Here is a 121,896-nt window from a genome sequence, read left to right as displayed (position 1 = left end):
GGGTTATCAATACAGGATGAGCAGAGAGATTAGCAAACATTAACAGAGACATGCTGCTTCTGATGCTTTCCAGTAAGTCACCCTAGTGATAAACTCATAGCTACATTGCTCTGCACTGCTGTATAATGTCTTCCTTGCTGCTGCTTCTGATTATCTGTTATGTACAGGCAGGGGTGTAGGAATCCTTCATGTTTGAGTGTCCTGTATATGGGAGATCATAGCAAGTAATCTATACCACCTAATTCAGTGATATCTAAAAATTAGCGGATGAGCCAACAGAGGAAAGATTAGTTAAATATCTGGATACAAGTCATATGTTTTGGAAAATGGTGCCCCAGAGTCAATGTACAAACAAATCCCTGATAACAATGTTGCTCATGCATAATAACATTTGTATTTTTGTCTTATTGGATATAAAATATTTTCTGTCACTTACATCAAAAGCATACTTCTGATATAAATAACTTTAAACATCTGTAAGAGGTAGCGTGGCCGAGCGGTCTAAAGCACTTGATTTAGGCTCCAGTCTCTCTGGAGGCGTGGGTTAAAATCCCACCACTGCCATTATTTATTTGGATATAATTTTTACCAAAAATTAGGAAACGGTTGAGGAAGTAAAGGGGATTGAGAATTTAGGAGGCAGCGATCATGCTATCCTATAATTTTGAAATACAAAAGGAGGAAAACCTGCGAAAACTGAGATTTTAAGAATGGACTGTAGAAAGGCAGTTCTTAATGGACTCAGTAAAAAGGAAGGAAAGGTAGGATGTTCTAAAGGAAAGAAATGTCCAGGAAGAATGGGAGATTTTGCTAAATTAAATTCTCACTGCACAATCAGTATCAATCCCAAAAAGAAGGAAGAATGGAAAGCATTTATGGAGACCAGGATGGCTGAATACTGAACTTAAAAGCTTGCTAAAAAGGAACAAAGAAATGAGTATCAAATGGTAAGAAGGGTTCATATCTAAAGAAGAATATAATGCTGTCTGCAGGGAAAGCTGGGCTAGCGTTAGAAAAGCTAAAGCCAGTAATGAATTGAGGCTTGCATTAGAGACCAAAAGCAATAAGAAAGGATTTTGGAAGTAAGTCAAAAGTTAAAGAAAAGCCAAAGATGCTATAGGATTTTTAAAAGATGAAAAGGGTAATGTGGTCAAAAATGATGTTGAGAAGACTGAACTTTTAAATTCCTGTTTGGCTTCTCTGTTCTCTAAGAAAGCAAATGTAACATCAAGTGATCTTCACTGTGCTGTAGAAGAAAAGGAAGATGTGAAAAAGTCATACGTATGAATACTGCATATGGGTGGTCATGTTAGCTTTAGGCATCAGAATTAATTACATAATTTACCATCTATGTTACATCCATGTCAGTTCAATCAATGATCAACCATTCTCAAAATTTGCCAAAATCAATCTTGGTCAAAAGAAGTCTAACTGCTAGCTCATATCTCTGCTGCCTTTTTAGGGTTATCAATACAGGATGAGCAGAGTGATTAGCAAACATAAACAGAGCCATGCTGCTTCTGCTGCTTTCCAGTAAGTCACCCTAGTTATGGATTCATAGCTACATTGCTCTGCACTGCTGTATAATGTCTTCCTTGCTGCTGCTTCTGATTGTCTGTTACGTACAGGCAGGGGTGTAGGAATCCTTCATGTTTGAGTGTCCTTTATATGGGAGATCATAGAACGAAATCTATAGCACCTAATACAGTGATATCTAAAAATTAGCGGATGAGCCAACAGAGGAAAGATTAGTTAAATATCTGGATACAAGTTATATGTTTTGTAAAATGGTGCCCCAGAGTCAATGTACAAACAAATCCCTGATAACTACGCTGCTGTTGCATAATAACATTTGTATTATTGTCTTATTGGATATAAAATATTTTCTGTCACTTACATCAAAAGCAAACTTCTGATGTAAATAAATTTAAACATCTGTAAGAGGTAGTGTGGCCGAGCGGTCTAAGGCGCTGGATTTAGGCTCCAGTATTTCTGGGGGCATGGGTTCAAATCCCATTGCTCCCATTATTTATGTGGATCTAGTTTTTACCAAAAATTAGGAAACGGTTGAGTAAGTTAAGGGGATTGAGAACTTAGGAGGCAGCGATCATGCTATCCTATAATTTTGAAATACAAAAGGAGGAAAACCTGCGAAAACTGAGATTTTAAGAATGGACTGTAGAAAGGCAGTTTTTAATGAACTCAGTAAAAAGGAAGGAAAGGTAGGATGTTCTAAAGGAAAGAAATGTCCAGGAAGGATGGGAGATTTTGCTAAATTAAATTCTCACTGCACAATCAGTATCAATCCCGAAAAGAAGGAAGAATGGAAAGCATTTATGGAGACCATGATGGCTGAATACTGAACTTAAAAGCCTGCTAAAAAGGAACAAAGAAATGAGTATCAAATGGAAAGAAGGGTTCATATCTAAAGAAGAATATAATGCTGTCTGCAGGGAAAGCTGGGCTAGCGTTAGAAAAGCAAAAGCCAGTAATGAATTGAGGCTTGCAAGAGAGACCAAAAGCAATAAGAAAGGATTTTGGAAGTAAGTCAAAAGTTAAAGAAAAGCCAAAGATGCTATAGGATTTTTAAAAGATGAAAAGGGTAATGTGGTCAAAAATGATGTTGAGAAGACTGAACTTTTAAATTCCTGTTTGGCTTCTCTGTTTTCTAAGAAAGCAAATTTAACATCAAGCGATCTTCACTGTGCTGTAGAAGAAAAGCAACATGTGAAAAAGTCATACGTATGAATACTGCATATGAATGGTCATGTTAGCTTTAGGCATCAGAATTAATTACATAATTTACGATCTATGTTACATCCATGTCAGTTCAATCAATGATTAACCATTCTCAAAATTTGCCAAAATCAATCTTGGTCAAAAGAAGTCTAACTGCTAGCTCATATCTCTGCTGCCTTTTTAGGGTTATCAATACAGGATGAGCAGAGTGATTAGCAAACATAAACAGAGCCATGCTGCTTCTGCTGCTTTCCAGTAAGTCACCCTAGATATGGATTCATAGCTACATTGCTCTGCACTGCTGTATAATGTCTTCCTTGCTGCTGCTTCTGATTGTCTGTTACGTACAGGCAGGGGTGTAGGAATCCTTCATGTTTGAGTGTCCTGTGTATGGGAGATTAGCAAGTAATCTATAGCACCTAATACAGTAATATCTAAAAATTAGCGGATGAGCCAACAGAGGAAAGATTAGTTAAATATCTGGATACAAGTCATATGTTTTGTGAAATGGTGCCCCAGAGTCAATGTACAAACAAATCCCTGATAACTACGTTGCTGTTGCATAATAACATTTGTATTTTTGTCTTATTGGATATAAAATATTTTCTGTCACTTACATCAAAAGCAAACTTCTGATATAAATAACTTTAAACATCTATAAGAGGTAGCGTGGCCGAGCGGTCTAAGGTGCTGGATTTAGGCTCCAGTCTCTCTGGAGGTGTGGGTTCAAATCCCACTGCTGCTATTATTAATTTGGATCTAATTTTTACCAAAAATTAGGAAACAGTTGAGGAAGTAAAGGGGTTTGAGAATTTAGGAGGCAGCGGTAATTTTATCCAATACTTTTGAACTACAAAAGGTGGAAAACCTGCAAAAACTGAGATTTTAAAATTGGACTGTAGAAAGGCAGTTTTTAATGGACTCAGGAAAAAGGAATGAAAAGTAGGATGTTCTAAAGGAAAGAAATGTCCAGGAAGGATGGGAGATTTTGCTAAATTAAATTCTCACTGCACAATCAGTAACAATCCCGAAAAGAAGGAAGAATGGAAAGCATTTATGGAGACCAGGATGGCTGAATGCTGAACTTAAAAGCTTGCTAAAAAGGAACAAAGAAATTAGTATCAAATGAAAAGAAGGGTTCATATCTAAAGAAGAATATAATGCTGTCTGCAGGGAAAGCTGGGCTAGCGTTAAAAGAGCTAAAGCCAGTAATGAAGTGGGGCTTGAAAGAGAGACCAAAAGCAATAAGAAAGGATTTTGGAATTAAGTCAAAAGTTAAAGAAAAGCCAAAGATGCTATAGGATTTTTAAAGGATGAAAAGGGTAAAGTGGTCAATAAAGATGTTGAGAAGACTGAACTTTTAAATTCCTATTTGGCTTCTGTGTTCTCTAAGAAAGCAAATGTAACATCAAGTGATCTTCACTGTGCTGTAGAAGAAAAGGAACATGTGAACAAGTCATATGTATGAATACTGCATATGAGAGGTCATTTTGGCTTTAGGCATCAGAATTAATTACATGATTTACCATCTATGTTACATCCATGTCAGTTCAATCAATGATCAACCATTCTCAAAATTTGCCAAAATCAATCTTGATCAAAAGAAGTCTAACTGCTAGCTCATATCCCTGCTGCCTTTTTAGGGTTATCAATACAGGATGAGCAGAGAGATTAGCAAACATTAACAGAGACATGCTGCTTCTGATGCTTTCCAGTAAGTCACCCTAGTGATAAACTCATAGCTACATTGCTCTGCACTGCTGTATAATGTCTTCCTTGCTGCTGCTTCTGATTATCTGTTACGTACAGGCAGGGGTGTAGGAATCCTTCATGTTTGAGTGTCCTGTATATGGGAGATCATAGCAAGTAATCTATACCACCTAATTCAGTGATATCTAAAAATTAGCGGATGAGCCAACAGAGGAAAGATTAGTTAAATATCTGGATACAAGTCATATGTTTTGGAAAATGGTGCCCCAGAGTCAATGTACAAACAAATCCCTGATAACAATGTTGCTCATGCATAATAACATTTGTATTTTTGTCTTATTGGATATAAAATATTTTCTGTCACTTACATCAAAAGCATTCTTCTGATATAAATAACTTTAAACATCTGTAAGAGGTAGCGTGGCCGAGCGGTCTAAAGCGCTTGATTTAGGCTCCAGTCTCTCTGGAGGCATGGGTTAAAATCCCACCACTGCCATTATTTATTTGGATCTAATTTTTACCAAAAATTAGGAAACGGTTGAGGAAGTAAAGGGGATTGAGAATTTAGGAGGCAGCGATCATGCTATCCTATAATTTTGAAATACAAAAGGAGGAAAACCTGCGAAAACTGAGATTTTAAGAATGGACTGTAGAAAGGCAGTTTTTAATGGACTCAGTAAAAAGGAAGGAAAGGTAGGATGTTCTAAAGGAAAGAAATGTCCAGGAAGGATGGGAGATTTTGCTAAATTAAATTCTCACTGCACAATCAGTATCAATCCCGAAAAGAAGGAAGAATGGAAAGCATTTATGGAGACCAGGATGGCTGAATACTGAACTTAAAAGCTTGCTAAAAAGGAACAAAGAAATGAGTATCAAATGGTAAGAAGGGTTCATATCTAAAGAAGAATATAATGCTGTCTGCAGGGAAAGCTGGGCTAGCGTTAGAAAAGCTAAAGCCAGTAATGAATTGAGGCTTGCATTAGAGACCAAAAGCAATAAGAAAGGATTTTGGAAGTAAGTCAAAAGTTAAAGAAAAACCAAAGATGCTATAGGATTTTTAAAAGATGAAAAGGGTAATGTGGTCAAAAATGATGTTGAGAAGACTGAACTTTTAAATTCCTGTTTGGCTTCTCTGTTCTCTAAGAAAGCAAATGTAACATCAAGTGATCTTCACTGTGCTGTAGAAGAAAAGGAAGATGTGAAAAAGTCATACGTATGAATACTGCATATGAGTGGTCATGTTAGCTTTAGGCATCAGAATTAATTACATAATTTACCATCTATGTTACATCCATGTCAGTTCAATCAATGATCAACCATTCTCAAAATTTGCCAAAATCAATCTTGGTCAAAAGAAGTCTAACTGCTAGCTCATATCTCTGCTGCCTTTTTAGGGTTATCAATACAGGATGAGCAGAGTGATTAGCAAACATAAACAGAGCCATGCTGCTTCTGCTGCTTTCCAGTAAGTCACCCTAGTTATGGATTCATAGCTACATTGCTCTGCACTGCTGTATAATGTCTTCCTTGCTGCTGCTTCTGATTGTCTGTTACGTACAGGCAGGGGTGTAGGAATCCTTCATGTTTGAGTGTCCTTTATATGGGAGATCATAGAACGAAATCTATAGCACCTAATACAGTGATATCTAAAAATTAGCGGATGAGCCAACAGAGGAAAGATTAGTTAAATATCTGGATACAAGTTATATGTTTTGTAAAATGGTGCCCCAGAGTCAATGTACAAACAAATCCCTGATAACTACGCTGCTGTTGCATAATAACATTTGTATTTTTGTCTTATTGGATATAAAATATTTTCTGTCACTTACATCAAAAGCAAACTTCTGATGTAAATAACATTAAACATCTGTAAGAGGTAGCGTGGCCGAGCGGTCTAAGTCGCTGGATTTAGGCTCCAGTATTTTTGGGGGCATGGGTTAAAATCCCATTGCTCCCATTATTTATTTGGATCTAGTTTTTACCAAAAATTAGGAAACGGTTGAGTAAGTTAAGGGGATTGAGAACTTAGGAGGCAGCCATAATGCTATCCTATAATTTTGAAATACAAAATTAGGAAAACCTGCGAAAACTGAGATTTTAAGAATGGACTGTAGAAAGGCAGTTTTTAATGAACTCAGTAAAAAGGAAGGAAAGGTAGGATGTTCTAAAGGAAAGAAATGTCCAGGAAGGATGGGAGATTTTGCTAAATTAAATTCTCACTGCACAATCAGTATCAATCCCGAAAAGAAGGAAGAATGGAAAGCATTTATGGAGACCATGATGGCTGAATACTGAACATAAAAGCCTGCTAAAAAGGAACAAAGAAATGAGTATCAAATGGAAAGAAGGGTTCATATCTAAAGAAGAATATAATGCTGTCTGCAGGGAAAGCTGGGCTAGCGTTAGAAAAGCAAAAGCCAGTAATGAATTGAGGCTTGCAAGAGAGACCAAAAGCAATAAGAAAGGATTTTGGAAGTAAGTCAAAAGTTAAAGAAAAGCCAAAGATGCTATAGGATTTTTAAAAGATGAAAAGGGTAATGTGGTCAAAAATGATGTTGAGAAGACTGAACTTTTAAATTCCTGTTTGGCTTCTCTGTTTTCTAAGAAAGCAAATTTAACATCAAGCGATCTTCACTGTGCTGTAGAAGAAAAGCAACATGTGAAAAAGTCATACGTATGAATACTGCATATGAATGGTCATGTTAGCTTTAGGCATCAGAATTAATTACATAATTTACGATCTATGTTACATCCATGTCAGTTCAATCAATGATTAACCATTCTCAAAATTTGCCAAAATCAATCTTGGTCAAAAGAAGTCTAACTGCCAGCTCATATCTCTGCTGCCTTTTTAGGGTTATCAATACAGGATGAGCAGAGTGATTAGCAAACATAAACAGAGCCATGCTGCTTCTGCTGCTTTCCAGTAAGTCACCCTAGATATGGATTCATAGCTACATTGCTCTGCACTGCTGTATAATGTCTTCCTTGCTGCTGCTTCTGATTGTCTGTTACGTACAGGCAGGGGTGTAGGAATCCTTCATGTTTGAGTGTCCTGTGTATGGGAGATTAGCAAGTAATCTATAGCACCTAATACAGTAATATATAAAAATTAGCGGATGAGCCAACAGAGGAAAGATTAGTTAAATATCTGGATACAAGTCATATGTTTTGTGAAATGGTGCCCCAGAGTCAATGTACAAACAAATCCCTGATAACTACGTTGCTGTTGCATAATAACATTTGTATTTTTGTCTTATTGGATATAAAATATTTTCTGTCACTTACATCAAAAGCAAACTTCTGATATAAATAACTTTAAACATCTATGAGAGGTAGCGTGGCCGAGCGGTCTAAGGCGCTGGATTTAGGCTCCAGTCTCTCTGGAGGCGTGGGTTCAAATCCCACCGCTGCCATTATTTGTTTGGATCTAATTTTTACCAAAAATTATGAAACAGTTGAGGAAGTAAAGGGGTTTGAGAATTTAGGAGGCAGCGGTAATTTTATCCAATACTTTTGAACTACAAAAGGTGGAAAACCTGCAAAAACTGAGATTTTAAAATTGGACTGTAGAAAGGCAGTTTTTAATGGACTCAGGAAAAAGGAATGAAAAGTAGGATGTTCTAAAGGAAAGAAATGTCCAGGAAGGATGGGAGATTTTGCTAAATTAAATTCTCACTGCACAATCAGTAACAATCCCGAAAAGAAGGAAGAATGGAAAGCATTTATGGAGACCAGGATGGCTGAATGCTGAACTTAAAAGCTTGCTAAAAAGGAACAAAGAAATTAGTATCAAATGAAAAGAAGGGTTCATATCTAAAGAAGAATATAATGCTGTCTGCAGGGAAAGCTGGGCTAGCGTTAAAAGAGCTAAAGCCAGTAATGAAGTGGGGCTTGAAAGAGAGACCAAAAGCAATAAGAAAGGATTTTGGAATTAAGTCAAAAGTTAAAGAAAAGCCAAAGATGCTATAGGATTTTTAAAGGATGAAAAGGGTAAAGTGGTCAATAAAGATGTTGAGAAGACTGAACTTTTAAATTCCTATTTGGCTTCTGTGTTCTCTAAGAAAGCAAATGTAACATCAAGTGATCTTCACTGTGCTGTAGAAGAAAAGGAACATGTGAACAAGTCATATGTATGAATACTGCATATGAGAGGTCATTTTGGCTTTAGGCATCAGAATTAATTACATAATTTACCATCTATGTTACATCCATGTCAGTTCAATCAATGATCAACCATTCTCAAAATTTGCCAAAATCAATCTTGATCAAAAGAAGTCTAACTGCTAGCTCATATCCCTGCTGCCTTTTTAGGGTTATCAATACAGGATGAGCAGAGAGATTAGCAAACATTAACAGAGACATGCTGCTTCTGATGCTTTCCAGTAAGTCACCCTAGTGATAAACTCATAGCTACATTGCTCTGCACTGCTGTATAATGTCTTCCTTGCTGCTGCTTCTGATTATCTGTTACGTACAGGCAGGGGTGTAGGAATCCTTCATGTTTGAGTGTCCTGTATATGGGAGATCATAGCAAGTAATCTACACCACCTAATTCAGTGATATCTAAAAATTAGCGGATGAGCCAACAGAGGAAAGATTAGTTAAATATGTGGATACAAGTCATATGTTTTGGAAAATGGTGCCCCAGAGTCAATGTACAAACAAATCCCTGATAACAATGTTGCTCATGCATAATAACATTTGTATTTTTGTCTTATTGGATATAAAATATTTTCTGTCACTTACATCAAAAGCATACTTCTGATATAAATAACTTTAAACATCTGTAAGAGGTAGCGTGGCCGAGCGGTCTAAAGCGCTTTATTTAGGCTCCAGTCTCTCTGGAGGCGTGGGTTAAAATCCCACCACTGCCATTATTTATTTGGATCTAATTTTTACCAAAAATTAGGAAACGGTTGAGGAAGTAAAGGGGATTGAGAATTTAGGAGGCAGCGATCATGCTATCCTATAATTTTGAAATACAAAAGGAGGAAAACCTGCGAAAACTGAGATTTTAAGAATGGACTGTAGAAAGGCAGTTTTTAATGGACTCAGTAAAAAGGAAGGAAAGGTAGGATGTTCTAAAGGAAAGAAATGTCCAGGAAGGATGGGAGATTTTGCTAAATTAAAATCTCACTGCACAATCAGTATCAATCCCGAAAAGAAGGAAGAATGGAAAGCATTTATGGAGACCAGGATGGCTGAATACTGAACTTAAAAGCTTGCTAAAAAGGAACAAAGAAATGAGTATCAAATGGTAAGAAGGGTTCATATCTAAAGAAGAATATAATGCTGTCTGCAGGGAAAGCTGGGCTAGCGTTAGAAAAGCTAAAGCCAGTAATGAATTGAGGCTTGCATTAAAGACCAAAAGCAATAAGAAAGGATTTTGGAAGTAAATCAAAAGTTAAAGAAAAGCCAAAGATGCTATAGGATTTTTAAAAGATGAAAAGGGTAATGTGGTCAAAAATGATGTTGAGAAGACTGAACTTTTAAATTCCTGTTTGGCTTCTCTGTTCTCTAAGAAAGCAAATGTAACATCAAGTGATCTTCACTGTGCTGTAGAAGAAAAGGAAGATGTGAAAAAGTCATACGTATGAATACTGCATATGAGTGGTCATGTTAGCTTTAGGCATCAGAATTAATTACATAATTTACCATCTATGTTACATCCATGTCAGTTCAACCAATGATCAACCATTCTCAAAATTTGCCAAAATCAATCTTGGTCAAAAGAAGTCTAACTGCTAGCTCATATCTCTGCTGCCTTTTTAGGGTTATCAATACAGGATGAGCAGAGTGATTAGCAAACATAAACAGAGCCATGCTTCTTCTGCTGCTTTCCAGTAAGTCACCCTAGTTATGGATTCATAGCTACATTGCTCTGCACTGCTGTATAATGTCTTCCTTGCTGCTGCTTCTGATTGTCTGTTACGTACAGGCAGGGGTGTAGGAATCCTTCATGTTTGAGTGTCCTTTATATGGGAGATCATAGAACGAAATCTATAGCACCTAATACAGTGATATCTAAAAATTAGCGGATGAGCCAACAGAGGAAAAATTAGTTAAATATCTGGATACAAGTTATATGTTTTGTAAAATGGTGCCCCAGAGTCAATGTACAAACAAATCCCTGATAACTACGCTGCTGTTGCATAATAACATTTGTATTTTTGTCTTATTGGATATAAAATATTTTCTGTCACTTACATCAAAAGCAAACTTCTGATATAAATAACTTTAAAAATCTGTAAGAGGTAGCGTGGCCGAGCGGTCTAAGGCGCTGGATTTAGGCTCCAGTCTCTCTGGAGGCGTGGGTTCAAATCCCACCGCTGCCATTATTTATTTGGATCTAATTTTTACCAAAAATTAGTAAACGGTTGAGGAAGTAAAGGGGATTGAGAACTTAGGAGGCAGCGATCATGCTATCCTATAATTTTGAAATACAAAAGGAGTAAAACCTGCGAAATCTGAGATTTTAAGAATGGACTGTAGAAAGGCAGTTTTTAATGGACTCAGTAAAAAGGAAGGAAAGGTAGGATGTTCTAAAGGAAAGAAATGTCCAGGAAGGATGGGAGATTTTGCTAAATTAAATTCTCACTGCACAATCAGTAACAATCCCGAAAAGAAGGAAGAATGGAAAGCATTTATGGAGACCAGGATGGCTGAATACTGAACTTAAAAGCTTGCTAAAAAGGAACAAAGAAATGAGTATCAAATGGAAAGAAGGGTTAATATCTAAAGAAGAATATAATGCTGTCTGCAGGGAAAGCTGGGCTAGCGTTAGAAAAGCTAAAGCCAGTAATAAATTGAGACTTGCAAGAGAGACCAAAAGCAATAAGAAAGGATTTTGGAAGTAAGTCAAAAGTTAAAGAAAAGCCAAAGATGCTTTAGGATTTTTAAAAGATGAAAAGGGTAATGTGGTCAAAAATGATGTTGAGAAGACTGAACTTTTAAATTCCTGTTTGGCTTCTCTGTTCTCTAAGAAAGCAAATGTAACATCAAGTGATCTTCACTGTGCTGTAGAAGAAAAGGAACATGTGAAAAAGTCATACGTATGAATACTGCATATGAGTGGTCATGTTAGCTTTAGGCATCAGAGTTAATTACATAATTTACCATTTATGTTACATCCATGTCAGTTCAATCAATGATCAACCATTCTCAAAATTTGCCAAAATCAATCTTGGTCAAAAGAAGTCTAACTGCTAGCTCATATCCCTGCTGCCTTTTTAGGGTTATCAATACAGGATGAGCAGAGTGATTAGCAAACATAAACAGAGCCATGCTGCTTTTGCTGCTTTCCAGTAAGTCACCCTAGTTATGGATTCATAGCTACATTGCTCTGCACAGCTGTATAATGTCTTCCTTGCTGCTGCTTCTGATTGTCTGTTACGTACAGGCAGGGGTGTAGGAATCCTTCATGTTTGAGTGTCCTGTATATTGGAGATCATAGCAAGAAATCTATAGCACCTAATACAGTGATATCTAAAAATTAGCGGATGAGCCAACAGAGGAAAGATTAGTTAAATATCTGGATACAAGTCATATGTTTTGTAAAATGGTGCCCCAGAGTCAATGTACAAACAAATCCCTGAAAACTACGTTGCTGTTGCATAATAACATTTGTATTTTTGTCTTATTGGATATAAAATATTTTCTGTCACTTACATCAAAAGAAAACTTCTGATATAAATAACTTTAAACATCTCTAAGAGGTAGCGTGGCCAAGCGGTCTAAGGCGCTGAATTTAGGCTCCAGTCTCTCTGGAGGCGTGGGTTCAAATCCCACTACTGCCATTATTTATTTGGATCTAATATTTACCAAAAAATAGGAAACAGTTGAGGAAGTAAAGGGGGTTGAGAATGTAGGAGGCAGCGGTAATTTTATCCTATACTTTTGAACTACAAAAGGTGGAAAACCTGCAAAAACTGAGATTTTAAGATTGGACTGTACAAAGGCAGTTTTTAATGGACTCAGGAAAAAGGAATGAAAAGTAGGATGTTCTAAAGGAATGAAATGTCCAGGAAGGATGGGAGATTTTGCTAAATTAAATTCTCACTGCACAATCAGTAACAATCCCGAAAAGAATGAAGAATGGAAAGCATTTATGGAGACCAGGATGGCTGAATACTGAACTTAAAAGCTTGCTAAAAAGGAACAAAGAAATGAATATCAAATGAAAAGAAGGGTTCATATCTTAAGAAGAATATAATGCTGTCTGCAGGGAAAGCTGGGCTAGCGTTAGAACATCTAAAGCCAGTAATGAAGTGGGGCTTGAAAGAGAGACCAAAAGCAATAAGAAAGGATTTTGGAATTAAGTCAAAAGTTAAAGAAAAGCCAAAGATGCTATAGGATTTGTAAAGGATGAAAAGGGTAAAGTGGTCAATAATGATGTTGAGAAGACTGAACTTTTAAATTCCTATTTGGCTTCTGTTATCTCTAAGAAAGCAAATGTAACATCAAGTTATCTTCACTGTGCTGTAGAAGAAAAGGAACATGTGAACAAGTCATATGTATGAATACTGCATATGAGTGGTCATTTTGGCTTTAGGCATCAGAATTAATTACATAATTTACCATCTATGTTACATCCATCTCAGTTCAATCAATGATCAACCATTCTCAAAATTTGCCAAAATCAATCTTGGTCAAAAGAAGTCTAACTGCTAGCTCATATCTCTGCTGCCTTTTTAGGGTTATCAATACAGGATGAGCAGAGTGATTAGCAAACATAAACAGAGCCATGCTGCTTTTGCTGCTTTCCAGTAAGTCACCCTAGTTATGGATTCATAGCTACATTGCTCTGCACAGCTGTATAATGTCTTCCTTGCTGCTGCTTCTGATTGTCTGTTACGTACAGGCAGGGGTGTAGGAATCCTTCATGTTTGAGTGTCCTGTATATTGGAGATCATAGCAAGAAATCTATAGCACCTAATACAGTGATATCTAAAAATTAGCGGATGAGCCAACAGAGGAAAGATTAGTTAAATATCTGGATACAAGTCATATGTTTTGTAAAATGGTGCCCCAGAGTCAATGTACAAACAAATCCCTGAAAACTACGTTGCTGTTGCATAATAACATTTGTATTTTTGTCTTATTGGATATAAAATATTTTCTGTCACTTACATCAAAAGAAAACTTCTGATATAAATAACTTTAAACATCTGTAAGAGGTAGCGTGGCCAAGCGGTGTAAGGCGCTGAATTTAGGCTCCAGTCTCTCTGGAGGCGTGGGTTCAAATCCCACTGCTGCCATTATTTATTTGGATCTAATATTTACCAAAAATTAGGAAACGGTTGAGGAAGTAAAGGGGATTGAGAACTTTGGAGGCAGCGATCATGCAATCCTATAATTTTGAAATACAAAAGAAGGAAAACCTGCGAAAACTGAGATTTTAAGAATGGACTGTAGAAAGGCAGTTTTTAATGGACTCAGTAAAAAGGAAGGAAAGGTAGGATGTTCTAAAGGAAAGAAATGTCCAGGAAGGATGGGAGATTTTGCTAAATTAAATTCTCACTGCACAATCAGTAACAATCCCGAAAAGAAGGAAGAATGGAAAGCATTTATGGAGACCAGGATGGCTGAATACTGAACTTAAAAGCTTGCTAAAAAGGAACAAAGAAATGAGTATCAAATGGAAAGAAGGGTTCATATCTAAAGAAGAATATAATGCTGTCTGCAGGGAAAGCTGGGCTAGCGTTAGAAAAGCTAAAGCCAGTAATAAATTGAGACTTGCAAGAGAGACCAAAAGCAATAAGAAAGGATTTTGGAAGTAAGTCAAAAGTTAAAGAAAAGCCAAAGATGCTTTAGGATTTTTAAAAGATGAAAAGGGTAATGTGGTCAAAAATGATGTTGAGAAGACTGAACTTTTAAATTCCTGTTTGGCTTCTCTGTTCTCTAAGAAAGCAAATGTAACATCAAGTGATCTTCACTGTGCTGTAGAAGAAAAGGAACATGTGAAAAAGTCATACGTATGAATACTGCATATGAGTGGTCATGTTAGCTTTAGGCATCAGAGTTAATTACATAATTTACCATTTATGTTACATCCATGTCAGTTCAATCAATGATCAACCATTCTCAAAATTTGCCAAAATCAATCTTGGTCAAAAGAAGTCTAACTGCTAGCTCATATCTCTGCTGCCTTTTTAGGGTTATCAATACAGGATGAGCAGAGTGATTAGCAAACATAAACAGAGCCATGCTGCTTTTGCTGCTTTCCAGTAAGTCACCCTAGTTATGGATTCATAGCTACATTGCTCTGCACAGCTGTATAATGTCTTCCTTGCTGCTGCTTCTGATTGTCTGTTACGTACAGGCAGGGGTGTAGGAATCCTTCATGTTTGAGTGTCCTGTATATTGGAGATCATAGCAAGAAATCTATAGCACCTAATACAGTGATATCTAATAATTAGCGGATGAGCCAACAGAGGAAAGATTAGTTAAATATCTGGATACAAGTCATATGTTTTGTAAAATGGTGCCCCAGAGTCAATGTACAAACAAATCCCTGAAAACTACGTTGCTGTTGCATAATAACATTTGTATTTTTGTCTTATTGGATATAAAATATTTTCTGTCACTTACATCAAAAGAAAACTTCTGATATAAATAACTTTAAACATCTGTAAGAGGTAGCGTGGCCAAGCGGTCTAAGGCGCTGAATTTAGGCTCCAGTCTCTCTGGAGGCGTGGGTTCAAATCCCACTGCTGCCATTATTTATTTGGATCTAATATTTACCAAAAAATAGGAAACAGTTGAGGAAGTAAAGGGGGTTGAGAATTTAGGAGGCAGCGGTAATTTTATCCTATACTTTTGAACTACAAAAGGTGGAAAACCTGCAAAAACTGAGATTTTAAGATTGGACTGTACAAAGGCAGTTTTTAATGGACTCAGGAAAAAGGAATGAAAAGTAGGATGTTCTAAAGGAATGAAATGTCCAGGAAGGATGGGAGATTTTGCTAAATTAAATTCTCACTGCACAATCAGTAACAATCCCGAAAAGAATGAAGAATGGAAAGCATTTATGGAGACCAGGATGGCTGAATACTGAACTTAAAAGCTTGCTAAAAAGGAACAAAGAAATTAGTATCAAATGAAAAGAAGGGTTCATATCTAAAGAAGAATATAATGCTGTCTGCAGGGAAAGCTGGGCTAGCGTTAAAAGAGCTAAAGCCAGTAATGAAGTGGGGCTTGAAAGAGAGACCAAAAGCAATAAGAAAGGATTTTGGAATTAAGTCAAAAGTTAAAGAAAAGCCAAAGATGCTATAGGATTTGTAAAGGATGAAAAGGGTAAAGTGGTCAATAATGATGTTGAGAAGACTGAACTTTTAAATTCCTATTTGGCTTCTGTTATCTCTAAGAAAGCAAATGTAACATCAAGTTATCTTCACTGTGCTGTAGAAGAAAAGGAACATGTGAACAAGTCATATGTATGAATACTGCATATGAGTGGTCATTTTGGCTTTAGGCATCAGAATTAATTACATAATTTACCATCTATGTTACATCCATCTCAGTTCAATCAATGATCAACCATTCTCAAAATTTGCCAAAATCAATCTTGGTCAAAAGAAGTCTAACTGCTAGCTCATATCTCTGCTGCCTTTTTAGGGTTATCAATACAGGATGAGCAGAGTGATTAGCAAACATAAACAGAGCCATGCTGCTTTTGCTGCTTTCCAGTAAGTCACCCTAGTTATGGATTCATAGCTACATTGCTCTGCACAGCTGTATAATGTCTTCCTTGCTGCTGCTTCTGATTGTCTGTTACGTACAGGCAGGGGTGTAGGAATCCTTCATGTTTGAGTGTCCTGTATATTGGAGATCATAGCAAGAAATCTATAGCACCTAATACAGTGATATCTAAAAATTAGCGGATGAGCCAACAGAGGAAAGATTAGTTAAATATCTGGATACAAGTCATATGTTTTGTAAAATGGTGCCCCAGAGTCAATGTACAAACAAATCCCTGAAAACTACGTTGCTGTTGCATAATAACATTTGTATTTTTGTCTTATTGGATATAAAATATTTTCTGTCACTTACATCAAAAGAAAACTTCTGATATAAATAACTTTAAACATCTGTAAGAGGTAGCGTGGCCAAGCGGTGTAAGGCGCTGAATTTAGGCTCCAGTCTCTCTGGAGGCGTGGGTTCAAATCCCACTGCTGCCATTATTTATTTGGATCTAATATTTACCAAAAATTAGGAAACGGTTGAGGAAGTAAAGGGGATTGAGAACTTTGGAGGCAGCGATCATGCAATCCTATAATTTTGAAATACAAAAGGAGGAAAACCTGCGAAAACTGAGATTTTAAGAATGGACTGTAGAAAGGCAGTCTTTAATGGACTCAGTAAAAAGGAAGGAAAGGTAGGATGTTCTAAAGGAAAGAAATGTCCAGGAAGGATGGGAGATTTTGCTAAATTAAATTCTCACTGCACAATCAATATCAGTCCCGAAAAGAAGGAAGAATGGAAAGCATTTCTGGAGACCAGAATGGCTGAATACTGAACTTAAAAGCTTGCTAAAAAGGAACAAAGAAATGAGTATCAAATGGAAAGAAGGGTTCATATCTAAAGAAGAATATAATGCTGTCTGCAGGGAAAGCTGGGCTAGCGTTAGAAAAGCTAAAGCCAGTAATGAATTGAGGCTTGTAAGAGAGACCAAAAGCAATAAGAAAGGATTTTGGAAGTAAGTCAAAAGTTAAAGAAAAGCCAAAGATGCTATAGGATTTTTAAAAGATGAAAAGGGTAATGTGGTCAAAAATGTTGTTGAGAAGACTGAACTTTTAAATTCCTGTTTGGCTTCTCTGTTCTCTAAGAAAGCAAATGTAACATCAAGTGATCTTCACTGTGCTGTAGAAGAAAAGGAACATGTGAAAAAGTCATACGTATGAATACTGCATATGAGTGGTCATGTTAGCTTTAGGCATCAGAATTAATTACATAATTTACCATCTATGTTACATCCATGTCAGTTCAATCAATGATCAACCATTCTCAAAATTTGCCAAAATCAATCTTGGTCAAAAGAAGTCTAACTGCTAGCTCATATCTCTTCTGCCTTTTTAGGGTTATCAATAGAGGGTGAGCAGAGTGATTAGCAAACATAAACAGAGCCATGCTGCTTCTGCTGCTTTCCAGTAAGTCACCCTAGTTATGGATTCATAGCTACATTGCTCTGCACTGCTGTATAATGTCTTCCTTGCTGCTGCTTCTGATTGTCTGTTACGTACAGGCAGGGGTGTAGGAATCCTTCATGTTTGAGTGTCCTGAATATGGGAGATCATAGCAAGTAATCTATAGCACCTAATACAGTGATATCTAAAAATTAGCGGATGAGCCAACAGAGGAAAGATTAGTTAAATATCTGGATACAAGTTATATGTTTTGTAAAATGGTGCCCCAGAGTCAATGTACAAACAAATCCCTGATAACTACGTTGCTGTTGCATAATAACATTTGTATTTTTGTCTTATTGGATATAAAATATTTTCTGTCATTTACATCAAAAGCAAACTTCTAATATAAATAACTTTTAACATCTGTAAGAGGTAGCATGGCTGAGCGGTCTAAGGCGCTGGATTTAGGCTCCAGTCTCTCTGGAGGTGTGGGTTCAAATCCCACCGCTGCTATTATTTATTTGGATCTAATTTTTACCAAAAATTAGGAAACAGTTGAGGAAGTAAAGGGGGTTGAGAATTTAGGAGGCAGCAGTAATTTTATCCTATACTTTTGAACTACAAAAGGTGGAAAACCCGCAAAAACTGAGATTTTAAGATTGGACTGTAGAAAGGCAGTTTTTAATGAACTCAGGAAAAAGGAATGAAAAGCAGGATGTTCTAAAGGAAAGTAATGTCCAGGAAGGATGGGAGATTTTGCTAAATTAAATTCTCACTGCACAATCAGTAACAATCCCGAAAAGAAGGAAGAATGGAAAGCATTTATGGAGACCAGGATGGCTGAATACTGAACTTAAAAGCTTGCTAAAAAGGAACAAAGAAATGAGTATCAAATGGAAAGAAGGGTTCATATCTAAAGAAGAATATAAAGCTGTCTGCAGGGAAAGCTGGGCTAGCGTTAGAAAAGCTAAAGCCAGTAATGAATTGAGGCTTGCAAGAGAGACCAAAAGCAATAAGAAAGGATTTTGGAAGTAAGTCAAAAGTTGAAGAAAAGCCATAGATGCTATAGGATTTTTAAAAGATGAAAAGGGTAATGTGGTCAAAAATGATGTTGAGAAGACTGAACTTTTAAATCCTGTTTGGCTTCTCTGTTCTCTAAGAAAGCAAATGTAACATCAAGTGATCTTCACTGTGCTGTAGAAGAAAAGGAACATGTGAAAAAGTCATACGTATGAATACTGCATATGAGTGGTCATGTTAGCTTTAGGCATCAGAATTTATTACATAATTTACCATCTATGTTACATCCATGTCAGTTCAATCAATGATCAACCATTCTCAAAATTTGCCAAAATCAATCTTGGTCAAAAGAAGTCTAACTGCTAGCTCATATTTCTGCTGCCTTTTTAGGTTTATCAATACAGGATGAGCAGAGTGATTAGCAAACATAAACAGAGCCATGCTGCTTCTGCTGCTTTCCAGTAAGTTCCCTAGTTATGGATTCATAGCTACATTGCTCTGCACTGCTGTATAATGTCTTCCTTGCTGCTGCTTCTAATTGTCTGTTACGTACAGGCAGGGGTGTAGGAATCCTTCATGTTTGAGTGTCCTGTATATGGGAGATCATAGCAAGTAATCTATACCACCTAATTCAGTGATATCTAAAAATTAGCGTATGAGCCAACAGAGGAAAGACTAGTTAAATATCTGGATACAAGTCATATGTTTTGGAAAATGGTGCCCCAGAGTCAATGTACAAACAAATCCCTGATAACAATGTTGCTCATGCATAATAACATTTGTATTTTTGTCTTATTGGATATAAAATATTTTCTGTCACTTACATCAAAAGCAAACTTCTGATATAAACAACTTTAAACATCTGTAAGAGGTAGCGTGGCCGAGCGGTCTAAGGTGCTGGATTTAGGCTCCAGTCTCTCTGGAGGTGTGGGTTCAAATCCCACCGCTGCCATTTTTTATTTGGATCTAATTTTTACCAAAAATTAGGAAACGGTTGAGGAAGTAAAGGGGATTGAGAACTTAGGAGGCAGCGATCATGCTATCCCATAATTTTGAAATACAAAAGGAGGAAAACCTGCGAAAACTGAGATTTTAAGAATGGACTGTAGAAAGGCAGTTTTTAATGGACTCAGTAAAAAGGAAGGAAAGGTAGGATGTTCTAAAGGAAAGAAATGTCCAGGAAGGATGGGAGATTTTGCAAAATTAAATTCTCACTGCACAATCAGTATCAATCCCGAAAGAAGGAAGAATGGAAAGCATTTATGGAGACCAGGATGGCGGAATACTGAACTTAAAAGCTTGCTAAAAAGGAACAAAGAAATGAGTATCAAATGGAAAGAAGGGTTCATATCTAAAGAAGAATATAATGCTGTCTGCAGGGAAAGCTGGGCTAGCGTTAGAAAAGCTAAAGCCAGTAATGAATTGAGGCTTGCAAGAGAGACCAAAAGCAATAAGAAAGGATTTTGGAAGTAAGTCAAAAATTAAAGAAAAGCCAAAGATGCTATAGGATTTTTAAAAGATGAAAAGGGTAATGTGGTCAAAAATGATGTTGAGAAGACTGAACTTTTAAATTCCTGTTTGGCTTCTCTGTTCTCTAAGAAAGCAAATGTAACATCAAGTGATCTTCACTGTGCTGTAGAAGAAAAGGAACATGTGAAAAAGTCATACGTATGAATACTGCATATGAGTGGTCATGTTAGCTTTAGGCATCAGAATTAATTACATAATTTACCATCTATGTTACATCCATGTCTGTTCAATCAATGATCAACCATTCTCAAAATTTGCCAAAATCAATCTTGGTCAAAAGAAGTCTAACTGCTAGCTCATATTTCTGCTGCCTTTTTAGGGTTATCAATACAGGATGAGCAGAGTGATTAGCAAACATAAACAGAGCCATGCTGCTTCTGCTGCTTTCCAGTATGTTCCCTAGTTATGGATTCATAGCTATATTGCTCTGCACTGCTGTATAATGTCTTCCTTGCTGCTGCTTCTGATTGTCTGTTACGTACAGGCAGGGGTGTAGGAATCCTTCATGTTTGAGAGTCCTGTATATGGGAAATCATAGCAAGTAATCTATAGCACCTAATACAGTGATATCTAAAAATTAGCAGATCAGCCAACAGAGGATAGATTAGTTAAATATCTGGATACAAGTCATATGTTTTGTAAAATGGTGCCCCAGAGTCAATGTACAAACAAATCCATGATAACTACATTGCTGTTGCATAATAACATTTGTATTTTTGTCTTATTGGATATAAAATATTTTCTGTCACTTACATCAAAAGCAAACTTCTGATATAAACAACTTTAAACTTCTGTAAGAGGTAGCGTGGCCGAGCGGTCTAAGGCGCTGGATTTAGGCTCCAGTCTCTCTGGAGGCGTGGGTTCAAATCCCACCGCTGCCATTATTTATTTGGATCTAATTTTTACCTAAAATTTGGAAAAGGTTGAGGAAGTAAAGGGGATTGAGAACTTAGGAGGCAGCGATCATGCTATCCTATAATTTTGAAATACAAAAGGAGGAAATCCTGCGAAAACTGAGATTTTAAGAATGGACTGTAGAAAGGCAGTTTATAATGGACTCAGTAAAAAGGAAGGAAAGGTAGGATGTTCTAAAGGAAAGAAATGTCCAGGAAGGATGGGAGATTTTGCTAAATTAAATTGTCACTGCACATTCAGTATCAATCCCGAAAAGAAGGAAGAATGGAAAGCATTTATGGAGACCAGGATGGCTGAATACTGAACTTAAAAGCTTGCTAAAAAGGAAAAAAGAAAGGAGTATCAAATGGAAAGAAGGGTTCATATCTAAAGAAGAATATAATGCTGTCTGCAGGGAAAGCTGGGCTAGCGTTAGAAAAGCTAAAGCCAGTAATGAATTGAGGCTTGCAAGAGAGACCAAAAGCAATAAGAAAGGATTTTGGAAGTAAGTCAAAAGTTGAAGAAAAGCCATAGATGCTATAGGATTTTTAAAAGATGAAAAGGGTAATGTGGTCAAAAATGATGTTGAGAAGACTGAACTTTTAAATCTTGTTTGGCTTCTCTGTTCTCTAAGAAAGCAAATGTAACATCAAGTGATCTTCACTGTGCTGTAGAAGAAAAGGAACATGTGAAAAAGTCATACGTATGAATACTGCATATGAGTGGTCATGTTAGCTTTAGGCATCAGAATTTATTACATAATTTACCATCTATGTTACATCCATGTCAGTTCAATCAATGATCAACCATTCTCAAAATTTGCCAAAATCAATCTTGGTCAAAAGAAGTCTAACTGCTAGCTCATATTTCTGCTGCCTTTTTAGGTTTATCAATACAGGATGAGCAGATGGATTAGCAAACATTAAAAGAGACATGCTGCTTCTGATGCTTTCCAGTAAGTCACCCTAGTGATGAACTCATAGCTACATTGCTCTGCACTGCTGTATAATGTCTTCCTTGCTGCTGCTTCTGATTGTCTGTTACGTACAGGCAGGGGTGTAGGAATCCTTCATGTTTGAGTGTCCTGTATATGGGTGATCATAGCAAGTAATCTATACCACCTAATTCAGTGATATCTAAAAATTAGCGTATGAGCCAACAGAGGAAAGATTAGTTAAATATCTGGATACAGGTCATATGTTTTGGAAAATGGTGCCCCAGAGTCAATGTACAAACAAATCCCTGATAACAATGTTGCTCATGAATAATAACATTTGTATTTTTGTCTTATTGGATATAAAATATTTTCTGTCACTTACATCAAAAGCAAACTTCTGATATAAACAACTTTAAACATCTGTAAGAGGTAGCGTGGCCGAGCGGTCTAAGGCGCTGGATTTAGGCTCCAGTCTCTCTGGAGGCGTGGGTTCAAATCCCACCACTGCCATTATTTATTTGTATCTAATTTTTACCAAAAATTAGGAAACAGTTGAGGAAGTAAAGGGGATTGAGAACTTAGGAGGCAGCGATCATGCTATCCTATAATTTTGAAATACAAAAGGAGGAAAACCTGCGAAAACTGAGATTTTAAGAATGGACTGTAGAAAGGCAGTTTTTAATGGACTCAGTAAAAAGGAAGGAAAGGTAGGATGTTCTAAAGGAAGGAAATGTCCAGGAAGGATGGGAGATTTTGCAAAATTAAATCATCACTGCACAATCAGTATCAATCCCGAAAGAAGGAAGAATGGAAAGCATTTATGGAGACCAGGATGGCTGAATACTGAACTTAAAAGCTTGCTAAAAAGGAACAAAGAAATGAGTATCAAATGGAAAGAAGGGTTCATATCTAAAGAAGAATATAATGCTGTCTGCAGGGAAAGCTGGGCTAGCGTTAGAAAAGCTAAAGCCAGTAATGAATTGAGGCTTGCAAGAGAGACCAAAAGCAATAAGAAAGGATTTTGGAAGTAAGTCAAAAGTTAAAGAAAAGCCAAAGATGCTATAGGATTTTTAAAAGATGAAAAGGGTAATGTGGTCAAAAATGATGTTGAGAAGACTGAACTTTTAAATTCCTGTTTGGCTTCTCTGTTCTCTAAGAAAGCAAATGTAACATCAAGTGATCTTCACTGTGCTGTAGAAATAAAGGAACATGTGAAAAAGTCATACGTATGAATACTGCATATGAGTGGTCATGTTAGCTTTAGGCATCAGAATTAATTACATAATTTACCATCTATGTTACATCCATGTCAGTTCAATCAATGATCAACCATTCTCAAAATTTTCCAAAATCAATCTTGGTCAAAAGACGTCTAACTGCTAGCTCATATTTCTGCTGCCTTTTTAGGGTTATCAATACAGGATGAGCAGAGTGATTAGAAAACATAAACAGAGCCATGCTGCTTCTGCTGTTTTCCAGTAAGTTCCCTAGTTATGGATTCATAGCTACACTGCTCTGCACTGCTGTATAATGTCTTCCTTGCTGCTGCTTCTGATTGTCTGTTACGTACAGGCAAGGGTGTAGGAATCCTTCATGTTTGAGTGTCCTGTATATGGGAAATCATAGCAAGTAATCTATAGCACCTAATACAGTGATATCTAAAAATTAGCGGATGAGCCAACAGAGGAAAGATTAGTTAAATATCTGGATACAAGTCATATGTTTTGTAAAATGGTGCCCCAGAGTCAATGTACAAACACATCCATGATAACTACGTTGCTGTTGCATAATAACATTTGTATTTTTGTCTTATTGGATATAAAATATTTTCTGTCACTTACATCAAAAGCAAACTTCTGATATAAATAACTTTAAACATCCGTAAGAGGTAGCGTGGCCGAGCGGTCTAAGGTGCTGGATTTAGGCTCCAGTCTCTCTGGAGGCGTGGGTTCCAATTCTGCTGCTGCTCTTATTTATTTGGATCTAATTTTTACCAAAAATTAGGAAACAGTTGAGGAAGTAAAGGAGGTTGAGAATTTAGGAGGTAGCAGTAATTTTATCCTATACTTTTGAAATACAAAAGGTGGAAAACCCGCAAAAACTGAGATTTTAAGATTGGACTGTAGAAAGGCAGTTTTTAATGGACTCAGGAAAAAGGAATGAAAAGTAGGATGTTCTAAAGGAAAGAAATGTCCAGGAAGGATGGGAGATTTTGCTAAATTAAATTCTCACTGCACAATCAGTAACAATCCCGAAAAGAAGGAAGAATGGAAAGCATTTATGGAGACCAGGATGGCTGAATACTGAACTTAAAAGCTTGCTAAAAAGGAACAAAGAAATGAATATCAAATGAAAAGAAGGGTTCATATTTAAAGAAGAATATAATGCTGTCTGCAGGGAAAGCTGGGCTAGCGTTAGAAGAGCTAAAGCCAGTAATGAAGTGGGGCTTGAAAGAGAGACCAAAAGCAATAAGAAAGGATTTTGGAATTAAGTCAAAAGTTAAAGAAAAGCCAAAGATGCTATAGGATTTTTAAAAGATGAAAAGGGTAATGTGGTCAAAAATGATGTTGAGAAGACTGAAGTTTTAAATTCCTGTTTGGCTTCTCTGTTCTCTAAGAAAGCAAATGTAACATCAAGTGATCTTCACTGTGCTGTAGAAGAAAAGGAACATGTGAACAAGTCATATGTATGAATACTACATATGAGTGGTCATTTTGGCTTTAGGCATCAGAATTAATTACATAATTTACCATCTATGTTACATCCATGTCAGTTCAATCAATGATCAACCATTCTCAAAATTTTCCAAAATCAATCTTGGTCAAAAGAAATCTAACTGCTAGCTCATATCCCTGCTGCCTTTTTAGGGTTATCAATACAGGATGAGCAGAGAGATTAGCAAACATTAACAGAGACATGCTGCTTCTGATGCTTTCCAGTAAGTCACCCTAGTGATGAACTCATAGTTACATTGCTCTGCACTGCTGTATAATGTCTTCCTTGCTGCTGCTTCTGATTATCTGTTACGTACAGGCAGGGGTGTAGGAATCCTTCATGTTTGAGTGTCTTGTATATGGGAGATCATAGCAAGTAATCTATACCACCTAATTCAGTGATATCTAAAAATTAGCGTATGAGCCAACAGAGGAAAGATTAGTTAAATATCTGGATAAAAGTCATATGTTTTGGAAAATGGTGCCCCAGAATCAATGTACAAACAAATCCCTGATAACAATGTTGCTCATGCATAATAACATTTGTATTTTTGTCTTATTTTATATAAAATATTTTCTGTCACTTACATCAAAAGCAAACTTCTGATATAAACAAATTTAGACATCTGTAAGAGGTAGCGTGGCCGAGCGGTCTAAGGCGCTGGATTTAGGCTCCAGTCTCTCTGGAGGCGTGGGTTCAAATCCCACCGCTGCCATTATTTATTTGGATCTAATTTTTACCAAAAATTAGGAAAAGGTTGAGGAAGTAAACTGGATTGAGAACTTAGGAGGCAGCGATCATGCTATCCTATAATTTTGAAATACAAAAGGAGGAAAACCTGCGAAAACTGAGATTTTAAGAATGGACTGTAGAAAGGCAGTTTATAATGGACTCAGTAAAAAGGAAGGAAAGGTAGGATGTTCTAAAGGAAAGAAATGTCCAGGAAGGATGGGAGGTTTTGCTAAATTAAATAGTCACTACACAATGAGTATCAATCCCGAAAAGAAGGAAGAATGGAAAGCATTTATGGAGACCAGGATGGCTGAATACTGAACTTAAAAGCTTGCTAAAAAGGAAAAAAGAAATGAGTATCAAATGGAAAGAAGGGTTCATATCTAAAGAAGAATATAATGCTGTCTGCAGGGAAAGCTGGGCTAGCGTTAGAAAAGCTAAAGCCAGTAATGAATTGAGGCTTGCAAGAGAGACCAAAAGCAATAAGAAAGGATTTTGGAAGTTATTCAAAAGTTAAAGAAAAGCCAAAGATGCTATAGGATTTTTAAAAGATGAAAAGGGTAATGTGGTCAAAAATGATGTTGAGAAGACTGAACTTTTAAATCCTGTTTGGCTTCTCTGTTCTCTAAGAAAGCAAATGTAACATCAAGTGATCTTCACTGTGCTGTAGAAGAAAAGGAACATGTGAAAAAGTCATACGTATGAATACTGCATATGAGTGGTCATGTTAGCTTTAGGAATCAGAATTAATTACATAATTTACCATCTATGTTACATCCATGTCAGTTCAATCAATGATCAACCATTCTCAAAATTTGCCAAAATCAATCTTGGTCAAAAGAAGTCTAACTGCTAGCTCTTATCCCTGCTGCCTTTTTAGGGTTATCAATACAGGATGAGCAGAGTGATTAGCAAACATTAAAAGAGACATGCTGCTTCTGATGCTTTCCAGTAAGTCACCCTAATGATGAACTCATAGCTACATTGCTCTGCACTGCTGTATAATGTCTTCCTTGCTGCTGCTTCTGATTGTCTGTTACGTACAGGCAGGGGTGTAGGAATACTTCATGTTTGAGTGTCCTGTATGTGGGAGATCATAGCAAGTAATCTATACCACCTAATTCAGTGATATCTAAAAATTAGCGTATGAGCCAACAGAGGAAAGATTAGTTAAATATCTGGATACAAGTCATATGTTTTGGAAAATGGTGCCCCAGAGTCAATGTACAAACAAATCCCTGATAACAATGCTGCTTATGCATAATAACATTTGTATTTTTGTCTTATTTTATATAAAATATTTTCTGTCACTTACATCAAAAGCAAACTTATGATATAAACAACTTTAAACAACTGTAAGATGTAGCGTGGCCGAGCGGTCTAAGGCGCTGGATTTAGGCTCCAGTCTCTCTGGAGGCGTGGGCTCAAATCCCACCACTGCCATTATTTATTTGGATCTAATTTTTACCAAAAATTAGGAAAAGGTTGAGGAAGTAAAGGGGATTGAGAACTTAGGAGGCAGCGATCATGCTATCCTATAATTTTGAAATACAAAAGGAGGAAAACCTGCGAAAACTGAGATTTTAAGAATGGACTGTAGAAAGGCAGTTTATAATGGACTCAGTAAAAAGGAAGGAAAGGTAGGATGTTCTAAAGGAAAGAAATGTCCAGGAAGGATGGGAGATTTTGCTAAATTAAATTGTCACTGCATATTCAGTATCAATCCCGAAAAGAAGGAAGAATGGAAAGCATTTATGGAGACCAGGATGGCTGAATACTGAACTTAAAAGCTTGCTAAAAAGGAAAAAAGAAATGAGTATCAAATGGAAAGAAGGGTTCATATCTAAAGAAGAATATAATGCTGTCTGCAGGGAAAGCTGGGCTAGCGTTAGAAAAGCTAAAGCCAGTAATGAATTGAGGCTTGCAAGAGAGACCAAAAGCAATAAGAAAGGATTTTGGAAGTAAGTCAAAAGTTAAAGAAAAGCCAAAGATGCTATAGGATTTTTAAAAGATGAAAAGGGTAATGTGGTCAAAAATGATGTTGAGAAGACTGAACTTTTAAATCCTGTTTGGCTTCTCTGTTCTCTAAGAAAGCAAATGTAACATCAAGTGATCTTCACTGTGCTGTAGAAGAAAAGGAACATGTGAAAAAGTCATACGTATGAATACTGCATATGAGTGGTCATGTTAGCTTTAGGCATCAGAATTAATTACATAATTTACCATCTATGTTACATCCATGTCAGTTCAATCAATGATCAACCATTCTCAAAATTTGCCAAATTCAATCTTGGTCAAAAGAAGTCTAACTGCTAGCTCATATTTCTGCTGCCTTTTTAGGGTTATCAATACAGGATGAGCAGAGTGATTAGCAAACATAAACAGAGACATGCTGCTTCTGCTGCTTTCCAGTAAGTCACTCTAGTTATGGATTCATAGCTACATTGCTCTGCACTGCTGTATAATGTCTTCCTTGCTGCTGCTTCTGATTGTCTGTTACGTACAGGCAGGGGTGTAGGAATCCTTCATGTTTGAGTGTCCTGTATATGGGAGATCATAGCAAGTAATCTATAGCACCTAATAGAGTGATGTCTAAAAATTAGCGGATGAGCCAACAGAGGAAAGATTAGTTAAATATCTGGATACAAGTGATATGTTTTGTAAAACGGTGTCCCAGAGTCAATGTACAAACAAATCCCTGATAACTACGTTGCTGTTGCATAATAACATTTGTATTTTTGTCTTATTGGATATAAAATATTTTCTGTCACTTACATCAAAAGCAAACTTCTGATATAAATAACTTTAAACATCTGTAAGAAGTAGCGCGGCCGAGCGGTCCAAGGCGCTGGATTTAGGCTCCAGTCTCTCTGGAGGCGTGGGTTCTAATCCCACTGCTGCTATTATTTATTTGCATCTAATTTTTACCAAAAATTAGGAAACAGTTGAGGAATTAAAGGGGGTTGAGAATTTAGGAGGCAGCGGTAATTTTATTCTATACTTTTGAACTACACAAGGTGGAAAACCTGCAAAAACTGAGATTTTAAGATTGGACTGTAGAAAGGCAGTTTTTAAAGGACTCAGGAAAAAGGAATGAAAAGTAGGATGTTCTAAAGGAAAGAAATGTCCAGGAAGGATGGGAGATTTTGCTAAATTAAATTCTCACTGCACAATCAGTAACAATCCCGAAAAGAAGGAAGAATGGAAACCATTTATGGAGACCAGGATGGCTGAATACTGAACTTAAAAGCTTGCTAAAAAGGAACAAAGAAATGAGTATCAAATGAAAAGAAAGGTTCATATCTAAAGAAGAATATAATGCTGTCTGCAGGGATAGCTGGGCTAGCGTTAGAACAGCTAAAGCCAGTAATGAAGTGGGGCTTGAAAGAGAGACCAAAAGCAATAAGAAAGGATTTTGGAATTAAGTCAAAAGTTAAAGAAAAGCCAAAGATGCTATAGGATTTTTAAAGGATGAAAAGGGTAAAGTGGTCAATAATGATGTTGAGAAGACTGAACTTTTAAATTCCTGTTTGGCTTCTCTGTTCTCTAAGAAAGCAAATGTAACATCAAGTGATCTTCACTGTGCTGTAGAAGAAAAGGAACATGTGAACAAGTCATACGTATGAATACTGCATATGAGTGGTCATGTTAGCTTTAGGCATCAGAATTAATTACATAATTTACCATCTATGTTACATCCATGTCAGTTCAATCAATGATCAACCATTCTCAAAATTTGCCAAAATCAATCTTGGTCAAAAGAAGTCTAACTGCTAGCTCATATTTCTGCTGCCTTTTTAGGGTTATCAATACAGGATGAGCAGAGTGATTAGCAAACATAAACAGAGCCATGCTGCTTCTGCTGCTTTCCAGTAAGTCACTCTAGTTATGGATTCATAGCTACATTGCTCTGCACTGCTGTATAATGTCTTCCTTGCTGCTGCTTCTGATTGTCTGTTACGTACAGGCAGGGGTGTAGGAATCCTTCATGTTTGAGTGTCCTGTATATGGGAGATCATAGCAAGTAATCTATAGCACCTAATAGAGTGATGTCTAAAAATTAGCGGATGAGCCAACAGAGGAAAGATTAGTTAAATATCTGGATACAAGTCATATGTTTTGTAAAACGGTGTCCCAGAGTCAATGTACAAACAAATCCCTGATAACGACGTTGCTGTTGCATAATAACATTTGTATTTTTGTCTTATTGGATATAAAATATTTTCTGTCACTTACATCAAAAGCAAACTTCTGATATAAATAACTTTAAACATCTATATGAGGTAGCGCGGCCGAGCGGTCCAAGGCGCTGGATTTAGGCTCCAGTCTCTCTGGAGGCGTGGGTTCTAATCCCACTGCTGCTATTATTTATTTGCATCTAATTTTTACCAAAAATTAGGAAACAGTTGAGGAATTAAAGGGGGTTGAGAATTTATGAGGCAGCGGTAATTTTATTCTATACTTTTGAACTACACAAGGTGGAAAACCTGCAAAAACTGAGATTTTAAGATTGGACTGTAGAAAGGCAGTTTTTAAAGGACTCAGGAAAAAGGAATGAAAAGTAGGATGTTCTAAAGGAAAGAAATGTCCAGGAAGGATGGGAGATTTTGCTAAATTAAATTCTCACTGCACAATCAGTAACAATCCCGAAAAGAAGGAAGAATGGAAACCATTTATGGAGACCAGGATGGCTGAATACTGAACTTAAAAGCTTGCTAAAAAGGAACAAAGAAATGAGTATCAAATGAAAAGAAGGGTTCATATCTAAAGAAGAATATAATGCTGTCTGCAGGGATAGCTGGGCTAGCGTTAGAACAGCTAAAGCCAGTAATGAAGTGGGGCTTGAAAGAGAGACCAAAAGCAATAAGAAAGGATTTTGGAATTAAGTCAAAAGTTAAAGAAAAGCCAAAGATGCTATAGGATTTTTAAAGGATGAAAAGGGTAAAGTGGTCAATAATGATGTTGAGAAGACTGAACTTTTAAATTCCTGTTTGGCTTCTCTGTTCTCTAAGAAAGCAAATGTAACATCAAGTGATCTTCACTGTGCTGTAGAAGAAAAGGAACATGTGAACAAGTCATATGTATGAATACTGCATATGAGTGGTCATGTTAGCTTTAGGCATCAGAATTAATTACATAATTTACCATCTATGTTACATCCATGTCAGTTCAATCAATGATCAACCATTCTCAAAATTTGCCAAAATCAATCTTGGTCAAAAGAAGTCTAACTGCTAGCTCATATCCCTGCTGCCTTTTTAGGGTTATCTTTACAGGATGAGCAGAGAGATTAGCAAACATTAAAAGAGACATGCTGCTTCTGATGCTTTCCAGTAAGTCACCCTAGTGATGAACTCATAGCTACATTGCTCTGCACTGCTGTATAATGTCTTCCTTGCTGCTGCTTCTGATTATCTGTTACGTACAGGCAGGGGTGTAGGAATCCTTCATATTTGAGTGTCCTGTATATGGGAGATCATAGCAAGTAATCTCTAGGGGAGGAGTCCTGAGGAGATAATTTGCATATTCCCACTGCATTTTGGGGTAAGTGAAGAGTCTCCGCGAGCTCAAAGAACACTGGATTTTGGCTGTTGGAGCTGAAAAGAGGACATCGTTAAACCAGGGGAGGAGTCCTGAGGAGATAATTTGCATATTCCCACTGCATTTTGGGGTAAGTGAAGAGTCTCCGCGAGCTCAAAGAACACTGGATTTTGGCTGTTGGAGCTGAAAAGAGGACATCGGTAAACCATGGGAGGAGTCCTGAGGAGATAATTTGCATAATCCCACTGCATTTTGGGGTAAGTGAAGAGTCTCCGCGAGCTCAAAGAACACTGGATTTTGGCTGTTGGAGCTGAAAAGAGGACATCGGTAAACCAGGGGAGGAGTCCTGAGGAGATAATTTGCATATTCCCACTGAATTTTGGGGTAAGTGAAGAGTCTCCGCGAGCTCAAAGAACACTGGATTTTGGCTGTTGGAGCTGAAAAGAGGACATCGGTAAACCAGGGGAGGAGTCCTGAGGAGATAATTTGCATATTCCCACTGCATTTTGGGGTAAGTGAAGAGTCTCCGCGAGCTCAAAGAACACTGGATTTTGGCTGTTGGAGCTGAAAAGAGGACATCGGTAAACCAGGGGAGGAGTCCTGAGGAGATAATTTGCATATTCCCACTGCATTTTGGGGTAAGTGAAGAGTCTCCGCGAGCTCAAAGAACACTGGATTTTGGCTGTTGGAGCTGAAAAGAGGACATCAGTAAACCGCGCGCCTACCGGCGTGCGCATTTTGAAGCTTTTTTTTTAAGCTTTTTTCACTGTTTTCAGAACATTAACAATAAGAACATGGAAGAGTCCAGGAGCCATTTGGTGAGCTGCATATCCTGCTACATGTTCACAGACTTGCCAGTGGAAAAGCCAGACTTCACATGCCAGAAATGCAAGCTTGTGTCGCTGTTGGAGGAAAAGTTGCGAAATCTAGAAGAGAGGTTAACTACCTTGAAAATCATTAAAGAAGGTGAAGAGTTCTTAGACAGAGCAGAATTATCTCTTCATGATTCAGAAAGAGAAGAAATTCGAACTGCACCTGACGAAACAGAGGAATGGAAGCATGTGACCCACAGAAGCAGGAGGATCGAGAGGCAGTCAGCACCCATACTGCTCAGGAACCAGTACCAGGCTCTCACACAGGAGAACCATGAAGAAATACAGCAAGATAAGACTTTGCCAGCAATGAATGACCTTGTAAGCCCTCAGAATCCTCCTGGATGGAGAAAGAAGAATGTTGTGAAGAAAAAACGGAGAGTGGTGGTCATGGGGGATTCCCTGTTAAGAGGAACAGAGGCCGCTATCTGCAGACCAGACATAACCTCAAGAGAAATGTGCTGTCTTCCAGGAGCAAAAATTAAAGATGTGTCTGACAGGATATCAAGACTCTTCAGACCTACAGATCACTACCCATTCCTGCTAATACATGTGGGGACAAATGACACCGCAAGAAAGGACCTGGCAACCATCTGCAGTGACTTTGAAGACTTAGGCAAGAAAGTGAAAGAATTGGGAGCGCAGGTGGTCTTCTCATCCATCCTCCCAGTGGATGGCCATGGAACAATGAGGTGGAATAGGATTCTACAGGTGAACAACTGGCTACGTCGATGGTGCCGTCAACAAGGATTTGGATTTCTGGATCACGGAATGAATTACCTATATGATGGACTACTTGCTAGAGATGGGGTGCACCTTACGAAGACTGGAAAACATGTATTTGGAAGTCGCCTTGCTACACTCATCAGAAGAGCTTTAAACTAGAACAATGTGGGAAGGGAAGCAAAAGGCCAGAAAAAGCCATACAGCTGACAAATACTATTGAGATCTCTGCTACTGGAAGTGGAAAAGAAGAACAAAGACAAAAAAATCTAAATAATAAAAATATGGGAGGAAGAGAAACCAATCACAAACTAAAATGTTTTTATACAAATGCACAAAGCATGGGCAACAAACAAGGAGAATTGGAACTACTAATGCAGGAAAAGGAATATGATGTCATTGGAATCACTGAAACTTGGTGGGACGATACACATGATTGGAATAAAAGGCTAAAAGGATACAACTTATTTGCAAGAAACAGACTTGATAAACGAGGAGGAGGTGTTGCATTGTATGTTAGAAAAGCGTATATCTGCACAGAGATTGAAGCTTCAGAGACTGGGAGTTCTGTGGAAACTGTTTGGGTAAGAATACAAGGAGAGAACAACGGAAAGGACACCATTGTAGGCATTTACTACAGGCCACCTGGGCAAGCTGAAGATATGGATGAACTCTTTATGTATCAAATGACCAAGTTCTCCAAAAAATATGACGTAGTGGTCATGGGAGATTTCAACTATCCAGACATTTGTTGGGAATCTCTCTCAAGTAAAACTAACAGGTCAAGCAAATTCTTATCCTCTCTTGCTGACAATTTTATCTTCCAAAAGGTAGGGGAGAAAACAAGGGGATCTGCTACTTTGGATCTAATCCTTATAAACAGGGAGGAAATGGTTGAGGAGGTAAAGGTGGCTGGGACCCTAGGAGGCAGCGATCATGCTATTATAGAATTTTGGATAACTAGAGGAGGAAGACATGTGAAGACTCAAACTTCAAGGTTAGATTTTAGAAAGGCAGATTTTAAGAGACTCAGAAAGAGAATAGGAGGGATCCAATGGCTGGATGTCCTTAAGGACAAAAATGTCCAGGAAGGATGGGAAATTTTTAAAAATGAGATTCTCAAAGCACAATCGTTAACAATCCCGAAAAGTAGGAAGAATGGGAAGCATTTAAGGAAACCAGGATGGATGAACACAGAACTTAAACACATACTAAAAAGAAAGAAAGAAATGTTTATTAAATGGAAAGAGGGAGGCATATCTAAAGAAGATTATAATGCAGTCTGCAGATCCTGCAGGGCACGTATCAGGTTAGCTAAAGCTGACAATGAATTAAGGCTTGCAAGAGATGTCAAAAGCAATAAAAAAGGATTTTGGGGGTATGTCAAAAGTAAAAGAAAAGTCAAAGATGCTATAGGATTTTTACAGGATGAAAATGGAGAAATGGTAAGAGAGGATGTTGAGAAGGCCGAACTTTTTAATTCCTATTTTGCATCTGTTTTCTCTCAGAAAGAAAATGTAACATCAACTGATCTTCACTGTCCTTTTAAAGGAATAGAGGAATCCAAGTTATCAGTAAACAGAAAGATTGTGAGGGAATATTTAGCTAACATAAATGAGTTCAAGTCTCCAGGTCCAGATGAATTACACCCCAGAGTACTGAAGGAGATTGTAGAAGAAATTTTAGAACCACTCTCCATAATCTTTGAAAATTCTTGGAGAACAGGAGAAGTCCCAGAAGACTGGAGAAGAGCAAATGTTGTTCCTATCTTCAAAAAGGGGAAGAAGGTGGACCCAGGGAACTATAGGCCGGTGAGTCTGACTTCTATACCAGGAAAGATCTTTGAACAAATTATTAAACAACATGTATGTAAGTACATGCATAAGAATGAAGTGATTAACCAGAGTCAGCATGGGTTTGTAACTAACAAGTCATGTCAGACTAACTTAATTTCCTTCTATGACAGAATCACTGACTGGGTGGATCAGGGAAATGCTGTAGATATAGTATATCTTGACTTCAGCAAAGCATTTGACAAAGTATCTCACATCATCCTTATTGAAAAAATGACCAAGTATGCAATGGACCAGGCAACTGTTAGATGGATTCATAACTGGCTTAGTGATCGGACTCAAAGGGTGGTTGTAAATGGCTTCACATCCAGCTGGATGAATGTCTCAAGTGGGGTACCACAGGGCTCCGTCCTGGGACCTGTATTGTTCAACATCTTTATCAATGATTTAGATGAAGGAATTGAGGGTAAACTGATTAAATTTGCTGATGACACAAAGCTAGGAGGGATAGCTAATACTAGAGAAGAGAGAGAGAGGATTCAAAAAGACCTAAATAAACTGGAGCAGTGGGCAGCAACCAACAGAATGGTTTTTAACCGGGAAAAATGCAAAGTACTACATCTGGGCAATAAAAATGAAAAAAGCATATACAGAATGGGAGGAATAGAGCTAAGCAACAGTACATGTGAAAAAGACTTAGGTATACTAATAGATTATAGACTGAACATGAGTCAACAGTGTGATGCAGCAGCAAAAAAGGCAAATACAATTCTTGGATGTATTAACAGAAGCATACAGTCTAGATCACGTGAAGTCATTATCGGTCTTTACTCCTCTTTGGTCAGACCTCATCTGGAATACTGTGTACAGTTTTGGGCACCACATTTTAAAAAAGACATCGACAAACTGGAGCAAGTTCAGAGAAGAGCGACCAGAATGGTGACTGGTCTGCAAACCATGTCCTATGAGGAACGGTTGCAGGATTTGGGAATGTTTAGCTTGCAAAAAAGAAGACTGAGAGGAGACTTAATAGCTGTCTACAAATATGTCAAGGGCTGTCACATTGTAGAAGGATCATCTTTATTCTCATTTGCACAAGGAAAGACTAGAAGCAATGGGATGAAACTAAATGGGAGGAGACACAGATTAGATATTAGAAAAAACTTTTTGACAGTTAGGGTGATTAATGAGTGGAACAGGCTGCCACGAGAGGTGGTGAGTTCCCCTTCAATGGACGTCTTCAAACAGAGGCTGGACAGACATCTGTCTGAGATGATCTAGTGAATCATGCTTTGAGCAGGGGGTTGGACCAGATGACCCAGGAGGTCCCTTCCAACTCTACCATTCTATGATTCTATGATTCTATGATTCTATGATCTATACCACCTAATTCAGTGATATCTAAAAATTAGAAGATGAGCCAACACAGGAAAGATTAGTTAAATATCTGGATACAAGTCATATGTTTTGGAAAATGGTGCCCAGAGTCAATGTACAAACAAATCCCTGATAACAATGTTGCTCATGCATAATAACATTTGTATTTTTGTCTTATTGGATATAAAATATTTTCTGTCACTTACATCAAAAGCAAACTTCTGATGTAAATAACTTTAAACATCTGTAAGAGGTAGCGTGGCCGAGCGGTCTAAGGCGCTGGATTTAGGCTCCAGTATTTCTGAGGGTGTGGGTTCAAATCCCATTGCTCCCATTATTTATTTGGATCTAGTTTTTACCAAAAATTAGGAAACGGTTGAGTAAGTTAAGGGGATTGAGAACTTAGGAGGCAGCGATCATGCTATCCTATAATTTTGAAATACAAAAGGAGGAAAACCTGCGAAAACTGAGATTTTAAGAATGGACTGTAGAAAGGCAGTTTTTAATGAACTCAGTAAAAAGGAAGGAAAGGTAGGATGTTCTAAAGGAAAGAAATGTCCAGGAAGGATGGGAGATTTTGCTAAATTAAATTCTCACTGCACAATCAGTATCAATCCCGAAAAGAAGGAAGAATGGAAAGCATTTATTGAGACCATGATGGCTGAATACTGAACTTAAAAGCCTGCTAAAAAGGAACAAAGAATTGAGTATCAAATGGAAAGAAGGGTTCATATCTAAAGAAGAATATAATGCTGTCTGCAGGGAAAGCTGGGCTAGCGTTAGAAAAGCTAAAGCCAGTAATGAATTGAGGCTTGCAAGAGAGACCAAAAGCAATAAGAAAGGATTTTGGAAGTAAGTCAAAAGTTAAAGAAAAGCCAAAGATGCTATAGGATTTTTAAAAGATGAAAAGGGTAATGTGGTCAAAAATGATGTTGAGAAGACTGAACTTTTAAATTCCTGTTTGGTTTCTCTGTTTTCTAAGAAAGCAAATTTAACATCAAGCGATCTTCACTGTGCTGTAGAAGAAAAGGAACATGTGAAAAAGTCATACGTATGAATACTGCATATGAATGGTCATGTTAGCTTTAGGCATCAGAATTAATTACATAATTTACCATCTATGTTACATCCATGTCAGTTCAATCAATGATCAACCATTCTCAAAATTTTCCAAAATCAATCTTGGTCAAAAGAAGTCTAACTGCTAGCTCATATCCCTGCTGCCTTTTTAGGGTTATCAATACAGGATGAGCAGAGAGATTAGCAAACATTAACAGAGACATGCTGTTTCTGATGCTTTCCAGTAAATCACCCTAGTGATGAACTCATAGTTACATTGCTCTGCACTGCTGTATAATGTCTTCCTTGCTGCTGCTTCTGATTATCTGTTACGTACAGGCAGGGGTGTAGGAATCCTTCATGTTTGAGTGTCCTGTATATGGGAGATCATAGCAAGTAATCTATAGCACCTAATACAGCGATATCTAAAAATTAGCGGATGAGCCAACAGAGGAAAGATTAGTTAAATATCTGGATACAAGTCATATGTTTTGTAAAATGGTGCCCCAGAGTCATGTACAAACAAATCCCTGATAACTACGTTGCTGACGCATAATAACATTTGTATTTTTGTCTTATTGGATATAAAATATTTTCTGTCACTTACATCAAAAGCAAACTTCTGATATAAACAAGTTTAGACATCTGTAAGAGGTAGCGTGGCCGAGCGGTCTAAGGCGCTGGATTTAGGCTCCAGTTTCTCTGGAGGCGTGGGTTCAAATCCCACTGCTGCAGTTATTTATTTGGATCTAATTTTTACCAAAAATAAGGAAACAGTTGAGGAAGTAAAGGGGGTTGAGAATTTAGGAGGCAGCGGTAATTTTATTCTATACTTTTGAACTACAAAAGGTGGAAAACCTGCAAGAACTGAGATTTTAAGATTTGACTGTAGAAAGGCAGTTTTTAATGGACTCAGGAAAAAGGAATGAAAAGTAGGATGTTCTAAAGGAAAGAAATGTCCAGGAAGGATGGGAGATTTTGCTAAATTAAATTCTCACTGCACAATCAGTAACAATCCCGAAAAGAAGGAAGAATGGAAAGCATTTATGGAGACCAGGATGGCTGAATACTGAACTTAAAAGCTTGCTAAAAAGGAACAAAGAAATGAGTATCAAATGAAAAGAAGGGTTCATATCTAAAGAAGAATATAATGCTGTCTGCAGGGAAAGCTGGGCTAGCGTTAGAACAGCTAAAGCCAGTAATGAAGTCGGGCTTGAAAGAGAGACCAAAAGCAATAAGAAAGGATTTTGGAATTAAGTCAAAAGTTAAAGAAAAGCCAAAGATGCTATAGGATTTTTAAAAGATGAAAAGGGTAAAGTGGTCAATAATGATGTTGAGAAGACTGAACTTTTAAATTCCTGTTTGGCTTCTCTGTTCTCTAAGAAAGCAAATGTAACATCAAGTGATCTTCACTGTGCTGTAGAAGAAAAGGAACATGTGAACAAGTCAAATGTATGAATACTGCATATGAGTGGTCATTTTGGCTTTAGGCATCAGAATTAATTACATAATTTACCATCTATGTTACATCCATGTCAGTTCAATCAATGATCAACCATTCTCAAAATTTGCCAAAATCAATCTTGGTCAAAAGAAGTCTAACTGCTAACTCATATCCCTGCTGCCTTTTTAGGGTTATCAATACAGGATGAGCAGAGGGATTAGCAAACATTAAAAGAGACATGCTGCTTCTGATGCTTTCCAGTAAGTCACCCGAGTGATGAACTCATAGCTACATTGCTCTGCACTGCTGTATAATGTCTTCCTTGCTGCTGCTTCTGATTATCTGTTATGTACAGGCAGGGGTGTAGGAATCCTTCATGTTTGAGTGTCTTGTATATGGGAGATCATAGCAAGTAATCTATACCACCTAATTCAGTGATATCTAAAAATTAGCGTATGAGCCAACAGATGAAAGATTAGTTAAATATCTGGATAAAAGTCATATGTTTTGGAAAATGGTGCCCCAGAGTCAATGTACAAACAAATCCCTGATAACAATGTTGCTCATGCATAATAACATTTGTATTTTTGTCTTATTTTATATAAAATATTTTCTGTCACTTACATCAAAAGCAAACTTCTGATATAAACAAGTTTAGACATCTGTAAGAGGTAGCGTGGCCGAGCGGTCTAAGGCGCTGGATTTAGGCTCCAGTCTCTCTGGAGGCGTGGATTCAAGTCCCACCGCTGCCATTATTTATTTGGATCTAATTTTTACCAAAAATTAGGAAAAGGTTGAGGAAGTAAAGGGGATTGAGAACTTAGGAGGCAGCGATCATGCTATCCTATAATTTTGAAATACAAAAGGAGGAAAACCTGCGAAAACTGAGATTTTAAGAATGGACTGTAGAAATGCAGTTTATAAAGGACTCAGTAAAAAGGAAGGAAAGGTAGGATGTTCTAAAGGAAAGAAATGTCCAGGAAGGATGGGAGATTTTGCTAAATTAAATTGTCACTGCACAATCAGTATCAATCCCGAAAAGAAGGAAGAATGGAAAGCATTTATGGAGACCAGGATGGCTGAATACTGAACTTAAAAGCTTGCTAAAAAGGAAAAAAGAAATGAGTATCAAATGGAAAGAAGGGTTCATATCTAAAGAAGAATATAATGCTGTCTGCAGGGAAAGCTGGGCTAGCGTTAGAAAAGCTAAAGCCAGTAATGAATTGAGGCTTGCAAGAGAGACCAAAAGCAATAAGAAAGGATTTTGGAAGTTATTCAAAAGTTAAAGAAAAGCCAAAGATGCTATAGGATTTTTAAAAGATGAAAAGGGTAAAGTGGTCAAAAATGATGTTGAGAAGACTGAACTTTTAAATCCTGTTTGGCTTCTCTGTTCTCTAAGAAAGCAAATGTAACATCAAGTGATCTTCACTGTGCTGTAGAAGAAAAGGAACATGTGAAAAAGTCATACGTATGAATACTGCATATGAGTGGTCATGTTAGCTTTAGGCATCAGAATTAATTACATAATTTACCATCTATGTTACATCCATGTCAGTTCAATCAATGATCAACCATTCTCAAAATTTGCCAAAATCAATCTTGGTCAAAAGAAGTCTAACTGCTAGCTCATATCCCTGCTTCCTTTTTAGGGTTATCAATACAGGATGAGCAGAGTGATTAGCAAACATTATAAGAGACATGCTGCTTCTGATGCTTTCCAGTAAGTCACCCTAGTGATGAACTCATAGCTACATTGCTCTGCACTGCTGTATAATGTCTTCCTTGCTGCTGCTTCTGATTGTCTGTTACGTACAGGCAGGGGTGTAGGAATCCTTCATGTTTGAGTGTCCTGTATATGGGAGATCATAGCAAGTAATCTATACCACCTAATTCAGTGATATCTAAAAATTAGCGTATGAGCCAACAGAGGAAAGATTAGTTAAATATCTGGATACAAGTCATATGTTTTGGAAAATGGTGCCCCAGAGTCAATGTACAAACAAATCCCTGATAACAATGTTGCTTATGCATAATAACATTTGTATTTTTGTCTTATTTTATATAAAATATTTTCTGTCACTTACATCAAAAGCAAACTTCTGATATAAACAACTTTAAATAACTGTAAGAGGTAGCGTGGCCGAGCGGTCTAAGGCGCTGGATTTAGGCTCCAGTCTCTTTGGAGGCGTGGGTTCAAATCCCACCGCTGCCATTATTTATTTGGATCTAATTTTTACCAAAAATTAGCTAAAGGTTGAGGAAGTAAAGGGGATTGAGAAATTAGGAGGCAGCGATCATGCTATCCTATAATTTTGAAATACAAAAGGAGGAAAACCTGCGAAAACTGAGATTTTAAGAATGGACTGTAGAAAGGCAGTTTATAATGGACTCAGTAAAAAGGAAGGAAAGGTAGGATGTTCTAAAGGAAAGAAATGTCCAGGAAGGATGGGAGATTTTGCTAAATTAAATTCTCACTGCACAATCAGTAACAATCCCGAAAAGAAGGAAGAATGGAAAGCATTTATGGAGACCAGGATGGCTGAATACTGAACTTAAAAGCTTGCTAAAAAGGAACAAAGAAATGAGTATCAAATGAAAAGAAGGGTTCATATCTAAAGAAGAATATAATGCTGTCTGCAGGGAAAGCTGGGCTAGCGTTAGAACAGCTAAAGCCAGTAATGAAGTCGGGCTTGAAAGAGAGACCAAAAGCAATAAGAAAGGATTTTGGAATTAAGTCAAAAGTTAAAGAAAAGCCAAAGATGCTATAGGATTTTTAAAAGATGAAAAGGGTAAAGTGGTCAAAAATGATGTTGAGAAGACTGAACTTTTAAATCCTGTTTGGCTTCTCTGTTCTCTAAGAAAGCAAATGTAACATCAAGTGATCTTCACTGTGCTGTAGAAGAAAAGGAACATGTGAAAAAGTCATACGTATGAATACTGCATATGAGTGGTCATGTTAGCTTTAGGCATCAGAATTAATTACATAATTTACCATCTATGTTACATCCATGTCAGTTCAATCAATGATCAACCATTCTCAAAATTTGCCAAAATCAATCTTGGTCAAAAGAAGTCTAACTGCTAGCTCATATCCCTGCTTCCTTTTTAGGGTTATCAATACAGGATGAGCAGAGTGATTAGCAAACATTATAAGAGACATGCTGCTTCTGATGCTTTCCAGTAAGTCACCCTAGTGATGAACTCATAGCTACATTGCTCTGCACTGCTGTATAATGTCTTCCTTGCTGCTGCTTCTGATTGTCTGTTACGTACAGGCAGGGGTGTAGGAATCCTTCATGTTTGAGTGTCCTGTATATGGGAGATCATAGCAAGTAATCTATACCACCTAATTCAGTGATATCTAAAAATTAGCGTGTGAGCCAACAGAGGAAAGATTAGTTAAATATCTGGATACAAGTCATATGTTTTGGAAAATGGTGCCCCAGAGTCAATGTACAAACAAATCCCTGATAACAATGTTGCTTATGCATAATAACATTTGTATTTTTTTCTTATTTTATATAAAATATTTTCTGTCACTTACATCAAAAGCAAATTTCTGATATAAACAACTTTAAACAACTGTAAGAGGTAGCGTGGCCGAGCGGTCTAAGGCGCTGGATTTAGGCTCCAGTCTCTTTGGAGGCGTGGGTTCAAATCCCACCGCTGCCATTATTTATTTGGATCTAATTTTTACCAAAAATTAGCTAAAGGTTGAGGAAGTAAAGGGGATTGAGAAATTAGGAGGCAGCGATCATGCTATCCTATAATTTTGAAATACAAAAGGAGGAAAACCTGCGAAAACTGAGATTTTAAGAATGGACTGTAGAAAGGCAGTTTATAATGGACTCAGTAAAAAGGAAGGAAAGGCAGGATGTTCTAAAGGAAAGAAATGTCCAGGAAGGATGGGAGATTTTGCTAAATTAAATTCTCACTGCACAATCAGTAACAATCCCGAAAAGAAGGAAGAATGGAAAGCATTTATGGAGACCAGGATGGCTGAATACTGAACTTAAAAGCTTGCTAAAAAGGAACAAAGAAATGAGTATCAAATGAAAAGAAGGGTTCATATCTAAAGAAGAATGTAATGCTGTCTGCAGGGAAAGCTGGGCTAGCGTTAGAACAGCTAAAGCCAGTAATGAAGTCGGGCTTGAAAGAGAGACCAAAAGCAATAAGAAAGGATTTTGGAATTAAGTCAAAAGTTAAAGAAAAGCCAAAGATGCTATAGGATTTTTAAAAGATGAAAAGGGTAAAGTGGTCAATAATGATGTTGAGAAGACTGAACTTTTAAATTCCTGTTTGGCTTCTCTGTTCTCTAAGAAAGCAAATGTAACATCAAGTGATCTTCACTGTGCTGTAGAAGAAAAGGAACATGTGAACAAGTCAAATGTATGAATACTGCATATGAGTGGTCATTTTGGCTTTAGGCATCAGAATTAATTACATAATTTACCATCTATGTTACATCCATGTCAGTTCAATCAATGATCAACCATTCTCAAAATTTGCCAAAATCAATCTTGGTCAAAAGAAGTCTAACTGCTAACTCATATCCCTGCTGCCTTTTTAGGGTTATCAATACAGGATGAGCAGAGGGATTAGCAAACATTAAAAGAGACATGCTGCTTCTGATGCTTTCCAGTAAGTCACCCTAGTGATGAACTCATAGCTACATTGCTCTGCACTGCTGTATAATGTCTTCCTTGCTGCTGCTTCTGATTATCTGTTATGTACAGGCAGGGGTGTAGGAATCCTTCATGTTTGAGTGTCTTGTATATGGGAGATCATAGCAAGTAATCTATACCACCTAATTCAGTGATATCTAAAAATTACCGTATGAGCCAACAGAGGAAAGATTAGTTAAATATCTGGATAAAAGTCATATGTTTTGGAAAATGGTGCCCCAGAGTCAATGTACAAACAAATCCCTGATAACAATGTTGCTCATGCATAATAACATTTGTATTTTTGTCTTATTTTATATAAAATATTTTCTGTCACTTACATTAAAAGCAAACTTCTGATATAAACAAGTTTAGACATCTGTAAGAGGTAGCGTGGCCGAGCGGTCTAAGGCGCTGGATTTAGGCTCCAGTCTCTCTGGAGGCGTGGATTCAAGTCCCACCGCTGCCATTATTTATTTGGATCTAATATTTACCAAAAATTAGGAAAAGGTTGAGGAAGTAAAGGGGATTGAGAACTTAGGAGGCAGCGATCATGCTATCCTATAATTTTGAAATACAAAAGGAGGAAAACCTGCGAAAACTGAGATTTTAAGAATGGACTGTAGAAATGCAGTTTATAAAGGACTCAGTAAAAAGGAAGGAAAGGTAGGATGTTCTAAAGGAAAGAAATGTCCAGGAAGGATGGGAGATTTTGCTAAATTAAATTGTCACTGCACAATCAGTATCAATCCCGAAAAGAAGGAAGAATGGAAAGCATTTATGGAGACCAGGATGGCTGAATACTGAACTTAAAAGCTTGCTAAAAAGGAAAAAAGAAATGAGTATCAAATGGAAAGAAGGGTTCATATCTAAAGAAGAATATAATGCTGTCTGCAGGGAAAGCTGGGCTAGCGTTAGAAAAGCTAAAGCCAGTAATGAATTGAGGCTGGCAAGAGAGACCAAAAGCAATAAGAAAGGATTTTGGAAGTTATTCAAAAGTTAAAGAAAAGCCAAAGATGCTATAGGATTTTTAAAAGATGAAAAGGGTAATGTGGTCAAAAATGATGTTGAGAAGACTGAACTTTTAAATCCTGTTTGGCTTCTCTGTTCTCTAAGAAAGCAAATGTAACATCAAGTGATCTTCACTGTGCTGTAGAAGAAAAGGAACATGTGAAAAAGTCATACGTATGAATACTGCATATGAGTGGTCATGTTAGCTTTAGGCATCAGAATTAATTACATAATTTACCATCTATGTTACATCCATGTCAGTTCAATCAATGATCAACCATTCTCAAAATTTGCCAAAATCAATCTTGGTCAAAAGAAGTCTAACTGCTACCTCATATCCCTGCTGCCTTTTTAGGGTTATCAATACAGGATGAGCAGAGTGATTAGCAAACATTATGAGAGACATGCTGCTTCTGATGCTTTAAAGTAAGTCACCCTAGTGATGAACTCATAGCTACATTGCTCTGCACTGCTGTATAATGTCTTCCTTGCTGCTGCTTCTGATTGTCTGTTACGTACAGGCAGGGGTGTAGGAATCCTTCATGTTTGAGTGTCCTGTATATGGGAAATCATAGCAAGTAATCTATACCACCTAATTCAGTGATATCTAAAAATTAGCGGATGAGCCAACAGAGGAAAGATTAGTTAAATATCTGGATACAAGTCATATGTTTTGGAAAATGGTGCCCCAGAGTCAATGTACAAACAAATCCCTGATAACAATGTTGCTTATGCATAATAACATTTGTATTTTTGTCTTAATTTATATAAAATATTTTCTGTCACTTACATCAAAAGCAAACTTCTGATATAAACAACTTTAAACAACTGTAAGAGGTAGCGTGGCCGAGCGGTCTAAGGCGCTGGATTTAGGCTCCAGTCTCTTTGGAGGCGTGGGTTCAAATCCCACCGCTGCCATTATTTATTTGGATCTAATTTTTACCAAAAATTAGCTAAAGGTTGAGGAAGTAAAGGGGATTGAGAAATTAGGAGGCAGCGATCATGCTATCCTATAATTTTGAAATACAAAAGGAGGAAAACCTACGAAAACTGAGATTTTAAGAATAGACTGTAGAAAGGCAGTTTATAATGGACTCAGTAAAAAGGAAGGAAAGGTAGGATGTTCTAAAGGAAAGAAATGTCCAGGAAGGAAGGGAGATTTTGCTAAATTAAATTGTCACTGCACAATCAGTATCAATCCCGAAAAGAAGGAAGAATGGAAAGCATTTATGGAGACCAGGATGGCTGAATACTGAACTTAAAAGCTTGCTAAAAAGGAAAAAGAAATGAGTATCAAATGGAAAGAAGGGTTCATATCTAAAGAAGAATATAATGCTGTCTGCAGGGAAAGCTGGGCTAGCGTTAGAAAAGCTAAAGCCAGTAATGAATTGAGGCTTGCAAGAGAGACCAAAAGCAATAAGAAAGGATTTTGGAAGTAAGTCAAAAGTTAAAGAATAGCCAAAGATGCTATAGGATTTTTAAAAGATGAAAAGGGTAATGTGGTCAAAAATGATGTTGAGAAGACTGAACTTTTAAATCCTGTTTGGCTTCTCTGTTCTCTAAGAAAGCAAATGTAACATCAAGTGATCTTCACTGTGCTGTAGAAGAAAAGGAACATGTGAAAAAGTCATACGTATGAATACTGCATATGAGTGGTCATGTTAGCTTTAGGCATCAGAATTAAATACATAATTTACCATCTATGTTACATCCATGTCAGTTCAATCAATGATCAACCATTCTCAAAATTTGCCAAAATCAATCTTGGTCAAAAGAAGTCTAACTGCTAGCTCATATTTCTGCTGCCTTTTTAGGGTTATCAATACAGGATGAGCAGAGTGATTAGCAAACATAAACAGAGCCATGCTGCTTCTGCTGCTTTCCAGTAAGTCACTCTAGTTATGGATTCATAGCTACATTGCTCTGCACTGCTGTATAATGTCTTCCTTGCTGCTGCTTCTGATTGTCTGTTACGTACAGGCAGGGGTGTAGGAATCCTTCATGTTTGAGTGTCCTGTATATGGGAGATCATAGCAAGTAATCTATACCACCTAATTCAGTGATATCTAAAAATTAGAAGATGAGCCAACACAGGAAAGATTAGTTAAATATCTGGATACAAGTCATATGTTTTGGAAAATGGTGCCCAGAGTCAATGTACAAACAAATCCCTGATAACAATGTTGCTCATGCATAATAACATTTGTATTTTTGTCTTATTGGATATAAAATATTTTCTGTCACTTACATCAAAAGCAAACTTCTGATGTAAATAACTTTAAACATCTGTAAGAGGTAGCGTGGCCGAGCGGTCTAAAGCGCTGGATTTAGACTCCAGTATTTCTTAGGGCGTGGGTTCAAATCCCATTGCTCCCATTATTTATTTGGATCTAGTTTTTACCAAAAATTAGGAAACGGTTGAGTAAGTTAAGGGGATTGAGAACTTAGGAGGCAGCGCTCATGCTATCCTATAATTTTGAAATACAAAAGGATTAAAACCTGCGAAAACTGAGATTTTAAGAATGGACTGTAGAAAGGCAGTTTTTAATGAACTCAGTAAAAAGGAAGGAAAGGTAGGATGTTCTAAAGGAAAGAAATGTCCAGGAAGGATGGGAGATTTTGCTAAATTAAATTCTCACTGCACAATCAGTATCAATCCCGAAAAGAAGGAAGAATGGAAAGCATTTATTGAGACCATGATGGCTGAATACTGAACTTAAAAGCCTGCTAAAAAGGAACAAAGAATTGAGTATCAAATGGAAAGAAGGGTTCATATCTAAAGAAGAATATAATGCTGTCTGCAGGGAAAGCTGGGCTAGCGTTAGAAAAGCTAAAGCCAGTAATGAATTGAGGCTTGCAAGAGAGACCAAAAGCAATAAGAAAGGATTTTGGAAGTAAGTCAAAAGTTAAAGAAAAGCCAAAGATGCTATAGGATTTTTAAAAGATGAAAAGGGTAATGTGGTCAAAAATGATGTTGAGAAGACTGAACTTTTAAATTCCTGTTTGTCTTCTCTGTTTTCTAAGAAAGCAAATTTAACATCAAGCGATCTTCACTGTGCTGTAGAAGAAAAGGAACATGTGAAAAAGTCATACGTATGAATACTGCATATGAATGGTCATGTTAGCTTTAGGCATCAGAATTAATTACATAATTTACCATCTATGTTACATCCATGTCAGTTCAATCAATGATTAACCATTCTCAAAATTTGCCAAAAATATATGATTTGCCATTTTCCAAAACATATGACTTGTATCCAGATATTTAACTAATCTTTCCTCTGTTGGCTCATACGCTAATTTTTAGATATCACTGAATTAGGTGGTATAGATTACTTGCTATGATCTCCCATATACAGGACACTCAAACATGAAGGATTCCTACACCCCTGCCTGTACATAACAGATAATCAGAAGCAGCAGCAAGGAAGACATTATACAGCAGTGCAGAGCAATGTAGCTATGAGTTCATCACTAGGGTGACTTACTGGAAAGCATCAGAAGCAGCATGTCTCTTTTAATGTTTGCTAATCTCTCTGCTCATCCTGTATTGATAACCCTAAAAAGGCAGCAGGGATATGAGCTAGCAGTTAGACTTCTTTTGACCAACATTGATTTTGGCAAATTTTGAGAATGGTTGATCATTGATTGAACTGACATGGATGTAACATAGATGGTAAATTATGTAATTAATTCTGATGCCTAAAGCTAACATGACCACTCATATGCAGTATTCATACGTATGACTTTTTCACATGTTCCTTTATTTCTACAGCACAGTGAAGATCACTTGATGTTACATTTGCTTTCTTAGAGAACAGAGAAGCCAAACAGGAATTTAAAAGTTCAGTCTTCTCAACATCATTTTTGACCACATTACCCTTTTCATCTTTTAAAAATCCTATAGCATCTTTGGCTTTTCTTTAACTTTTGAATAACTTCCAAAATCCTTTCTTATTGCTTTTGGTCTCTCTTGCAAGCCTCAATTCATTACTGGCTTTAGCTTTTCTAACGCTAGCCCAGCTTTCCCTGCAGACAGCATTATATTCTTCTTTAGATATGAACCCTTCTTTCCATTTGATACTCATTTCTTTGTTCCTTTTTAGCAAGCTTTTAAGTTCAGTATTCAGCCATCCTGGTCTCCATAAATGTTTTCCATTCTTCCTTCTTTCGGGATTGATACTGATTGTGCAGTGAGAATATAATTTTGCAACATCTCCCATCCTTCCTGGACATTTCTTTCCTTTAGAACATCCTACCTTTCCTTCCTTTTAACTGAGTCCATTAAAAACTGCCCTTCTACAGTCCATTCTTAAAATCTCAGTTTTCGCAGGTTTTCCTCCTTTTGTATTTCAAAATTATAGGATAGCATGATCGCTGCCTCCTAAGTTCTCAATCCCCTTTACTTCCTCAACCGTTTCCTAATTTTTGGTAAAAATTAGATCGAAATAAATAATTGCAGCGGTGGGATTTGAGCCCATGCCTCCAGAGAGACTGGATCCTAAATCCAGCGCCTTAGACCGCTCGGCCACGCTACCTCTTACAGATGTTTTAAGTTGTTTATATCAGAAGTTTGCTTCTGATGTAAGTGACAGAAAATATTTTATATCCAAAAAGACAAAAATACAAATGTTATTATGCATGAGCAACATTGTTATCAGGGATTTGTTTGTACATTGACTCTGGGGCACCATTTTCCAAAACATATGACTTGTATCCAGATATTTAACTAATCTTTCCTCTGTTGGCTCATACGCTAATTTTTAGATATCACTGAATTAGGTGGTATAGATTACTTGCTATGATCTCCCATATACAGGACACTCAAACATGAAGGATTCCTACACCCCTGCCTGTACGTAACAGACAATCAGAAGCAGCAGCAAGGAAGACATTATACAGCAGTGCAGAGCAATGTAGCTATGAGTTCATCACAAGGGTGACTTACTGGAAAGCATCAGAAGCAGCATGTGTCTTTTAATGTTTGCTAATCACTCTGCTCATCCTGTATTGATAACCCTAAAAAGGCAGCATTGATATGAGCTAGCAGTTAGACTTCTTTTGACCAAGATTGATTTTGGCAAATTTTGAGAATGGTTGATCATTGATTGAACTGACATGGATGTAACATAGATGTTAAATTATGTAATTAATTCTGATGCCTAAAGCTAACATGACCACTCATATGCAGTATTCATACGTATGACTTTTTCACATGTTCCTTTTCTTCTACAGCACAGTGAAGATCACTTGATGTTACATTTGCTTTCTTAGAGAACAGAGAAGCCAAACAGGATTTAAAAGTTCAGTCTTCTCAACATCATTTTTGACCACATTACCCTTTTCATCTTTTAAAAATCCTATAGCATCTTTGGCTTTTCTTTAACTTTTGAATAACTTCCAAAATCCTTTCTTATTGCTTTTGGTCTCTCTTGCAAGCCTCAATTCATTACTGGCTTTAGCTTTTCTAACGCTAGCCCAGCTTTCCCTGCAGACAGCATTATATTCTTCTTTAGATATGAACCCTTCTTTCCATTTGATACTCATTTCTTTTTTCCTTTTTAGCAAGCTTTTAAGTTCAGTATTCAGCCATCCTGGTCTCCATAAATGCTTTCCATTCTTCCTTCTTTTCGGGATTGATACTGATTGTGCAGTGACAATTTAATTTAGCAAAATCTCTCATCCTTCCTTTACATTTCTTTCCTTTAGAACATCCTACCTTTCCTTCCTTTTTACTGAGTCCATTATAAACTGCCTTTCTACAGTCCATTCTTAAAATCTCAGTTTTCGCAGGTTTTCCTCCTTTTGTATTTCAAAATTATAGGATAGCATGATCGCTGCCTCCTAAGTTCTCAATCCCCTTTACTTCCTCAACCTTTTCCTAATTTTTGGTAAAAATTAGATCCAAATAAATAATGGCAGCAGTGGGATTTGAACCCACGCCTCCAGAGAGACTGGAGCCTAAATCCAGCGCCTTAGACCGCTTAAACCAGGGGAGGAGTCCTGAGGAGATAATTTGCATATTTCCACTGCATTTTGGGGTAAGTGAAGCGTCTCCGCGAGCTCAAAGAACACTGGATTTTGGCTGTTGGAGCTGAAAAGAGGACATTGGTAAACCAGGGGAGGAGTCCTGAGGAGATAATTTGCATATTTCCACTGCATTTTGGGGTAAGTGAAGCGTCTCCGCGAGCTCAAAGAACACTGGATTTTGGCTGTTGGAGCTGAAAAGAGGACATTGGTAAACCAGGGGAGGAGTCCTGAGGAGATAATTTGCATATTTCCACTGCATTTTGGGGTAAGTGAAGAGTCTCCGCGAGCTCAAAGAACACTGGATTTTGGCTGTTGAAGCTGAAAAGAGGACATCGGTAAACCAGGGGAGGAGTCCTGAGGAGATAATTTGCATATTTCCACTGCATTTTGGGGTAAGTGAAGAGTCTCCGCGAGCTCAAAGAACACTGGATTTTGGCTGTTGGAGCTGAAAAGAGGACATCGGTAAACCAGGGGAGGAGTCCTGAGGAGATAATTTGCATATTTCCACTGCATTTTGGGGTAAGTGAAGAGTCTCCGCGAGCTCAAAGAACACTGGATTTTGGCTGTTGGAGCTGAAAAGAGGACATCGGTAAGCCGCGCGCCGACCGGCGCGCGCATTTTGAAGCTTTTTTTTTAAGCTTTTTTCACTGTTTTCACAACATTAACAATAAGAACATGGAAGAGTCCAGGAGCCATTTGGTGAGCTGCATATCCTGCTACATGTTCAGACTTACCAGTGGAAAAGCCAAACTTCACATGCCAGAAATGCAAGCTTGTGTCCCTGTTGGAGGAAAAGTTGCGAAATCTAGAAGAGAGGTTAACTACCTTGAAAATCATTAAGGAAGGTGAAGAGTTCTTAGACAGAGCAGAATTATCTCTTCATGATTCAGAAAGAGAAGAAATTCGAACTGCACCTGACGAAACAGAGGAATGGAAGCATGTGACCCAGAGAAGCAGGAGGATCGAGAGGCAGCCAGCACCCATACTGCTCAGGAACCAGTACCAGGCTCTCACGCAGGAGAACCTTGAAGAAATACAGCAAGATAAGACTTTGCCAGCAATGAATAACCTTGTAAGTCCTCAGAATCCTCCTGGATGGAGAAAGAAGAATGTTGTGAAGAAAAAACGGAGAGTGGTGGTCATGGGGGATTCCCTGTTAAGAGGAACAGAGGCCGCTATCTGCAGACCAGACATAACCTCAAGAGAAATGTGCTGTCTTCCTGGAGCAAAAATTAAAGATGTGTCTGACAGGATATAAAGACTCTTCAGACCTACAGATCACTACCCATTCCTGCTAATACATGTGGGGACAAATGACACCGCAAGAAAGGACCTGGAAACCATCTGCAGTGACTTTGAAGACTTAGGCAAGAAAGTGAAAGAATTGGGAGCGCAGGTGGTCTTCTCATCCATCCTCCCAGTGGATGGCCATGGAACAATGAGGTGGAATAAGATTCTACAGGTGAACAACTGGCTACGTCGATGGTGCCGTCAACAAGGATTTGGATTTCTGGATCATGGGATGAATTACCTATACGATGGACTACTTGCTAGAGATGGGGTGCACCTTACGAAGACTGGAAAACATGTATTTGGAAGTCGCCTTGCTACACTCATCAGGAGAGTTTTAAACTAGAACAATGTGGGAAGGTGTTATGCACACGCCCGGGCTAAGCGGCGTGTGCGTGTGATTGGTAGTGATTCCACTGGACCGTGCCGGAGAGTGAATGCCTGGAGGGGCGTGACTAGGTATTCACCCGATCCGACCAGGGTCGCACGACGGCATACGACGCCAGTGCACCAAGGAGGAACCGAGCAGAGGGACCAGGTGCTACTCCAGGACAGACCCCGGACACGGCTGTTGACCCACACAGGGGAATACAGGAACAGGCTGGTAGGCTGGCACACAGACTGGTGGGTATAGGCAGGCACGACTGGTATGCTGGCAGGCGGGTATGCAGGCAGGGGGGTAAAGACAAGCACAGCTAGAGTGCAGACAGGGAGGCACTAGCAGGTAGGAACACAGGCGGGATAGGACCCAGTACACACCGGGACTCAGGAACAATATAGGCAGAGGGTTACAGGCAAGCACAGCTAGAGTGCAGACAAGGCTGAGCAGGGAGGACAGGGCTCTGTTCACACGGAACAGACAGGAAGGGAAAGACAGAGCCAGATACTCACACAGTACTTGCAGAGACAACAAGCAGGAGTTAGGTACGAGTTCAGACTCTGCAGAAAAAGGAAGGGAACGGACATAGAGGCAAAACAGGTAAAGGACAGGAGAGAGTTCAGACTGGAACTGAGTGTACGGAGGAGACCGACACTGCAGAGGGATACAGGAGCGGGTCTGGGAATACGGCCCCCAGAGAGGCGGAACGAACAGGCAAGGAGCGTGTTCAGACAGGACAGACCAGACACAGGAGCGGGTCTAGGAAATCGGCCACTAGAAGGCGAGAGGAACAGGCTAGGAGCGAGTTCAGACAGGTCAGACAAGATACAGGAACGGGTCTAGGTAATCGGCCCCTAGAAGGCAGGAGGAACAGGCTAGGAGCGTGTTCAGACAGGACAGACAAGAGAACACAGAAAGGACTCAGTTCAGACACGGGAGCTGATACCGCAAAGCAGGAGACATACAGGACTCAGTTCAGACACGGGAACTGATACAAAAAGCAGGAGACAAGAGACGGGACCTGGCACCTTCAGAGTGCAAGCACACACTGAAGGAAACACTATGCTCAGGCCGGGATAGAAGGGAGCTGCTGAGCTATATACCAAGTGACAGACAGCAATAGGCTGAGGACGCACAAGGGGTGTGACCCACAGCAGGTACAAAAGGCAGGAAGTGATCGGGCGCCGCCCTTAAGCAGCAGAAACAGACACAAACAGACAGCATGGAGGGAAGCCAGAGAGACATTCTGGACAGGAGATCAAGTGCGCCCTCTTGCACAGTGGGAGATGGACCACCATGCAAGGACGCCGCCAGGTATGTTACAGTACCTCCCCCCTTACGCCCCCTCTTCTTCAGGCCTGCCAGAATCTTCCGCAGGGAATTCGAGGGCCAGTCGTTCACTGGGTTGGAGGGGGACAGAGACTTAAGGGTAATCTCTGCTTCGAGGTACATCTTGTCAAGCTCACAGGAAGAAATAGACGGGTTATCAGGTACATAATGAGGAAAAGTCACTGTCTCTTTATTATCTGGTGGTATCCCGGAGGATTCAGGAAACAACTGGAGGTCCTCCGCCGGGTCAGAAGAGTGCAGAGGCTCAGAGAAAACAACTGCTTCAGAGTACACTAGGTCGGACTCACTGGAGGAAGCAGGCGAGGTATCGGGTACCGAGTATAGGAAAGTCTCTGTTCATTCACCACCAGGTGGCACCCCGAAGGGTTCTGGAGACAGCTGGCGGTCCTCCGCCTGGTCAGAGGGGTGTAGAGACTCACGGGTAACCTCTGCTTCAGAGTACACTAGGTCGGACTCACTGGAGGAAGCAGGCGAGGTATCGGGTACCGAGTATAGGAAAGTCTCTGTCCATTCACCACCAGGTGGCACCCCGAAGGGTTCTGGAGACAGCTGGCGGTCCTCCGCCTGGTCAGAGGGGTGTAGAGACTCACGAGTAACCTCTGCTTCAGAGTACACTAGGTCGGACTCACTGGAGGAAGCAGGCGAGGTATCGGGTACGGAGTATAGGAAAGTCTCTGTCCATTCACCACCAGGTGGCACCCCGAAGGGTTCTGGAGACAGCTGGCGGTCCTCCGCCTGGTCAGAGGGGTGTAGAGACTCACGGGTAACCTCTGCTTCAGAGTACACTAGGTCGGACTCACTGGACGAAGCAAGCGAGGTATCAGATCCAGGATATAGGAAAGTCTCTGTCCATTCACCACCAGGTGGCACCCCGAAGGATTCTGAACACAACTGGAGGTCCTCCGCCTGGTCGGAGGGGTGTAGAGACTCAGGAGTAACCTCTGCTTCGGAGTACACTAAGTTGGACTCACTGGACGAAGCGAGCGAGGTATCAGGTACAGAGTATAGGAGAGTCTCTGTCCTTTCGCTACCAGGTAGCACCCCGAAGGGTTCAGGAAACAACTGGAGATCCTCCGCCTGGTCGGAGGGGTGTAGAGACTCGGAGGTAACTACCACTTTGGGGTACCCATTGTCAGGCTCACAGGACGAAGCGGACAAAGTATTGAGTACCGGGTGTAGAGAAGTCTCTCTCCATTTGTCATCGAGTGGTATCCCGGAGGGTTCAGGAGGCAACAGGGGATCCTCCGCCAGGTAGTAGAGGTGCACAGACTCTGAGGTAACCACAGCTTTGGAGCATCCTTGGACATGCACACCGGTTAAAGAGAAAGAAGCATCTGATGCCGGGTGCAGGAAGTTCTCCTGTGTGGAGTCTGGATGGGCAGAAGTCTCTTCGGCCAGGAGAACTGGTGCACTACCCACGCACATTACCCATTGGGGTTTCTCCGGGATACAGGGAGATGAAGCTTCAGTAGGGACTTCAAGGTTGGGGTCAGGAGGTCTCAGGGAGGACAGACCCTGGCGTGACGGCTTGCCTCTAAGTCTAGCACGTCTGGACTGCCTCTTGAGGTTGAGAGAAGTATTCCGGAAAGCGTAGTCACCCTGTGAGGATTCTGGGTGGGCAGTAGTCTCATTGGGCTGGAGGACTATTGCGCTACCCACACACATTACCCGTCGGGGCTGCTCCGGGATATTGGGAAGTGAAGCTTCAGCAGGGGCTTCAGAGTTAGGGTCCTCGAAGACCATACGAAAGGCCACCAGGAAGGCCTGCAGGTCAAGGATGACAGGATCCCATGCTTCCCATAGGGGGGTGACCCATTTCAAGTCATCACCCGCTAGGTAGTCAATCATAAAGGCCACTTTAGCCCAATCGGAAGGAAAATAGAGAGGGTAGGCCTTAAAGTGTAGCATGCATTGCTCCACAAATGCACGACACTGTCTTGGATCCCCATAGTAACGTGGCGGATCCGCAGGAACGAGGGCTGATAGATCCATCTGGACGGGTGCGTAATTCGCCTGGAACTCAGCTAAAGGGGGGAAAAAATTTATTTATTTTATTTTAATGCATGTATTCACTGGAAAAACTTCTCAAAGAGCGAAGGCCGTGGGGCTCAACGGGAACCATGGCCTGAGCATGCTGTTATGCACACGCCCGGGCTAAGCGGCGTGTGCGTGTGATTGGTAGTGATTCCACTGGACCGTGCCGGAGAGTGAATGCCTGGAGGGGCGTGACTAGGTATTCAACCGATCCGACCAGGGTCGCACGACGGCATACGACGCCAGTGCACCAAGGAGGAACCGAGCAGAGGGACCAGGTGCTACTCCAGGACAGACCCCGGACACGGCTGTTGACCCACACAGGGGAATACAGGAACAGGCTGGTAGGCTGGCACACAGACTGGTGGGTATAGGCAGGCACGACTGGTATGCTGGCAGGCGGGTATGCAGGCAGGGGGGTAAAGACATGCACAGCTAGAGTACAGACAGGGAGGCACTAGCAGGTAGGAACACAGGCGGGATAGGACCCAGTACACACCGGGACTCAGGAACAATATAGGCAGAGGGTTACAGGCAAGCACAGCTAGAGTGCAGACAAGGCTGAGCAGGGAGGACAGGGCTCTGTTCACACGGAACAGACAGGAAGGGAAAGACAGAGCCAGATACTCACACAGTACTTGCAGAGACAACAAGCAGGAGTTAGGTACGAGTTCAGACTCTGCAGAAAAAGGAAGGGAACGGACATAGAGGCAAAACAGGTAAAGGACAGGAGAGAGTTCAGACTGGAACTGAGTGTACGGAGGAGACCGACACTGCAGAGGGATACAGGAGCGGGTCTGGGAATACGGCCCCCAGAGAGGCGGAACGAACAGGCAAGGAGCGTGTTCAGACAGGACAGACCAGACACAGGAGCGGGTCTAGGAAATCGGCCACTAGAAGGCGAGAGGAACAGGCTAGGAGCGAGTTCAGACAGGTCAGACAAGATACAGGAACGGGTCTAGGTAATCGGCCCCTAGAAGGCAGGAGGAACAGGCTAGGAGCGTGTTCAGACAGGACAGACAAGAGAACACAGAAAGGACTCAGTTCAGACACGGGAGCTGATACCGCAAAGCAGGAGACATACAGGACTCAGTTCAGACACGGGAACTGATACAAAAAGCAGGAGACAAGAGACGGGACCTGGCACCTTCAGAGTGCAAGCACACACTGAAGGAAACACTATGCTCAGGCCGGGATAGAAGGGAGCTGCTGAGCTATATACCAAGTGACAGACAGCAATAGGCTGAGGACGCACAAGGGGTGTGACCCACAGCAGGTACAAAAGGCAGGAAGTGATCGGGCGCCGCCCTTAAGCAGCAGAAACAGACACAAACAGACAGCATGGAGGGAAGCCAGAGAGACATTCTGGACAGGAGATCAAGTGCGCCCTCTTGCACAGTGGGAGATGGACCACCATGCAAGGACGCCGCTAGGTATGTTACAGAAGGGAAGCAAAAGGCCAGAAAAAGCCATACAGCTGACAAATACTATTGAGATCTCTGCTACTGGAAGTGGAAAGAAAGAACAAAGACAAAAAAATCTAAATAAAAATATGGGAGGAAGAGAAACCAATCACAAACTAAAATGTTTTTATACAAATGCACAAAGCATGGGCAACAAACAAGGAGAATTGGAACTACTAATGCAGGAAAAGAAATATGATGTCATTGGAATCACTGAAACTTGGTGGGACGATACACATGATTGGAATAAAAGGCTAAAAGGATACAACTTATTTGCAAGAAACAGAATTGATAAACGAGGAGGAGGTGTCGCATTGTATGTTAGAAAAGCATATATCTGCACAGAGATTGAAGCTTCAGAGACTGGGAGTTCTGTGGAAACTGTTTGGGTAAGAATACAAGGAGAGAACAACGGAAAGGACACCATTGTAGGCATTTACTACAGGCCACCTGGGCAAGCTGAAGATATGGATGAACTCTTTATGTATCAAATGACCAAGTTCTCCAAAAAATATGACGTAGTGGTCATGGGAGATTTCAACTATCCAGACATTTGTTGGGAATCTCTCTCAACTAAAACTAACAGGTCAAGCAAATTCTTATCCTCTCTTGCTGACAACTTTATCTTCCAAAAGGTAGGGGAGAAAACAAGGGGATCTGCTACTTTGGATCTAATCCTTATAAACAGGGAGGAAATGGTTGAGGAGGTAAAGGTGGCTGGGACCCTAGGAGGCAGCGATCATGCTATTATAGAATTTTGGATAACTAGAGGAGGAAGACATGTGAAGACTCAAACTTCAAGGTTAGATTTTAGAAAGGCAGATTTTAAGAGACTCAGAAAGAGAATAGGAGGGATCCAATGGCTGGATGTCCTTAAGGACAAAAATGTCCAGGAAGGATGGGAAATTTTTAAAAATGAGATTCTCAAAGCACAATCGTTAACAATCCCGAAAAGTAGGAAGAATGGGAAGCATTTAAGGAAACCAGGATGGATGAACACAGAACTTAAACACATGCTAAAAAGAAAGAAAGAAATGTTTATTAAATGGAAAGAGGGAGGCATATCTAAAGAAGATTATAATGCAGTCTGCAGATCCTGTAGGGCACGTATCAGGTTAGCTAAAGCTGAAAATGAATTAAGGCTTGCAAGAGATGTCAAAAGCAATAAAAAAGGATTTTGGGGGTATGTCAAAAGTAAAAGAAAAGTCAAAGATGCTATAGGATTTTTACAGGATGAAAATGGAGAAATGATAAGAGAGGATGTTGAGAAGGCCGAACTTTTTAATTCCTATTTTGCATCTGTTTTCTCTCAGAAAGAAAATGTAACATCAACTGATTTTCACTGTCCTTTTAAAGGAATAGAAGAATCCAAGTTATCTGTAAACAGAAAGATTGTGAGGGAATATTTAGCTAACATAAATGAGTTCAAGTCTCCAGGTCCAGATGAATTACACCCCAGAGTACTGAAGGAGATCGTAGAAGAAATTTTAGAACCACTCTCCATAATCTTTGAAAATTCTTGGAGAACAGGAGAAGTCCCAGAAGACTGGAGAAGAGCAAATGTTGTTCCTATCTTCAAAAAGGGGAAGAAGGTGGACCCAGGGAACTATAGGCCGGTGAGTCTGACTTCTATACCAGGAAAGATCTTTGAACAAATTATTAAACATCATGTATGTAAGTACCTGGATAAGAATGAAGTGATTAACCAGAGTCAGCATGGGTTTGTAACTAACAAGTCATGTCAGACTAACTTAATTTCCTTCTATGACAGAATCACTGACTGGGTGGATCAGGGAAATGCTGTAGATATAGTATATCTTGACTTCAGCAAAGCATTTGACAAAGTATCTCACACCATCCTTATTGAAAAAATGACCAAGTATGCAATGGACCAGGCAACTGTTAGGTGGATTCATAACTGGCTTAGTGATCGGACTCAAAGGGTGGTTGTAAATGGCTTCACATCCAGCTGGATGAATGTCTCAAGTGGGGTACCACAGGGCTCTGTCCTGGGACCTGTATTGTTCAACATCTTCATCAATGATTTAGATGAAGGAATTGAGGGTAAACTGATTAAATTTGCTGATGACACAAAGCTAGGAGGGATAGCTAATACTAGAGAAGAGAGAGAGAGGATTCAAAAAGACCTAAATAAACTGGAGCAGTGGGCAGCAACCAACAGAATGGTTTTTAACAGGGAAAAATGCAAAGTACAACATCTGGGCAATAAAAATGAAAAAAGCATATACAGAATGGGAGGAATAGAGCTAAGCAACAGTACATGTGAAAAAGACTTAGGTATACTAATAGATCATAGACTGAACATGAGTGAACAGTGTGATGCAGCAGCAAAAAAGGTAAATACAATTCTGGGATGTATTAACAGAAGCATACAGTCTAGATCACGTGAAGTCATTATCGGTCTTTACTCCTCTTTGGTCAGACCTCATCTGGAATACTGTGTACAGTTTTGGGCACCACATTTTAAAAAAGACATAGACAAACTGGAACAAGTTCAGAGAAGAGCGACCAGAATGGTGACTGGTCTGCAAACCATGTCCTATGAGGAACGGTTGCAGGATTTGGGAATGTTTAGCTTGCAAAAAAGAAGACTGAGAGGAGACTTAATAGCTGTCTACAAATATGTCAAGGGCTGTCACATTGTAGAAGGATCATCTTTATTCTCATTTGCACAGGGAAAGACTAGAAGCAACGGGATGAAACTAAATGGGAGGAGACACAGATTAGATATTAGAAAAAACTTTTTGACAGTTAGGGTGATTAATGAGTGGAACAGGCTGCCACGAGAGGTGGTGAGTTCCCCTTCAATGGACGTCTTCAAACAGAGGCTGGATAGACATCTGTCTGAGATGATCTAGTGAATCCTGCTTTGAGCAGGGGGTTGGACCAGATGACCCAGGAGGTCCCTTCCAACTCTACCATTCTATGATTCTATGATTCTATGATTCTACCTCTTACAGATGTTTAAAGTTGTTTATATCAGAAGTATGCTTTTGATGTAAGTGACAGAAAATATTTTATATAAAATAAGACAAAAATACAAATGTTATTATGCATGAGCAACATTGTTATCAGGGATTTGTTTGTACATTGACTCTGGGGCACCATTTTCCAAAACATATGACTTGTATCCAGATATTTAACTAATCTTTCCTCTGTTGGCTCATACGCTAATTTTTAGATATCACTGAATTAGGTGGTATAGATTACTTGCTATGATCTCCCATATACAAGACACTCAAACATGAAGGATTCCTACACCCCTGCCTGTACATAACAGACAAGTAGAAGCAGCAGCAAGGAAGACATTATACAGCAGTGCAGAGCAATGTAGCTATGAGTTCATCACTAGGGTGACTTACTGGAAAGCAGCAGAAGCAGCATGTCTCTTTTAATGTTTGCTAATCTCTCTGCTCATCCTGTATTGATAACCCTAAAAAGGCAGCAGGGATATGAGCTAGCAGTTAGACTTCTTTTGACCAACATTGATTTTGGCAAATTTTGAGAATGGTTGATCATTGATTGAACTGACATGGATGTAACATAGATGGTAAATTATGTAATTAATTCTGATGCCTAAAGCCAAAATGACCACTCATATGCAGTATTCATACATATGACTTGTTCACATGTTCCTTTTCTTCTACAGCACAGTGAAGATCACTTGATGTTACATTTGCTTTCTTAGAGAACAGAGAAGCCAAACAGGAATTTAAAAGTTCAGTCTTCTCAACATCATTTTTGACCACATTACCCTTTTCATCTTTTAAAAATCCTATAGCATCTTTGGGTTTTCTTTAACTTTTGACTTAATTCCAAAATCCTTTCTTATTGCTTTTGGTCTCTCTTTCAAGCCCCACTTCATTACTGGCTTTAGCTCTTCTAACGCTAGCCCAGCTTTCCCTGCAGACAGCATTATATTCTTCTTTAAATATGAACCCTTCTTTTCATTTGATATTCATTTCTTTGTTCCTTTTTAGCAAGCTTTTAAGTTCAGTATTCAGCCATCCTGGTCTCCATAAATGCTTTCCATTCTTCCTTCTTTTCGGGATTGTTACTGATTGTGCAGTGAGAATTTAATTTAGCAAAATCTCCCATCCTTCCTGGACATTTCTTTCCTTTAGAACATTCTACTTTTCATTCCTTTTTCCTGAGTCCATTAAAAACTGCCTTTCTACAGTCCAATCTTAAAATCTCAGTTTTTGCGGGTTTTCCACCTTTTGTAGTTCAAAAGTATAGGATAAAATTACTGCTGCCTCCTAAATTCTCAACCTCCTTTACTTCCTCAACTGTTTCCTAATTTTTGGTAAAAATTAGATCCAAATAAATAAGAGCAGCAGCAGGATTTGAACCCACGCCTCCAGAGAGACTGGAGCCTAAATCCAGCACCTTAGAACGCTCGGCCACGCTACCTCTTACAGATGTTTAAAGTTATTTATATCAGAAGTTTGCTTTTGATGTAAGTGACAGAAAATATTTTATATCCAATAAGACAAAAATACAAATGTTATTATGCAACAGCAACGTAGTTATCATGGATTTGTTTGTACATTGACTCTGGGGCACCATTTTACAAAACATATGACTTGTATCCAGATATTTAACTAATCTTTCCTCTGTTGGCTCATCCGCTAATTTTTAGATATCACTGTATTAGGTGCTATAGATTACTTGCTATGATTTCCCATATACAGGACACTCAAACATGAAGGATTCCTACACCCTTGCCTGTACGTAACAGACAATCAGAAGCAGCAGCAAGGAAGACATTATACAGCAGTGCAGAGCATTGTAGCTATGAATCCATAACTAGGGAACTTACTGGAAAGCAGCAGAAGCAGCATGGCTCTGTTTATGTTTGCTAATCACTCTGCTCATCCTGTATTGATAACCCTAAAAAGGCAGCAGAAATATGAGCTAGCAGTTAGACGTCTTTTGACCACGATTGATTTTGGCAAATTTTGAGAATGGTTGATCATTGATTGAACTGACATGGATGTAACATAGATGGTAAATTATGTAATTAATTCTGATGCCTAAAGCTAACATGACCACTCATATGCAGTATTCATACGTATGACTTGTTCACATGTTCCTTTTCTTCTACAGCACAGTGAAGATCACTTGATGTTACATTTGCTTTCTTAGAGAACAGAGAAGCCAAACAGGAATTTAAAAGTTCAGTCTTCTCAACATCATTTTTGACCACATTACCCTTTTCATCTTTTAAAAATCCTATAGCATCTTTGGCTTTTCTTTAACTTTTGACTTACTTCCAAAATCCTTTCTTATTGCTTTTGGTCTCTCTTGCAAGCCTCAATTCATTACTGGCTTTAGCTTTTCTAACGCTAGCCCAGCTTTCCCTGCAGACAGCATTATATTCTTCTTTAGATATGAACCCCTCTTTCCATTTGATACTCATTTCTTTGTTCCTTTTTAGCAAGCTTTTAAGTTCAGTATTCAGCCATCCTGGTCTCCATAAATGCTTTCCATTCTTCCTTCTTTCGGGATTGATACTGATTGTGCAGTGAGTATTTAATTTTGCAAAATCTCCCATCCTTCCTGGACATTTCTTTCCTTTAGAACATCCTACCTTTCCTTCCTTTTTACTGAGTCCATTAAAAACTGCCTTTCTACAGTCCATTCTTAAAATCTCAGTTTTCGCAGGTTTTCCTCCTTTTGTAATTCAAAATTATAGGATAGCATGATCGCTGCCTCCTAAGTTCTCAATCCCCTTTACTTCCTCAACCTTTTCCTAATTTTTGGTAAAAATTAGATCCAAATAAATAATGGCAGTGGTGGGATTTGAACCCACGCCTCCAGAGAAACTGGAGCCTAAATCCAGCGCCTTAGACCGCTCGGCCACGCTACCTCTTACAGATGTTTAAAGTTGTTTATATCAGAAGTTTGCTTTTGATGTAAGTGACAGAAAATATTTTATATCCAATAAGACAAAAATACAAATGTTATTATGCATGAGCAACATTGTTATCAGGGATTTGTTTGTACATTGACTCTGGGGCACCATTTTCCAAAACATATGACTTGTATCCAGATATTTAACTAATATTTCCTCTGTTGGCTCCTACGCTAATTTTTAGATATCACTGAATTAGGTGGTATAGATTACTTGCTATGATCTCCCATATACAGGACACTCAAACATGAAGGATTCCTACACCCCTGCCTGTACGTAACAGACAATCAGAAGCTGCAGCAAGGAAGACATTATACAGCAGTGCAGAGCAATGTAGCTATGAGTTCATCACTAGGGTGACTTACTGGAAAGCATCAGAAGCAGCATGTCTCTGTTAATGTTTGCTAATCTCTCTGCTCATCCTGTATTGATAACCCTAAAAAGGCAGCAGGGATATGAGCTAGCAGTTAGACTTCTTTTGACCAAGATTGATTTTGGAAAATTTTGAGAATGGTTGATCATTGATTGAACTGACATGGATGTAACATAGATGGTAAATTATGTAATTAATTCTGATGCCTAAAGCCAAAATGACCACTCATATGCAGTATTCATACATATGACTTGTTCACATGTTCCTTTTCTTCTACAGCACAGTGAAGATCACTTGATGTTACATTTGCTTTCTTAGAGAACAGAGAAGCCAAACAGGAATTTAAAAGTTCAGTCTTCTCAACATCATTTTTGACCACATTACCCTTTTCATCTTTTAAAAATCCTATAGCATCTTTGGCTTTTCTTTAACTTTTGACTTAATTCCAAAATCCTTTCTTATTGCTTTTGGTCTCTCTTTCAAGCCCCACTTCATTACTGGCTTTAGCTCTTCTAACGCTAGCCCAGCTTTCCCTGCAGACAGCATTATATTCTTCTTTAAATATGAACCCTTCTTTTCATTTGATATTCATTTCTTTGTTCCTTTTTAGCAAGCTTTTAAGTTCAGTATTCAGCCATCCTGGTCTCCATAAATGCTTTCCATTCTTCCTTCTTTTCGGGATTGTTACTGATTGTGCAGTGAGAATTTAATTTAGCAAAATCTCCCATCCTTCCTGGACATTTCTTTCCTTTAGAACATTCTACTTTTCATTCCTTTTTCCTGAGTCCATTAAAAACTGCCTTTCTACAGTCCAATCTTAAAATCTCAGTTTTTGCGGGTTTTCCACCTTTTGTAGTTCAAAAGTATAGGATAAAATTACTGCTGCCTCCTAAATTCTCAACCTCCTTTACTTCCTCAACTGTATCCTAATTTTTGGTAAAAATTAGATCCAAATAAATAAGAGCAGCAGCAGGATTTGAACCCACGCCTCCAGAGAGACTGGAGCCTAAATCCAGCACCTTAGAACGCTTGGCCACGCTACCTCTTACAGATGTTTAAAGTTATTTATATCAGAAGTTTGCTTTTGATGTAAGTGACAGAAAATATTTTATATCCAATAAGACAAAAATACAAATGTTATTATGCAACAGCAACGTAGTTATCATGGATTTGTTTGTACATTGACTCTGGGGCACCATTTTACAAAACATATGACTTGTATCCAGATATTTAACTAATCTTTCCTCTGTTGGCTCATCCGCTAATTTTTAGATATCACTGTATTAGGTCCTATAGATTACTTGCTATGATTTCCCATATACAGGACACTCAAACATGAAGGATTCCTACACCCTTGCCTGTACGTAACAGACAATCAGAAGCAGCAGCAAGGAAGACATTATACAGCAGTGCAGAGCATTGTAGCTATGAATCCATAACTAGGGAACTTACTGGAAAGCAGCAGAAGCAGCATGGCTCTGTTTATGTTTGCTAATCACTCTGCTCATCCTGTATTGATAACCCTAAAAAGGCAGCAGAAATATGAGCTAGCAGTTAGACTTCTTTTGACCAAGATTGATTTTCACAAATTTTGAGAATGGTTGATCATTGATTGAACTGACATGGATGTAACATAGATGGTAAATTATGTAATTAATTCTGATGCCTAAAGCTAACATGACCACTCATATGCAGTATTCATACGTATGACTTGTTCACATGTTCCTTTTCTTCTACAGCACAGTGAAGATCACTTGATGTTACATTTGCTTTCTTAGAGAACAGAGAAGCCAAACAGGAATTTAAAAGTTCAGTCTTCTCAACATCATTTTTGACCACATTACCCTTTTCATCTTTTAAAAATCCTATAGCATCTTTGGCTTTTCTTTAACTTTTGACTTACTTCCAAAATCCTTTCTTATTGCTTTTGGTCTCTCTTGCAAGCCTCAATTCATTACTGGCTTTAGCTTTTCTAACGCTAGCCCAGCTTTCCCTGCAGACAGCATTATATTCTTCTTTAGATATGAACCCTTCTTTCCATTTGATACTCATTTCTTTGTTCCTTTTTAGCAAGCTTTTAAGTTCAGTATTCAGCCATCCTGGTCTCCATAAATGCTTTCCATTCTTCCTTCTTTCGGGATTGATACTGATTGTGCAGTGAGAATTTAATTTTGCAAAATCTCCCATCCTTCCTGGACATTTCTTTCCTTTAGAACATCCTACCTTTCCTTCCTTTTTACTGAGTCCATTAAAAACTGCCTTTCTACAGTCCATTCTTAAAATCTCAGTTTTCGCAGGTTTTCCTCCTTTTGTAATTCAAAATTATAGGATAGCATGATCGCTGCCTCCTAAGTTCTCAATCCCCTTTACTTCCTCAACCGTTTCCTAATTTTTGGTAAAAATTAGATCCAAATAAATAATGGCAGCGGTGGGATTTGAACCCACGCCTCCAGAGAAACTGGAGCCTAAATCCAGCGCCTTAGACCGCTCGGCCACGCTACCTCTTACAGATGTTTAAAGTTGTTTATATCAGAAGTTTGCTTTTGATGTAAGTGACAGAAAATATTTTATATCCAATAAGACAAAAATTCAAATGTTATTATGCATGAGCAACATTGTTATCAGGGATTTGTTTGTACATTGACTCTGGGGCACCATTTTCCAAAACATATGACTTGTATCCAGATATTTAACTAATATTTCCTCTGTTGGCTCCTACGCTAATTTTTAGATATCACTGAATTAGGTGGTATAGATTACTTGCTATGATCTCCCATATACAGGACACTCAAACATGAAGGATTCCTACACCCCTGCCTGTACGTAACAGACAATCAGAAGCTGCAGCAAGGAAGACATTATACAGCAGTGCAGAGCAATGTAGCTATGAGTTCATCACTAGGGTGACTTACTGGAAAGCATCAGAAGCAGCATGGCTCTTTTAATGTTTGCTAATCCCTCTGCTCATCCTGTATTGATAACCCTAAAAAGGCAGCAGGGATATGAGCTAGCAGTTAGACTTCTTTTGACCAAGATTGATTTTGGCAAATTTTGAGAATGGTTGATCATTGATTGAACTGACATGGATGTAACATAGATGGTAAATTATGTAATTAATTCTGATGCCTAATGCCAAAATGACCACTCATATGCAGTATTCATACATTTGACTTGTTCACATGTTCCTTTTCTTCTACAGCACAGTGAAGATCACTTGATGTTACATTTGCTTTCTTAGAGAACAGAGAAGCCAAACAGGAATTTAAAAGTTCAGTCTTCTCAACATCATTATTGACCACTTTACCCTTTTCATCCTTTAAAAATCCTATAGCATCTTTGGCTTTTCTTTAACTTTTGACTTAATTCCAAAATCCTTTCTTATTGCTTTTGGTCTCTCTTTCAAGCCCCACTTCATTACTGGCTTTAGCTGTTCTAACGCTAGCCCAGCTTTCCCTGCAGACAGCATTATATTCTTCTTTAGATATGAAACCTTCTTTTCATTTGATACTCATTTCTTTGTTCCTTTTTAGTAGTGTTGAGCCACCCCCGTAGTGTTCGAGTTCGGTTCGGTATGTCGAACACCGGGATGTTCGAGGAACTGTTCGTCGAACTGTTCGTCGAACACATTAGAACACCGTCGAACACCGTTAAAACCAATGGCAGGCAAACAAAAACACATAGGAACACATAGAAAACACCTTCAAAGGTGTCCAAAAGCTGACAAACTGCTCAGAAGACGCTTTCTTTAAAAAAGCCGGCCGGCAATTCAGCAGCGGCATACACCGGTACCCGACAATTTAGACATGAAGGAATAGAGCATCACACATAGATTAGATAGATAGAAACATGTCAGTCACATATATATGAAGTACAGTGACAGTGTTGCTTACTGTACTTGTCATTTAGTGTAAAGGATTTATTAAAAAATATAATAGTGTTTTCGTGCACCGTCTCTTTAAAAAAGCCGGCCGGCAATTCAGCAGCGGTACCCGACAATTTATAACAGACAGAATAGAGCTTCACACATAGATTAGATAGATAGAAACATGTCAGTCACATATATATGAAGTACTGTGACAGTGTTGCTTACTGTACTTGTCATTTACTGCAAAGAATTTATTTAAAAAAATAATAGTGTTTTCATGCACCGTCTCTTTAAAAAAGCCGGCTGGCAATTCAGCATCTGTACCCGACAATTTAGAATAGAAGGAATAGAGAATCACACATAGATTAGATAGATAGAAACATGTCAGCCACATATATACGAAGTACAGTGACAGTGTTGCTTACTGTACTTGTCATTTAGTGTAAAGGATTTATTAAAAAATATAATAGTGTTTTCGTGCACCGTCTCTTTAAAAAAGCCGGCCGGCAATTCAGCAGCGGTACCCGACAATTTATAACAGACAGAATAGAGCTTCACACATAGATTAGATAGATAGAAATATGTCAGTCACATATATATGAAGTACTGTGACAGTGTTGAATACTGTACTTGTCATTTACTGCAAAGGATTTATTAAAAAAAATAATAGTGTTTTCATGCACCGTCTGTTTAAAAAAGCCGGCCGGCAATTCAGCATCTGTACCCGACAATTTATAACAGACAGAATAGAGCTTCACACATAGATTAGATAGATAGAAACATGTCAGTCACATATATAATAAGTACAGTGACAGTGTTGGTTACTGTACTTGTCATTTAGTATTAAAATAAAGGATTTATTATTAAAAAAAATTGGCGTGGGGTTCCCCTTAATTTTAGTCTCTAGCGGAGGTTAAGCAGACAGCTGGGGCAGATGTTTGAAGCCTGGGAAGGGGGTAATACCCACGGAGCTTCCCAGGCTACTAATATCAGCCCCCAGCTGAATACATAGCCTTTACTAGCTATTAAAATGGAGGACCCCCCCAAAAAAATGACGTGGGGTCCCCCCTAATTTAATAGCTAGCAAAGGCTAGGCAGACAGCAGGGGGCTGATATTAATAGCCCAGGAAGGGAGCCATGAATATTGGCCCCCTCCCAGGCTAGAAACACCAGCCCTCAGCCGCCCCAGAAATGGCGCATCCATAGGATGCGCCAATTCTGGCACTTAGCCTCGCTCTTCCACGCTGCCCTGGTGCGGTGGCAGGGGGTAATAGGGTTGGGGTTGATGTCAGCTTATAATGCCAGCTGACATCAAGCCCAGGTTAGTAATGGAGAGGCGTCTATAAGACACCCCCATTACTAACCCCATAGTCAAAGTTAAATAAAAAACACAAACACCCAGAATAAAGTCCTTTAATTGAAATAAAGACACAATTCTTTATTGTTCTAAATTAAACCATACTTACCATCACGCCCATTCCAGCTGAAGCCAACGATCTCCTGCAATAAAAGAAAAATAATAAAGCAACCTCATCCTTACCTTTCCATGGTTCCCAGGACAGCTCCAGCTCTGCTACATCGAGATGACAGGCTGGACCGCAGCAGAACGCTGCCATCCAGCTTGCCATGCCGCAGACACTGAGAAGCGCAGGCATGCTTGCGCTCCTCAGTGTCTGACTGTGACGGCATCCAGATGAGCCGACAATGAACTCGGCTCACCTCATGTACGTCACTGACAGCGTGGGAAAATTCTCCTGCACTCAGCGCTTCAGCGTGAGAATTTTCCCACGCTGTCAGTGACGTGCATGAGGTGAGCCGAGTTCATTGGACATGACCTCGGCTCATCTGGATGCCGTCACAACCAGACACTAAGTAGCGCAAGCATGCCTGCGCTTCTCAGTGTCTGCGGGATGACAGGCTCGATGGCAGCGTTCTGCTGCGGTCCAGCCTGTCATCTCGATGTAGCAGAGCTGAAGCTGTCGTGGGAGCCATGGAAAGGTAAGGATGATGTTGCTTTATTATTTTACTTTTATTGCAGGAGATCATTGGCTTCAGCTGGAATGGGCGTGGCGGTAAGTATGGTTTAATTAAGAACAATAAAGAATTGTGTGTTTATTTCAATTAAAGGACTTTTTTCTGGGTGTTTGTGTTTTTTTTAAATACTTTACTAGAAATTCATGGTGGTCATGTCTAATATTGGCGTGACCCCATGAATTTCGGGCTTAGGGCCAGCTGATAATGCCAAGCTGGCCTTAACCCCTTTATTACCCAATGAGACACCGCACCAGGGCCCTGGATGAGTTGGGTACAGCGCCAGAAGATGGCGCTTCTATGAACGCGCCATTTTCCGGGGCAGGCTGCGGACTGCAATTTGCAGCGGGTGGGGCCCAGAAAGCTTGGGCCTCCCTGCGCTGCAGATTCCAGCCCCCAGCTGCCTAGTTGTACCTGGCTGGACACAAAAATAGGGCGAAGCTCCAAGTATTTTTTTTTTAAATTCATGAAATTCATGGAATAATTAAGAAAAAAAGGGCTTCCCTATATTGTTGTGTCCGGCTAGGTACAAATAGGCAGCTGGTGGTTGGGAGCAGCCCGTTCCTGCCTGCTGTACCTGACTGGACACAAATATAGGGCGAAGCCCCACATCAATTTTTTTTTCATTATTTCATGAATTTCCTGAAATAATTTAAAAAAAATTGACGTGGGGCTTCGCCCTATATTTGTGTCCAGTCAGGTACAGCAGGCAGGAACGGGCTGCCCCCAACTACCAGCTGCCTATTTGTACCTGGCCAGACACAACAATATAGGGAAGCCCTTTTTTAAAAAAATTATTTCATGAAATAATTAAAAAAAAATTGACGTGGGGCTTCGCACTATATTTGTGTCCAGCCAGGTACAGCAGGCAGGGACGGGCTGCCCCCAACCACCAGCTGCCTATTTGTACCTGGTTGGACACAACAATATAGGGAAGCCCTTTTTTTCTTAATTATTTCATGAATTTCATGAAATAATTAAAAAAAAAAATGCGTGGGGCTTCGCCCTATTTTTGTGCCCAGCCAGGTACAACTAGGCAGCTGGGGGCTGGAATCTGCAGCGCAGGGAGGCCAAAGCTTTCTGGACCCCACCCGCTGCATATTGCAGTCCGCAGCCGCCCCGGAAAATGGCGCGTTCATAGAAGCGCCATCTTCTGGCGCTGTACCCAACTCATCCAGGGCCCTGGTGCGGTGGCTCACTGGGTAATAAAGGGGTTAAGGCCAGCTTGGCATTATCAGCTGGCCCTAAGCCCGAAATTCAAGGGGTCACGCCAATATTAGACATGATCACCATGAATTTCTAGTAATGTATTTAAAAAAACACAACACCCAGAATAAAGTCCTTTAATTGAAATAAACACACAATTCTTTATTGTTCTAAATTAAACCATACTTACCGTCACGCCCATTCCAGCTGAAGCCAACGATCTCCTGCAATAAAAGAAAAATAATAAACCAACATCATCCTTACCTTTCCATGGTTCCCACGATGGCTCCAGCTCTGCTACATCGAGATAACAGGCTGGACCGCAGCAGAATGCTGCCATCCAGCCTGTCATCCTGCAGACACTGAGAAGCGCAGGCATGCTTGCGCTCCTCTGTGACTCTCTGTGACGGCATCCAGATGAGCCGACAATGAACTCAGCTCACCTCATGCACGTCACTGACAGCGTGGGATAATTCTCCTGCACTCAGCGCTTCAGCTTGAGAATTTTCCCACGCTGTCAGTGACGTGCATGAGGTGAGGTCATGTCCAATGAACTCTCCTCACCTCATGCACGTCACTGACAGCGTGGGAGAATTCTCACGCTGAAGCGCTGAGTGCAGGAGAATTTTCCCACGCTGTCAGTGACGTGCATGAGGTGAGCCGAGTACATTGGACATGACCTCACCTCATGCACGTCACTGACAGCGTGGGAAAATTCTCCTGCACTCAGCGCTTCAGCGTGAGAATTTTCCCACGCTGTCAGTGACGTGCATGAGGTGAGCTGAGTTCATTGGACATGAACTCGGCTCATCTGGATGCCGCCACAGAGAGACACTGAGGAGCGCAAGCATGCCTGCGCTTCTCAGTGTCCGCGGGATGACAGGCTGGATGGCAGCGTTCTGCTGCGGTCCAATCTGTCATCTCGATGTAGCAGAGCTGAAGCTGTCGTGGGATTCATGGGAAGGTAAGGATGAGGTTGCTTTATTATTTTTCTTTTATTGCAGGAGATCGTTGGCTTCAGCTGGAATGGGCGTGATGGTAAGTATAGTTTAATTTAGAACAATAAAGAATTGTGTCTTTATTTCAATTAAAGGACTTTATTCTGGGTGTTGTGTTTTTTTTTAAATACTTTACTAGAAATTCATGGTGGTCAAGTCTAATATTGGCGTGACCCCATGAATTTCGGGCTTAGGGCCAGCTGATAATGCCAAGCTGGCCTTAACCCCTTTATTACCCAGTGAGCCACCGCACCAGGGCCCTGGATGAGTTGGGTACAGCGCCAGAAGATGGCGCTTCTATGAACGCGCCATTTTCCGGGGCGGCTGCGGACTGCAATTTGCAGCGGATGGGGCCCAGAAAGCTTGGGCCTCCTTGCGCTGCGGATTCCAGCCCCCAGCTGCCTAGTTGTACCTGGCTGGACACAAAAATAGGGCGAAGCTTCACGTATTTTTTTTTTAATTATTTCATGAAATTCATGAAATAATTAAGAAATAAAGGGCTTCCCTATATTGTTGTGTCCGGCCAGGTACAAATAGGCAGCTGGTGGTTGGGGGCAGCCCGTTCCTGCCTGCTGTACCTGGCTGGACCCAAATATAGTGTGAAGCTCCACGTCAATTTTTTTTTAATTATTTCATGAAATAATTTTTTAAAAAAAGGGCTTCCCTATATTGTTGTGTCCAACCAGGTACAAATAGGCAGCTGGTGGTTGGGGGCAGCCCATTCCTGCCTGCTGTACCTGGCTGGACACAAATATAGGGCAAAGCCCCATACCAATTTTTTTAAAATTATTTCATGAATTTCCTGAAATAATTTAAAAAAAATTGACGTGGGGCTTCGCGCTATATTTGTGTCCAGACAGGTACAGCAGGCAGGAACGGGCTGCCCCCAACCACCAGCTGCCTATTTGTGCCTGGCCGGACACAACAATATAGGGAAGCCCTTTTTTTCTTTATTATTTCATGAATTTCATGAAATAATTAAAAAAAAAAATATGTGGGGCTTCTCCCTATTTTTGTGTCCAGCCAGGTACAACTAGGCAGCTGGGGGATGGAATCTGCAGCGCAGGGAGACCCAAGCTTTCTGCGCCGCCCCCCGCTGCAAATTGCAGTCCGCAGCCACCCCGGAAAATGGCGCGTTCATAGAAGCTGGATGCTGTACCTGGCTGGCATACAAAAATATGGCAAAGCCCACGTCAAAATTTTTGGGAAAAATTAATTAAAAAATAATTAATAATTAAGGGACTGCATCTTTATTAACTCCTCAAATGTCATTTAGTGTTAAAATAAAGGATTTATTTTAAAAAAAAAATTGGCGTGGGATCCCACATAATTTTTGTCTCTAGCGGAGGTTAAGCAGACGGCTGGGGCAGATGTTTGAAGCCTGGGAAGGGGGTAATACCCACGGAGCTTCCCAGACTACTAATATCAGCCCCCAGCTGAATACCTAGCCTTTACTAGCTATTAAAATTGGGGACCCCCCCAAAAAAATGACGTGGGGTTCCCCCCTATTTTAATATCTAGCAAAGGCTAGGCAGACAGCTGGGGGCTGATATTAATAGCCCAGGAAGGGTGCCATGAATATTGGCCCCCTCCCAGGCTAGAAACACCAGCCGTCAGCCGCCCCAGAAATGGCGCATCCATAGGATGCGCCAATTCTGGCACTTAGCCTCGCTCTTCCACGCTGCCCTGGTGCGATGGCAGTGGGTAATAGGGCTGTGGTTCATGTCAGCGCCAGCTTCCATGAAGCCCAGGTTAGTAATGATGGGCATCTATAAGACACACCCATTACTAACCTACAAAGTGTTAAAAAGAAAAAAAACACACTACACCCAGAAAAAAAATAATTTATTTGAAATAAACACACCATTTTATTTAATTCTTAGTTTACTAAAAAAAAATAGTTACCTGTCCACGTTCCTGCGCTGATCTCCCATGCACAGCTGTCACATCTGGAGATGGTGACAGCTGTGCATGGCTGCTGTAAGCTCACGCTGCCGGGAACATGTCCGCTCCCGGCAGCGGGAGCCACTGACTGAGGTCACCGGAGTGCATTCAGGCAGCGCAGCTCCGGAGACCTCCTTTACGGCAGTGCTGTACCGTGGGAATTTCTCACGATACAGCAGGGCCGTAAAGCAGCTAACCAGAGCAGCGCTGCCTGAACTCCGGCGAACCCGCTTATGCAATGACGGGGCTGCTTTACGGCCCCGTCATTCTAGCGGCGGCGGCGGTTCAGAGCGGTCACATTCAATGTGGCTGCGCTGAACTGGAGATCTTCGTGGGACACTCGTGGACTACTACGGAGGGGTAAGCATAAGGTTGTGGTTTATTATTTTATATTTTATTACAGGAGATCGATGGCTTCGGGGAAATAGGTGTCTAGGTGAGTATAGGTGTAGTTTTTTATTTTTTACTTTATTTTCGGTGGCGATCGGCGGGGACAGGTAATGTATGAACTAATTTATTGTAGGTAACCACTGGCAACCAATGACATGTATTTAACATTTATTGGGGACACAGTAGGGCAATTTAAATAGCAGGATCAGGCTGATGGGAACTACTGCTCCCATCGAGCTGATCCTGCTGGCACGAGTGGACGGGGGACAGATATAGGCCGATGGGAGTAGTAGTGTCACATCGGCCTATGTCTGCCTGCACGCACACACCCCCAGACATCGCACAGACACCGCACACACCCGCAGACATCGCACAGACACCGCACACACCTGCAGACATCGCACAGACACTGCACACACTCGCAGACATCGCACAGACACTGCACACACTCGCAGACATCGCACAGACACCGCACACACCCGCAGACATCGCACAGACACCCGCACATACCAATCATGACGGGCTGATGGTCTGGGAGGTGAGGCTGACCTGTGCGGCCGTGGGAAAGTTCATGTGAGTTCATGCAATGCAGTCAAGCATGAACTCACATGAACCCTCCGAGGGCACCGCGGCTACTTCAAATGAACAGCTGATCAGCATCACCTGATACCTCAGCTGTTCATTTGAAATAACCGGCGGGAAAGCGCAGCACAGAACGGGAAAGCAGGCGGTGAAGTCTTTTCACTGCCGGCTTCCCCGCCCGGGTCCTTCGCTCCCCGCTCCTTGGTGCTGCGCTCCCCGCCCGGTCCTAACTTACGATCGGGATGGGAGGAGGCGAGGGGAGCGGAGCATCGGGGTGGGAGGCTGCGGGCAAGCAGTATGGGGCTGTGTGATTGTTTAAAAGCCGGCGGCTTTTTACCGCCCACCGGCTTTTAAAAAATCAGGAGAATTCTCCCACGCTGCGATGTCATTCTGATGACAGGCTGGATCAGAGCTGAGCGCTGCCATCCAGCTTGTCATCCTTCAGAGACACTGCAGAGCGCAGGCATTATGGGAACTTCCGATTCCGGTATTCGATATTGTAAAAGTATCGGAATTAAGTATCGGAATTCCGATACCGCGAATATCGGCCGATACCCGATATTTCAGTATCGGAATGCTCAACACTAGTTGTGAGTAGTGACTAGTTGGAATTGCAGCCCTTTTGAGGGCTATGTTACATCAGTTCCTATCACTTATATCAGGCATGTCTGTTTTAGTGCTGTGCAAGTGCTTTTCACAGCATTTGGCTAAATCTAGCTAAGCAAATCCTTTTGGGCCTCTTGCAGTGTGTGTTAGTAAGTGGAGTAGCCTATCTGTGCTGCAAGCTACACCACCTGTGTATGTAATACAATTTTTTTACTGCACCTAGCCAAGTAAAACCTTTTGGGCATATTAGCAGTGTGTGTTAGTCAGTGGAGTAGCCTATCTGTGTTGAAAGCTACACCACCTGTGTATGTAATACAATTTTTTTACTGCACCCAGCCAAGTAAAACCTTTTGGGCATATTAGCAGTGTGTGGTACTCATTCTATTAGGCCAACTATACTAAGCTCCACCAGCTTTCAAATTACTAAAACTTTTTAGCTGCATCTTGCCTGTAAAATAATTTTGGGCATATTAGCAGTGTGTGGTACTCATTCTATTAGGTCATCTATACTAAGCTCCACCAGCTTTCAAATTACTAATAATTTTTAGCTGCATCTTGCCTGTAAAATTATTTTGGGCATATTAGCAGTGTGTGGTACTCATTCTATTAGGCCATCTATACTAAGCTCAACCAGCTTTCAAATTACTAATAATTTTTAGCTGCATCTTGCCTGTAAAATAATTTTGGGCATATTAGAAGTGTGTGGTACTCATTCTATTAGGCCATCTATACTAAGCTCCACCAGCTGTTAAATTAATAATAATTTTTAGCTGCATCTTACCTGTAAAATAATTTTGGGCATATTAGCAGTGTGTGGTACTGATTGTATTAGGCCATCTATACTAAGCTCCGCCAGCTTTGAAATTAGTAATAACTTTTAGCTGCATCTTGACTGGAAATAATTTTGGGCATATCAGCAGTGTGTGGTACTCATTCTATTAGGCCATCTATACTAAGCTCCACCAGCTTTCAAATTACTAATAATTTTTAGCTGTATCTTGCCTGGAAAATAATTTTAGGGATAGTAGCAGTGCGTGGTACTGATTGTATTAGGCCATCTATACCAAGCTCCCCCAGCTTTGAAATTAATAATAATATTTAGCTGCATGTAGCCCGAAAAATAATTTTGGGCATAGTAGCAGTGTGTGGAACTCATTGTATTAGGCCACCTATACCAAGCTCCATCAGCTATGAAATTAATAATAATTTTTAGCTGCATTTAGCCCGGAAATTGATTTTTCTTCCCAATAGTGGTAACAATAGAAATATGGGGTAAGCGCCTGGCTAACAAAAATATACGCTTCGTAACAAAAAACACCAGCCTAGCGCACTGCATTAATAGGATGGCATGATCATCTCTCCCAGTGCTAGGCCTACTACGCCGGCTAGCATTCCTGTGCCTAAAACACAATGTATGGGTCCGCGCTAGCCACAATGCTGAGGGGTCTAACGCTGCTGCTAACGCTTTATCACAATTCAATAGGCAGATTTTCACAGAGCTCTTCCACAACGCCCACCCATCGGGCAACAGTTGCCCACCCTCCCTATGTGATCTAGTGGCAAATAGTTGATGCCATTAATCAGAGAGTCAGTTGCCCCGTCGACGTGGCAAGCATACGGTAAGGCATGGGAAGAGTGGACATGACTATTAGCAGGTAGACAGGTTGACCAATGTGAACAAGCCAGATTACAAGTCAACATAGAATTTCTCCACAAGCTAATGATGAGGGGCATATCAGTGGCATCAACGCAGCAGTGTCTGACCAGAGTAGCATTTCACTTTCAACTACTGAATTGGGGAGATGTGACAAAGAGATTCATCATCAGACAATCCATAAAAGGGTGGAAAAGGGGTCAGCCAAGTCAGGAGTATAGACGTCCCGTCCCGTGCCACTAAAACTAATTTCTCACATCATATCCCTAACACCATTAACATGACACTCACAATTTGAAGGAACACTACTGTCTACTGCATTTGCGATTGCCTTCTTCGGGGTGCTATGCATAAGCGAATTAGTTCCTCAATCGAAAATTACCACCAGTGGAGGCTTATTACACCAGGACGTAGCCATAGCCAATAATGCAATACGTCTACGCATACGCAAATCGAAAACGGTTCCAGCAGGCAGGGGCACTTGGGTACTTATACAACCCACAAACGGTACACTGAGTCGGGTAACAATAGTAAAAACATATATAACCATCAGATCACAAAGTAATTTCTTCCTATCGCGCATTGATGGAACGCTATTATCAAGATACCACTTCCAAGCCTAATTTAATAAATGCCTAACATCGGCAGGGAACCACCCCAAAAGATTACGGGACACACTCATTCCGCATAGGCGCGGCCACGGAAGCACCAAGAGCAGTACTGTCAGAAACGGAAGTTCAGAGGATAGGGAGATGGCGATCCACGTGTTTGTCGAGATACATAAGACCGGACTTGTTATTCTAACGTGGTTTGTTTCTTTTACAGGTGACGCTAAGCTAACAGTGTGGGTGATAGCCAACTTGTATATATATCGGGCAGAAAAAAGGGCGAAAGTCCGTCCAGGCGGGAGGAAATTAGTGTTTCATAACACATATTTCACTTGGAGAGGTATTAGAGGCCTGCTATGGCCACAGGTACTAATGGAGGTAATCAAGGTAGGGAGAGAGGCAAGAGGTCCGGTCATCTTAGTTATACAGGCCGGGGGAAATGACCTTGGTCATCACAAGAGCTCATAACTAATGGCATTAATGAAACTAGACACTGAGCGCTTCAGAGAATTTTTCACAAAACTAACTATAGCATGGTCAGAGATTGTGCCGATAGCGGTATGGCAAGGTGCGCGAGAGATCACAGCCATCGAACGGACAAGGCGGATAATAAATATTCGGATCGCTAAATTTAGAAGAGACAGAGGTGGTGTAGTGATACAACACCGACAACTGGAAGGAGATAAAGCAGGCCTCATATGGCCCGACGGTGTTCACTAATTGGATATTGGACTGGACATATTCCTGTCAGGACTCCAGGACGGAGTGGAACAAGCGTTAAGAGTGATGGATGGGGGTCAGAGTCCTGCATACGAATACGCAGGATCCTCCTTCACCTGGAAATAGAAAGGACATGTTACACTTGTTGGCCCTATTGCCGGTGTGGAGACCCAGGGCATGCTGCAACAAGCTGAATTATTTTAGAAATAAAATGCCTTTCTAATGGAATGAGTATAAAGAGTTAATAAAGCTGTGACTGATCCTCAACCATCCAGTTTTAAGAGTTACATGATTGTATTGTCAAGGAAAGGGGGGCGATAGGGGAGCTGAGCGTCAGGGTGTGGTTTGGGGTCCCCAGAGTCTGCCTAGGCTAGATGCAGTTAAAAATTCTTATTAGATACACAGGCGGTGCAGCTTGCTTGGCAGCTGGGCTACTGCGCCCAAAGTATTGCCTGGGCTAAATGCAGTTAAAAATTCTTATTAGATACACAGGCTGTGCAGCTTGCTTCACAGCTGAGCTACTACGCCCAAAGTATTGCCTAGGCTAGATGCAGTTAAAAATTGTAGGCTGACTAGCAGACACTGAAGCTTTGGAGCAGACGTCTGAGTAAACAACTCTTCAGACTCAACCTTCTGTGTTGCCCCAAGCCATAGTGTATGTAGTTTCTTACTGTTAAAAGAGGAGGGGGCGACCCAACCCACCTGGAAATGACGAAGCCAACATCACGTAAAACACAGCAAGGGGACTCCGAAAAGAGTCTCCATTTTTTCAAAAAATTGTGGCACAGACACCACTTAAGTGGCATCAATTGCCCCAGAGTTGCTTTAAACGCTTGGTGAGGTGATTTTACCAAATCCTCAAGCTTTTATTCTCCCCGGGATGACACAGGGGTAGAAAAGTCCTTGCAGATCCATGATTTGTTCATTTTTATGAACGTAAGTCTGTCTACATTCTCAGTGGACAGCCGCGTGCGCTTATCTGTCAGCACACCACCAGCAGCGCTGAACACACGTTCAGAGAGAATGCTGGCTGTAGGGCGTGACAAGATCTCCAATGCGTGAGTGGCGAGCTCTGGACATTTTTCCAGATTGGAATCCCAAAATGAGCAAGGGGCCAGTGACATAGTCATGGCTTCAATGTTCACTTGGAGATACTCCTGTACCATCCTCTCTAGGCGTTGACTATGTGTCAGACTTCTTGTCTCCTGTGGCCTTGCAAAGGATGGTCTAAAAAGTGGTGAAACTATTCCACAAAATTGATGTTACCAGCAGATATTGTGTTACTGTTACGGTTTGAGTGAGGAAAACTTGACAGTCCCACTATTGGCACTTTAAAACTGTGAGATTCACTACGTGCGCCACTGGTGTTTTGTGGAAAAGCACATGTAAGATTCTGCAACAGCCTCTGCTGATACTCCTACATGCGTGAATCCCTTTCTATGGCAGGAATTATTTCATCAAATTTACTTTTGTACCGGGGAACTAAGATTGTGGCAACCCAGCAGTCAGGATTGCTTCGAATTCTGACAATCCGAGGGTCATTTAGCAGGTAGTGCAGCATGAAGACACTCAAGTGTCTTGCGCATCCAGGATTACCAATCCTTGTTGTGTTGGTTTCGAGGTAAGAATCATGCTTCCTTCCTCTGCCCTCTCCCCCCACCCTCGCACAACAGAAATGTGATCAAGGTCTCCCTCATCTGAGTCTTCCATGCCCATTGCCAGTTCGTCCTCCACTTCTTCCTCGGCTCCTGCACCTTCCTCAACAGTTTGGCTGCTACCATGCGCCCTGGTTAATGCCTCTCCCCCACCCTCCCATGCCTGCCACCTTGGTGCTGCCGACCGTCTGGACCTTGGAGATGTTATCCCTTCTGCATACGACTCCTCCTCTACTTCCTCCACCTCCTCTTGTCCCACTACCTGACTCTGAATTCTGTTTAACGTGTGCTCCAGCATGTAAATCACCAGAATAGTCATGCTGATAATGGCATCGTCAGCACTAAACATCTTCGTTGCCATTTCAAAACTGTGCAGAAGGGTGTGTGGCGCCCCTGAGGGTTCAGTCACCACAGAGGTGCATCTCACACAGAGGTGTGGTATCTCACCCTCAGGTAAGGAAGGAGTATGGCTCGGGACCCTAACACCTGCATCCAACACATACCCGTAGTGGGGGTAGGGCGGGATTGCTCCTAAGGGAGAGCACAGTCCCAGGTCCCTAGCAGGCGGGAGGGTCCTATGTAGTGGGTGTTGGTGGAGAATGCAGCTTATGGAAGCATATGACAGGGAGAGTATAAATAGGAAGCCATCTTAGAAAGAGCAAGCCAGTCAGAGGAGGAGAAGTGACAGGAGCAGAGGCACTGCATGACCTCTGCTCTGGAGGCGGGCCTAGCCTGGGATGCCCAGGACTGAAGGAGAGAAGAAAGGAGAGGGAGCAGGAAGGCTCCAGGAACCGAAGGGACCCTAGGGGTAAGGGCGGTGCAGAAGGCCACCCGTACGACCGCTGCTACCCAGAGGTAGAGGGGTCAGGCCCTCAACTAGCGGAGAAACAGCAAGGCTCAACTAGAAACCAGAGGCTGCAGCATTTCATGTACTGAAGGCCAAAGTCGACACCAGTCTCACTAAGAAGGTAGCCACATAGGACCCAGGGGACGGAACACACGTCGCCCGCCAAGGCCCGAGGATACCGGATAGAAGTGTCACTGGGTGTGAGGTGCAGGGAGAAGGCCAGAGAAAGGACACACAGAAGGGGGTCCTGCTAAGTACTCCGGAGCTATCTGGGGGTGGACTGAGCCCCTCACTGAGTACGCACAGCACGACGGGGGAGATTGCTCTGGTACCTGTAATCTGGACTGCAACATCTGTGAGTAAAGATCTTGGGACTACATCACACGGACTCTGTGTTCATTACTGACTCCCTGCATTACAACTGCCATCATCCACCCACACTGCCCTGAAGCTACACTCTTCCTGTGGGAGTAATAATACCATTGCTGCAGAGGACAGTTCTGCAGCGGCGGCCCCTTTGGCCGCACACCACAGGTGGCGTAGTCGGACATTATAAAACCCATATATACAAATTACCCTTGAATTGACCGCCCTGGGACACGGACCGGGTCACCGCCACAGTGACTACAACCCCCAGAGTCTACCAGCCCGGCTCCGGGTACCCCACGTCCATGGGGGCGCGTCAACTTCATAGGTCCCTGATCTGAGATCACTCCTGCAGCGTGATTTGCCCCACCCTCGCACAACAGAAATGTGATCAAGGTCTCCCTCATCTGAGTCTTCCATGCCCATTGCCAGTTCGTCCTCCACTTCTTCCTCGGCTCCTGCACCTTCCTCAACAGTTTGGCTGCTACCATGCGCCCTGGTTAATGCCTCTCCCCCACCCTCCCATGCCTGCCACCTTGGTGCTGCCGACCGTCTGGACCTTGGAGATGTTATCCCTTCTGCATACGACTCCTCCTCTACTTCCTCCACCTCCTCTTGTCCCACTACCTGACTCTGAATTCTGTTTAACGTGTGCTCCAGCATGTAAATCACCAGAATAGTATGCTGATAATGGCATCGTCAGCACTAAACATCTTCGTTGCCATTTCAAAACTGTGCAGAAGGGTGTGTGGCGCCCCTGAGGGTTCAGTCACCACAGAGGTGCATCTCACACAGAGGTGTGGTATCTCACCCTCAGGTAAGGAAGGAGTATGGCTCGGGACCCTAACACCTGCATCCAACACATACCCGTAGTGGGGGTAGGGCGGGATTGCTCCTAAGGGAGAGCACAGTCCCAGGTCCCTAGCAGGTGGGAGGGTCCTATGTAGTGGGTGTTGGTGGAGAATGCAGCTTATGGAAGCATATGACAGGGAGAGTATAAATAGGAAGCCATCTTAGAAAGAGCAAGCCAGTCAGAGGAGGAGAAGTGACAGGAGCAGAGGCACTGCATGACCTCTGCTCTGGAGGCGGGCCTAGCCTGGGATGCCCAGGACTGAAGGAGAGAAGAAAGGAGAGGGAGCAGGAAGGCTCCAGGAACCGAAGGGACCCTAGGGGTAAGGGCGGTGCAGAAGGCCACCCGTACGACCGCTGCTACCCAGAGGTAGAGGGGTCAGGCCCTCAACTAGCGGAGAAACAGCAAGGCTCAACTAGAAACCAGAGGCTGCAGCATTTCATGTACTGAAGGCCAAAGTCGACACCAGTCTCACTAAGAAGGTAGCCACATAGGACCCAGGGGACGGAACACACGTCGCCCGCCAAGGCCCGAGGATACCGGATAGAAGTGTCACTGGGTGTGAGGTGCAGGGAGAAGGCCAGAGAAAGGACACACAGAAGGGGGTCCTGCTAAGTACTCCGGAGCTATCTGGGGGTGGACTGAGCCCCTCACTGAGTACGCACAGCACGACGGGGGAGATTGCTCTGGTACCTGTAATCTGGACTGCAACATCTGTGAGTAAAGATCTTGGGACTACATCACACGGACTCTGTGTTCATTACTGACTCCCTGCATTACAACTGCCATCATCCACCCACACTGCCCTGAAGCTACACTCTTCCTGTGGGAGTAATAATACCATTGCTGCAGAGGACAGTTCTGCAGCGGCGGCCCCTTTGGCCGCACACCACAGGTGGCGTAGTCGGACATTATAAAACCCATATATACAAATTACCCTTGAATTGACCGCCCTGGGACACGGACCGGGTCACCGCCACAGTGACTACAACCCCCAGAGTCTACCAGCCCGGCTCCGGGTACCCCACGTCCATGGGGGCGCGTCAACTTCATAGGTCCCTGATCTGAGATCACTCCTGCAGCGTGATTTGCCCCACCTGTGGATCTCATTGGCCCAGGCTATACGTCAGAATGTATTGCACCAGGGCTTGTCGGTGCTGCCACAGTCGCTGCAACATGTGCAGAGTTAAATTCCACCGTGTCCGGCACATCGCATTTCAGCCGGTAAACAGGCAGGCCCAACGACTTCTATAGAGTGTAGCGCCGGCGTCCCTGCCCTCTGCTAGGCAGGGACGCTGTTCCCCTCATCTCTCTGCTCCGTGCCCGGCGTCCTCCTCCCGCTCTGCTGGCAGCGCGCGCTCCTTCCCGGCCACTGTGCTTAGGGCGCGCGCGCTCTCCCTCCCTCTTAAAGGGGCCGCGCGCGCCGTCCTAAGGAGTCCCCGGCCAATGGCCGGAGGACTTCACCATATATAAGGCACCTACTCCAAAATGGAGGTGCCCGAGCAATGTTGTTGCACTGTTCACTACTCTGCTTCAGCCCTCAGGTCCCGTTGCCAGTTTCCTGCCAGATTCCTGCCAGCTTGCTGTCTTATTCCTGCCTGATATTCTGCTACCTGCCTGCTAGCCTGAGGTCCGACGGTCTGCCTTACTACTCCTGTCAGTCTGTCTAAGGACCAGCTTGCCCGCTCACCTGGGAGTGCACATCAACTACCTGCCTGCTTGCCTGAGGTCCGACGGTCTGCCTTCCAACTCTTGTCAGTCTGTCTATGGACCAGCTTGCCCGCTCACCTGGGAGCGCACATCTGCTACCTGCCTGCTAGCCTACCTGGAGGCTCTATGTCACGTGCTGTGACCACCTGCCTGTCCAGTGACTCCTGCCCGCTCACCTGGGAGCGCTCATCTGCTGCCTGTCTGCTAGCCTACCTGGAGGCTCTGCCGTCACGTGCTGTGACCACCCGCCTGTCCAGAGACTTCTGCCCGCTCACCTGGGTGCGCTCATCTGCCGCCTGTCTGTTGGTCTTCCTGGAGGCTCCGCCGTCACATGCTGTGACCACCCGTTTATCCAGAGACTCTCGCCTGCTCACCTGGGAGCTCACGTCTACCATCAGCCGCCACAGGTCGTACCAACCCTTTACCCAGAGACTGCCCCGGTCACTTGCCGTGACCATCTGCCCGTTCACCCAGAGACTGCCCCGGTCACTTGCCGTGACCATCTGCCCGTTCACCCAGAGACTGCCCCGGTCACTTGTCGTGACCATCTGCCCGTTCATCCAGAGACTGCCCCGGTCACTTGCCGTGACCTCCTGCCCGTTCTTCTAGAGACTGTCCGGTCACCTGCTGTGACTGCCTGCCTGGTCGCCACCCGCTCCCTTACAAGGACCGCCCCCTTGTATAGTAGCTCAGAGGTTCCGCCTCCCAGACCCGTTACAGTTTGCTCGGGCCATGGAACCCGGTGGCACCCAAGCTCCCTCGCTCTCGGACCTGTGTCATGAACTGTCCCGTCAGAGGTCCCAACAGGAGTCCATCCTGGGTCACCTGCGGAATGTCAATTCTCACCTGGACACTCTGACTGCTCCGCCAGCAACCTCCGCCAGTGCCATGACTCGTAATCCGGCAGCTCCGCTGTCCACTAATACCATGGTATCCTACCCCGGACCCCGGCTTTCTGCACCTCCTCGCTTCGGAGGCGACTCCGCCCAGGCTCGGGGCTTCATAAATCAGTGCACCCTGCACTTTGAACTCCTGTCCCACCAGTTTAACTCCGACCTGGCCAAAATTGCCTTCATCATGTCCCATCTCACCGGGGAGGCCCTGGCCTGGCTAAATCCTCTATGGGAGAGAGGAGACCCCCTGGTGTCCGACTTGCCTGCCTTTCTCATGGCTTTCCGGAAAGTCTTCGACGAACCCGGACGGAAGACCTCATCCGCATCTTCACTGCTATGCCTCCGTCAGGGAAGTCTCACCGTGGGCCAATATGCCATACGGTTCCGTACCCTTGCCTCGGAGCTGGCCTGGGATAACGACGCTCTGGTATCAGTCTTCTGGGAGGGTCTGTCCGGCCGTATTAAAGATGAACTTGCCGGTCGGGACATTCCTACCACTCTCGATGACCTAATAACTCTTGCACCCGGATTGACCTACGGTTCCAGGAGCGTGCCAAAGAGGTCACCCGTGAGAGGAGGTTTCCACGTCTAGCTCCTACTTTTCAGAAATCCGTCTCTCCCCAGGTACACTCTCCTGAGCCTATGCAGGTCGACCAGACCAAGATGGTCAAAACCCGTCAGGACTTACGCCGTGCTGAGGGGAGCTGCTTCTACTGTGGCAGTAAGGAGCACCGGATCCGTGCCTGCCCGGAGAGGTCGGGAAATGCCTGTGTCTAGGTTCGCTCAGAGAGGTCGACTTAGACAAGAATAAATCCTCTCCATCTCTGCTGCTGTCAGTCTCAATCGTCTGCGGGGAGAACCGTTATTTCGAACTAGCCCAACTTGACTCTGGAGCAGCCGGGAATCTTATTTCACAGTCCCTGGTAGAGAAATACCACATCCCCACCAAACCTCTGGCTGTACCCTTGTCTGTTGCTGCCGTGGATGGGGGTCTCTTACCACGCCCCATCCAACTCATCACCGAATCCATTACTCTGCAGGTGGGAATGCTGCATTCTGAGAGTATCTCCTTTCATGTTCTGCCTGGACTATCTCACGCCCTCTTGCTAGGTCTACCTTGGCTCCAGAGACATGCACCCGTGCTTGACTGGCAGACCGGAGAAGTCCTTCGCTGGGGACAGGACTGCCATAAGACCTGTCTGGTTCCCGTCCATCCCGTCCATCCTTCTCCTACCCCAGCTAATCTACCTGGACTTCCGATTCCTTATTGGTCTTATGCTGATGTCTTTAATAAAAAGAGGCAGAGACACTACCCCCTCATAGACCATACGACTGCCCTATCGACCTGTTACCTGGTACTACTCCTCCCCATGGGCGTATTTATCCATTATCCGCTGCTGAGACACGGTCGATGTCCGAATATATTGAGGAGAATCTGGCCAGGGGATTCATCCGGAAATCTACCTCCCCGGCGGGAGCAGGCTTCTTTTTCGTCAAAAAGAAGGACGGCTCTCTCCGTCCCTGTATAGACTATAGAGGCCTTAACCAGATCACGGTGAAGAATAATCTAGCCCCCCTCATTCCGGAGTTATTTGATCGTCTGAGGGGGGCTAGAATCTTCACCAAACTGGACCTCCGTGGGGCGTACAACCTGGTTCGTATCCGTCAGGGGGATGAATGGAAGACGGCATTCAACACCCGGGACGGCCACTATGAATATCTGGTAATGCCCTTTGGTCTCTGTAACGCTCCTGCCGTCTTTCAAGAGTTGGTCAATGACATCTTCCGGGACCTTCTCTACTCCTGCGTAGTGGTGTACCTGGACGACATCTTGGTCTTCTCTCCGGATCTCCAGACTCACCGGAGGGACGTTCGTCAGGTCCTGCTCAGGCTCAGGCAGAATCACCTCTTCGCTAAATACGAGAAGTGCCTCTTTGAGCAGACCTCGCTTCCGTTTTTGGGCTACATTATTTCTCAGACCGGCCTACGAATGGATCCAGAGAAACTGTCTGCCATAGAGAAATGGCCTCGACCGGAGGGGTTGAAGGCCATACAGCGGTTCCTGGGCTTCGCCAACTACTACCACCTCTTCATACCGCACTTCTCTTCCCGGACTGCCCCAATTTCCGCGCTCACCCGTAAGGGTACTAATCCCAAAGAGTGGCCGCCCGAAGCAGAGGAGGCCTTTCTTTCCTTAAAACAGGCCTTCTCTTCCGCCCCGGTGCTGCATCGCCCGGACGGCAACAAGCAGTTCTTCCTGGAAGTTGACGCCTCCTCCTCTGGAGCCGGAGCGGTACTTACTCAAAAATCATCTTCCGGGAGGATGGTAACTTGCGGCTTCTTCTCTAAACTCTTCTCCTCCTCAGAGCGCAATTATTCCATAGGAGACCGAGAGTTATTGGCCATCAAACTGGCATTGGAGGAGTGGCGTTACCTGCTCGAGGGGGCTCTTCACCCGGTAATAATTTACACTGACCACAAGAACTTGGCTTACCTCCAGCATGCCCAGAGACTTAACCGGCGCCAAGCCCGGTGGTCCTTGTTTTTTGCTCGCTTTGATTTTGTTCTTCATTTTCGCCCGGCTGACAAAAACGTCAAGGCGGACGCCTTGTCTCGATCCTTTCTGGTGTCTGATCTCGAGGAAGATCCGAAACACATCATTGATCCCGCCAGAGTAATGCAGATGGCTCCCGTGAGTCTAAATCGTCTCCCTCCCAGAAAGACGTTCGTATCAGTACCTGATCGGGAGAAGATCCTTCACTGGGGTCACTCATCTAAACTGGCTGGCCACGCCGGTCAGTAAAAGACCCTCCAGCTTATTACCCGGCACTACTGGTGGCCTACCCTGCACAAGGACGTAATAGACTTTGTTTCTGCCTGTGTGTCCTGCGCCCGCAACAAGGTTCCGAGACATCTGCCAGCCGGTCGCCTCCTTCCGCTTTCTGTACCTGCTGCCCCCTGGCAGCATATAGCAATGGACTTTATAACTGACCTCCCAGTCTCCGCCGGTTGTACGGTCATTTGGGTGGTCGCTGACCGCTTCTCCAAGATGGCTCATTTCGTTCCCCTGCCAGGCCTCCCGTCTGCACCCGAGCTAGCTAAAGACTTTATTCGTCACATCTTTCGTCTTCATGGCCTGCCCCTCCACATCGTGTCGGATCGTGGGGTACAGTTCACCTCACGCTTCTGGAGAGCCACTTGTAAACTGCTAGACATCACCCTGGACTTCTCTTCCGCTTACCACCCACAGTCCAATGGTCAAGTGGAGCGGATCAATCAGAACCTGACCAGTTACCTCCGGCACTTCGTTAATGCCCATCATTCAGACTGGGTGGATCTCCTACCATGGGCCGAGTTCTCTTATAACAATCACGAGAGCGAATCCTCCTCCAAATCCCCGTTTTTTGTAGTCTTCGGTCAGCATCCTCGGATTCCTTTTCCTGTCTCCACCTCTGTGGACAACCCGGCTGCGGAATCTCTCGTTAGCAAATTTTCCTCCATTTGGGAGAGTACCCGATCCGCACTCCTTCAGTCGTCCGAACAGATGAAAAGACACGCTGACAAAAAACGCCTGGATCCTCCACAATTTCGTCCTGGAGATAAAGTCTGGCTCTCATCTAAATATGTCCGACTCAAGATACCTTCTTACAAGTTAGGGCCTCGGTTCATCGGTCCTCTGGAGGTCATCAGTCAGATCAACCCGGTGGCCTATAAATTGAAACTACCGGCCAACTTACGGATCCCTAACTCCTTCCATGTATCTCTCCTCAAACCTGTGGTACTTAACTCTTTTTCCAAGTCTACAGGTACGCCTCCTGCTCCGGTTTCTGCTGAGGAAGAGTTTGAGGTAGAGAACATTCTTGCCACCAAAAGGGTAAGAGGAAAGACCTTTTTTCTAGTAGATTGGAAGGGGTTTGGTCCTGAGGAGAGAACGTAGGAGCCCCGGGAGAACATCCATGCCCCGCTCATCCTTGCTAAATTTCTGTCTGGCCTAAAAAAGGGGGGGGCCTAAAGGGGGGGTACTGTAGCGCCGGCGTCCCTGCCCTCTGCTAGGCAGGGACGCTGTTCCCCTCACCTCTCTGCTCCGTGCCCGGCGTCCTCCTCCCGCTCTGCTGGCAGCGCGCGCTCCTTCCCGGGCACTGTGCTTAGGGCGCGCGCGCTTTCCCTCCCTCTTAAAGGGGCCGCACGCGCCGTCCTAAGGAGTCCCCGGCCAATGGCCGGAGGACTTCACCATATATAAGGCACCTCCTCCAAAATGGAGGTGCCCGAGCAATGTTGTTGCACTGTTCACTACTCTGCTTCAGCCCTCAGGTCCCGTTGCCAGTTACCTGCCAGATACCTGCCAGATTCCTGCCAGCTTGCTGTCTTATTCCTGCCTGATATTCTGCTACCTGCCTGCTAGCCTGAGGTCCGACGGTCTGCCTTACTACTCCTGTCAGTCTGTCTAAGGACCAGCTTGCCCGCTCACCTGGGAGCGCACATCAACTACCTGCCTGCTTGCCTGAGGTCCGACGGTCTGCCTTCCAACTCTTGTCAGTCTGTCTATGGACCAGCTTGCCCGCTCACCTGGGAGTGCACATCTGCTACCTGCCTGCTAGCCTACCTGGAGGCTCTGCCGTCACGTGCTGTGACCACCTGCCTGTCCAGTGACTCCTGCCCGCTCACCTGGGAGCGCTCATCTGCTGCATGTCTGCTAGCCTACCTGGAGGCTCTGCCGTCACGTGCTGTGACCACCCGCCTGTCCAGAGACTTCTGCCCGCTCACCTGGGAGCGCTCATCTGCCGCCTGCCTGTTGGTCTTCCTGGAGACTCCGCCGTCACATGCTGTGACCACCCGTTTATCCAGAGACTCTCGCCTGCTCACCTGGGAGCTCACGTCTACCATCAGCCGCCACAGGTCGTAGCAACCCTTTACCCAGAGACTGCCCCGGTCACTTGCCGTAACCATCTGCCCATTCACCCAGAGACTGCCCCGGTCACTTGCCGTGACCATCTGCCCGTTCACCCAGAGACTGCCCCGGTCACTTGCCGTGACCATCTGCCCGTTCATCCAGAGACTGCCCCAGTCACTTGCCGTGACCTCCTGCCCGTTCTTCTATAGACTGTCCCGGTCACCTGCTGTGACTGCCTGCCTGGTCGCCACCCGCTCCCTTACAAGGACCGCCCCCTTGTATAGTAGCTCAGAGGTTCCGCCTCCCAGACCCGTTACATAGATATTTAAGTCGTTGAGCTGCGGGATGCGAACGGCGGAAGTGAGCACACAGCGACCGTGCCCTCTGCAGAAGTCCATCTAGTCCGGCATAGTGGGCTAAAAATTGCTGGACAACCAGGTTCAACACGTTTGACATACAAGGCACGTGTGTGACATTGCCACGGCGAAGGGACGCACCCAGGTTTGCAGCATTGTCGCACACGGCCTACCCTGGTTGCAGGTCCAGTGGAGACAACCATTCATGAAACTGGGTGTCCAGAGCTGACCACAACTCCTCAGCGGTGTGACTCACGTTTCCCAGACATTTCAAAGTAAACACCGCCTTATGCCATTGAGCCCTGCTGCCAGCATAGTAAGGAGGTGTGCAGGATTCCTTCTGCGCAGTAAGAAAGCGGATGGCTTTACCAGACAAGCTTTGGGTGCAGGTGGAGGACTGAGAGGAGGTTGAGGAGGCAGAAGCAGTGGAGGATCTTCTAGATAAAGAGGATTGACGTACAACTCGTGAGGACGGCAAGACTTGGACAGCAGCCCCTTGTCCTGCTGTCACCAAAGTTACCCAGTGCCCAGTCAGCGACATGTAACGCCCCTGTCCATGCCTACTTTTCCAAGTGTCTGTGGTGAAATGCATCCTGTCACACACAGAGTTTCTCAAAGAGTCGGTGATGTTGTGTGCGACGTGCTGGTGTAGCGCAGGTACATCTTTCTTTGAGAAGTAGTGCCGACAGGGCATCTGGTACTGGGGCACTGTGACGGACATAAGGTCTCGAAAATCCTCTGTGTCCACCAGGCGGAAAGGCAGCATTTCTGTTGCCAACAGCTTGCAGATGGTAAAATTCAACCTCTTAGCTTTGTCATGGCTAGGAGGAAATGGTCTCTTAGCTGTACACATCTGAGGGACCGAGGGCTGGCTGTTGTGCTTAGACGGGGATGACTAGGGTGTCCCTGGCAATCTGCCGGTCTGTGAGGAAGATGCAGGCAGAAAAGTTAGGTTGCCTTGATCCACAGGTGGTGCTCTCGATGTCGGAGAGCGCTCAACACCAGCTGGTGTTTACACTTCCAAATGAAATGATGACCTGCCAATCACACTGGCTGTTGCGGGTAAAGAGGTGGCAGGTATGTATCCAAAAACATGTGTGACTGCTGTCCCCCCAGTCACAGAGGATGAAGAGGCCGCAGATGCACAAGATAGGACCGACGGTGGTTGGCCCGGCCCGCTAGGCCGCATTGTAGCACAGTGAGTAGTGTTGAGCCACCCCCATAGTGTTCGGGTTCGGTTCGGTTCGTCGAACACCGGGATGTTCGAGGAACTGTTCGTCGAACTGTTCGTCGAACACCTTAGAACACCGTCGAACACCGTTAAAACCAATGGCAGGCAAACAAAAACACATAGAAACACATAGAAAACACCTGCAAAGGTGTCCAAAAGCTGACAAACTGCTCAGAAGACACTCTCTTTAAAAAGCCGGCCGGCAAATTCAGCAGCGGCATACACCGGTACCCGACAATTTAGACAAGAAGTAATAGAGCATCACACATAGATTAGATAGATAGAAACATGTCAGTCACACATATAAGAAGCACAGTGACAGTGTTGGTTACTGCACTTGTCATTTAGTGTAAAGGATTTATTAAAAAAAATATTAGTGTTTTCATGCACCGTCTCTTTAAAAAAGCCGGCCGGCAATTCAGCATCTGTACCCGACAATTTAGAACAGAAAGAATAGAGCTTCACACATAGATTAGATAGATAGAAACATGTCAGTCACATATATAATAAGTACAGTGATAGTGTTGCTTACTGTACTTGTCATTTAGTGTAAAGTATTTATTTAAAAAAATAATAGTGTTTTCATGCACTGTCTATTTAAAAAAACCGGCCGGCAATTCAGCAGCGGTACCCGACAATTTAGATCAGAAAGATAGAGCATCACACATAGATTAGATAGATAGAAACATGTCAGTCACATATATATGAAGTACAGTGACAGTGTTGGTTACTGTACTTGTCATTTAGTATTAAAATAAAGGATTTATTATTAAAAAAATTGGCGTGGGGTTCCCCTTAATTTTAGGCTCTAGCGGAGGTTAAGCAGACGGCTGGGGCAGATGTTTGAAGCCTGGGAAGGGGGTAATACCCACGGAGCTTCCCAGGCTACTAATATCAGCCCCCAGCTGAATACATAGCTTTTACTAGCTATTAAAATGGGGGACCCCCCCAAAAGAATGACGTGGGGTCCCCCCTAATTTAATAGCTAGCAAAGGCTAGGCAGACAGCTGGGGGCTGATATTAATAGCCCAGGAAGGGAGCCATGAATATTGGCCCCCTCCCAGGCTAGAAACACCAGCCGTCAGCCGCCCCAGAAATGGCGCATTCATAGGATGCGCCAATTCTGGCACTTAGCCTCGCTCTTCCACGCTGCCCTGTAGCGGTGGCAGGGGGTAATAGGGTTGGGGTTGATGTCAGCTTATAATGCCAGCTGACATCAAGCCCAGGTTAGTAATGGAGAGGCGTCTATAAGACACCCCCATTACTAACCCCATAGTCAAAGTTAAAAAAAACAAAAACACCCAGAATAAAGTCCTTTAATTGAAATAAAGACACAATCCTTTATTGTTCTAAATTAAACCATACTTACCATCACGCCCATTCCAGCTGAAGCCAACGATCTCCTGCAATAAAAGAAAAATAATAAAGCAACCTCATCCTTACCTTTCCATGGTTCCCACGACAGCTTCAGCTCTGCTACATCGAGATGACAGGCTGGACCGCAGCAGAACGCTGCCATCCAGCCTGTCATCCCGCAGACACTGAGAAGCGCAGGGTTGCTTGCGCTGCTCAGCGTCTCTCTGTGACGACATCCAGATGAGCCGAGTTCATGTCCAATGAACTCGGCTCACCTCATGCACGTCACTGACAGCGTGGGAAAATTCTCCTGCACTCAGCACTTCAGCGTGAGAATTTTCCCACGCTGTCAGTGACGTGCATGAGGTGAGCCGAGTTCATTGGACATGACCTCGGCTCATCTGGATGCCGTCACAGCGAGACAGTGAGGAGCGCAAGCATGCCTGCGCTTCTCAGTGTCTGCGGGATGACAGACTGGATGGCAGCGTTCTGCTGCGGTCCAGCCAGTCATCTCGATGTAGCAGAGCTGAAGCTGTCGTGGGAACCATGGAAAGGTAAGGATGAGGTTGCTTTATTATTTTTCTTTTATTGCAGGAGATCGTTGGCTTCAGCTGGAATGGGTGTGATGGTAAGTATGGTTTAATTTAGAACAATAAAGAATTGTGTCTTTATTTCAATTAAAGGACTTTATTCTGGGTGTTGTGTTTTTTTTAAATACTTTACTAGAAATTCATGGCGGTCATGTCTAATACTGGCGTGACCCCATGAATTTTGGGCTTGGGGCCAGCTGATAATACCAAGCTGGCCCTAACCCCTTTATTACCCAGTGAGCCACCGCACCAGGGCCCTGGATGAGTTGGGTACAGCGCCAGAAGATGGCGCTTCTATGAACGCGCCATTTTCCGGGGTGGCTGCGGACTGCAATTTGTAGCGGGGGGGGCCCAGAAAGCTTGGGCCTCCCTGCGCTGCAGATTCCAGCCCCCAGCTGCCTAGTTGTACCTGGCTGGACACAAAAATAGGGCGAAGCCCCACGTACTTTTTTTTTAATTATTTCATGAAATTCATGAAATAATTAAGAAAAAAAGGCCTTCCCTATATTGTTGTGTCCGGCCAGGTACAAATAGGCAGCTGGTGGTTGGGGGCAGCCCGTTCCTGCCTGCTGTACCTGGCTGGACACAAATATAGTGCGAAGCCCCACTTCAATTTTTTTTAATTATTTCATGAAATTCATGAAATAATTAAGAAAAAAAGGGCTTCCCTATATTGTTGTGTCCGGCCAGGTACAAATAGGCAGCTGGTGGATGGGGGCAGCCCGTTCCTGCCTGCTGTACCTGGCTGGACACAAATATAGTGCGAAGCCCCACTTCAATTTTTTAAAATTATTTCAGGAAATTCATGAAATAATTTAAAAAAAATTGACGTGGGGCTGCGCACTATATTTGTTTCCAGCCAGGTACAGCAGGCAGGAACGGGCTGCCCCCAACCACCAGCTGCCTATTTGTACCTGGCCGGACACAACAATATAGGGAAGCCCTTTTTTTCTTAATTATTTCATGAAATAATTTAAAGAAAATTGACGTGGGGCTTCGCCCTGTTTTTGTGTCCAGCCAGGTACAACTAGGCAGCTGGGGGCTGGAATCCGCAGCGCAGGGAGGCCCAAGCTTTCTGGGCCACCCCCGCTGCAAATTGCAGTCCGCAGCCACCCCGGAAAATAGCGCGTTCATAGAAGCGCCATCTTCTGGCGCTGTACCCAACTCATCCAGGGCCCTGATGCGGTGGCTCACTGGGTAATAAAGGGGTTAGGGCCAGCTTGGCATTATCAGCTGGCCCTAAGCCCGAAATTCATGGGGTCACGCCAATATTAGACATGACCACCATGAATTTCTAGTAAAGTATTTAAAAAAAACACAACACCCAGAAAAAAGTCCTTTAATTGAAATAAACACACAATTCTTTATTGTTCTAAATTAAACCATACTTACCATCACGCCCATTCCAGCTGAAGCCAACGTTCTCCTGAAATAAAAGAAAAATAATAAAGCAACATCATCCTTACCTTTCCATGGTTCCCATGACAGCTTCAGCTCTGCTACATCGAGATGACAGGCTGGACCGCAGCAGAACGCTGCCATCCAGCCTGTCATCCCGCAGACACTGAGAAGCGCAGGCTTGCTTGCGCTCCACAGTGTCTCTCTGTGAGGGCATCCAGATGAGCCGAGTTAATGTCCAATGAACTCGGCTCACCTCATGCACGTCACTGACAGCGTGGGAAAATTCTCCTGCACTCAGCGCTTCAGCGTGGGAGAATTCTCACACTGAAGCGCTGAGTGCAGGAGAATTCTCCCACGCTGTCAGTGACGTGCAGGAGGTGAGCTGAGTTCATTGGACATGAGCTCACCTTATGCACGTCACTGACAGCGTGGGAAAATTCTCCTGCACTCAGCGCTTCAGCGGGAGAATTCTCACGCTGAAGCGCTGAGTGCAGGAGAATTCTCCCACGCTGTCAGTGACGTGCAGGAGGTGAGCTGAGTTCATTGGACATGAGCTCACCTTATGCATGTCACTGACAGCGTGGGAGAATTCTCCTGCACTCACCGCTTCAGCTTGAGAATTTTCCCACGCTGTCAGTGACGTGCATGAGGTGAGCCGAGTTCATTGGACATGAACTCGGCTCATCTGGATGTCGTCACAGAGAGACGCTGAGCAGCGCAAGCAAGCCTGCGCTTCTCAGTGTCTGCGGGATGAGAGGCTGGATGGCAGCGTTCTGCTGCGGTCCAGCCTGTCATCTCGATGTAGCAGAGCTGAAGCTGTCGTGGGAACCATGGAAAGGTAAGGATGAGGTTGCTTTATTATTTTTCTTTTATTGCAGGAGATCGTTGGCTTCAGCTGGAATGGGCGTGACGGTAAGTATGGTTTAATTTAGAACAATAAAGGATTGTGTCTTTATTTCAATTAAAGGACTTTATTCTGGGTGTTTGTGTTTTTTTTAACTTTGACTATGGGGTTAGTAATGGGGGTGTCTTATAGACGCCTCTCCATTACTAACCTGGGCTTGATGTCAGCTGGCATTATAAGCTGACATCAACCCCAACCCTATTACCCCCTGCCACCGCACCAGGGCAGCGTGGAAGAGCGAGGCTAAGTGCCAGAATTGGCGCATCCTATGAATGCGCCATTTCTGGGGCGGCTGACGGCTGGTGTTTCTAGCCTGGGAGGGGGCCAATATTCATGGCTCCCTTCCTGGGCTATTAATATCAGCCCCCAGCTGTCTGCCTAGCCTTTGCTAGCTATTAAATTAGGGGGGACCCCACGTCATTTTTTTTGGGGGGTCCCCCATTTTAATAGCTAGTAAAGGCTATGTATTCAGCTGGGGGCTGATATTAGTAGCCTGGGAAGCTCCGTGGGTATTACCCCCTTCCCAGGCTTCAAACATCTGCCCCAGCCGTCTGCTTAGCCTCCGCTAGAGCCTAAAATTAAGGGGAACCCCACGCCAATTTTTTTAATAATAAATCCTTTATTTTAATACTAAATGACAAGTACAGTAACCAACACTATCACTGTACTTCATATATATGTGACTGACATGTTTCTATCTATCTAATCTATGTGTGAAGCTCTATTCTGTCTGTTATAAATTGTCGGGTACCTCTGCTGAATTGCCGGCCGGCTTTTTTAAAGAGACGGTGCATGAAAACACTATTATTTTTTTTGATAAATCCTTTACGCTAAATGACAAGTACAGTAAGCAACACTGTCACTGTACTTCGTATATATGTGGCTGACATGTTTCTATCTGTCTAATCTATGTATGATGCTCTATTCTGTCTGTTATAAATTGTCGGGTACCGCTGCTGAATTGCCGGCCGGCTTTTTTAAAGAGACAGTGCATGAAAACACTATTATTTTTTTAAATAAATCCTTTACACTAAATGACAAGTACAGTAATCAACACTGTCACTGTACTTCATATATATGTGACTGACATGTTTCTATCTATCTAATCTACGTATGATTCTCTATTCTTTCTATTCTAAATTGTCGGGTACCGCTGCTGAATTGCCGGCCGGCTTTTTTAAAGAGACGGTGCATGAAAACACTATTATTTTTTTTGATAAATCCTTTACGCTAAATGACAAGTACAGTAAGCAGCACTTTCACTGTACTTCGTATATATGTGACTGACATGTTTATATCTATCTAATCTATGTGTGAAGCTCTATTCTTTCGGTTCTAAATTGTCGGGTACCGGTGTATGCCGCTGCTGAATTGCCGGCTTTTCATGTTTCACTGTTGGCACTGTTCCCATCGATTTGGGCAATCACTGTAATGCCACAACCACCATGGCTGTGGCATTACAGTGAGTGGCAGACAATCCCTGCATGATTGGTGCTCCAAATAGCGCCAGACATGCAGGACACGCTTTTGGTGCACGAACAGTTATCGAACATAACCTCGAACAGTCGAATTTTTTGCAAATCGTTCGGGTTCGTCGAACAACTCGAACACCGCCCAAAACAGCTCGAATTTGAGATTGGCGAACAGTTCTAGTCGAACACCGCTCATCTCTAACAGTGAGCTTCCCACTGCAACTTATGCTTCATATCCATGTGACGGTTCATGCATGAAGTACTCAATCTATGGATTTTTTGGCCTCTACTTAGCTTTAGGAGACAAATATTACATATAACACTAGTTGGTTCATCCTTATCGATCTAAAGAAATGCCCAGGCTATGCAAGGCTTAGAGCCCATGTGACCTGAAGAGCCAATACGACTTGTGGTCAGAGGCAGAGTTGTGGTTGAGGATGCAGTTGTTGACATGCTTCCAGTACTCCGTCTCTGTCCTGGAAGGCGAAACCTAACCTTGTCATCAATAGCATCTGTGATGCCCAGCTGTGCTTGGTATCAAAGATTCTAGAAGAGTGCATTGATGGAATCCTCCACAAGAGGCCCCCATAAACATTCACACATCTCCACCTTCCACCTCAGACCAGCAGAGGGAGCCCGTTAGGGATATAAATAGGGAAGGTGGAGCTAGGCAGTTCAGTTCCTCTGAAGAGTTCCTGCAGTAGAGAAGCCAAAGAGAGCTCAGTCTGCAGTGGAGCTCAGTCTAGTCTAGAATACTCAGTTAATAGTTCAGCAGTAGAGCACGAGGCCCCTGCTAGCTCGATTCAGGGAGCCCAGTTAAAGCTTAAGGTGTGCCGGCGCCATAAGATTGGTGAAGCGCGGCAAGCTGCCGTTAGTGTGTATAGACTAGTGAGGGCCCAAGTAGGCTGAAGGCGAGTGGAGAGTTAGTATATAGGGGGCGGAGGAGCTTAACCAGCTCACCCCGAAGCATTTACCGTCACCGGATCCGAGCTAACCGGGAACTCTATGACCCAGTAAGGCATAACCGGAATCCCTGGAGAACTAAAAGTCCCAGGATCGCTAAGGTGCTGATACGTAACAGAGCCAGGTGACGCTTAGGCCCTGCATACTGGGAGAGTGAACTCCAAGACAAGGCCCTACCAAAAGGTCAGCCAGCGCAGGACAGAAACAAAGCTAGGCCTAGCTCCAGGCAGGTCAGAAACTTACCATGCAGAGGCAAGAAACAGGAGGCCCTTCACCAGCTCCTTGGGGAGGATCCTGATATGCACCCTTCACCCTACAGTGCTCCGGGATGTGCCTGAATTTCCACCAGTAAAAGGTACTGAAGTGACTACCGTGTCCGTTCCCGTTCTTGCTCTGACCCAGCTGGGTCTCACCTGTCCAGCATTCCCCCTACATACGCTGCTCTGAGGCCTAGCTCCATCTGTGGGGAGCTATACCATCGAGCTGCCTTATCACCGGCCTCAGTGGACTGCTGCAGCGCTTGTGGTTCTCACCTAATACCACAGGTGGCGTCATGAACTCTTATAAAATTAACAATTATCCACCCTTTTAAAGAGTGACATCAGGGTACGGGCCCGGGAGCCAACCACCGTGAAATCCCCAAGGCCTGGCAAAGGCCCGGGTACCGAGTCATCCCCATTCCCTGGTCTAGTCACATCCTCCACCTCCTCTGCTGACCTCATCCACTGGCTGACTGTGGGTTGACAGTAAGTGGGATCTCCAACCTCATCATCATCACCCTGTGTGTTCTCACACCCGTCGTCATCAAAGCCAACCTCTTCCTGCCCTGACCGAAAAGTTAAGTTGTCGCTCCAATCAGGTATTTGAGTCTCATCATCGTCTTCATCATTGTCTCCACCAACAGGAATTACAGTTTGGGAAAGAGGGTCTACATTATGCTCAGAACCTTCTTCATCTGGTCCTGGATCGACTCATAAAGATTCTGGGCATCAGTGCAGATCATTTCCTCGTCTGGATTAACAGAAGCTCTTGAGCAGACCTCCGTTTCCCAGGCTATAGTATGAGTAAACAGCTGTGCAGTCTCAACCATCTGTGTTACCCCATACTCAGGTGGGCAGCTGGAGACTTGGGAGCTGTGAGGAAGCAAGTGCGATTGGGGTGACACCTCTAAGGACTGGAGTATTTGTGATGTTGAAGTTGAGGTGGAGGAGAGCCCACTTGAAGGAGCATTTGATATCCGTTGAAGCACCTGCTATTTTTGTGCCTCATCTGGAATTTGTAGCGATGGGCATATATCTGTAAGAAAGGGATCGTATCACATTGTCCACCAAAAGAAGTAGACATCTTAGTTTGGCTGGAAGATGTTCTTTCTTCTGCAGATGTTACCCCCCCCCCACCGCAGGGGGGCTTGACCCACCAGCGAACAGGCACCAGTATTGGGAGAGGGGGACTGGCCGTCAGGGTCCACCGCGGCTCCGGCACAAACCCGGTGACACAGAGGTCGCACGGGCAGGAACGGACTGGCCGTGTCGGCTTCGCACTCCAGCGTAGTCCCTCTGCCCGCTCGCGCCCGTAACAAAGGGATGCGCAAGTGGCTTTTCTTCCCAGGGCTGTTCCCCGCCCAGCAGGAACATGGGGGAGCTCAGGTCGGCCTTCCAATGTACTCCCTTACTTCCCTCGCCCTCTTTCCTTCTTCCGTTCTCCATCTAACCCCTCGGCTCTGTGGTGTCCGCTCTCCCTCCAGCTCTCTCCTCCTCACAGGTGGTCTACCACTTGTATTTACACTGTGGTAAGTCTTTCGGGCCCAGGTATAAGAAGTTGCTGAGGTACTGGATAATATGTGCCCCCTTAGAAACGTCCATTACAACCCATTCGAGGAAGCAACTAAATGCATCAAATAGTGAGCAGGATCTGGAGCACCCCATGGGCAAACAGCGATCTATTAACCCAGAAGCAGCCCAATAGGTGAACACTATTCGGAGGCACAGGTAGTAAGTAACTGTAATACCGCATCAATGTCTGTTTTGGCCATTTGGGTGACCCTTCCCAACATCTTGATCCACCTGATTGCCTTGTCAAAGGATGTACAGTATATACTACTGTACTTGGTTTCACGTCGATGTTGTCGTTTACTGACCTGCCCCTTGAATATGACATATGGTGGATTAGTCCGAATGTATTCGGTTCCATTTTTGGCATAACTCACAAAAGGAAAACCACTATGTCTTGTAAGGAAAGTGTTCTGAATTGAACCGCCATTCTACCTAATGATATTTATTTTTTTAATTTTCTTGTCACGACGTCTGGGTGTTGGTAGGCTGATTTTAGATTTTTTTCTCCAGCCTTTCTTTATTTTAGAAGGGCATGACATGCCTATATCTGAGTCTCCCCCTCCTTTTACTCCTCCACCTCTTTTCTTTTCGCATGACTATATGTACTTGTTGTAACATACCTGGCGGCGTAATTGCATAGTGTACCATCTCCCACTATGCAAGATCGCAATCTTAGCCTTCAGTTCAGTTTGTAAGTCGCGTTCCTGTTCTTGCTGTGGATATGCTCTGGTCTGACTGTTTAGGGCGGCGGCCCGGTTATTTCCTGCTTCTTATAGCTGCTGTCTGCACACCTTTAATGCGTCCTCAGCCTATTACTGTCTGTCACTGGATATTTAAACCAGCTTCACCTGGAAGCTAGTGCCTGAGCATCTTGTTCCTTCAGAGGGCTTCTTGCCTCTGTAGCGCCAGGTCATGTCTGAACTTTCTCCTAGCCTGTTGTCTGTTTGCCTTCCTGGAGGCTGTATTTCCAGGCTAGTCTGAACTCGCTCTTAGCCTGTTCGTTGCTGCCTCTGGGGGCCATATTCCCAGATGCATTCCTGTATTTTGCTTCAGTACAGTTCCTGTCTGAACTGTCTCCTAGCTTCCTACCTGTTATGTCTTTATGTTCGTTTGTTCCCTTTTTCAGCAGTGTCTGAACCAGCTCTTGGATATACCTAGACTTGTTCCAGCTTTTTCTTGCAGTAACTGTTCTTGTCTGAACTGTCTCCTAGCTTCTTACCTGTTTTGTCTTTATGTCCGTTTGTTCCCTTTTTCTGCAGTGTCTGAACCAGCACTTGGCTTTACCTAGGCTCGTTCCTGCAATTTGTTGCAGTAGCTGTTCTTGTCTGAACTGTATCATAGCTTCTTATCTGTTTTGTCTTTATGTCTGTTTGCTCCCATTTTCTGCAGTGTCGTAACCAGCACTTGGCTTTATCTAGGCTCGGTCCTGCATTTTGTTGCAGTAACTGTTCTTGTCTGAACTGTATCCTAGCTTCTTACCTGTTTGGTCTTTATGTCCGTTTGTTCCCTTTTTCTGCAGTGTCTTAACCAGCACTGGGCTTTACCTAGGCTCGTTCCTGCATTTTGTTGCAGTAACTGTTCTTGTCTGAACTGTCTCCTAGATTTGTACCTGTTTTGTCTTTATGTCCGTTTGCTCCCTTTTTCTGCAGTGTCTGAAGCAGCACTTGGCTTTACCTAGGCTCGTTCCTGCATTTTGTTGCAGTAACTGTTCTTGTCTGAATTGTCTCCTAGCTTCTTACCTGTTTTGTCTTTATGTCCGTTTGCTCCCTTTTTCTGTAGAGTCTGAACCTGCTCCTAACTTCTACTTGTTGTCATTGTACTTCTGTTTGTGAGTTGGAGTCCTTTCTCTACTTCTTTGCAAGTACCTTGTGTGTATCTGGTTCTGCCTTTCTTTTCCATTCTGTTCCGTGTGAAAAGAGCCCTGTCCCCTTTGCTTTGTCTTTGTTTAACGTTTCGGCTATTTATCTCTGTCCTTTCTTACTTTCCGCTCCGGCGGTTCCTGCTTTCTCAGCCTTGTCCACCGCACTTGCGTTTTCGCTCTGCTCAGCCTTGTCCACCGCGTCTGCGGTTTCGCTCTGCTCAGCCTTGTTTACCGCGTCTGCGGTTTCGCTGTGCTCAGCCTTGTCTAACTCGTCTGCGGTTTCGCTCTGCTCAGCCTTGTCTACCGTGCCTGCAGTTTCTCTCTGCTCAGCCTTGTCTACCACGTCTGTGGTTTCACTCTGCTCAGCCCTGTCCACCGCGTCTGCGTTTTTCCTCTACTCAGCCTTGTCTACCACGTCTGCGGTTTCGCTCTGCACAGCCTTGTCTACCACGTCTGTGGATTCGCTCTGCTCAGCCTTGTCTACCGCATCTGCGGTTTCGCTCTGCTCAGCCCTGTCCACCGCATCTGCGGTTTTGCTCTGCTCAGCCCTGTCCACTGCGTCTGCGGTTTCGCTCTGCTCAGCCTTGTCTACCTCGTCTACGGTTTTGCTCTGCTCAGCCTTGTCTACCGTGCCTGCAGTTTCTCTCTGCTCAGCCTTGTCTACCACGTCTGTGGATTCGCTCTGCTCAGCCTTGTCTACCGCATCTGCGGTTTCACTCTGCTCAGCCTTGTCTACCACGTCTGCGGCTTTGCTCTGCTTAGCCTTGTCTACCGCACCTGCAGTTTCGCTTTACTCTGCTTGATTACCGCATCTGTGGCTCTGAAACCGTCTCCCAGTCTGTACTGGACCCTACCCAGCCTGCGCTCTAGCCTGCCTGTTCCTGTATTCCCCAGTGTGGGTCAACAGCGGTGTCCAGGGTCAGACATGGAGTGGCGCCTGGTCCCTCTGCTCGGTTCCTCCCTGGTGCACTGGCATCGTATGCTGTTAGGCGACCTTGGTCGGATCGGGCAGATACTTATTAATGCCCATCCAGGCACTTTCCGGTTCATTGCACAGTGGAATCACTAATCACGCACACGCCAATCAGTCTGGACGTGTGCATAAGAATTGACACTTTTCCATGTGTTAGTTGTGTCTTCTGAGCAGTTTGGAAGGAAAGGTAGGATGTTCAAAAGTAGAGAACTGTCCAGGAAGGATGGGAGATTTGGCTAAATTAAATTCTCACTGCACAATCAGTTACAATCCCAAAAAGAAGGAAGAATGGAAAGCATTTATGGAGACCAGGATGGCTGAATACTGAACTTAAAAACTTACTAAAAAGGAACAAAGAAATGAATATCAAATAGAAAGAATCGTTCATACCTAAAGAAGAATATAATGCTGTCTGCAGGGAAAGCTGGGCTAGCTTTGGAAGAGCTAAAGCCAGTAATGAAGTGAGACTTGCAAGATAGACCAAAAGCAATAAGAAAGGATTTTGGAAGTAAGTCAAAAGTTAAAGAAAAGCCAATGATGCTATAGGATTTTTAAAGGATGAAAAGGGTAAAGTGGTCAAAAATGATGTTGAGAAGACTGAACTTTTACTTTTCTATTTTGCTTTTGTGTTCTCTAAGAAAGCAAATGTAACATCAAGTGATCTTCACTGTGCTGTAGAAGAAAAGGAACATGTGAACAAGTCATACGTATGAATACTGCATATGAGTGGTCATGTTGGCTTTAGGCATCAGAATTAATTACATAATTTACCATCTATGTTACATCCATGTCAGTTCAAACCATGATCAACCATTCTCAAAATTTGCCAAAATCAATCTTGGTCAAAAGAAGTCTAACTGCTAGCTAATATCCCTGCTGCCTTTTTAGGGTTATCAATACAGGATGAGCAGGGTGATTAGCAAATATAAACAGAGCCATGCTGCTTCTGCTGCTTTCCAGTAAGTCACCCTCGTGATGGATTCACAGCTACACTGCTCTGCACTGCTGTATAAAGTCTTCCTCTGCTGCTTCTTTTTATCTGTTACGTACAGGCAGGGGTGTAGGAATCCTTCATGCTTGAGTTTCCTATATATGGGAGATCATAGCAAGTAATCTATACCACCTAATTAAGTGATATCTAAAAATTAGCGGATGAGCCAACAGAGGAAAGATTAGAAAATATCTGGATACAAGTCATATGTTTTGTAAAATGGTGCCCCAGAGTCAATGTACAAACAAATCCCTGATAACAATGTTGCTGTTGCATATTAACATTTGTCTTTTTGTCTAATTGGATATAAAATATTTTCTGTCGCTTACAGCAATTGCAAACTTCTGATATAAATAACTTTGAACATCTCTATGATTTAGCGTGGCCAAGCGGTGTAAGGTGCTTGATTTAGGCTCCAGTCTCACTGGAGGCTTGGGTTCAAATCCCACCACTGCTAATATTTATTTGGATCTAATTTTTACCCAAAATGAGGAAACGGTTGAGGAAGTAAAGGGGATTGAGAATTTCGGAGGCAGCGATCATGCTATCCTATAATTTTGAACTACAAAAGGAGGAAAACCTGCGAAAACTGAGATTTTAAGATAGGACTGTAGAAAGGCAGTTTTTAATGGACTCAGTAAAAAGTAAGGAAAGGTAGGATGTTCTAAAGGAAAGAAATGTCCAGGAAGGATGGAAAATTTTGCTAAATTAAATTCTCACTGCACAATCAGTAACAATCCCGAAAAGAAGGAAGAATGGAAAGCATTTATGGAGATCAGGATGGCTGAATACTGAACTTAAAAACTTGCTAAAAAGGAACAAAGAAATGAATATCAGATGGAAAAACGGGTTCATATCTAAAGAAGAATATAATGCTGTCTGCAGGGAAAGCTGGGCTAGCGTTAGAAGAGCTAAAGCCAGTAATGAAGTGGGGCTTGAAAGAGAGACCAAAAGCAATAAGAAAGGATTTTGGAAGTAAGTCAAAAGTTAAAGAAATGCCAAAGATGCTATATAATTTTTACAGGATGAAAACGGTAAAGTGGTCAAAAATGATGTTGAGAAGACTGAACTTTTAAATTCCTATTTTGCTTCTGTGTTCTCTAAGAAAGCAAATGTAACATCAAGTGATCTTCACTGTGCTGTAGAAGAAAAGGAACATGTGAACGAGTCATTTGTATGAATACTGCATATGAGTGGTCATGTTGGCTTTAGGCATCAGAATTAATTACATCATTTACCATCTATGTTACATCCATGTTGTAACGGGTCTGGGAGGTGGAACCTCTGAGCTGCTATACAAAGGGGCAGTCCTTGTAAGGAAGCGGGTGGCTCCCAGGGAAGGCAGGCAGGTATTCACGGCAAGTGACCGGAACAGTCTCTGGATAGAAGGGCAGGAGGTCACGGCAAGTGACGGGAACAGTTTTTTGACAGGCGGGTGGTCACAGCATGTGACAGCAGGGTAAAAGTCTCTAGACAGGCAGGTGGTCACGGCAAGAGACAGCAGGTAAGAGTCTCTAGACAGGCAGGTGGTCACGGCAAGTGATGGCAGAGCCTCCAGGTAGGCTAGCAGGCGGGGAGCAGGTGAGCGCTCCCAGGTGAGTGGGTAAGAGTCTCTCGGCTGGCTGGCAGGTGGTCATGGCAAGTGTCTGCAGAGCCTACAGGTAGGCTAGCTGGTGGGTAGCAGGTGAGCACTCCCAGGTTAGCGGATAAGAGTCTCTTGGCTGGCTGGCAGGTGGTCTCAGGCAGGTATCAGGCAGGTGTCAGGCAGGTATCAGGCAGGTATCAGGCAGGAGACCGGCAGGTGTCAGGCAGGTGTCATGCAGGTATCAGGCAGGTGTCAGGCAGGTGCTTCCTGATCTGCAGGCGGACTGGTCCATAGACAGAATGGTAGATGCAGGTAGACAGACTGTCGGACCGCAGGAATATAAGCAGGTAGACAGAGCTGGAAAGCAGCCTGGCAACGGTACCTGAGGGCTGAAGCAGAGGTCAAAGGCTTTGCAACAACTTTGCTTGGGCACCTCCATTTTGGAGGAGGTGCCTTATATATGGGAGCTCCACCGGCAATTGGCCGGGGACTCCTAAGGATGGCGCACGCGGACCCTTTAAGAGAGAGGGAGCACGCATGCGCGCCCTAAGCACAGTGCCCGGGAAGTGGCGAGTGCTGCTAGCAGGAGGCAGGGATGCCGACGCTACAGTACCCCCCCTTTAGGCCCCCCCTTTTTTAGGCCGGAGAGAAATTTATCAAGGATGAGCGGGGCATGGATGTTCTACCGGAGCTCCCACGTTCTCTCCTCAGGACCAAACCCCTTCCAATCCACTAGAAAAAAGGTCTTTCCTATTACCCTTTTGGTGGCCAGAATGTTCTCTACTAGTGTTGAGCGAACATGCTCGACACTGCTCGGTACTCGCCCGAGCATCACGCTACTTGGGATGTTCGGCGAGCACCGAACATTTCCGGTTTACTCGGGCGGGAGCTCGGGTCTCCGCCCTGCATGTTTGGTGCTCTTTACAGAGCCAATGAACATGCAGGGATTGCCAGCCAGTCACTGTAATGCTGCAGCCATGTTGGTTGTGGGCATTACAGTGATTGGCAGGCCGCACAGCATCACCTCGAGTATTTAAAACCGGGCGCCGCCATCTTGGACACAGTTGCTACAGATTAGACAGTGTAGGGACAGCGATGCTGATTTAGGGAGAGATATAAACTGCAAAATAGTTAGTGTAGGGTCTGTAAAGGCTGCCAGAACAAACAAACAGTCCTTTTCAGGACTAATATCCATCCCAGATACCAGGCAGGCAGGCTCTATAGGAGACACAGTGGTTATACCAGCAAACGCTGCATTACAGTCCTGTGTGCTCCGGTTGCTGAAATTGCTGGACTTAGCACCAGGTGTCGGGACCCAGGAAAAATCCTTTTTTTTCATCTAAATCCTCCTTTTTTTTTCCTCCTTCACACGGTACAAATACCCAGCGTGTCTCAGATTTTTCAGACACAAATATAACTGTTGAAAATAGTCTGGTGTAGGCTAGAGAAACAGAAGTGTTGTTTTGCACTTCCACGGGTCAAACCTCTGTATTATCCATTTTGGGCCATTTGTATCTAAAAAAAAAACAGTTTGAGTGTGTCGCTCACTGTTCAGCCGCAAATCTATATATTTAAAAAAGTCTGGTATACCCCAGTAAACAATAACTGTGGTTTTGCCATCACACGGTAAAAAATCTCTATTATTCTGGTTTTGGTATATTTTCCGTAAAGAAAAACAGTAGTGTCTCCTGACTGTTGTGACACAAAAATATATCTGTTGAAAATAGTCTTGTGTAGGCCCGACATCCCAGTGTGGTTTCGCAGTTCCACGGGTCAAATCACTGTACTATCCAGTTTTGGGCCTTTGGTATCTAAAAAAAAAGCAGTTTGAGTGTGTCGCTCACTGTTCAGCCGCAAATATCTCTATTTAAAAAAGTGTGGTATACCCCAGTAAACAATAACTGTGGTTTTGCCATCACACGGTAAAAAATCTCTATTATTCAGCTTTTGGTAGTTTTTTCCGTAAAGAAAAACAGTAGTGTCTCCTGACTGTTGTGACACAAAAATATATCTGTTGAAAATAGTCTTGTGTAGGCCCGACATCCCAGTGTGGTTTCGCAGTTCCTCGGGTCAAATCGCTGTACTATCCAGTTTTGGGCCTTTGGTATCTAAACAAAAAAGCAGTTTGAGTGTGTCGCTCACTGTTCAGCCGCAAATATCTCCATTTAAAAAAGTGTGGCATACCCCAGTAAACAATAACAGTGGTTTTCCTCTTCCACGGTTCTAATCTACTCTTTATTACCCTTTTTCCTTGATAGTGCAAGTGTAAGCTATTTTACTTCATTTACAATTGGCAAGGCGCATGGCAAGGGACGTGGAAGTGGACGTTCTGGTGATGGTTCGTGCAGAGGACGGGGCCGTGGCCAAGGTGAAAATGTGCCACAACCAACAGCCACATCTTCTCGCTCCCACTTCTTGACTGAATTGCTAGGGAAGCACAGAACAACACCAGTATTGAGAACTGATCAGTGTGAACAGGTTATAAATTGGATAGCAGATAATACTTCCAGTTACCTGGGCACCGCCACCTCCGGTCTGTCTTCCACACGGTCAACTCTTAGTAGCCGTGAGTCTCGACCGCATACTCCTCCTCACCCTGATGCTCCTTCCTCCCACCATGCCGAGTGTCGTCAGACAGCAAGTGAACCCACACTTGGACACTCTGAAGAGCTGTTCACTGGTCCATTTCCATATTTGGGCCCCTCGCCTGATACGCTTGAAGTGGTGGCAGAGGAGATCCCATGTTGCGATGCCAAAATATTTGAACAGCCATGGCCACAGGAAGTCGACGTTGGCAATCTGTCACAAGAGGTGGATGATGACGAGACACAATTGCCAGCAAGTGGGGAGGAGGATCGTGGTGCGCAAGTGGAAGAGGAGGAGGTGGTGGATGATCTAGTAACTGACCCAACGTGGAAGGAGGACATGCAGAGTGAGGCCAGCAGCACACAGGGAGATGGAGGCAGAGTACCCCAACAGGCAGGAAGAAGCAGTGTGGTGGCCACAGACAGAAGGCAGGCATCCGTTCCCTGTAACACCAACACGAGGGACGTTGCCAGTACAAGCTGTAGGTCTTCCAGAGTCTGGAATTTTTTTAAAGACTCTGCTGTTAACCCCAAAAAGGCCATATGTTCCACCTGCCATGCCAGCATCAGCAGGGGTGACAAAACTACCAGCCTGACCATTACCAGCATGATCAGGCACATGGCAGCAAAGCACCCGACTTTCTGGGCCGAAACCCAGGGTCCACGACCAGTGTCAGGGGGTGTCACCACTGCTTCTTCCACTGTTGTGCGTGCAATAGAACCTCCTGCTGTGTGTGCAAGGCAATCCCCTGTCCATACTGCATGTAAAGATGCCCCCTCCTCTCAGTCTTCACTTGTTATGGCAGTTTCTCAAGAAAAAGCATCAACGTCCACGTCCACGTCCCACCGCAGCGTTCAATTGTCCATATCCCAGACCTTTGAACGAAAGTGGAAATTCGCAGCTATTGCCCCACAGGCCACAGTCCTAAATTCGTGCATTTCACGACTGCTTGCTGTTATGATCTGCTACAGAGACTAAGGAAAGGCAGGAGATCTGTCCCTACAATAGAACTAAACTAGATCCCTACGATGTAACGGGGAACCTGATCCTGCGATCAGACCCGCTACAGTCCTCGGCTAGTCTGAACGCAGACATATAGATGTGGGGGAGGGATCCCTACAAGATCTAGGGACTGGAATAAGTTGGACACCTCCTAGCAGAAATAGTTGCAGTCAAAGACAAACACACAACAAAAAGCGTTGAGGTCAGAAGATCTAGCAAAACTAACAGAGAACGGCAACAGAGCAACAAGCTAGCTCAACAGTAGTAAATACAAATGAAGTCCAGCAAAGCCAGGAGGGCGGAGCTGGATTAAATAGGCAAAATGGTCATGTGACCAGCAAACTAAAAAAAACCTAACAGGAGAGTTGTAACAGTACCCCCTCTTCTAAGAGGATCCTCCGGATCACCTAGGCCCAGGTTTACCAGGAAACCTCCTGTGAAACGCTCGGACAAGTCTGGGAGCAGAAACATCATCCGCCCTCACCCATGAGTTATCCTCAGGTCCGAAACCCTTCCAAGCGACGAGATACTGCAAACTCCCTCTATACCGTCTAGAATTTAGGATGCGGGAAATTTCATATTCCCCGTCCTCCACCACCGGAGGAACAGTGGCAGAGGCATCACCATCCGACACATCAGCTTTTTTCAACAAAGAAACATGAAACACCGGATTAATCCTCCAGGACGTAGGAAACTCCAGCCTAACAGCAGATTGGTTAACTATCTGAAGTACCTTAAAGGGCCCTACGAACTTGGGACCCAATTTTTTAGAAGGAATCCTCAATCGCAGATTCTTAGAGGACAACCAAACCATGTCACCAACAGCAAACAAAAACTCTTTCCGTTTCCTATCAAAGTACCTCTTAGATTTTTTGTTAGCCTCCTGAAGATTACCACGCACATCCGTCCAAACTCTCTCCAAATCACCGGAAAACTCTCCTCCTCAGGCACAGCCGAAACCAATTTGGAAAATGACCCAAAAGACGGATGTCTCCCAGAACAACAAAAAAAAGGCGAACACCCAGCAGAAGAGGATGTATGGTTGTTAAGAGCAAATTCAGCAAGTGGCAGAAACTCAGACCACCCCTCTTGATTGTCTGCCACAAAACAATGCAAGAACTGCTCAACATCCTGGTTCTTCCTTTCTGTCTGGCCATTAGACTCAGGATGATATCCGGAAGAAAACGACAAATGAACTCCCAACCTGTCACAAAAGGCACGCCAAAAACGAGCCACGAACTGAGGTCCCCTATCAGAAACAATGTCAGTAGGAACACCATGTAGTATGACAATCTCCTTGACAAAGGCCTTAGCGAGTGTCTTAGCGCAAGGCAGTTTGATGAAGGGAACCAAGTGACACATCTTGCTAAAACGGTCCACGACCACCCAGATGACCGTGAAACCTTCAGAGGGAGGAAGGTCAGTAATAAAGTCCATAGCCACATGTGTCCAAGGTGCACTAGGAACCTCCAGAGGGCAAAGCAACCCCGCAGCAGGAGCATACGAAGACTTGGATCTAGCACACACAGTACATTGGCGCACCCACTTAATGACTTCCTTCTGCCATCCAGGCCACCAAAAACTGCGACCCACAAGTCTCTTGGTCTCAGAAATTCCTGGATGACCTGCCAACTGAGACTCATGACACTTAACAAACAAATCTGTCCTAAAGGTCCTAGGCACAAACAACCTCCCATGGGGAGTGTTAGATGGGGCATTCTCCTGTGCTTTAAGAATCTCATCCTCCAAAACGGAGTCCAAAGCAGCAATCACAACACCTTCTTGTAAAATGGTCTCCTCCTCCTCCTCAACACCGACCATGGGAGAAAAGCTGCAAGACAAAGCATCCGCTTTAACATTCTTGGTACCCGGGATGTAAGTAACGGAAAAATTAAACCGCGAGAAAAAAAGTGCCCACCTAGCCTGACGGGCATTCAAGCGCTTGGCAGCATCAAGATAGATCAGATTTTTATGATCAGTGAAAACCTGAACGGGAAATTCAGCACCTTCCAAGAGGTGACGCCAATGTTCAAATGCGAGTTTAATTGCCAGCAATTCCCGATTACCAATATCGTAATTAAGTTCAGTCTCGGAAAATTTTTTTGAAAAAAAGGCACAGGGATGTACTCCATCCTTGTTTTCCTGAGACAACACCGCACCAACCCCCACCGAAGAAGCATCAACCTCAACCAAAAACGGCTTAGTCACATCAGGCTGCATAAGGATGGGAGCAGAGGTGAACCTCTCCTTTAAAAACACAAAAGCTTCAATGGCCTCAGAAGTCCACTGAACCACATTAGCACCTTTCCTGGTGAGATCGGTCAGCGGTTTGACAATAATAGAAATTTTTTTTACGAATTTTCTGTAATAATTGGCGAAACCCAAAAACCTCTGTATCGATTTCAAACCAATAGGCCTAGGCCATTCCTGTACAGCCTGGACTTTAACCGGGTCCATCTCAAAACCTTCACTGGAGACAATGTAGCCCAAAAAACTAATTCTCTGTACATCGAACTCACAATTCTCCAGCTTAGCAAAAAGCGAATTGTCCATTAATAACTGTAATACCTCACGTACGCTTCGCCAATGAGACTCCAGATCCGGAGAATAAATCAAAATGTCATCCAAATACACAACCACATCTTTGCCGATTAAAGGTCTAAGGATGTCATTAATAAGATTCTGAAAAAATGCTGGAGCATTGGTGAGACCAAAAGGCATAACCAGATTCTCAAAATGACCCACAGGAGTGTTAAAAGCAGTCTTCCATTCATCACCCTCCTTCATGCGCAACAAATTGTATGCCCCCCGGAGATCAATTTTAGAGAACCACTTGGCCCCCACTAACTGGTAAAATAAATCGGGAATCAATGGCAGTGGGTAAGGATTGCGTACAGTAATTTTATTAATCTCACGAAAGTCCAGACAAGGACGTAAACCGCCATCTTTTTTTTTCACAAAAAAAAAACCAACAGCCACAGGAGACTTGGAAGGCCTAATGTGACCAGCGGCCAAGCTTGTCTGTGTGTATTCCTCCAAAGCCTTTCTCTCAGGAATACTAAGATTAAATAAACGACTCTTAGGAAGAGTCGCTCCAGGGACAAATTCAATGGTACAATCATAGTCTCTATGGGGAGGCAAAACCTGCGACTCCTCCTCAGAAAAAACTCTCCAAAAATCCTGAATAGGTACAGGCAATTCCCCTCTATCCACAGCAGCAATGCGCCCGTTACAACACTTGTCATAACACTTAGGGCTCCAGGACTTAATTTCATTGGTAGACCAATCCAGTACAGGATTGTGCAATTTTAACCAGGGTAACCCCAATATTACTGGAGAAGGCAAATTATCCAAAACCACCAAATCCAAATTCTCTTGACGAATACAATTAATAGTGAGGGGAAATTCACAGACCTTGTGAGTAACACTCTTCAAGGGAAAGCCATCGACAGAAACCACAGCAATATTGGATGACAAAGTTTTAGGTTTTAATCTAAGTTTTTCCAAGAATCCCCCATCAATCACATTCAGAGTAGATCCACAATCCACAAATACCCGAAATTCAATTAATTCATCCTGAGCAGCAGTAGTGGCAGATAGGAATACTCCCTTAGAATTTAAACAGGCAATACGGGCATGACTGACCATTTTTTTTTCTTTCTTCTTACGAAGCACACAGCTCTTAATTAAATGAGCAGAATTTCCGCAATAGAAGCACAAGCCTTCACAAAGTCGGCGGTCTTTTTCCTGAGAGCGGGGTGCCATCGCCCCAATTTCCATCGGCTCTCCATTGTCAGCACAGAACCTCTCAGGACTCGAAGCTGACATAGCAGAGGATTTGCTCTCATTAACCCTTGCACGCAGTCTCCTGTCCACCCGTATAGCTAATTGCATTGCCTCCTGCAAGTTTCCAGGTGTGGGATAAGCAATCAGTAAATCCTTAACCCTTTCACCTAGGCCTGCAAGAAACAAGCTTTTCAAAGCTGAATCGTTCCACCCTACCTGGGCAGACCACCGATGGAAGTGAGAACAATATTTTTCCACATTACCTGATCCCTGCCTCAAGCGTCTTAATTCAGACTCAGCAGATGAGACACGATCAGGATCATCGTACAACAAACCCAAAGCAGAAAAAAAACTATCCACTGAACTAAAGCACGGATCACTAGTAGTGTTGAGCCACCCCCGTAGTGTTCGGGTTCGGTTCGGTTCGTCGAACACCGGGATGTTCGAGGAACTGTTCGTCGAACTGTTCGTCGAACACCTTAGAACACCGTCGAACACCGTTAAAACCAATGGCAGGCAAACAAAAACACATAGAAACACATAGAAAACACCTTCAAAGGTGTCCAAAAGCTGACAAACTGCTCAGAAGACGCTTTCTTTAAAAAAGCCGGCCGGCAATTCAGCAGCGGCATACACCGGTACCCGACAATTTAGACAAGAAGGAATAGAGCCTCACACATAGATTAGATAGATAGAAACATGTCAGTCACATATATATGAAGTACAGTGACAGTGTTGCTTACTGTACTTGTCATTTAGTGTAAAGGATTTATTAAAAAATATAATAGTGTTTTCATGCACTGTCTCTTTAAAAAAGCCGGCCGGCAATTCAGCAACTGTACCCGACAATTTATAACAGACAGAATAGAGCTTCACACATAGATTAGATAGATAGAAACATGTCAGTCACATATATATGAAGTACAGTGACAATGTTGCTTACTGTACTTGTCATTTAGTGTAAAGGATTTATTAAAAAAAATAATAGTGTTTTCATGCACAGTCTCTTTAAAAAAGCCGGCCGGCAATTCAGCATCTGTACCCGACAATTTATAACAGACAGAATAGAGATTCACACATAGATTAGATAGATAGAAACATGTCAGTCACATATATATGAAGTAGAGTGATAGTGTTGGTTACTGTACTTGTCATTTAGTATTAAAATAAAGGATTTATTATTAAAAAAAATTGGCGTGGGGTTCCCCGTAATTTTAGTCTCTAGCGGAGGTTAAGCAGACAGCTGGGGCAGATGTTTGAAGCCTGGGAAGGGGGTAATACCCACGGAGCTTCCCAGGCTACTAATATGAGCCCCCAGCTGAATACATAGCCTTTACTAGCTATTAAAATGGGGGACCCCCCAAAAAAAATGACGTGGGGTTCCCCCTAATTTAATAGCTAGCAAAGGCTAGGCAGACAGCTGGGGGCTGATATTAATAGCCCAGGAAGGGTGCCATGAATATTGGCCCCCTCCCAGGCTAGAAACACCAGCCATCAGCCGCCCCAGAAATGGCGCATTCATAGGATGCGCCAATTCTGGCACTTAGCCTCGCTCTTCCACGCTGCCCTGTAGCGGTGGCAGGGGGTAATAGGGCTGGGGTTGATGTCAGCTTATAATGCCAGCTGACATCAAGCCCAGGTTAGTAATGGAGAGGCGTCTATAAGACACCCCCATTACTAACCCCATAGTCAAAGTTAAAAGAAAACACAAACACCCAGAATAAAGTCCTTTAATTGAAATAAAGACACAATCCTTTATTGTTCTAAATTAAACCATACTTACCGTCACGCCCATTCCAGCTGAAGCCAACGATCTCCTGCAATAAAAGAAAAATAATAAAGCAACATCATCCTTACCTTTCCATGGTTCCCACGACAGCTTCAGCTCTGCTACATCGAGATGACAGGCTGGACCGCAGCAGAAAGCTGCCATCCAGCCTGTCATCCCGCAGACACTGAGAAGCGCAGGCTTGCTTGCGCTCTGCAGTGTCTGGCTGTGACGGCATAAAGATGAGACGAGTTCATGTCCAATGAACTCGGCGCACCTCATGCACGTCACTGACAGCGTGGGAAAATTCTCATGCTGAAGCGCTGAGTGCAGGAGAATTCTCCCACGCTGTCAGTGATGTGCATAAGGTGAGCTCATGTCCAATGAACTCAGCTCACCTCCTGCACGTCACTGACAGCGTGGGAGAATTCTCCTGCACTCAGCGCTTCAGCATGAGAATTCTCCCACGCTGAAGTGCTGAGTGCAGGAGAATTTTCCCACGCTGTCAGTGACGTGCATAAGGTGAGCTCATGTCCAATGAACTCAGCTCACCTCCTGCACGTCACTGACAGCGTGGGAGAATTCTCCTGCACTCAGCGCTTCAGTGTGAGAATTCTCCTACGCTGAAGCGCTGAGTGCAGGAGAATTTTCCCACGCTGTCAGTGACGTGCATGAGGTGAGCCGAGTTCATTGGACATGACTTCGGCTCATCTGGATGCCCTCACAGATAGACACTGTGGAGCGCAAGCAAGCCTGCGCTTCTCAGTGTCTGCGGGATGACAGGCTGGATGGCAGCGTTCTGCTGCGGTCCAGCCTGTCATCTCGATGTAGCAGAGCTGAAGCTGTCATGGGAACCATGGAAAGGTAAGGATGATGTTGCTTTATTATTTTTCTTTTATTTCAGGAGATCGTTGGCTTCAGCTGGAATGGGCGTGACGGTAAGTATGGTTTAATTTAGAACAATAAAGAATTGTGTGTTTATTTCAATTAAAGGACTTTTTTCTGGGTGTTGTGTTTTTTTTAAATACTTTACTAGAAATTCATGGTGGTCATGTCTAATATTGGCGTGACCCCATGAATTTTGGGCTTAGGGCCAGCTGATAATGCCAAGCTGGCCCTAACCCCTTTATTACCCAGTGAGCCACCGCATCAGGGCCCTGGATGAGTTGGGTACAGCGCCAGAAGATGGCGCTTCTATGAACGCGCCATTTTCCGGGGTGGCTGCGGACTGCAATTTGCAGCGGGGGTGGCCCAGAAAGCTTGGGCCTCCCTGCGCTGCGGATTCCAGCCCCCAGCTGCATAGTTGTACCTGGCTGGACACAAAAACAGGGCGAAGCCCCACGTCAATTTTCTTTAAATTATTTCATGAAATAATTAAGAAAAAAAGGGCTTCCCTATATTGCTGTGTCCGGCCAGGTACAAATAGGCAGCTGGTGGTTGGGGGCAGCCCGTTCTTGCCAGCTGCACCTGACTGGACACAAATATAGTGCGAAGCCCCACGTCAATTTTTTTTTAATTACTTCATGAATTTCCTGAAATAATTTAAAAAAATTGAAGTGGGGCTTCGCACTATATTTGTGTCCAGCCAGGTACAGCAGGCAGGAATGGCCTGCCCCCAACCACCAGCTGCCTATTGGTACCTGGCCGGACACAACAATATAGGGAAGGCCTTTTTTTCTTAATTATTTCATGAATTTCATGAAATAATTAAAAAAAATTGAAGTGGGGCTTCGCACTATATTTGTGTCCAGCCAGGTACAGCAGGCAGGAACGGGCTGCCCCCAACCAAAAGCTGACTATTTGTACCTGGCCGGACACAACAATATAGGGAAGGCCTTTTTTTCTTAATTATTTCATGAATTTCATGAAATAATTAAAAAAAAAATACGTGGGGCTTCGCCCTATTTTTGTGTCCAGCCAGGTACAACTAGGCAGCTGGGGGCTGGAATCTGCAGCGCAGGGAGGCCCAAGCTTTCTGGGCCCCCCCCGCTGCAAATTGCAGTCCGCAGCCACCCCGGAAAATGGCGCGTTCATAGAAGCGCCATCTTCTGGCGCTGTACCCAACTCATCCAGGGCCCTGGTGCGGTGGCTCACTGGGTAATAAAGGGGTTAGGGCCAGCTTGGTATTATCAGCTGGCCCCAAGCCCAAAATTCATGGGGTCACGCCAGTATTAGACATGACCGCCATGAATTTCTAGTAAAGTATTTAAAAAAAACACAACACCCAGAATAAAGTCCTTTAATTGAAATAAAGACACAATTCTTTATTGTTCTAAATTAAACCATACTTACCGTCACGCCCATTCCAGCTGAAGCCAACGATCTCCTGCAATAAAAGAAAAATAATAAACCAACCTCATCCTTACCTTTCCATGGTTCCCACGACAGCTTCAGCTCTGCTACATCGAGATGACAGGCTGGACCGCAGCAGAACGCTGCCATCCAGCCTGTCATGCCGCAGACACTGAGAAGAGCAGGCATGCTTGCGCTCCTCAGTGTCTCGCTGTGACGGCATAAAGATGAGCCGAGGTCATGTCCAATGAACTCGGCTCACCTCATGCACGTCACTGACAGCGTGGGAAAATTCTCCTGCACTCAGCGCTTCAGCGTGAGAATTCTCCCACGCTGTCAGTGACGTGCATGAGGTGAGTCGAGTTCATTGGACATGACCTCGGCTCATCTTTATGCCGTCACAGAGAGACAATGTGGAGCGCAAGCAAGCCTGCGCTTCTCAGTGTCTGCGGGATGGCGGCGTTCTGCTGCGGTCCAGCCTGTCATCTCAATGTAGCAGAGCTGGAGCCGTCCTGGGAACCATGGAAAGGTAAGGATGATGTTGCTTTATTATTTTACTTTTATTGCAGGAGATCGTTGGCTTCAGCTGGAATGGGCGTGGTGGTAAGTATGGTTTAATTTAGAACAATAAAGAATTGTGTCTTTATTTCAATTAAAGGACTTTATTCTGGGTGTTTGTGTTTTTTTTAACTTTGACTATGGGGTTAGTAATGGGGGTGTCTTATAGACGCCTCTCCATTACTAACCTGGGCTTGATGTCAGTTGGCATTACAAGCTGACATCAACCCCAGCCCTATTACCCCCTGCCACCGCACCAGGGCAGCGTGGAGGAGCGAGGCTAAGTGCCAGAATTGGCGCATCCTATGAATGCGCCATTTTTGGGGCGGCTGACGGCTGGTGTTTCTAGCCTGGGAGGGGGCCAATATTCATGGCTCCCTTCCTGGGCTATTAATATCAGCCCCCAGCTGTCTGCCTAGCCTTTGCTAGCTATGAAATTAGGGGGGACCCCACGTCATTTTTTTGGGGGGGTCCCCCATTTTAATAGCTAGTAAAGGCTATCTATTCAGCTGGGGGCTGATATTAGTAGCCTGGGAAGCTCCGTGGGTATTACCCCCTTCCCAGGTCTCAAACATCTGCCCCAGCTGTCTGCTTAACCTCCGCTAGAGCCTAAAATTAAGGGGAGCCCCACGCCAATTTTTTTAATAATAAATCCTTTATTTTAATACTAAATGACAAGTACAGTAACCAACACTATCACTGTATTTCATATATATGTGACTGACATGTTTCTATCTATCTAATCTATGTGTGAAGCTCTATTCTGTCTGTTATAAATTGTCGGGTACAGATGCTGAATTGCCGGCCGGTTTTCTTAAAGAGACGGTGCATGAAAACACTATTATATTTTTTAATAAATCCTTTTCACTTAATGACAAGTACAGTAAGCAACACTGTCACTGTACTTCTTATATGTGTGACTGACATGTTTCTATCTATCTAATCAATGTGTGATGCTCTATTCCTTCTTGTCTAAATTGTCGGGTACCGGTGTATGCCACTGATGAATTGCCGGCTTTTTTAAAGAGAGTGTCTTCTGAGCAGTTTGTCAGCTTTTGGACACCTTTGAAGGTGTTTTCTATGTGTTTTTATGTGTTTTTGTTTGCCTGCCATTGGTTTTAACGGTGTTCGACGGTGTTCTAAGGTGTTCGACGAACAGGTCGACGAACAGTTCCTCGAACATCCCTGTGTTCGACGAACCCAACTGAACCCGAACACTACGGGGGTGGCTCAACACTAGTCTACAGGTAAAGCTGGGCTAGCATTAGAAGAGCTAAAGCCAGTAATGAAGTGAGGTTTGCAAGAGAGACCAAAGGCAATAGGAAAGGATTTTGGAAGTAAGTCAAAAGTTAAAGAAAAGCCAAAGATGCTATAGGATTTTTAAAAGATGAAAAGGGTAAAGTGGTCAATAATGATGTTGAGAAGACTGAACTTTTAAATTCCTATTTGGCTTCTGTGTTCTCTAAGAAAGCAAATGTAACATCAAGTGATCTTCACTGTGCTGTAGAAGAAAAGGAACATGTGAACAAGTCATGCGTATGAATACTGCATATGAGTGGTCATGTTGGCTTTAGGCATCAGAATTAATTACATAATTTACCATCAATGTTACATCCATGTCAGTTCAATCAATGAACGACCATTCTCAAAATTTGCCAAAATCAATCTTGGTCAAAAGAAGTCTAACTCATATCTCATATCCCTGATGTCTTTTTAGGGTTATCAATACACAATGAGCAGAGTGATTAGCAAACATAAACAGAGCCATGCTGCTTTTGCTGCTTTCCAGTAAGTCACGCTAGTGATGGATTCATATCTACACTGCTCTGCACTGCTGTATAATATCTTCCTTGCTGCTGCTTCTGATTATCTGTTACGTACAAGCAGGGGTGTAGGAATCCTTCATGTTTGAGTGTCCTGTATATGGGAGATCATAGCCAGTAATCTATACCACCTAATTCAGTGATATCTAAAAATTAGCGGATGAGCCAACAGAGGAAAGATTAGTAAAATATCTGGATACAAGTCATATGTTTTGTAAAATGGTGCCCCAGAGTCAATGTACAAACAAATCCCTGATAATTACATTGCTGTTGCATAATAACATTTGTCTTTTTGTCTTACTGGATATAAAATATTTTTTGCCACTTACATCAAAAGCAAACTTCTGATATAAATAACTTTAAACATCTGTAAGAGGTATCGTGGCCGAGCGGTTTAAGGCGCTTGATTAAGGCTCCAATCTCTCTGGAGGTGTGGGTTCACATCCCACTGCTGCTATTATTTATTTGGATCTAATTTTTACCAAAAATTAGGAAACAGTTGAGGAAGTAAAGGGGATTGAGAATTTAGGAGGCAGCGGTAATTCTATCCTATACTTTTGAACTACAAAAGGTGGAAAACCTGCGAAAACTGAGATTTTAAGATTGGACTGGAGAAAGGCAGTTTTTAATGGACTCAGTAAAAAGGAAGGAAAGGTAGGATGTTCTAAAGGAAAGAAATGTCCAGGAAGGATGGGAGATTTTGCTAACTTAAATTCTCACTGCACAGTCAGTTACAATCTCGAAAAGAAGGAAGAATGGAAAGCATTTATGGAGACCAGGATGGCTGAATACTGAACTTAAAAGCTTGCTAAAAAGGAACAAAGAAATGAATGTCAAATGAAAAGAAGGGTTCATATCTAAAGAAGAATATAATGCTGTCTGCAGGTAAAGCTGGGCTAGCGTTAGAAGAGCTAAAGCCAGTAATGAAGAGAGGCTTGCAAGAGAGACCAAAAGCAATAAGAAAGGATTTTGGTAGTAAGTCAAAAGTTAAAGAAAAGCCAAAGATGCTATAGGATTTTTAAAGGATGAAAAGGGTAAAGTGATCAATAATGATGTTGAGAAGACTGAACTTTTAAATTCCTGTTTTGCTTCTGTGTTCTCTAAGAAAGCAAATATAACATGAAGTGATCTTTACTGTGCTGTAGAAGAAAAGGAACCTGTGAGCAAGTCATAAGTATGAATACTGCATATGAGTGGTCATGTTGGCTTTAGGCATCCGAATTAATTACATAATTTACCATCTATGTTACATCCATGTCAGTTCAATAAATGATCAACCATTCTCAAAATTTGCCAAAATCAATCTTGGTCAAAAGAAGTCTAACTGCTAGCTGATATCCCTGCTGCCTTTTTAGGATTATCAATACAGGATGAGCAGAGTAATTAGCAAACATAAACAGAGCCATGCTGCTTCTGCTGCTTTCCAGTAAGTCACCCTAGTGATGGATTCATAGCTACACTGCTCTGCACTGCTGTATAATGTCTTCCTTGCTGCTGCTTCTGATTATCTGTTACGTACAGGCAGGGGTGTAGCAATCCTTCATGTTTGATTGTCCTGTATGTGGGAGATCATAGCAAGTAATCTACACCACCTAATTCAGTGATATCTAAAAATTAGCGGATGAGCAAACAGAGGAAAGATTAGTTAAATATCTGGATACAAGTCATATGTTTTGTAAAATGGTGCCCCAGAGTCAATGTAAAAACATATCCCTGATAACTACGTTGCTCAGGCTTAATAACATTTGTATTTATGTCTAATTAGATATACAATGTTTTCTGCCACTTATATCATTAGCAAATTTCTGATTTAAATAACTTTGAACATCCGTATGAGGTAGCGTGGCCGAGCGGTCAAAAGCATTGGATTAAGGCTCCAGTCTCTCTGGAGGCATGGGTTCAAATCCTACCACTGCCATTATTTATTTGGATCTAATTTTTACCAAAAATTAGGAAACAGTTGAGGAAATAAAGGGGATTGAGAATTTAGGAGGCAGCGTTAATTCTATCCTATACTTTTGAACTACAAAAGATGGAAATCCTGCGAAAACTGAGTTTTTAAGATTGGACTGTAGAAAGGCAGTTTTTAATAGACTCAGTAAAAAGGAAGGAAAGGTAGAATGTTCTAAAGTAAAGAAATGTCCAGGAAGGATGGGAGATTTTGCTAAATTAAATTCTCACTGCACAATCAGTAACAATCCCGTAAAGAAGGAAGAATGGAAAGCATTTATGGAGACCAGGATGGCTGAATACTGAACTTAAAAGCTTGCTAAAAAGGAACAAAGATATGAATATCAAATGAAAAGAAGGGTTTATATCTAAAGAAGAATATAATGCTGTCTGCAGGTAAAGCTGGGCTAGCATTAGAAGAGCTAAAGCCAGTAATGAAGTGAGGCTTGCAAGAGAGACCAAAGGCAATAAGAAAGGATTTTGGAAGTAAGTCAAAAGTTAAAGAAAAGCCAAAGATGCTATAGGATTTTTAAAGGATGAAAAGGTTAAAGTGGTCAATAATGATGTTGAGAAGACTGAACTTTTAAATTCCTGTTTTGCTTCTGTGTTCTCAAAGAAAGCAAATGTAACATCAAGTGATCTTCACTGTGCTGTAGAAGAAAAGGAACATGTGAGCAAGTCATACGTATGAATAAGGCATATGAATAGACATGTTGGCCTTAGGCATCAGAATAAATTACATAATTTACCATCTATGTTACATCGTATGTCAGTTCAATCAATGATCAACCATTCTCAAAATTTGCCAAAATCAATCTTGGTCAAAAGAAGTCTAACTGCTAGCTCATATCCCTGCTGCCTTTTTAGGATTATCAATACAGGATGAGCAGAGTGATTAGCAAATATAAACAGAGCCATGCTGCTTCTGCTGCTTTCCAGTAAGTCACCCTAGTGATGAACTCATAGCTACATTGCTCTGCACTGCTGTATAATGTCTTCCTTGCTGCTGCTTCTGATTATCTGTTACGTACAGGCAGGGGTGTAGGAATCCTTCATGTTTGAGTGTCCTGTATGTGGGAGATCATAGCACGTAATCTATACCACCTAATTCAGTGATATCTAAAAATTAGCGGATGAGCCAACAGAGGAAAGATTAGTTAAATATCTGGATACAAGTCATATGTTTTGTAAAATGGTGCCCCAGAGTCAATGTGAAAACAAATCCCTGATAACTACGTTGCTCATGCATAATAACATTTGTATTTTTGTCTAATTAGATATACAATGTTTTCTGCCACTTATATCATTAGCAAATTTCTGATTTAAATAACTTTGAACATCCGTATGAGGCAGCGTGGCCGAGCGGTCAAAAACATTGGTTTAAGGCTCCAGTCTCTCTGGAGGTATGGGTTCAAATCCTACCACTGCAATTATTTATTTGGATCAAATTTTTACCAAAAATTAGGAAACAGTTGAGGAAGTAAAGGGGGTTGAGAATTTAGGAGGCAGCGGTAATTCTATCCTATACTTTTGAACTACAAAAGGTGGAAAACCTGCGAAAACTGAGATTTTAAGATTGGACTGTAGAAAGGCAGTTTATAATGGACTCAGTAAAAAGGAAGGAAAGGTAGGCTGTTCTAAAGGAAAGAAATGTCCAGGAAGGATGGGAGATTTTGCTAAATTAAATTCTCACTGTGCAATCAGTAACAATCCCAAAAAGAAGGAAGAATGGAAAGCATTTATGGAGACCAGGATGGCTGAATACTGAACTTAAAAGCTTGCTAAAAAGGAACAAAGAAATGAATATCAAATGGAAAGAAGGGTTCATATCTAAAGAAGAATATAATGCTGTCTGCAGGGAAAGCTGGGCTAGCGTTAGAAGAACTAAAGCCAGTAATGAATTGAGGCTTGCAGGAGAGACCAAAAGCAATAAGAAAGGATTTTGGAAATAAGTCAAAAGTTAAAGAAAAGCCAAAGATGCTATAGGATTTTTAAAAGATGAAAAGGGTAAAGTGGTCAATAATGATGTTGAGAAGACTGAACTTTTAAATT

At 42.7% G+C, this 121,896-nt stretch overlaps 19 non-coding genes across 19 annotated transcripts; 17 read left to right on the top strand and 2 right to left on the bottom strand.

Moving 5' to 3' along the window:
* The first annotated feature begins 3,402 nt into the window (after positions 1-3,402).
* TRNAL-UAG (transfer RNA leucine (anticodon UAG)) lies at positions 3,403-3,484 on the top strand. Its single transcript has one exon. It is a non-coding gene; the product is annotated as a tRNA-Leu (tRNA).
* A 4,299-nt stretch (positions 3,485-7,783) lies between these two features.
* Positions 7,784-7,865, top strand: TRNAL-UAG (transfer RNA leucine (anticodon UAG)). The gene has a single exon. It is a non-coding gene; the product is annotated as a tRNA-Leu (tRNA).
* Positions 7,866-10,705: 2,840 nt separating this feature from the next.
* TRNAL-UAG (transfer RNA leucine (anticodon UAG)) lies at positions 10,706-10,787 on the top strand. The gene has a single exon. It is a non-coding gene; the product is annotated as a tRNA-Leu (tRNA).
* Positions 10,788-13,627: 2,840 nt separating this feature from the next.
* TRNAL-UAG (transfer RNA leucine (anticodon UAG)) lies at positions 13,628-13,709 on the top strand. Its single transcript has one exon. It is a non-coding gene; the product is annotated as a tRNA-Leu (tRNA).
* Positions 13,710-15,088: 1,379 nt separating this feature from the next.
* TRNAL-UAG (transfer RNA leucine (anticodon UAG)) lies at positions 15,089-15,170 on the top strand. Its single transcript has one exon. It is a non-coding gene; the product is annotated as a tRNA-Leu (tRNA).
* A 1,379-nt stretch (positions 15,171-16,549) lies between these two features.
* TRNAL-UAG (transfer RNA leucine (anticodon UAG)) lies at positions 16,550-16,631 on the top strand. Its single transcript has one exon. It is a non-coding gene; the product is annotated as a tRNA-Leu (tRNA).
* A 1,379-nt stretch (positions 16,632-18,010) lies between these two features.
* On the top strand, positions 18,011-18,092 carry TRNAL-UAG (transfer RNA leucine (anticodon UAG)). Its single transcript has one exon. It is a non-coding gene; the product is annotated as a tRNA-Leu (tRNA).
* Positions 18,093-19,469: 1,377 nt separating this feature from the next.
* TRNAL-UAG (transfer RNA leucine (anticodon UAG)) lies at positions 19,470-19,551 on the top strand. The gene has a single exon. It is a non-coding gene; the product is annotated as a tRNA-Leu (tRNA).
* Positions 19,552-20,928: 1,377 nt separating this feature from the next.
* TRNAL-UAG (transfer RNA leucine (anticodon UAG)) lies at positions 20,929-21,010 on the top strand. The gene has a single exon. It is a non-coding gene; the product is annotated as a tRNA-Leu (tRNA).
* Positions 21,011-22,388: 1,378 nt separating this feature from the next.
* On the top strand, positions 22,389-22,470 carry TRNAL-UAG (transfer RNA leucine (anticodon UAG)). The gene has a single exon. It is a non-coding gene; the product is annotated as a tRNA-Leu (tRNA).
* Positions 22,471-25,308: 2,838 nt separating this feature from the next.
* TRNAL-UAG (transfer RNA leucine (anticodon UAG)) lies at positions 25,309-25,390 on the top strand. Its single transcript has one exon. It is a non-coding gene; the product is annotated as a tRNA-Leu (tRNA).
* A 12,035-nt stretch (positions 25,391-37,425) lies between these two features.
* Positions 37,426-37,507, top strand: TRNAL-UAG (transfer RNA leucine (anticodon UAG)). The gene has a single exon. It is a non-coding gene; the product is annotated as a tRNA-Leu (tRNA).
* Positions 37,508-38,886: 1,379 nt separating this feature from the next.
* Positions 38,887-38,968, top strand: TRNAL-UAG (transfer RNA leucine (anticodon UAG)). Its single transcript has one exon. It is a non-coding gene; the product is annotated as a tRNA-Leu (tRNA).
* Positions 38,969-40,346: 1,378 nt separating this feature from the next.
* Positions 40,347-40,428, top strand: TRNAL-UAG (transfer RNA leucine (anticodon UAG)). The gene has a single exon. It is a non-coding gene; the product is annotated as a tRNA-Leu (tRNA).
* A 1,378-nt stretch (positions 40,429-41,806) lies between these two features.
* TRNAL-UAG (transfer RNA leucine (anticodon UAG)) lies at positions 41,807-41,888 on the top strand. The gene has a single exon. It is a non-coding gene; the product is annotated as a tRNA-Leu (tRNA).
* Positions 41,889-43,267: 1,379 nt separating this feature from the next.
* TRNAL-UAG (transfer RNA leucine (anticodon UAG)) lies at positions 43,268-43,349 on the top strand. The gene has a single exon. It is a non-coding gene; the product is annotated as a tRNA-Leu (tRNA).
* Positions 43,350-44,727: 1,378 nt separating this feature from the next.
* TRNAL-UAG (transfer RNA leucine (anticodon UAG)) lies at positions 44,728-44,809 on the top strand. The gene has a single exon. It is a non-coding gene; the product is annotated as a tRNA-Leu (tRNA).
* Positions 44,810-62,248: 17,439 nt separating this feature from the next.
* On the bottom strand, positions 62,249-62,330 carry TRNAL-UAG (transfer RNA leucine (anticodon UAG)). Its single transcript has one exon. It is a non-coding gene; the product is annotated as a tRNA-Leu (tRNA).
* Positions 62,331-65,168: 2,838 nt separating this feature from the next.
* TRNAL-UAG (transfer RNA leucine (anticodon UAG)) lies at positions 65,169-65,250 on the bottom strand. The gene has a single exon. It is a non-coding gene; the product is annotated as a tRNA-Leu (tRNA).
* Between the last annotated feature and the right edge of the window lie 56,646 nt (positions 65,251-121,896).

Source organism: Phyllobates terribilis, unplaced genomic scaffold, assembly GCF_046119375.1.
Source record: "Phyllobates terribilis strain yellow unplaced genomic scaffold, ASM4611937v1 Scaffold_11__3_contigs__length_659146591, whole genome shotgun sequence".
Taxonomy (NCBI): Eukaryota; Metazoa; Chordata; class Amphibia; order Anura; family Dendrobatidae; genus Phyllobates; species Phyllobates terribilis.
Note: the sequence above shows the minus strand (reverse complement) of the source record. Positions and strands in the feature narration are given on the sequence as shown.